The sequence below is a fragment of the Haliotis rubra genome, unplaced genomic scaffold (assembly GCF_003918875.1).
Source record: "Haliotis rubra isolate DU_JTF1 unplaced genomic scaffold, ASM391887v1 Scf234, whole genome shotgun sequence".
Lineage (NCBI taxonomy): Eukaryota > Metazoa > Mollusca > Gastropoda > Lepetellida > Haliotidae > Haliotis > Haliotis rubra.
This window is the reverse complement of record NW_025766381.1, coordinates 919,503-1,028,203: the sequence shown is the minus strand read 5'-3', so window position 1 is coordinate 1,028,203 and position 108,701 is coordinate 919,503. Positions and strand designations below refer to the sequence as shown.

The window sequence follows — 108,701 nt, the reverse complement described above, 5'->3', positions numbered from 1 at the left end:
CTAGAGATAAGAACAGGAACATCTACCTGGTGTTGGGCGGGAACAACCACTTGATGCTTACACCTAGCAAACCCTGCACTTGATTCAACCAAAGCAAACATTTAGTAGACCTTCATGAATGTAAAGACATTTAGTAGAGAGACAGACTACTGCTTTGTTAGCCTCTAAAAAGTCCATGCCGAGGATGAGAGAGTGATGAAGAGAGAGAGAACATGAAACGTTTGAGACAGAAGAACATTGCCAACGTTAATTTCAAGGGAAATGGAGCCTAATACTGAATGAAGTTCACCTCCTACTCCTGTTATTTGACTAAGATGGGACTTAGATAACTGTTCCCTTGTGTATCCTGCCTTGTGTAGGAAGCGCATGCTGACACAGCTGATGGATGCACCTGTGTCAACAAGAGCTGGGGTCTTCACTTGCTTCACCTTTATCAGAACAGTGTTCTTGACCAAGGGAGCCACAAGTGAGACCATTGATTTCTCATGCCTGACCTCAGAAATCTGAGAATCAGGCGCGAGTCCCTATTGTGTAGAGGTCTTATTCTGTGAATAATAAGCACTGAGACAAACGCTAAAATGGTGTCCTAACTTATTGCAGTATGTACAGACTGTGTTGAAGTGTGGGCATGCATAACGATTTGAGCAATACATACCACAGCCATGACATTTCTGTTGGAGGTGAGGTGGCACTGGTAGTCGTGGTCGCCGTGGATACTGTGTCTGAGGGTGTGGGTACTGTTGGCTCTGGAATGCAGGTCGAGGCAGCTGCGTGGACATGTTCATTGGATGAGCAGCCATCGGCGGTGGAGGCTGGTTGGGAGGCAGCAGTTGCTGCAGCTGTTGTTGTCGTGGCCGTCTTCGTCTCTGCACCGGAGGTCTGTGGCTGTGGAAATCTTGCTGTCCAGTAGCGGATGCGACTACGTCAGCCTGCAGAGCTGCGGGCGTTGCCTTGGTTATCAAGGTGGCAACCAAATTCGTGAGCTGGTCCACCTTCGCTGCAATATCGACATCAGCTGAATTAGCTGTCAAGGATTTTTCAGCCAATGTTGCCTGATGCCTTACTTCCTGTAAGGTGGTCGGTTCTTTATTGTAGACAATCTGTCGTATTTCCGAACGAAGACCATTTACTGCTATTGCCACGACAACGGAGGTAGGTAGGGAGGCTGAGGTGTGTCGTAGCAGCTTGAACTCTGGTAACGTAGCTACTGACAGTCTCGTTAGTAGCTTGGGTCATCTGCAGCTTACCCACGTCAAACGCAGCTTGAGAGGAGAAGCGTTGGTCAAATGACGCCTTTATTCGAGGGAGGTTATTTCGATCTCCGTCAGGTAGTTCACGATACCAGAGTTTAGCTTCTCCTTCAAGATAAAATGGTAATAGTTGGCATTTCCGTTCATCATTGAAGGAGTAAAAGTTTGAAAAATTATAAAAGTCCTGCCACCAATTCTGGCCATTTGCAGTTCCAGCGAACTCTTCAAGTTTCACATGTGGCATACTTGCCACAATTGTGTTGTCAGGTGAAGTTAATGTTGCCGTTGATGCTGTCGACGTAGCTGCAGGTGTCGTCGAAGTTGCTGCGGTCGTTGGGATGACAGCTGGAGACACGAGGATAGGCGATGATTGTGAAACCGAAACAGGACTGAGCAGGCTGGTCAGCAAGGACCTTGGCTCTTGGCCTCTCTGCTTCTGTCTATAGTTACTGGGTGTTGCACCGGTCATCTAGGATCTCCTCCACCATTTATTATAACCTTGACCTTATAGTAACCTTTTTAAGGTTTATATATCATAGTTCATTTATATCATAGTTCTAAAATACGTCATATTTTCCTCAATCTTATATAAATAATTGTGACTTTATAAAATAGGACTTAACAGCACATTTTGGATATTTTATTCAATAACGAAAATACTAAACGCTGTCTCAGTTAGTGTTGATCTTCATTTTCCAAGTTGTAAGATAATTAGCATTATGTGTTAAGCTTTAAGACTACATGCATGGTCCGGCCCAAGTCTATAATCTGTCAGTATCGATATACGCTCGTCTTCATTCCCAAGTTTTCTTGATAAGCCTATTGTACTAACTGTTAAGACGACATGTCTGGAGAGAGAAGTAAACATTACTCTATGATAACACGCTCTCCGAGAAAACTGTTAGATAATTTTGGTCATTTCTGAACTCTCAAGTCTTTCAAAGCTACGAGGTAATCTTAAGATTTAGATAGTCAGCAGTGTAGATTAGCAGCATTTGTAAGTATTGTTTGAAGAAGTGACCATTGAACGCGCGACCATATCACGAACTCTGAGAGCACCGGTGGTATATAATAAAGACTGGCCACTAATCGATGCTTCTCTTGGTTATTTGAAGGTAAGCCATGTTCAATTCATTCATTGTATGTTCTTAAATTATGTTCATATTTTCTCTGTTTTCTATTACGTTCCATACAGTTAGTTTATGTCAATATCATCATTTAAACTATGCAGTATTGAATAAGTACAACAAGGAATATCTGTATCATAGTTGTGTCAGACCATGTAGAACCAATCTAACAATCTTACATCAAAATAGTTTACAGTATAATGTAGTAACGTTAAGACATAATATAGGTTCAGTAAATCACAATTACATATGATCGGGCTCGTGGAAGCAAAGCAATTCTTGCGCACGTGTTGTATATTTTATTGCGTGTTTGCAATGAAAGTGAATGTCACTGAATGTATTTTTAAATGATTATTATATGTGTTTAACTCAAATGTTCCATGCTACCTTTCATCAACCAATGTTTACACAATGTGCATATTATGTGAGGTTACAATACGGTACACGCAAAACTACAGAGCGCACATAAACTTTGATGTTTCACTCTGTTGCTCACATATTGCTACGTTCTCAGTACTGTAAAGCTTTAAGTATGTATATGTGTACTTATTCAATAACATGCCGTTCGGCATATGATCTTTAGTAATTCGCGACAGTCTACATATTCAGATGTGGTCATATGATTCAACTAGCATACTGAACATTTATATTATTTGTGTATTATTATTATTCTGCTTAGGTTTTATTCTGTTGCACAGTAACGCCTATCATTTACGACTTCCATAGAAGATTATTTTAGCAATTGATAGCACATGTACTACGTGTCTTACTGAACAGTTACCTCATCATTCTCTACGCATATTTCTCAGCTGCTACATCACGTGTATTATGTTTCCAATATAATATGAAGTGTCCTCACTTCCGTGTAATCTTGGCAATTATTTATTGTAAGGTGTATTGTCAGTAAGGTTTATGTAATTATTAATTCACATTCATAATTTTCATATTATGTATTAATTGTCCAAGTTTGAAATAATGCTGATGTTTTATATAATTTGACTCATGAAATGCACGGAATAAAGACTGGCCACTAATCGATGCTTCTCTTGGTTATTTGAAGGTGTTGCGGTCCCAAGCTAATTCCCCGACAACAAATTCTAGGTATTATAATTATCCTAGACCAAATATAAACCCTAAAAAGGTTACTATAAGGTCATGGTTATTATACAGTGAATATGAATAAGTTTTAGAACTAGATGTTACTGATTCATGCCAACCATGTACATACATATTCTGTGCCCTAGTAATGAACTAAAAAAGAAATGAGTGTAAATTATTAATACACTGGCTCTCCCATACATTACCAAATCCCATGCTATTTAATAAGAACCTTTTGAAAGTTTTGAAGCCCAGTTAATGTTACCGTGGCAAACATCTAGCAACATTAAGTTATAACATTTTTTAAGAAAACGTGATGCCGGCATTTTCAACAACTTATACAAATTTTGACACAGCGTTTGTACGCATAAATATATATGGGATATCTGCCACATTCCCCACGAACAACCTCATTGGACATAGATGATTTGACACCAAGTACATTACTACATGCCAGAGTCTGAACCCTCACAACATTAGAACTGATATCACAATCTAGCCCCAGACTTCAGCGCCATAAAGCAAAATTGGCGTTACTTTCGAGTCAAAAATTTAGAAAAATAAATGGCATTGCAAAGGTTGTAACTTTTATAGAGATCTGAAAATACTGAACAAAGCCTTTTTTGATTGTAAAATGGCGTTATCAAAGTGGTTGTACCAAGCTAGAGATTGGGAGAAATGTACACCCAGGTATCTATAAGAAGCTACACAATCGATTAAGCTACCTCCAAGAAACCACTTTTTTCTTTTAGAAAGCTTTACACCCTTTCTAAACACCATAATTTGAGATCATCATTTGAAATCAACATTTTACTTTTAATGTTTAGGATGTAAGATAATAAGCAGAAGGTGAGGTTCATTGTTAATTTAAAAAAATGAACTACATGGACTTTTTGTACACTCTCTATGACATCTGTTCTTTTGCACGACACAGGTACATTCTTTCTATTGTCAAACAATAACGACATCACGAAGTCCTCGACAAATTAAATTAGTACTTTTGAATAGCTACAACCGGCCCAGAGCGATCAAAGCTTACATTTTAAAACTAATCCTAAGGGAAGGGAGGTAACTCTAGCTCAGTTGTATGATCATGTATTTACTGGGGTATCTGTTTTGCAATTCATGTTTGGAAATACCTGACAATCCGGTCAGGGCATGCATGAACGAGGTACTTGTGCATGCGAATATGTACGATGAGCATATGTTTCAAAGGTATAGATTTGTATGAAATGTATGCCCGAAGTTAGGAAATATCTGGAAACATACGTAAATCCGGTCATACCATGTATTTCCTATTGTATTTACGTGTATTTCAATGGTGTACTATCCGGCTTTTGGTCATGTATCAATCAGCAACTGATATAATGTGTGATTGTGTGGAATATGTCGAGTCTGATTGGAATCACGGAAAACCACCGTTTGGATTACTTGTACAACAATTTGCATTACAGTACAATTTGAACAATCTTCAGTTGAATGCTGCTCAATCTCTCCCTAAAACGGTTCCATGGACTTTAACACAACTTTCGATTTCACAGGATTTATCGCAGCTTGTAAACAAACACATGTCACTCAGTGTTATGAAAATCCTAACCCAAGATTACATTCACACCAAATATAGTAATGTTACTCATATTTACACTGATGCTTCAAAGCATCCCAGAACTGGTCATGTTGGTGGAGCTTTTTATATTCCCGATCTTGGTTTATCCAAAAGATTTAAATTGACTGATCATCTGTCTGTATTTGCAGCAGAATTGACAGCATACTTCAAGCTTTAAAATGGGTAAAAGATAAATGAACACGAAGCAATAAATTGTACTGACCCGTTGTCAGCTATACAAGCAATTCATCCAGGTATACAAGGTCCACGCAGTGACATACTATACAACATCTTGTATCTTGATACTGTTTTAAACTCCATGTAAATCAGCTGTGATATTGTTTGGATTCCTGCACATGTTGGTGTAGCTGGAAACGAAGTAGTTGACACACTTGCTAAGATGGCTTGCAACAGACCACAGCCAGATATCCAATCACTTAAGCCCATTCCAAGACATTACTGGTTTGTCATTTCATCTTCAATACCTGCATCTTGGCAAAATAAATGGGACAATGAAACTACAGGTAGACACATGTACCCTACTTGTCCTGTAGTAAACAAACATTTTACAATTAATCATCGGCGTTGTCGCAGAGATAAAGTTGTTTTAATTCGCCCCAGGCTAGGACATTGTGAATTAAAGGCATATAGAAGTATTTTAGATAAAGACCTCTCTCCTCTGTGTGAAAGCTGTAACTTACACTGCCCAGAAACAGTTCAGCACTACCTCATTGAATGTCCAGCTCATGAAAACCCACGTAAGGCTCAAAACTGTGCTTAACAAAACCAAAAATACTTTTACAATGAACGCAATACTCGGCGATAATTTAATGTATGGTTGCATACAAAGAATTGTATTAGACTTCCTCGTTAAAACGGGTAAGTACGACGTAATTTAACTGAACAAAAATATAACAGTTTGTTAAGTGCTGGGCGCATATAGGCCTTTTTCTAAGGCCCAAGGTCGCCCTAAAACCTTATCTACCTACCTACCTACCTAAAGTAGCTAAATTAATGGACTAAATCTATATCGTTCACTGTGACATTGTAACGTCACGTCACGGTACCACACGTGATTACTTACAGGTCGCCACGATACAACTGTTTAGAAATATTGCAGAAGAAAGTATTGCCAGATTTAATGGGCATCTCTAAAGTTTACCTTTGCATAAGGATCGACTTACTTAAGCGTATGTTTCATTCGATTTTCTTTCTTCGGTATTTTCGCAAATCAGTTAATACATGGGTTGCATGTTGTGTGAAGCGGGAGTAAAATCTAGTCCAGCCATTGATATACTTCTGTAATGCCGTTGTATTCCAAGTCTGTCTCACAGCTCCTGAACCACAATATCTTCCCTACCGCCTAGTCCTCCTGCAATGCTAAAGCCCTAAACGAAGCAAGTATACATGGAAATGATTTCCAGCAATGGGTTATTTGTATACCGAAACACCTACTTCCTGGTTAAGTCTTTTATCACCTGCATGGTTTCAGGGTCGGATCCACAAAGCGTTCGAACCGTTACGATCTGTATAGTCTGTCGTACAGACCCTGAAGCAAATATATCCAAGAAAGCCCACACAAGTCTAGAAAATGTGGCAAGTCTAGATTTCCTCAGCTTCTGAAAATGAAGAAAGTCCCAGGGCTCCTTTTCATTATATATATATATTTTTTACTATGAACTTTTTTCAGTAAAATATGTTCATTTCAGAGACTAGTTGTGAGTCTACGATCTGTAGTGTAGTATCCACCGTGAGATTTCAGCCGCCTCCCCCCCCCCCCCCTTCAATTATAAAGCCTTTTCACCCAAATTCCCAATTTGTTCTGTTACAGTTCATATTGTTGAGGGGCGGTGGGGTAGCCTAGTCGTTAAGCGTTCGCTCGTCACGCCAAAGACCCGAGTTCGATTCCCCACATGGGTACAATGTGTGAAACCCATTTCTGGTGTCCCCCGCCGTGATACTGCTTGAATATTACTAAAAGCGGCGAAATAACCAAACTTACTCATATTGTTGATATACATAATGCATTTTACATGTGACATATTTATTCATGAGAACTGCAGGAATAAGCCGCAATTTGATATTATCAATTTGTGCTTTATATTAATGTAACTGCATCTGACGCATGAAGAGATACATTTTTGAAAGTTGGGATCATGTTTAAAGTAAGTGTTTTCTATTCGCCGTCCGTATTGCCATCAATTAGGGACCAATTTTATATATTAGTATAACTTCACTCATCTGCATCCTGGGGCGGTGGGGTAGACTAGTGGTTAAAACGGTCGCTCGTCACGCCGAAGGCCCGGGTTCGATTCCCCACATGGGTACAATTTGTGAAGCTAATTTCCGGTGTCCCCCGCCGTGATATTGCTGGAATATTGCTAAAAACGGCGTATAACCATACTCAGTCAGTCAGTCATCTGCATCCTTCTCGTTCTAAGTGTCAAAAATTGATACTGACTGTTATATTTACCCCTAATATGGCTAGCATTTTCTAAAATAGCGTTTGCAGTGTATGTTTTATTTGTTACCCACAAAAGCGCAAGTATGTTTATTTTTCCCCCATGTCACTGTTCGTATAATATAAATTACATACACCTACGTTATATGGATTAAATAAAAGTCAGACCCACTGACTGACTGGACATGGTTTATTACATGTCATAAAAGTGAACCCTTGCCTATAAGGGAGGTGAGGTGAGGTGAAATTGGGTTCTACGTCGTGCTTGAGAATATTTCGCTCATATGACGACGTGCATGCGTGTGTATGTGTATGTGCGGCTGCTTGTACTAGCCCAGACTTAAACTGGTTTTATAGTGCTAGCCCACTGAGATACCATGCCGCAGTGAAGCATGAATACCCCACTCAGACACATTATACTGACTCCGAGCCGACCAGTCGTTGTACCCATTAATGCCGAGCGCCAGGCAGGGACCAACAAGTACCATATTTTAACGTCTTTTGGTATGACGCGGTCGGGGATCGAACCTGCGACCTTCCGCTCTCCGGGCGGACGCTCTAACCACCACACCACGGAGGCAGTCCCTATAAGGGAGACTCCCAGGGCCTACCTATAATGATTAGAAGCCAAGTGAATCTTGTGACCATTCATTGTTTGTTTTGACATTTGGAGAGATATAACTCCTCTACTTGGATTAAAACTTTGTAAACTTAAAGTACAGGTACTTAATAATTCACAGTGCAAGATTTCATACAACAAAATTACAATCCACAAGATAACCTTCACATGTATACTGACGGATCCAAGGACCAAAATGGTAATACTGGTTTTGGTATCTACATCTCCCCAAAAAAAAAAGCCTTAAACAATCCTATAATCTCCCAGCAAACTCCAGTATCTTCACAGCAGAACTCGCAGCCATAGTTCAGGCCATGCAAAACAACATCTGACCAAACAAACACTACCATCTGCATTTTTACGGATTCCTTAAGCTCCATACAGGCTCTCATAAATTACTCTACAACAAAAAGACCAGATCTAATAAATAACATATACAGAAGAATACTATACCACCAAAATAAAAATAATCAAATACAGTCATTTTATCTGGGTCCCGTCACTATCGGAGTCCATGGCAACGAAATGGCAGACCAAGCTGCCAAACTTGGACTCCACTCAAAAAACAAAACAAATTACCTTACTCCAAAACAGACCTAACAAAGAAAGTTAACAATATAACATTAAATAAATTCAATTACAACTGGCAAATCAATAGGAAAACATTATCCACTCTACCAAATTCAACAAACACTAAATGCAAAATGTAACAATTATCACCAAACACGCCGAATTGATGTTGCCCTAACCAGATTAAGATTAGCAAATTGCAATCTGAATCACTCTACACAACATTAACCTTCATCCACACTATCTTTTACTGCTCAAAATATAATAAACAAAGAACCCCATTTACCAATGCTTTAAAACAGTACCTCAACAATGCTAACTCTACTGATCTCAAGCACATTCTAATCTTCACATGAATAATATCAATATTAAAGTAGTTTCTCGTCATAAACATCTTGGTTCAACATTGCAAAATAACTGTAATTGGCATGAGCACATTAGCGACATAATCAAGAAAGTATCCCCGATGATCAACTGATTTAGGTCCTTGAAATATAGATTATCACGTAAGAGCCTAGACACTATTTACAAACAATTTATTCTTCCTCTCTTTGACTACTGTTCTCATATCTGGGACAATTGCAGTAAAGAACAAAGTCACTCCTTTGAAAGATTACACCTAGATGCTCTACGCACAATATGTGGTGCTGTACGCGGCACCAGTCATGAGAAATTATATTTTGTAACCAATTTTTACCCTTTGGATGAAAGAAGGTCTATTCAAAAACTAAAACTGATGCACAAAATTGTACATAATGAGACTCCGACTTACTTGCAAAACGTAATCCCGTCTAAATCACATAATAGCACCTGCACTCTACGAAATTCGGAACAAATTCGCAATATCTGTTGCAGATCTGCCCTCTATGCTAGATCCTTTATACCAGATGTAATCAGACAGTGGAACGATCTGCCACAATCAACAAGCTCTGTTAATAATCACTCTGATTTCAAACGTTTAATATCTACTCGTAAATGTGCCTCGTTCTTCTTTGATATCAATATTGGTAATAGACAATGTCAAGTAATCCATGCACGCCTCAGGCTCGAGTGTAGCGAGTTAAATTCTCATAGTTCGATAGACACATCTCTCCACACCGGGCCTGCTCTTGCGGTCACCAGAGAGAAGATAATATTCACTACTTCTTCACCTGTCCGTCGTATAATGACTTACGTATTTCAATGTACTTTTATCAACATGGATACGACATACATTCGGTATTATATGGTAATTAACTAACAAAAAGTTGATGGAACAGTCTACCTGATGGAGGGGAGGGACCTAGTAATTAAAAACCACTCGACTGGAACATATAATAGGTATATTACTTATAATAATAATATCACATAATGATAATAAATCTTAATCTGAAAAATGATCTGAATTTGAAAGAATTCACTTAAAATTTTTGCAGATCAATGCCAAATCATCTACAGTTTGTGTGTACGGCGAACTTGGGAGGTACCTTTTATATATAAATAGGTATGACCGTGTGTTACGTTATTGGTTTAAGTTATTATACAGTGAAAACTGTATATAGCGAGTTGTTTATGTTTTTTGTTTAAATGGTCTAAATAATGGTTATTAATCATGGTTACGTAGTGTGAAAATGTTTTTGTATGAAATTGGTTATGGGAATTTCCAATTGTAAATGTTAATAATTTTTGTAAAGTTGTTAAGCAACGTCTCATTGATATCTATATTCAGAAATGGAGATCTGACTTAGAGTTAAATGGTAAATTGTTTCTTTACAAAAATTTAAAAGAATTTTTTTGTTTTGAATTGTATTTGGATCTAGTTAGAAATCCAGTGATAGGAAAATAATCACGCAAATGCGAACATCTACTCATTGCATTATGATAGAAATTGGTAGATACAGTAATATTCCAAGGGAAGATTGTATTTGTGATTATTGCAATAGCCAGGGTAAAATCTTTGTTGAAGATGAGTATCATTTTATTTTGATTTGTCCTAAATATTCACAGTTTAGAAAGTTATATATTAAAAGCTTCTATTGGGTTAGACCACGTTTATGTCACTGTTTAGATATTCCAATAAATCTGCCTTGCGAAACTTAGCTAAATGCATTAAACTTTCAAATGTCAAACACAATACATTGTCCAGCCTCCATAAATTGACCGTATGTCCTTTGCAGGCCTGTACACAATATAATACATGGGGACACTCTTTTACCGGTTACGGTAATCCATGAATTAATTAATCTATTGGAAATGTGGCTTTACCGGCTACAGCCATGTAATTGAAATGTGGCTTTCCCGGCAATAGTCATTTTTAAATGTGGCTTTCCCGGCCTGTCACCCAAAAAAACACAACAGTGTTATTCTAGTCAAAAAATCGTTGTAATGGTTGTAAAGACAAATCGGACCATTCTGCCCCATCTGCAATGTGTTGGAAATATTTCATTCAAAGTAATTTCAATGTACATGTAAAATATTTACTGTAGCCTATAACCTGTTTTTTGATGTGCAACATTTGATAATATTATTCTACACGGTACCGTGTGTTTCTGTTCACTTGATTCAAATATGTACATATTTAGAGAATAACCCAAGAGGTACGAGTGATTACGGGAAATATGTCCCGAGTGAAATTAATGTTCACTATCCCGAGCTTCAGCGACGGACTCGAACATTAATTTCACGAACGACATATTTCCCGTAATCACTCGTACCCCGTGGGTTATTCTATTTATTACCCATTCTATAATGAAACCCGGAATCCAGTCGCATCTTCTTAAGTAAGTGTTTACAACTACATCACATGATCTGTATTAATGCGCGGATGAAACCCAACTGCTGAAGCATAATGGAATCGCATACGAACCAAAACATAGTACTGTAGAAAACGGAATGAAAAACAACAAAGTTCAACAGTTTACAAATTCGTTTCATGGCGATGCTATTAATTACCCCCCTTGTAAAGGTTTTTATCTAGCCCTCTGTGGAAAGACTTCCGCCCGTATCCCCCCTTAAATTTCATTCTAGTTAAATCATATCACCTGATTAAATATTCCTCATCTGATAAGGATGAGTTTTAAGATATTTCTTTAATTGTATCTGAACATACTGAAAGACATATCCAACTTCTAAAAATGCAACTCAAAGAAATATTTCCTCATCGTTATAATTAAGGGGAGATACAGGCGGAAGTCATACCGATAATTAAAAACGTAAACAAAATTAAACTATATGCAAGTACAAATACATGGTTGATTTCCGAAAACGATCTGCCCTCGCGACCATATAAATATGCAATTCCTTCTATGGTAATTTGCGCTGGACAGCTTTCCAAACTCGCGCGAGAGCTTGTTAGAGCTAACAGTCCCTGAACAATCTGTGGCGAGTCACGAGCCGCCCAAGCTCTGTCGTCAGCTGCCAATCAACTGCAAGGTAAGTGCACGTGCTGCACGCACTTTTCCTGATCCATCTGAAAAACGGACTCGAGCACTCGCATATCTCTCTATTTAAGACATTTCTTAAGATGTTTCCTTAAATCCTAGCAACTCGCACTCAGATGTTTGTTATTGATTTTCTGCGCGGAAAAGGGCTATCTGGCTGGATTCCGGTTTGGTGTCTTTACACTGACCCATATTCCCTGGTTATCTCAGTGTATATTTTACGTGAAAGTGTGTCGTTGTCGCTGCAAACAGATTGTTCGCGTATCGTGTTATATAATAACACCCAGAGTGTCACATCACGCATCTTAATAGATCATGTAATTTGCGTGAACATCACGAGAGCTGCCATGATTGTTTACCGAGTTTTATTACATAAGCCAAGGTGCATGTGTGCGTACGCGCGTCTGTGATGGAGCTGTGAGATACTTCACGTTTTTGTATTTAGCGATCAGGTAAATATGTAGCACTTACCCTTTCCGATGAACAAATGTAAAGTACGTGTGTTTAACACAGCGATTATCGGTCGGTCGGTCGGTCGGTGGGGCAAGTCGATTTAGGATCCGCATTGGTTCGAATCCAGTGTAGGTCTCAGTGACAATTCTTTCACCCACGTGTCAGTTAACAGGGTACTGAAGGTAAACGCAACAGATTTAAGACTGCAATTGTTTGAATCATATGTGAACAGACCCAATTTTGATCTGCTGATATTTATGTGGTCATTCGAGGTATTACTGAGAATGTCCATTAAATACTTTGTTTTAGTAAGAATAGGAGAAAATGAGTAAAAATTGATCCGTAAAATATGTTTGCAACCTTGTGTGGCATTGAGCAGGGCCCGCCCCCGTGGTGTAGTGGTTAGAGCGTCCGCCCGGAGAGCGGAAGGTTGCGGGTTCGATCACCGACCGCGTCATACCAAAAGACGTTAAAATATGGTACTTGTTGGTCCCTGCCTGGCGCTCGGCATTAATGGGGCATTAAGGACTGGTCGGCTCGGAGTCAGTATAATGTGTCTGAGTGGGGTACTCATGCTTAACTGTAGTATGGTATCTCAGTGAGCTAGCACTATAAAACCAGCTTAAGTCTGGGCTGGTACCATATTCGTCATGATATTGTTTCTAGGTTTGCCAGCATCATGGCCATCCTTGCTCGTTTGTAAATTCACCGTAATGTGTGTGTGGATTATAATTAGTGTAAACGTCTGTCTCCTTTCTCGTTCATTGTCATTTACTCAGCTACCGGACGACCGGGCTGGCTGAACAGGTTCACACATGCCATGGCATCCTAATTGCGTAGATCGATGCTCATGCTGTTGATCACTGGATTGTCTGGTCCAGATACGACAATTAACAGACCGCCCTCATACAGCTGGGATATTGCTGAGTGCAGCGTTTATAGAACAAACAAACAAAAACAAATGTAGGTCATCAGCATCCTGACCATTTCGTAAAAGTTGGGATCGATGACGTTTGGGATTGTATGCCATCGTTTAACATTTGGGTTAACAGATGAACATAATGTCATCAGCATCCTGACCATTTCTTAAAAGTTGGGATCGATGTTTGGGACATAATGTTAACAGATGAACATAATGTCAATATATTGCTGGTTTGTCTGGCCCAGAAGGGGCAGGGGAAATATTAGCTTATGATAACCATGTCAACAGAAACCCAAAAGCGTATATTCTGCAGGTCATAAATCTGTGTTGTGTGCGGGTTTTCATTTGTTGTGAGATCAGTGTTGGAGACGGGGGAAGAGAAAATCTATTTTGTAAGTACCGCCGAATCCTAAATAGTAGCCGTTGTCTCATTGGTTAAATCCGTTCGGCCGTCTCGCGTATGATTGTTCCTATGTGGGGAATCGAACCCGGGCCATCGGCCTGACGAGCGAACGCTTTAACCACTGGGCTACCCCACCACCCCTGTACTAAGGAGTTGGTTGTTTTATTGCTTATCGTTTGCACGTCACCCGGGTTCGATTCCCCATATGGGTACAGTGTGTGAAGCCCATTTCTGGTGTCCCCGCCGTGATATTGCTGGGATATTGCTAAAGGCGGCGTAAAACTAAACTCACTCATTCTTATAGCGGGATGAGTCAGTACAATATTTCAGTACATAGTTTCATTTTGAGAAATTCTGTTAACAGGCGAGGGAAAGCAAGCGATTGTTGATAATAATACACCAAAACAGTGAATACAATGGCATTTTCACTTACTAGTATTCGCGACTCTATCAAGATGATTCGAAAGGATATCATGTTTCCTTCCATGGAAATGAATAACAGCTGCCGGGTCGTTGATTACAGCTTCAGACCATGCTTTGAGTGCAATGTATATATTTTTCTGCAAAATAATATATTTACATTACATATTGTCAGTCTGTCATCTTGTTTTGCATAATTATCAGATTTTTACCTATGGTGTACAACAAAATCTACCTAAATGTGCGAGTGAGTTTAGTTTTACGCCGCAACCAACGTTGTTTAATTTAGTAGTTAATTTTACCATCAAAGATATAATTCTGAGTGTGTTTTGTTTTACACCGCACTCGAGTTGCAGATGACTCTTCAACTTGAACTTGACCCTGTCAGCTCTGAGGGAGTAATCGTCCCTTGGAGAGAGAGTGATAGAGTTGAGTTTTACGCCGCACTCAGCAATACTGAGCATCAGTCTGCGTTATTGGGATACGATAACATTTGTCAACCAAGCCAGCGAGCCTGACCACCCGATCCCGTTAGTCTCCTCTTACGAGAAGCATGGGTGACTGAGGCCAATTCTAACCCGGACCTTCACGGGTCATCTAAATGCGTTACAACCTGGGCATGTATTTCAAATTGTCCATTCAGTAGCTTAAATCAAACTTTATATGCTTTATCAAAAGCTATAATCTATTACATAAAAAAAACTTTTCGTGAATTATTGAACGCTGCATTGCACACTATTCAACGAAATATCGTTGGTATGTGTATAATAGCGTTTAGACCAGACAATCCAGTGAGTAAACGAATTGGTAAACGATGGCGTACAGACAGCCAAGTCACAGAGCCTGACAACACCATATATACAGTCGCATCTCAGGATAAACTTTGGCTGTCCAGCACCTACCCTCTATCTGAAATTCCCATGGTTTAGAGCAAAAGGAGAAACGATACAAGGTACACTCCCAACGTCCAGAATACCTCATGTATATTAATCGGTAATACGCCATTTCCCCAACAATATGGCAGTGACCCGTAAATGTCCATGTCTCGATAACACATTACAACTACGTGATAAACAAGTGAGTGAGTATGGTTTTACGCCGTTTCTAGCAATAATCCCGCAATATCACGGCGGGGGACACACCAGAAATGGGCATCACATACTGAACCCCTATGGGGAATCGAACCCGGGTCTTTGGCGTGACGACCGATAGCCTTAGCCACTAGTCTACCAAACAAATTATAATTAATGGAGTAGATATATCTATTTAAATATACGTTACATTTGCATGAAATATACTTAAATGTATCATCACTTATATACACCTTTCACATTAAATGTAACGTTCCCATATGCTCACACTCTATCCACTGTACCAAAAAGTGAGTGAGTTTCGGTTTACGCCGCACTTAGCTATATTCCAGTAATCTTACGGCGTGGGGCACAAGAAATGGGCTTGACACATTGTACCAATGCGGAGAATCGAACGCGTGTTTTCGGCGTGACGAGCGAACGCTTTAACCACTAGGCTACCTCATTGCCCTCGTTTAGTTCAATCGTCTTCTGTCTGATGTAGATAAACATTTACAGATGGAGGGAATCATGCAGGCCTTTGACAATATATGCATACAATATCGGTACAGACGAATACTGACCTATTTGGAGCCGATGGAGTAGCTTATAGTTTTGGGAATTGGTTAAAAATCTCATAATTGATGATTCCTTCATTGCAGCCGATCAATCATCGAAAATAATTGGTGTCATTTATGAAATTTGTTAATTCACACAAAAAAATAGGAAAAAACATGTAGTTCTTTGGAGGGTTTTTTGCAAAATTTCACATCTTTAAAGGATGACTAGTATGTTAGGAACATAAATTTCTTGGAGTCTTTAAAATAAATTCAATCGTGACTTGGAACGAGGTTGTGGTGCTTATGAAATGCAACAGACTAAACCAACCTTGTGAAATATTTTGTTAATGAAAACAAGTGTTCCAGAATTGTTTGCGTTCGATTATGAGAAAACATGATCGATTGCTTGGTCGTTTAGTCACTGCGACCAATCTTCGATTATTTGATTTAATCGGCCACCACTAGTAGTTTAGCGGTTAAAGTGTTCGCTTTTCACACCGAATGCCTGGGTTCGAATCCGAACATAGATAAAATGTGTAAAGTCACACAAGTTGTCACATGCCGTGATAATGAGAGCTTCAACGATGCATCGAACTATCGACGGATTGCATTTGTTGAGTATCCGATAGCAATTAATCAATGGTTCAGGAAGTAACAGATTCGTGTTCACTTTGATTTAGAGTTATCCACCCCTGCAGACTTGCAGCTTCATTGAGTTTATGTTTTTTAAAACTTTCTTGTCAGTGATTAAAACAGACTGAAACTACTTCAACTTGAATTTCGTTCATATAAACTACACATTCATTAAGGAAATGACTTCAAGTGAGTCAACTGAAGGAGAGAAAACCCCTATTGCAATAGTATTGCAATAGTTGGTGGCAACAGACTATCGCTATCGCAATAGTTGTTTCCCCACCAATATTCACCTCCAGTGCTTGAATGAACTATACTCACACACTGACGTTCTGTTGTTTATTAGCGTTGGGGTAAACGACTACTGACCTACCACGGGGCGATGTAGTAGCTTATTGGTTACCGCGTTAGATCGTCAGTCCAAACACCCGGGCTCGATTCCTCACTTGGGTACACTGTGTGAAGCTCAGTTTTGGCGTTCCCCGCAGTGATAGTCCTTTATTGTTGGTAAAAGCGACATTAAACCTCACTCACTCGTTCACTCGCCAACTCACTCACTCACTCACTGAGCGTTACGTCAGACACCGAGATGTTCCTGTACATGACGTAGCGAAGGGTCATAAAGATGTTGCATTGGTCCGCTTACTAGTGATACTTATAATCATTTTGTACTTTTCCGATTCTTTAAATAGACATTATTTCGGATGGTTTTGTGGTATGATATTTCACCAGTGGGTCTCTTACTAGCTATTAACTTGGTTTGTTCGTTAAATTGTTGTTAAACACCGCATTTAATTTCATTTCCATGCAATTCCAGAAAGCATCAGTTTGGAAAAAAACCAATATTATTCTGGTCACAAAATCGTTGTAAAGGTTGTATTCACTTCATGTAGCAAAACAAATCGGACCATTCTGTCCCATCTGCAATGCGGGCAGTCGACCCTGCCTTTGTGCGTAACAAGCGAACACTCTAATTACTGGGCTATCCAACGGGCCCTATTTACGACCATTGTATTCGAGCTGTCCGGTAACCGATTCTCATCAGTCTATGGTGTTGACGTTTTATGTAGGTAGACAAGATTACCAGATGTTGGAAATGTTCTTAACTAAAATTGGCACGTGAAGATCCTGGTTAGAATTGATCTTCAGTAGCCCATGCTTGTCGTAAGAGGCGACTATCGGGATCGGATGGTCTGGCTCGCTGACTTGGTTGACACTTGTCATCGGATCCGTATTGCACAGATCTATGCTCATGATGTTGATCACTGGATTGTCTGGTTCAGACTCGATTATTTACCGATCCCCGCCAAATAGCTGGAATATTGCTGAGTGCGGCGTAAAACTAAACACACTCACTCTTAACTAAAATTATAACTTTGATGATAAAATTAACTACTAAATAACGTTGGTTTTCACTTTCAAGTTCATAGATATACCATAGTTGAGCACCCCCTGACATATCTCACGATTGAATGAGCAACGAGCTTAACCCTTTTGAGCATATCTTGGACATGATTGGTCGTCGTGTGCAACAAAGGGATCCTCTTGTACAGAACGTGACCCAAATGGAAGCTGCTTTATACGAGGAATGGCGTAGACTGCCCCTTCAGAGGACCAGGAGGCTGACAGGGGGTATAAGGAGGAGAGTGCTGGCTGTCATACAGTCACATGGAGGTTACACTCGGTCTTGACCTTGAATCGTGTAAGACACGCTAAATGACATTTTGAGTGTTCACATTCACCAATTCATTCAACATTAAACATTCCAGGGCCATCATTGTACAGACATGGTTTTTGTATGAAAATCAGTGGGTTTTCTTTTTAGAAAGAACAATTATCATCATAAAATCAACATGGATTCCTATCATTTTGTCGTTTTCTATGAGTCAAAGGATCATACGGGTCAGAAAAACTCCATCGTGGTCACCACGAGAAGTTTCATGTACGTGTTGAAAACCTATGATTGCAAAAATACAGGGGGTGCTTAATTAAGTTCTTTGTGTGTATTTATGAAAGCAAACTGAACGTACGGCAATTTAGAGATGCTTATGATGTATTTATGTCAACTGAAATATGTACGATCTATCATTGTATGAAATGAAGTCAAATAGGTGTGACATCCAACACAATATGTGGCCGATGTCAAGCTGTGCTTGCCGTACGTCGCAGCTGGTCGATCTTCAGCTATTAACAGTCCACCATTCCCACGCATGATCTTTTATTAATCACCATGACATAGTGAAGATACCAGGCCAGATGCAGGTCAGCATATTCTACACCATCGGTGGCACCATTGATAAACACACGCAAAGTCAAGTCAAAGTTTCACTTGACCGGAGTCGGCACGTTAGGCGACAGGGAATTTCAAACATTACAATTAAACATAGAAACTACATCAGACTGAGAGGCATGGTCTTTCAAACAAATGCTTATTCTCCGACTGTCCCGACCCGTGAAGATCCGGTTAGAATCGGTTTTCAGCAGCCCATACTTGTCGAAGGAGGCGACTAACGGGATCGTGGCCGGGCTCGCTGACTGGGTTGACACATGTCATCGAATCCCGGTTGCGTAGATCGATGCTCATGATGTTGATCACATGAATATGTGGTCCTGACGAGATTATAGCTGAAATAGCGATTCCCACATGGAGGCAATGTGATAGGCCCATTTCTGTTGTCCCCCGCCGTCATTTGGCTGGTATATTGCTAAACGTACATCCATACTCTCTCACTCACTATATCGAGGGAGATATAGTGGAACATCTGGCGTGTAATCTCCAATTTAAACACACATTGGTATCCTTTCAAATATTTACTTAATTAAATCAGAATGCCTTTGAAACTCAAGTTTCTCTCCAAAATATTAGGTTTTCAATCGATCGAATGCACAAAAATGAATATTTTTAACAACCTTTCAACGAGGCAAAAAATGAGTTTGCTCTCTGATATCAAGAATTATTTGATATAAGACTACATTTTTTAATATGTCTCATTCAATTCGAAATGGGCTGTACACAATCTGAATACATTGTCTTATCTGTAATCTTGAGGGGCGGTAGGGTAATCTTGTGGTTCGATTCCCCACATGGTACAAAGTGTGAAGCCCATTTCTGGTGTCCCCGCCGTGATAGTGCTAAAAAGCGGCGTAAAACTAAACTCGCTCACTGTAATCTTGAGAGAATAAGATATCAGACCGACATTGATGATATCTGGACATTATTGAATATACGAATATATTTTTTTTAGCATATCACAGTAAGACGCGACTATGACAGAGGATGTGTTTATCAATATCAGAGAAATATCATTATCTCTAAACCTGACATATTGTGATTAATGATCAAATGTATTCTAATTGTATACAATGATATTCCTTAGATATCGATAAACACATCCTCTGTTATAGCCGCGTCTTACTCTGTGCAGTCAAATCGCCTGTGAGTAAACTAAAGAGTTTTATATTTTTGTGTGTGTACTTTTCCGGGATGCGAGCAATGCAAAGGAGGGCAAGCTGTAGCCGCCATGACTAAATTAAAGTATAACGATTTTTAACGGAAATGAAAGCGTTGTAGCCAGAAGCAAATTACACGAGTGCGCGCAAACACCAGTATCTGCCTCTCTTCGGTATCTGCGGGTTGACACGTGGCAATCAATAGATCAATGACAATTCTTGAAAGGATCACTATCAATTCACATTATTCCCAGGCTCCGAACATCTAATCCTTTACCAAAATTATTCATTCTATCACAAGATCCAATCAATAGAAGAAGACAGGGAAAAGTCCGATTCCATGCATGAGAATTAGGCAACTGGAACACTTGCAACTCGGAGACGATTCTCGTTACTGTCTCGAGACCATTATTTTGTCAGCAGCCGTAAACTAGTTTTCGCTGTATTCAGATACCAGCTAAGCTGAATTTGAAAGTTTTCCCAGGACTCTGACACTGCTGTTGTTGACGTACCAAAGTTTTCAGGAAATGTCTAGCCGCGTCACACCTGAAGACGTTAAAATATGGTACAGTAAAACCATAAAAAAAAATATTGAGAATTTAAAGATTGTAATTTTATTTTATTTTTTCAGTCATTACTCACGTATTAAATGTGAATGTTAACAGAACATAACTCCAGATTCAAAGACAGGTGAACAGTTAGTATTTTGTCAAGTCACCATGGACAGCAATGCAGGCTTCAATGCGGCGGGGCATACTACTGATCAAAGAAGTTAGAAAGTCGTGGTCCATGCTGTCCCAATATCGGACCACCTCTTCTTTCATTTCAGCAATATTTGTCCCCAATGATTTTCTTATTGACACTTTCCTTCATTTCAGCAATATTTGTCCCCAAACATTTTCTATTGGATTTAGGCCAGGGCTATAGCTTGGCCAATCTAATAATGTCATATTTTGGGTCTGCAACCAGGCCTGTGAATGCTTTGAACGATGTTTTGGGTCGTTGTCCTGCTTGAAAATAAAATAAATTCCATAGAACACGTAAGCAGATGGAAGTAAATGTCCCTCGAGAATATCTGTGTACCGCTCACTGTTTATATTCCCTTCAAATACACAGAGGGGCGTTGCCCCTAACACAGATATGCCACCCCACATGTTAAATTTCGGACTGTACTTTGGGCGCTGATACAAAGGTGTTTTTCAGTTTGTTTGGTCCAGAATTTCAGTGTATTAGGAAACAGCCACACAGAACTTTCATCTGAGAAAATCACATTGTCCCAGTTAAAATTTCTATGCTGTAAGAACCAGTTGAACCTTCGCTCCTTTTGTTCAGGTTTCATGATCGGTGATGGAATTCCTCAACTTTTCTGCCAACCCATTGCATGCAGCTCAATTCTAGTTGTCTCATTACAGACAGCCACAGTTCCTCTATCAATCATATCCAGCCTTAAGTTTTCTAAACTCCTTCGTTTGTTTTTAGAAACAAGAATACCAAGCCGCCTCCTGTCACCGACAGTCAATTTTCTGGGCCTTCCTGCGCCTCCTTGGTGCTCAATGCCATATCCATTTGCAATATTTTTCAAAACACGATAACCAGTGGACAAAGGGATGCTTGTTCTACTTGAAGTCACTTTAGCTGATCTGATGTCCTTGTTAAAATACTCTAAAATCAACTTCCTCTTCTCTAAATCATCCATACTGAGGATCACTGAAAATGTCGTCTGCTAGCAAATAAACAAAGGTGGATAACTATTCACAAACTAATGAAAAAGGATTAACGGAGTTGTCTCTCTTGAAGAAACCAAGCACTTGATAGCTGGTCATGGTTGTTTAATATACTAGAAATCTAATTAAACATATACCTAAAATTCTCAATAATTTCTGGTCATACTATACTTGTTGGTCCCTGCCTGGCGCTCGGCATTAATTGCTACAACAAGAACTGGTCGGCTTGGAGTCAGTTGGGGAGGTGGGGTAGCCTCGTGGTTAAAGCGTTTGTTCGCCGCGCCAAAGACCCGGGTTCGATTCCCACATGGTACACTGTGTGAAGCCCATTTCCCATGTTCCCCGCCATACTCACTCGGAGTCAGTATAATGTGTCTTAGTGGGGTATTCATGCTTAACTGCAGCATGGTATCTCGGTGAGCTAGCACTATAAAAACCAGCTGAAATCTGGGCAAGTACAAGCAGCCACACCATGCACCATGCACGTCGTCATATGAGCGAAATATTCTTAAGTACGACGTTAAACCCCATTTCACCTCACCTCACAACGAAATTTCAAATGATTTTAACTGGCGGTCAGGCTCGCTGACTTGGTTGACACATGTCATCGTATCCCAGTAGCGTAAATCTATGCTCATGATGTTGATCACTAGATTGTCTGGTCCAGACTCGATTATTTACGGACTGCTGCCATATAGCTGGAATATTGCTGAGTGCGGCGTAAAACTATACTCACTCAATCATTGGAAAATCATCTTGTGTGGTATAGGAAAGACATAACAGGAACAAAAATAGAACCGTCAATAACGTGTCAGGCAATTTGACCAGTCGCCATGTCTGACCACCCGAACCATTGTCTGTCTCTTAATAACACATCTATCAGTCACAATCCCAAACATCATGCTGTTTGTTGGTTTGTTGTATAACGCCCCACTCAGTAATATTCCAGCTATATGGCAGCGATCTGAAAATAATCGGGTCTGGACCAGACAATCCAGTGATCAGCATCATGAACATCAATCTACGCAAGAGGAACACCATGACCACCCGAACCCGTCAGTCGCCTTTTACGACAAGAGAGAGGGAGCATTGTTTCCATTTAATTGCTTACTACACTAACTTTGAGAACACCTGTTAGAATATTGCTAATTGGTATGGTGGAATGAAAGAATTTTATTCATGTCTTTATCGTGGAATGGTAGAATCTTAGTTAAGTTTTATATGTTTGGATGGTAGAATCTTCGTTCTGATTTATACATTATTATTCCTGCTCCATAGCTAGTTTAATCTCCACTAACTGTCACACAATATGCTTACGCCACTCCTTGCTCTAGCTCCCGGTCATTTCTATTATAATTACTTATTGAAGAAACTAGCACCCTCGTTGATCTGTCTGTGTCTTGTAAACGAAACGTCAAAGTCGACCGGAAAAGGCGCCCTGTTCAGTCTATGTTTCAGTATAGGAGGTACGACAGTCGTAGCGTTACGATAGCTTTGTGAACAGGGGCCCAGTCTGCCCCACGATCATGTCGTTATATGTAGGCCACACTGTTTGATGTACTTAACCAGTCTCTCATGCTGCATTGACAAATGTCTCTGGCTTATGCGAGTTCAGCGTTTGTGTACATGCCCTGACCTTTATCTCGTGATGGAAATTCAGCTCGAACAATCCTGTAAGAGAACAGTCTTCTGAGTGCGTGTCTTTTTCACTCGTTAGTGTACATAGATAGTGGCGTCACGTAAGGAGCCCAGTCGTTCGGACTGGTTTCAGAGAACTGCGTCCCTTAACTGTACAACATCTATGAACGTGAGATTGAATCAAGACAACACTGCAAAAAGGACAATTAGAAAGCGTTTTGAGCAAACAAAAACTGTATGTTTGAAATATTTTAAAGCATTTTTATATGAGACATGCTTTCCAACTGGCGAGATAGTATGTTCCATTATTTGTCACAATATGCGGCTCTCTATTTATATACAAAAACTTCTGTCAATAGGTCCAGACTTGATTATTTACTGACCGCCGCCATATAGTTGGAATATTGCTGAGTGCGGCGTAAAACTAAAGTATATAGGTCCAGACTTGATTATTTACTGACCGCCGTCATATAGTTGGAATATTGCTGAGTGCGGCGTAAAACTAAAGTATATAGGTCCAGACTTGATTATTTACTGACCGCCGTCATATAGTTGGAATATTGCTGAGTGCGGCGTAAAACTAAAGTATATAGGTCCAGACTTGATTATTTACTGACCGCCGCCATATAGTTGGAATATTGCTGAGTGCGGCGTAAAACTAAAGTAAATTCACTCACTCACTCGCTCACTCACTCATTCACTCAATAAAAGCTAGAAAATATTCGCCTTTGATAAATATTCGTTTTAGTCTGGTGAAGATATTTCCATTTCAAAAGAATGAAGCTCCGGTAGAGTCAGATTAACTTTGTCAGTTCGAGGCTTTGCCATTTGAGATGCAATTATCCAAAATGAAACCAGAGCATTGACACGGATCTACAGCCATATAACGAGACATGCATTTAGCGGGATAATGTTATATGTCACTGACAAATAATTTACTGAAATTACGTCCTGCAAGTTGTGAACTCTGTGCCGCGAAACTTTAGGGCTGGATTAGCCTTGTGGTTGAAGCGTTCGTTCGTCACGCCGAAAGTCCGGGTTCGATTGCCCACATGGGCACAATTCCCCCGTTATATTGTTGGAATATTGCTGAAGGTTGCGTAAAGCTTTACTGTTTCACTGACTGAAGGCTCTTATAAACACTCATGCCTCTATTGGGTCACATGGCCATTCTCTCCTATATTCTTCTGCTCATTAATAATGTCAAGTGCTACCACAGTCTCAGTCAAATCATCTCCTGTGCTCTGTGTATCATGCAAATACCACTATTGAGGATTGCTCAAAGTCAGCTTATCAACTGAGATAAGTTTTAATTGACTGGAGGAACGTACTCACTTATAATAACCACACTGGCTGCCCATAAAATATATATACTCATTGTATAAACGCAAAATGAATCCAATCACACAAAGAAGTCAAAACGCAGCAATGGCACACTGTGTGTCAGTTTTTCGTGGGAGAGAAGCACGAAGTGTAACAGACGAGCAGGGGTATCAAACCTCTGAACATAATCCTGGCGAACCAAGATTCGAACCCACAACTGTAGGTGTCTCTCATGCCAAAGAGGACGCAACTCTGCACGGCGAATGACGGTGTCTTCAATTGGGTTTCCCGTATTCGATGCGAACTTTTACCGAAAGAACTGTCCGCGGAAGACATTCAACAAATCTCCACCAATAAGAGATAGTGATCCGAAAACAAAGGTTCATGAATAAATATTCCTTTAGATGTTGAAGAGACATTTCCATTTCGACGGTATACTACTGAAAGTTTGTTAGGAATTACCACTATACAAGGTTTTAAGTAACATTGTGTGCATCTGTTTAAACAGAAGAACACTATAGGGAGAAGAAATGTTTTATGAAGAAAGGTTTTCATGTGCCACACAATGCCATAAAATACATGTAAGCAATAAGTTATCAATTTACCTGTCAAAATGAGAGTATCTGACCAAAACTGAATTCTCGAAAATGGCGAAAACGAATTCATCGTCAAAGAGGATAACTCTCGTATGTGATACACTTGATGAAAGGGCGGTGGGTTATCCTAGGAGTTAAAGCGTTCGTTCGTCACGCCGAAGACCCGGGTTGATTCCCCACCAGGATGCAGTGTGTCAAACCCATTTCTGGTGTCCCTGTGGTGCTATTGCTGGAATATTCCTAAAAGGTGTGTAAAACTAAACTCACTCACTCCACGTGATGTGATCACAGTTTGGCAGTATCATCTTGTTTCCCCAGTGCCTGAACGGTTGCCACGGGATGATTGTTCCAAAGTTCCTGCAGAGTTGGCAAAAAGATAAGGTATAGTGAAAGAGTCATCTTCAGCTCGTTCGAACGGCGAAAACGAATTCATTGTCCAAGACGACAACTCTCGTATGTGATTCACGTGATGTAGGGGCGGTGGGGGTATCCTAGTGGTTCGCTCGTCACGCCGAAGACCCGGGTTGATTCCCCACACGGATGCAGTGTGTCAAGCCCATTTCTTGTGACCCGCGCCGTTGCATTGCCGGAATATTGCTTAAAGCGGTATAAATCTGAACTCCCTCATTCCACGTGATGTGATCACGTCTTGCTCTGCCATCCCGTGCTGACAGTAAGTGTCTGAATGATTGCCAAGGGACGGTTGTTCCAAGTTCTTGTAGAGTTGGAAAGGACAGAGCATTGTGACAGAGTCATCATCTGCAGCTCGTTCGAATGGCGAAAACTAATTTTTTGTCCAAGAGGACAACTCTCGTATGTGATCCATGTGTTTACGGTCTGGCTCTCAGTGTCCAGTGTTCCCAGCATCTTCCAAGGGACGATTGTTCGCTCAGAGTTGGCAGGGTCAGGTTGAAGTTAGAGTCATCTGCAACTCGTTCGACATTTGCACTATAGGATTTGGGTCAGAGCACAAAGTATGACACTATATGTGGGCAGTCTTCTACACTAAGTTGGCATCAACGACCCCTGGTACGTTGATGTTATTGTAACCTGGTTCTTTGATTTGGGACTTCTCGCAGGTTGAAGACAAAGCGGGAACAATCAATGTCAAAACTTCGTGGTTCGTCTAGTGGTTTTATTTAGCATCAACGGTTATAGTTTTAACAATTGAGGTACTTAGCAAGCGTTCTGTAAGCAAACCTGAATGTCCGGGATCTCAGCGACCTCTGACCACTTTACGTTGGTCCCGCAAACCGTCTCCCCGAACCTAAATTTTCCCCTTAGTTTTATCCCCAACCTTTCCTACATCAAAGTCCATAATCCATCAAATCAGAAACCCAGAACATGACTGTTTTGTACGGAAGCGTAGTAGGGCCACGGTGAAAATTTTGTTTTGGTCTTACTATATCCTACGTAGGACTTAGTATCTCCTACGTAGGACTTAGTATCTCCTACGTAGGACTTAATATATCCTACGTAGGACTTAGTATCTCCTACGTAGGACTTAGTATCTCCTACGTAGGAGTTAGTATTGCCTAAGTGCGTATCTCCTACGTAGGACTTAGGATATCTCCTACGTAGGACTTAGTATCTCCTACGTAGGACTTAGTATCTCCTACGTAGGACTTAGTATCTCCTACGTAGGACTTAATATCTCCTACGTAGGACTTAGTATCTCCTACGTAGGACTTAGTATCTCCTACGTAGGACTTACCATCTCCTACGACTTAGGACTTAGTATCTAGTATCCTACGTAGACTTAGTATAGTATCTCCTACGTAGGACATAGTATCTCCTACGTGGGACATAGTATCTCCTACGTAGGATCTTAACGTATCTCCTACGTAGGACTTAGTATCTCCTACGTAGGACTTAGTATCTCCTACGTAGGACTATAGTATCTCCTACGTAGGGACTTAGTATCTCCTATCTCCTACGTAGGACTTACGTAGGATCTCTCCTACGTAGGAGTTAATATCTCCTACGTAGGATATTAATATCTATCTCCCACGTAGGAGTTAGTATCTCCTAAGTGGGTATCTCCTACGTAGGGACATAGTATCTCCTACGTAATATATTTCCTGTAGGAGATGATCGATATACCTTTATATGGATTAATCTGAAACGGTCGACTTAAAGCCCCAGACACGCACACAATCTCCTGTTTCAATGTTTCAGTCACTGTAAGAGTCTACAGTCATTCGTTTCATTCACTATTAGAGTCTACAGTTATTTGTTTCATTTACTGTTAGAGTCTACTATCATGTGTTTCAATTTACTATTAGAGTCTACTGTTTCCTTCACTATTAGAGTCATGTGTTCAACTAACTGTTGCACATTAGTACTGTGTTGGACCGACTGTTATACTTTACTGCCTTGCGTTCAGTTTGCTCTACTATTACGCGTTGCAGTTAGTTCACTGTTATATGTTGCACTTTGTTACACTTTACTATTATGCATTGGATATTTCAGAGGTCGTTGCACATGAATCATAATCTGCGTGTACAGACGTGTCTTAGACTATAGGTGGCAATCTATGTGCACGTATCCCCTTATATTTATACAAATAACTATAATGACAATTCTTTGCCTTTTTTGAATTTCGTATTGTTTTACGCCGCACTCAACACTTGTCCACCCAAGTCAAGTCAACCTGTAAACAATTACGAATAAAACCGCAAACGAGCGTTGCATCCGATCCAACCTAGCCCTATAAAGACAAGCAACAACTTGCGGAGGTCGTGTTATAACCCGAGTTTCATATCACAACCTCACCCCAACCATCCCACCCACCTCTGTGGGTGTGTGTGTGTGTGTGTGAATAGATGTATGTATAATAGATTAAACATAACCATACCCAAACCTCCATAACTGCAATTAGAACAGGGTCCACGTCACCCTAACGTAATACACACACAATAAAACACTGTACAGTAACACTGCGTTAGTGTCATGAATATTCATTGACTCACATTTCGACTATCTAACGCCCTGCATAGCCAAACATTTCTCAACTTAATAACCATCCTTAAAAAAGGATATATTAAGTCCTACGTAGGAGATACTAAGTCCTATTCAATATTACCCATGTGGGGAATATTCGGCGTGACGAGCGAACGCTTTAACCACTGCTAACCGCCCCCTGCCATTGTTACATGTAACCCACGTCCGAGTTGTATCTCTCCCTGACCATTTAGTTTACCCTCAAGTCATGTTGGTGCTCTCTGTCTTTCTTGATATTTACATGGCCCCAAAACTCAATTACAACTTGTTTATGCTGTCCGATGTCACCCAGCTTCGGACAACCAATTAATATCTGTAATCTGTTGCTCCCTGCGCTCCCGGTTCTCACGTACAACTTTCCTTTACAGTTAAATACGCAATTAATGCAAATTACAGCATGCACAAGCATTAAATAATATAATGTTAATCAGCAATAAAACATGTTCTTATTATTTATCAAATTGAACCGGAGAGTGTAGCTCCCGGTTACATTATGTTCGTTTCCGGTCGTCAAATGACAAGTTTGGGGTGGGATGGGACGTGTGGGGCGTCATATACAACAGGTAAATTCCATTTTCTAGGTAAATATGATGCATACCAGCATGTTTACTCACGTAAACCACAAAACATAAGAGACGTTAATTGCCGTATTGCGATCGATGTGCTTAGGTGCGCGGAATTACCGGACGGCATTGCATGCATTTTGCTGTTGCATATTGTCAAAGCGATTAATTCAGGACAGACATCGTCCAAATATTTCAAAAGACCACAAACTATGTAGTCAAGACATGTGAGACTGTATTGTAATTATTTATGAACAGAAGGTGGTAAATTCATATTATGGTCATGCATAATAGCTCAGTCGTTATTGAATATGTAAGTGAATTAGATTTGTTGTCATGATCAGTTGTGCCTATATTGCACTCACGAATGGACACATTAGATGTACTTTACATCACTAATATGCTGATAGTGAACTTATATAAATAATTGGTTCAGTGGCAAATAGCATTTATATATGATTTCTATTACGACAGCTGGGATATAATTGAAATATGTGTTAAATATGATTTGCAGGAATGGTTCCCGAATTATTATCATTTGATGTTAGGTTGAAAGAAGAAATATTATAATTGTTATGCATACAAGCTCTACTATTTGAGATGCTAATTCCACATCAAAAAGTGTATATAAGATTATTTTTTTGAGATCTTTTATGTACATGTATTATGTACAACACACTTGACCTCACAATAAATATTGAAACCTTCCCTTGACTGATGGGTGAGTTAAGGACTTTCTATATTTTATTTTGAGGATTATAAGTTGTTATCCCATAACAATCCGGGTAACACGGTCACCAGTAGGAATATTGTTTTGTGTGATTACGATATACATTGTACAATGATTCTGTCACCGTAGATCCAAACAGCCACTGACTGCAAGCACTCTCCGTGTATGATGAAATTGACGTCCAAAAGGGGGTTGCTCGTTCAGACAATCATTGAGTGAGTAAGTGAGTTTAGTTTTACGCCGCACTCTGCAGTATTCCAGCTATATGGCGGCTGTCTGTAAATAATAGAATCTGGACCAGACAATCCACTGATCAACAGCATGAGCATCGATCTGCGCTATTTGGAACTGATGACATGTGTCAGCCAAGTCAGCGAGCCTGACCACCCGATCCCGTTAGTCGCCTCTTACGACAAGCATGGGTTACTGAAAACCAATATTCTAGCCCGGATCTTCACGGGTTCAGACAATTATTGTGTAAGAAAACCAAGTTCTATGACTGTCAACTTCCCTATCGCAATGAGTGCGACGTTTCGGTGTTGTTAATAACACCGTTTATTTATCAAGCAAGTCATTGACGTTCGGTGTAGGTACTAACACCGTTATCAAGCAAGTCCTTGACGTTCGGTGTAGGTACTAACACCGTTATCAAGCAAGTCCTTGACGTTCGGTGTAAGTACTAACACCGTTATCAAGCAAGTCCATGACGTTCGGTGTAGGTACTAACACCGTTATCAAGCAAGTCCTTGACGTTCGGGGTAGGTACTAACACCGTTATCAAGCAAGTCCTTGACGTTCGGTGTAGGTACTAACACCGTTATCAAGCAAGTCCTTGACGTTCAGTGTAGGTACTAACACCGTTATCAAGCAAGTCCTTGACGTTCGGTGTAGGTACTAACACCGTTTTCGAGCAAGTCCTTGACGTTCGCTGTAGGTACTAACACCTATCAAGCAAGTCCTTGACGTTCGGTGTAAGTACTAACACCGTTATCAGGCAAGCCCTTGACGTTCGGTGTAAGTATTAACACCGTTATCAGGCAAGTCCTTGACGTTCGGTGTAAGTACTAACACCGTTATCAGGCAAGTCCTTGACGTTCGATGTAAGTACTAACACCATTATCAAGAAATCATGCAATAGAGAAGTTGACTATCCATAGAACTTGGTTTTCCTTCACCTATACAACTTCTAAGAGGCATTTATGTAAACCAACTGAGCTTGTTTGCCAACCCCTGTTCTTTCTTTTGAAATAAAATATGTTTAAAACAATTTCTAAAATACCTCTCAAAGAAATCATTATGTACCCGAATATTTTATCATCAACTCATATTATCCTAAACAAAATTTGAGCAGTATACTAGTATAAGATTAATATAGGGAGTCATATTAACTCTGTCAGTTCTGGGGTTTGATTATTTCGGGATGGCATTATTCACAATAAAGAGGCAGTAATGACACCGTTCTCTATGCACATAACGAACCAGACGGATTTGGTCCTGCTACCAATGTGTAAATTATTTATGAGGATAAATCCTCCCCGATCGTTGCCCCCGAGCACAATCACCGTTCCTTTAGTGTCAGTATTCAATAGTTAACCATACACATACAAAGCCCACCGGAGCAGAACGTTTGCAGGACACTTCTGTATTTCGTTGTCTATTCGAAACGATAGGCCAAAAAAGTATATTTCTTACCATACAAATATTATGTATGACATAAATTTAAACATCATAGAACATTGAGGTTGATTATTATGAATGCATAAGTCAACAGAAATAAGGATTTGGTTATTTAATAACTTACACAAATATTAACACATCTTCGGGAAATACTGTCTTTGATTATTAGGCCATCGATTCATCATGTATGTTCAGGGAATGGAAAGCATCAGTTTCGAGATTAGAGGGAAGTCTCAAGAAGACGATTAGGCGCAGCCTGAGTAGAAACGTTAACGTCAATGGCGTTCAGCAGGTCATTTCTGAATGTGGTGGCAGCAACGACGAGATGGCGTCTTGCCGGAGAAACCGCTGTATGGTGGAGCGTTGTCGACCACCTGCATGTCGCTGTCCTGCTCAGAAGTAGGTGTAAGACCACATTACAAACATTAGACAATGGGCGATATATGCCCATATATATGCCTCTATATATGCCTCTGTGCAAAAGAACGTGAGTATTCTGTGTAAGAGCAAGTAACTTTGAAATTGGGGCAAACATTACCACACTGGAAACTTTTATATTATTACTAAAGAAAAGGGAGATACAGTTTACAGGTTGTTATGCACGGGTCAACTTTATTCAGCGTCTGTTACACAACTGAGGCCATCGTCAGCCCACCTGCCCGGACGCTGTTTGACAAGTCCCGATTCACAGGCAATTCTACGAATATACTGACTGTCAAGCAGTCCTGTATCGTATTACGTTACATGTATGGTCAGCCTGCACTATCCAGCACCGCATCCACAATGTTCAACTTCAGTGTCCAACCTGCCTTACTCTAAGGTTAATTCTACATTGCTGACCTGCACATGGCTGTGCTGATGGCCATGCTGATATGAGTTGTCTGTTGTTTCATTTATATTGACAGCACTGTAAAGATTTAGATATCTACTTTAACTTAACTCAGGGAATATACAAACAGTTACAATATATTCCAAATCTCTGTTAAAACCCATATCCAACCGAAGTGGCCAGGTTCACAGAGAAAAATACAGACAGCATAAAAAGAGATGCTCACAATTTTACGCATTACTTTTTGAGCTGGTCATCCTCATCAAACTTGCTCAGCCATTAATAGAATCTGATATTACATGTACATGTGTTTATAGTTTGGTCTTAGGGACGGTGGGGTAGCCTAGTGGTTAAAGCGTTGGCTCGTCACGCCGAAGACCCGGGTTCGATTCCCCACATGGGCATAATGTGTGAAACCCATTTCTGGTGTCCCCCGCCGTGATATTGCTGGACTATTGCTAAAAGCGGCGTAAAACTAAACTCAGTCAGTCAGTCAGTCAGTTTGGTCTTAAAGACCCAACACAAAATATGGCGCGGTGGGGTAGCCTAGCGGTTAATGCTTTCGTTCGTCATGTCGAAGACCCGGGTTCGATTCCCCACATGGGTACAATGTGTGGAGTCCATTTCTGGTGTTCCCCCGTCGTGATATAGCTGGAATATTGCTAAAAACGGAGTAAAACACAGCTCACTCACTCAGTACAAAATATAAAATTACCACCTCAGCCAGCTTTACCGAGTTCAGTAAGCTGAACAGACCAACCCCAGTTCCACACAAAACCTCAACTGCTTGAAAATACCTGTGGTCACGCTCTGTGTAAATCATCATATTAATGCAAATTGCACTAAATATTAAAAACTGTGATTAGTTTTAATAACTGAATGGATGAACATTTAATATGCACAAAAATCCTACACGGTCACAGCTGTCAGATGATTCAGTCTGCACTGAATGCATGCTTCTTAACATACGGATTCTGATATGTTGTAGAATAACCTTCATGAAACACCTGTCTATATCGAACAAATACTATTCTGTTGTGAGCGAGTCAGTGTGTTAAAATTGAAAGTCACTTTGACAATATTTCAGCTATATCGTGACTAAATCAGGTTATAGATTAATAATATTTAAAGGTAAATTATAAAAACCTGTCAACGAAGGACAGTAAAACAACTAGAATATCACAGATAGAAATTTAAAACTAGTAATTAAATCTAAAAGATTTTATCTATACATGACATATTCTCTTGTGCTCTTTTTTCCCGTTATATATGTGTGTGCGTGCGTGCGTGTTTGTTTGTATACAAACATATCATTGAAGATACAAATTACAGGTAGGTTGCTGTACAATCCTACGCGATACACAGAGGCAACAGCCGCACCGCGACAGGGGTCTTTGGAAAAAGGTATAATAGATATTATACATTCAAAGGTAGAAGAAGGTCCTGTCCATATATTAAACAACTGAAAATACAGAGTTTATGTATGTAATATGCCAGGAAATTGTGCAGTCTGTATTAATGATAATTGATTGTCATAAAACATATAATGTGATATAAACAAATCACAAATTTAAACCGTTGTTAATATGGGAGATGTAACTCACCATTGTGACAACCACAATATGTATATTTAATGAAGTAAAGAAATATTGCAAAAATATTTCATTTCATACAAGAAGGGAGAATACTCTGGACAGCGGGAGAGATAATAGACTAACGCTTAGGCTCTGAATATATGTATAATATTGATCGTAAGAAATAATCCCATTTGAATTGAAAAGGAGCCCCAGTAAGAAGATCCTAAACCTGAGGAAATCTAGACTTGCTTCATTGAGGGATTTAGCATTGAGGACAAGGAATAAATGTTACTGTGACGGTATCTATCCGCCAGTCTATATAGCCGACCTTTACTCAGGTTACTGAGTGGGGACCCTAAACCTGAGGAAATCTAGACTTACTTCATTTAGGGCTTAAGCATTGCAGGGAGGGCTGGGCAGGAGGGATAATATGAGGCAGACTAGTGAGTTGAGGGCGGGTCAAGTCGCCTCCAGCCACGACCTGTGTTTAATGGGTGCAGCGACGGAGACTTGCCGCCAGTCAATATAACCAACCTTTACCCAGATTAGTGGGTTACTGGCTCTCCACAGTGGCTCCCTGCATACATGAAAGCAGACGTACCCTGCTAGACATGTAACGGTATCTAGGTCACGAACGGGATTTTGTGCTTTAAATGCGGTCACGTATATAAAGGGATAACGTGAATAAGGTCCGTCGTCTAACGTCTGTGCTCTTCAATACGTTAGTTGAGTTGAGTTGGGTTTTGCGTCACATCGGCATTATTCCAGCCATATAGTGACGAGAACAAGTTTGCATTAATAAACATTGAAAGTACATACTCGGAATGAGTTTTATTTCAAAAACATATATTCATTACATTGTCATTTAAAAGCAGAAAAATGGAGCCGTAGTTTAGTTTAGAGCGAACCAAAGATCTGTACAAGTGAAGGAGGGTAATCTGATCCCCTCCCTACTCTGTATTTGAAACGACTTTTAGTAAGTCCAGAGCCTTCAAGCACTTGGTTTTCAAATATTTTATGTGTGGCAAGAATGTTAGCTGGCGGTCGAATATGAGTCCCAGGAATTTGGCCTCTTCTACTACCTTGACGGGAGTACCATCCAAAGATAGGTCTGGATCCTTGTGTGGTCTGTATTTACGACAAAAGTGAATACAATTTGTTTTGGATTTTGAAAACTTAAAGCCATTTTGGGTACAGAGACGCCAACTAAGTCATAATGCCTTAACATCTGCCCCAGATACTCCTTCGACATATGTTACAAACAGGTATTTGGGTCTTCTAATGCCCCGAATTCTCTAAGTATGAGATCAAATTAAGGCTGAGACACAAAGTGACCTCAACGCTGTGTCTGTAGTCAATATGAAAACAATAACGTCAACGAATCTTGATAATCTACTAAAACAGATTCCACTGGGCTTAACGCGAATGGTGAAACATGCTGAAAGTATCATTGACAATCATTGATGACACAAGATGTACACGATGGAGTTGTGAAAGTCTCAGAGCTTAGATGGTTTCGTGCCAGTTGTTCATTGTCAACGTTGCGTCCGGCAATGTAACCTAACGATGCTCATGAATCCTAGTGAATGAGCTAAAACATCGGTAATATTTCAGTGAGTGAGTGAGTTTAGTTTTATGCCGCACTCAGCAATATTCCAGCTGTATGGCGGCGGTCTGTAAATAATCGAGTCTGGACCAGACGATCCAGTGATCAACAGCATGAGCATCGACTGCGCAATTGGGAACCGATGACATGTGTCAACCAAGTCAGCGAGCCTGACCACCCGATCCCGTTAGTCGCCTCTTACGACAAGCAAAGTCGCCTTTTGTGGCAAGCATGGGTTGCTGAAGACCTATTCTACCCCGGATCTTCACGGGTCGGCAATATTTCAGTCATATCGTGACGAGAACAATTTAATTTATATCAATATTAAAATCAATAAATTGAAATGTATAAACCTGGCATCGACAGTACAACTATTAGAGTATCACAGCTCTTAATTTTAAATTAGGACGGTATCATAAACGTATATCTCTATAGACAACAACACAACATCTTTTCAGATGTTGAGACTATGACAAAATTAGCCAAGCATTAATAAAACACACATTCTACGAATAAAAACGTGGTAAGAATATACTTTGAATGTTTGGGGACTTACGTAACATTTGACTTCTATTTAAATAATACAATATACAAAGGGGATATAGATCAGCAGCAACTGAGAGCTGATCACCATACTTCAGACCATGGGGACATACTGTACTTTTGATACCTGCATGGACCCTAGACGGATTTATATCAACCCTTCAGCAGCTGGTGATTGTATGCAAATTTATCCAAAAAAGAAATGATAAAAATGCTACATTTAAAAAATTGGGTAAATTCAAATTTCCTTTGAATGTTTTGGGACTCATTAATACTAAAGGTTAATCCGAGGTAACAGGCTGTTAGATGTCATGTTGTCTCTGTTCAGGATGTCTTTGAAGCATGTGACTGACGAAGCAGGGGATTCCTTGATGTTGCTAGAAGTTGATGGTTTCCTCTTCGCCCCCGACCTGTCGGCAGATGTCGTCAAAGGTCTCGGTCAGTTTCCCTTCCGGGATGACGACGTTATGGTGTGTTCGTATCCCAAGTCAGGTGAGTGAGTGGATGGGGCTGTTTTATTCTTAGTGCCATAATGTTATCAGGAATATCCAAGAACACGAGAATGGTGCTCACAAACCCAGACTATTGATAACAGAACTACAGCACTATATGCTGGAATCGAATCAACGATCACAGCTTTCTGGAACACGAAGGGAACGCAGTTCTACACTGTAAATTCCGGTCCTTCAACAGAACGCCACAACCCAAGCCCTCATTTTGTCATATACGATCTTTATGAGTTCTGTTTATGTTCGACACAATATTTTAAATATCTGTTTCATTTAGGATACTATAAATACTGTAACAATATTTTGGCTCGACAATAATTCTGTTGAACAGAATACCTCTTTAAAAGAACGATTCTGTCAAGACCCTAGCCAGATGCGTTAAACATGGACGTAATTAAGATGTCTTAAGCTCAGTTATTATACTGAACATCATTGAAAACGCACGACTTATAAAAATTCAGATTATTAAAAGCACGTGTAAGGAATTGATATTTTTTGAGTGGATAATAACAGATGGACGACTGACAAATACATGCAACAACAGAAAAGATGCTCATTCATTGAAATGTTCCACAGTCAGAAAGGATCAAACACACGTGGGGTCAAATCGAAAAGTCAATATCGCGTGTGACCGCCATTTGCATTGACACATGCAGTTCAACGTCTCCTCATTGAGTCAATAAGCGTCCGAATAGAGTTCTTGAGGATGGTATTCCACTTCTGCAGTAGTGCAGCCTCAAGTTCCCGGATGTTTCGCATCTGTTGTTGCCGCGAAAGACTTTGACCAATTTCGTCCCACAAGTGCTCTATGGGGGATACATCTGGCGACTGTGCTGGCCAATGAATAACCTGGGTGAGTTGCTGGGCCAGATACTGCATGGAAAGTCTTGTTGTGTGTGCCCGTGCGTTGTCCTCTTGAAATGTATGGACATCTTGGTGGTGATTGAAGACAGATACGATGTGATTCTGAAGAATCTGCTCACTGTAATAAAGGGCATTAACTCTCCCTTGACAGACATGAAGGCAATCCTGTGATTGTAATTTATTCCACCCCAGACCATGACACTCCCACCACCCAAAGGTCTATCTGAACCACACACTCATGAGCATAACGTTCACCACGTCTACGCCAAACACGTAAGCGGCCGTCAGCATTACGTAGATGAAGACGTGACTCGTCAGTGACTACTACACCATGCCATTGTTGTAACCTTTACCGAAAATGCCTGCTAGCCCATTGTATACGCTCATTACGGTGTCTGTCAGTCAGAATTGGTCCAACGTAAGGACGTCGAGCATGGAGCCCTGTAGCGTGTAGACGGCGTCGCATGGAGTGAGCGCTGATGACCCCCACGTCAACCTTGAACTAGTGCAGCAGTCCTTGCAGTCTGGACAAGGTCAATATGGCGATCCTGATGGAGCGTCGTAACACGTTGTTGCCAAGGTCATTGAAGGTCATGGGTGCTGCCTGTCTACTGATGTCGTCTATGAAGCCTACCGATGGTGGAGTGTCCAAGTCCAAGCTGTCGAGCAATATCCCTGCTGCTGGTGCCAACCTGAATCATGCCTAGTGCACGTTCTCTTTCGTGAGGTGTTAACCTCGGCATCTCTGTCCTCGTTTCACAATCGTTAGTGAAGCAATGCGAATCGGTTCTCATACACCTGCTTTTAATGTCACAGTCAGTATGATTTCAGAATGAAATTCGCGCTTTTTTCATGGCGTTGCTGCATGTTGATGCATTTTGGAATAAAGAGTCATACTGTGGACAGGAATTTGTTTCTAAAGCATTTATTCAACTGGACATGCCCTTCGACTTCATGTTATTTATATTCATTGATCATTGTCATGCTGAAATCCGTCTTGATGAAAATGTGGACAATTTTAGACTGGTGCGTTTTCAATGATGTTCAGTATATATAGTTGCGTAGCTGTAGTTCCTATATCACTAGCTTCTTCACCTTTGACAATAACAATTGAACAAGAATCAATATAATTTACTACCTAGTCAATTATGTTAATCCTGTTGTTTTCTTTGTTACACTCAGTTATATCGACAACGGTACAGGAATCTGTATCGAAACGTCACACTCACGTAATAAAGAAGTTGCTATCCATAAAGTTTGTCCATAATTTACTTCCCAACTCCTTAAATGCCACTCAAAGAAGAAGAAGAATCAGTTAATAAATGTCAAAAGTATCAACGACCTTGATATAAGGGGAGTTAACTCTGTTTCAGGTTGTCATTGGGTGTGGGAGATACTGCGCATGCTACAGGAAGGAACTCTTGACGTGGCCGTACAAGAAAAAGAAGACCTGATGATGGAATGGAAGACACCAGAGTTTATGGACAAATTCCCGTCGCCACGAGTTTTAAATACCCATGTGTTGTTGAGACATCTAAATCCAGAGCTCTTTGAGAAGAAGATCAAAATCATCATGGTTGTCCGTAACCCAAAGGACGTTGCTGTATCTTTCTATCATCACCACAAAAAGCTCGTAGAGTATGAGTACAATGGGCAATTTACAAATTACGTTCCAAACTATCTAGATGGAAAGGGTGAGTTTGTCTTGGTTCAATATATATTAATTTTGCATTGAAGTGAGAGTGTGGTTGTTTCAGTCATGTTAGAAATGTGACGAGTCTTTGGCTGGGTGGACAAGTGGAAGCAGTATGCCTCGCTGCTGGACACGATGACAGTCAGTCAGATCCCACATCGTGAAAACCCGATTACCGCTGTCGTCGACAACGTTTTGGAACTATTAATCGGTTGGACATTGGTATAATTTCAGTTGTGTTTACCATCCAAGCAAATTAGATTTCAACATGAATTCAGAAAATACTCGTTAATAATTAATCAGTCAGGACACTCACATATTGGAACAAGGACGCGTTTGCCTCCAGTTCAGTGTTGGCAATCACAAATATAACGCAAACCTCCATTTTTCCGGTTCTGTGTTCCAGGTGATTTTGTTTGTGGCGATATTATGTAGTTGAAAGAAGATTATTGCGAACCCAGGATTCTTTAATGTGGACGATGTGTAGAGTTTTGTGTCGTCCTGATCAGTGAGGAAGCCCCTATATGCTTCTGTGTTGTAGTTGACTCCGGCTGTGTGTTCGACTATACACGGGACTGGGAGAAGGAGATTGACGAACACCCTGAACATCCAATACTTCTTCTCTGTTACGAGGACATGAAAGAGGTTAGTGTCCAGATGCCTCATTGTCAAAAGGAGAGATACAGTGCAAAGTTTGGTTTCAGGTTCTCATATTTGAAAGTGTTATAATATTTTGAACTTTAAAAACACCAAGGGAATTGTTGTTCAATCAATAACTTGAACCCATTTGAATAGATTGTTTCAAATTTTGTAATCACCATCGATAGGAGAGGAAATGTGCAAAGTTATATCTTGATATATTTAATTTGTCGATAATTAGCACAAAGTACTTCTCTTCACCTTGGGAAAAACGTCCCACCTCAAATGTGTGAAGCCAATAACTTAACAATCATCAATGGATTGTTTTCAGATTTCGGTAATTGATCCTTTGTTTATAGGAAATATGCAGTGCAAAGTTTGGTACAGATCTTACCTATCGGTCAAGAATAGTCACTATTAATTAGTGTACAGCTGATGTTGTGAGTCTCGGTCGGGTTCGTTATTGAGCCTTGTTCCGTGTTTTGGCGTATGAACTAAAACAACTCTCAACTGACTACTCGGAGCAAAATGTCTTTAAGCAGTAACCAAACAGATCTAGATACTCCACCTGTAACAAAAATCCCCGTTTATGGATGTAATAGCAGCAGCAGCAGCAGCAGCAGTAGTAGTTGTTGTTGTTGTTGTTGTTGTAGTAGAGTTTAGGACGAGGCAGAAACCTGCTGAATGGTTGTATTGCGCTCAATAAAAAACAGATGATGATGCAAGATAGATCGTTGGAAAGACCTTCGCATGACATTGGGGTTGAAACTGCAAGACAGAACAATTCTTGTGTCACCAGTACTGCTCTAGATTTTGAGCTGAAAATTTTGTTTTTTTAACTGAAATTAATTTATATGTCTTCAAAAATGGAGAATGGTCCTCATCGATAATTGTCCCACAGGCATTCACAGTGCAGTGATCAAGGCAAACTCTTGTCAGATTGATTACCTGCCTTCCCTCACAACCTTTAATTAAGGCTTAACAAGTGAACATAGTGTATTCAAATGCCATCCAGATTTCAAATACTTAAAAAATGTGGTCGTCTTTAGTACACGATTTGATTTCTGATAAGAAAGTTATTATGCCGGATTTATGGAAAGATAGATTGCCTCCTCATTTCCTTGATCCAACATGTACAAACACCAAAATGACGTCGTCACAAGAACTATAAGAATCCAGATGAGTCTCTGGCTCCTCAATTCAAAATACATATCACTTCCTGGTTCAGCTGGTCCTTACAAAGAAGATCAACATCAGCCATTAATGCAGTAAATATAATAGATCATGGATATTTTTATTGACCTGTCGCAGCTCCTCAAGGATGGCTGTCACGCAACTGCATCTCGCCAGACACCTATGCTAAAGAGAATTCAAATTGATAAGAAGCTCCAAAATGTCGATTGCTCAAGATAGTCTAAGATACCCTAGTGGAGATATCCGTCACTGGATCGAATGAGTTAATATCTAACGTCACATCGGCCATATTTCAGCCATACCGTGACGAGAACAATCTATACATTAAACCAAAATAAATATATGCCATAAAAACCTGTCGTCAAGAAAACAGTAACAATTTAAAACAAGCATGTTGTTTACACCATCGCTTCAGACGATTATCTAGAAATTTAGAGATCATTAAAAGAACATATATTCTACTATTAAAACGATTGTAGATATAAAATTACTTTGCATGAAGTGAGACTTAAGTACCCTCTCAGGAGACAATAACTTTACGGTACTTCAACCCCTGTTGAGGGTACAGCCACAATCGATCTCTGTTAGTAATTATATCCTATCAAGTTGTAAAAGAAAACACTATGTTCATAAAAATGTATGAAATAAGACTATTTGTTTTTAACAATACAAGGTTAAAAGAGAATTAACGTTATTAAAATTGTCCTTTATTATTTTGACAATATAACATTTATCCCTTGTGATGGAAACATCTAAACAGTCAAGCAGGACATGCTTGACCGTGATTCACTCACCACAGGGGACACAAAACAGAGGATCCTCACCATTCAATAAATAGTCATGAGTATTTATCTTACCTCACACATAAATATCGCGTTCTGATTGGCTGAGCGCTCTTCTATTATTTTCAATGTACCCCACTTACAAGCGAGTAACATTTCAATGTACCCCGCTGTCAGTGGCAACTCATTTGGTACTTCGTGGTAGTAATTCTTTATCTCGAATAACATTGAATCACGTATGATGTACGGAAATTACCGATGTTTTGCGAATGCAAATCGATGGAAGGGAGATGACTCTAAATCTAAATCTGTGCCCCCCTCGTGACCAGTGAACAACTTACAATGGCGAATGACCCATACGACACAGACGTAACATGACTTCTTCAAATCTGGCCTGACATTCCAAGTGGGTATAACCGATATTTCTTTTGCATTAGATCACGGACGTAAGACCTAATCACGATTTTATAATCAGTGTATGATGTCACAGATTCCGTCACTGGAGAAAATCTAGATTTACAAGTTTGCAAAAGCCTTGTAAAAGATAAGATTTATGTGGGATTTTGCTTAAGCCTGTTACATCAATGTCATAATGCATTTTAGACAGAATATGACCTCTGCATCGAAGTATGGTATTTACATTGTATTTATATAAAAAGAATGTTTTCTATTCATAGCAGCTATATAAAGATATCAGCCTCTATGATATATATTTTCTGCACACATGTTAACATAAATTAATAATAAAATGGTGGTTCAGGGGTATATATTGAATTAATAGAATGAAGGTGACAGTTTTCATCTAAATATTGAGTATTTCTAAGTAACTTGAAGAGATGTACAAAACATCTGCGATATTTTTGGAACATAGATCTTAATTGAAGTTGTGGAAAAAACCAAGAACTTGATCCAAATCAACTTGGGAAACCTGATGTATTTTACATAAATAAATAGATAAAAGAATGATTTACACAATGATATATTTTCAAAAGAAAATTTACATTCTCAAGAAGATCTCACTTACACGGCAACACACAGTATGGGGACACAAAACAAAACATATGACTTTACAGATAACAACTTCTTCCTTACTGCATTGAGCGACGTTTCGAGAAACACAAAATTGGTATCCATAAAGTCATACTTCAAAAATGCCGATCAAACAAGCATTGAAGGGACCCAACCCAATAAAAGTAGTATACTATCCAAAAAAAGAAACGCATAGGCGTTTTGTATCTTTAAATATCTGTCAGTTACCTATTGTGTTCAAACAATCGTCAAAGTATGTTAAAAGTGTTGATAACATGATTTTACACAATTGCACAAGTATAAAATCGACTGTACCTGAAAATGTTGATTTTGATTAGATTTCTTACGAGGATTAAAAAGGCACCACTACAAAGCAATAGAATTCTCCTTCCAGCTAAAATTGTGCTGCAAAGAGCACGCACTGTCTGGTTATAATCCAGATTACTTTCGGAAATCGGCATCCGTTTTGAAGGAGTTTCAAGGTCAAATCACTGTGCCACGTCTTGACACTGCGACAGGGAACATCGCCATTGAAAGAATGCACGCTGGAGATTACCAATCTTCTGTTGCCAGGCGTCTGAATGTTAGTCTGAGCACGATATCACGGCTTACAGCTCGTTACAACCCATCAGGTATAACAAATGACCCTGCCCGTACAGGCAGACCTCGAGTCAATACTGTAGCCCAAGATCGGTACATCCGGGTACTACATTTGCGTGATCGTACTGCCACGTTGAGAGCACAGCAGCCAGGGTGCCTGGACTTCGGAGGATATCCGGTCAAACTGTACGGAACAGGTTGATAGAGATTGGACTGAGATCCAGGAGATCCGACGTCGGACCCGTGCTACGTCGTCACCATGGCACTCAGCGTCTCCGTTATCTAAAATTATCCACTTGGTTGTAAAGACATTTCCTTCTTCTAAACTGATGCGAAAATTCATTTCCTAAAGTCTATTTGTAGACGAGTTACACATGCATGAAAATACAACATTTTCGAAACAGATTTCTGGGTTATGCGTTTCTTTTTTAGAATAGTATAGAACTGTACTGTACTTACTTAATCCCAAATATAACATGTGTTTAACAAGCATTGGTCGTGTTCTCAATGCAGGTTTTAACATTTTTTAACACATATAAGTTTCTTTATCCCGGGTGGCAGTGACGTATTTCACATCCGCCCGTTTTAGGACAGCATAACCCATAATGGGTAACAAGCTCATGAGTGCAAAGAACACAAATATCACTGGACTGTCATAGTTTGTTTAATGATACGCCGCGGATACAGCAAGTGCCTAACACAGCCCCTGAGCACAAACCTAAAACGACCTGCCCCTTTGAGACAGGTGTCCACAATGGCCCTATTACACCCATGCAATCTTGAGTTTTTATGACGTGCAATAAACCCTGATCGGCCAATCAGTGTTTGTCGAACAACCTGTATTTAATCTATGTAACGTAGCTACATGTATGTAACATAGCCACGGTTTGGGGGGATAACAGCTGTGGAACAAACTCCCAACTGAACTCAAAGAACTCGAAACGGTCCCGCTTTTCAAGTACCATCTGAAAACTTATATCTTCCTACAATCATACCTGGACTATAATCTACTGCCTTGTGTTTGTATCCCTATTGGCAGAGTTTAAATTGATATAATAGTATATTTGTAGCGCAGTGAGCATACACACACTGTGTGGAGTCGGTGCTATATAAATGGACTCATTATAGTAATTTATAGAATTCGTGCCTAGTTGATCACAGAGGGCTGCGAAGACAAAAACACTTATGGTTAAAAATTATCCCAATTAACAAATTCAGGGATATTATCATGTTATTTCTTCATGAGCCAGGGGCAATCGCATTAATATAACGGATAAATTAACTATATGAAAATACGTTCCTGCAGTTCCTTTCCTTCTTATGTATAAATTTCTCACATGAAGAAGCAATACGTATTTCTACAATACGATATGAACGATGTTTTATGTGGTCACTCAAACAGAAATAGTTTATATACTTCTCATGACATTGACATCGGAGCGATATTAAAACAGGGAATTCTTGGGAAATCCATGAGACTCTGAAAGAAGCATTGGTAAAAGCCTTCTAAATTTACAAGCATTTACAAGCCGTGTAAATATGAACTTTACAAAATTGTTACTTTGGTAAATATTCGAATTGTTTCCTTGTGCGTTATAGTGGCGTAGTTTTCGGTAATAGCCATGGCCAGGAGCTACTGCCCACATCATTTTCACATGAATCGCATTCAAGCATATGGCTGATGTATCTTAAATCTAGTCTGGAAAAATGTTTTCCCAGTTCACGTCTGCAATCCTAATAATCAGATGTCATCTTACTTGTAATATCAACGTCCCCCTCATTTATGATATTAATTACTAATCCACCCTGTCGTAAGCCCAACTGCGTTTCCATCTACCCACATTTGTAAAATCGACTCAAAAACGATTTAGTTAAGTTTGGAGTGAAATAGTGCAGGCATCAGAAACATAGCCGTGATAACACCAAACGGTATAGCATCTGTTCCTTAGATGATGTAGTTGGTTGGCAATACCACTGCTATTACGGCTAAATGTCCATAAAGAGTCTGAGCAAGTTACATCCGAGGATGAAGGCAACACCACACTCCTCTTGTATTTGTAACCACCACCATATCATACGTCAGCGCTGCATGTAAGCTTTGAAAAGCCACACTTGTAGAATGTAGCAATTAGAACTTAGATTATATCGATATTGGGCGACTGAAGTGATGCCAAGTCCCAGCGTATTGAAGACAAACTACCAATTCTAATATCTTCCAATGTTTTCTTTCAGAACCTCTTTCGTGAGGTGAAGAAGATAGCAAACTTTCTAGGAAAGTCCTTTGAAGACGTCTTCTACCAGAAGATAGCTGACAAGTGCACGTTTTCAAAGATGAGGGACAGAAAGGGTGCAGTTCATACAGAATGGGGTGACAACATATTCTACAGAAAAGGTGAGTTTCTCATGAATATTTATTGAAAGGCGAGGATCCTGTGTTTTGTATCCCTTGTGATGAAAGAATCACTGTCGGACACGTCCTGCTTGACTGTGTACATTTTTCTATCACAAGGGATAAATATTTCAGTGTAAAACCGGTTGAAGATCTGTTTAATAATTTTAACTGTCTTATAGTATTAAATTATATAATTGTCCTCCTGAGAGAGTAGTAGGTCCCAAAACATTCAAGGCAAATTTAAACTTACCAAATTTTCTTAACGTAGTATTTGTCTTATTATAAATTATGGCTAAATTTGACTGCAATCGCCAGCGGCTGAAGGGATGGTCCGAATTCAGCTATTGTCCATGGAGGTAACAAAAGTACTGCAAGTCCACATGGTACCTAGTATGCTGATCTACCTTCAATTGTTAGTGATCTATTGCCTGTTTTTATATTGTATTGTTCAAAATAAAAATCAAATGTTACGTAGGTCCCAAAACATTCAAAGTATATCCTACCACGTTTATATTCGTAGAATATGTGTTCTTACGATTCTTGGCTAATTTTGTCATAATCTCAACATCTGAAAGGATGCTGTAAATCCAGCTAGAGTCCATGCAGGTAGCACAAGTACTGTAAGTTCCCATGGTCTCTAGCATGGTGATCGACCTTCAGTTGTTGGTGATCTCCAGCTCGTTTATATATTGTGTTGTCTGTACTATTTGTCTAATTTTACAAGTTACATGCTAGTTTTAATTCTATAACTGTGATAATCTAGTTATATAATAGAGGTTTAATTTTAAAGTTCCATGGTAGTTTTAATTCTCTATCTCTGATTATGTGGTCATTTTACCAGATATTTTTAATTTTATCTATTATCAATAATTGTATTATTTTAGTCACGATACGGCTGAACCATTGCCGGCGTGACTATAATGGCAACTCACCCACCCACACCTGCCAGAAAAAGTCATTAAAACATCTGCCTCAGTCGCAATATATTGTGTGTTAATAATTCGCCATTATATAACATTGAAGCAGTCGGTTTCCGTACAATCGAATACTAGATTCGCCCCACATGTAGTTATTGTTTCTTGTCATTACAAGAGTTTAGCACGAATGTGAATTGGCCGTCCTTCTGACATGAATGTGACATGGCATTCACTATAGGTGTTCAAAATCGAAATTCGCCCAATCACTTTCACACATACTTTCTTCGTTCACTGCAGGTGAGGTCGGTGACTGGAAGAACTGGTTCACGGTTGCCCACAGTGAAATGTGTGACCGCATATGTGAAGAGAAAATGTCAGGCTCCAAAATAATATTCCGGTATACTTTGGACAACAACACAGAAACAAACAATAACGATGGTGGGTCGTGAATACAGTAACCTTCGTCCGTGTGCCTGTATTAACCAAGAACTGAAAGGAGAAAGCGTTGGCAACCGTATCTTGAGCAAATGACAATTGTCGTGGTAGTTTTATTCGAAAACAATTATGGATATTATGTTGAAATTCCTGCTCGCAAATAACGATTCACCTTTGCTTGTTTTTGATAAATTGTATTTGATGTGAAACTGAATTATAAATTTGTTTATTAAAAGTATTTTTTCACCAAACATTTGTTTAAGGTAACCATTGTTAGGAATGTGATGAATATAGCTGTAGGCCGATGTAACAGTTACCCCCAGTTCCTCACATACCATGCAAAAGACAATGTGCATACGTTTCTGATGGTGGCTGAACATGACAAAAAACAAGAAATGGTTGGACATTATGTTTTTTTAAGTCACCTAAGGTTTTGCTAACGTTTTTAAGATTGGGCCAAATACAATTTTCTAACTATTGTTATTTCAAAACTGTTGATACATCGATGCGACATTGCACATCTTGGAAACTATTGTTATGTCAATGGTACATTGTACATCTTGGAACCTAGTGTTACATCATTGCTAGATTGTACATCGTGGAAACTATTGTTATGTCAGTGCTACATTGTACACCTTTGAAACTTTATTTATGTCAATGCTACATTGTACATCGTGGAAACTGTTTTTCTGCCAATCATAAATTATACATCTTGGAAACTATTGATACACCATTGCTACATTGTATACGTTGGAAGCAATTGTTGCATCAAAATCCGGAATACACTGATGCTACATTGTATATATTGGAAACTATTGTTACATCGATACATCATTGTATGATATTGTTTAGTCATTTGTACCTGTAGAATTGAATAAATCGTCATATATCCCTGGTCTTGTGATCACAATGTGTATGGACTTCCTTCAGATCATTCAATAGCAGTATTTGTGTTGTTTGACACGTATTTAGCAATGTTCAAGTCATATGACCGTTGCCTGTCAAGAGTCGAATCTGGGTGTAAACATCCGGGGATTGACATCATGAACATCGTTCCATATCACCAGGATAGGTTGACAATCAACCAGTCACGTCTCCTTAGACAGACGCGGAGCTGTGCTACTGGGACCAGGATGCTATTAAACAAATCATAAATGGAAACGTTGTAAAAAGTTTACAATTATTTCTGTAATCTAATTGTATCAAATGACGGCAACATAAAAGCTCAAAAAAAAACATTTTACCCCAACAGTGACTATTGATTAATTAAATCAGCGTAAATACACAAGCTGATTAGCTAAGGAACTGTATGGTTTGTTCCTTGGAAGCAGATTTCACGTTGTCAGAACAGAACAGAACAGAACATTTTATTCTCTAAAACCGCACCCACGGTCGTACATGAGAATATAATGATATACAATTTAACATAAATATACAATCAAGATGGCGGATAATAGAATAGTTAGATAAATCATTATTATCACAATTCGTTTACAATTTCAATGCATTTGACAAGGCATTTAAAAATTTAGCGAGGTTTTTCAAATGTTTTGATTTCTTTAGCCGTTTAAGTTTAAACAGATTAGGCCATTCATAGAAATAATTTGGAATATACATCATCCGCTGTTGGAGTTCTGAGCTTCACATTAAAAAAGGTAATGGAATTCGTCGCCAACAGACGGAGAATCGCAAAGTTTACAGAGTCTATTCCCTCTAGGAGTGTTGTACCAGCGTCCTGTTTCTATCGGTAAATTGTGATTTGATAACTTAAATCTAAGAATTGGATTATGTATAGATTTGGGAAGGAAGAGGTAGTTTTCAAAGCATAGATTGTCTTTTTCCCTTCGAACTAGACGCTTGTTCACATCGCCATTGTTGTAAATATTGGTCTTTGAGTATTGTTTCTACTTTTGAAACCAAAAACTCTGATGAACATAGGAACGGGTAATCATACATTTCTGAGAATCCACAATTATCTAAGATCTGTTTGACAAATTTAAACCATTTCAATTTAGGGAAAGTGTTTGGAGAAGAAGATATAATGAAATTGAATAAAAGGGTCGACAATTTCGTCACAACATTTTGTTTTCGTTGTGGAAACGTTATGATGTTACGTCCGCACAACGTTGTTCTGTGGACTCCCATTTGTGTTGTCACAACGTTATGACGTTACGTTGTGATAAGTCAATTTTCACTTCGTCACAATGTTATGGGAACGTTCTAAGTACCTTGTGATAACGTTGTATTTTACGTTGTGGGAACGTAATGATAGTTCGTCCATACACCATTATTCTATGAACTCCTATTTATGTTGTCACAACGTTTGGCCTGACGTCGTGATACCCCAGATAGCATTCTGACGCTGGCCAACGATGTTCAGCCAACATTGGCCCAACGTGAGAATGGAATCCTGGGGTATCACAAGATCAGGCCAAAACGTTGTGACAACATAAATACGAATCCACCGAACTCGTTGGTCTAATGATGGATGAACGTCTGCTTCTACAAACCCAACAATGCTCTGATATGGCAAGCGATACAGTGTTCAAATTGAATTCACTTTGGGCTCTTACCCGTGCAGGTCCGGGTTAGAATATTGATCTTCATTAACCCATGCTTGTCGAAAGAGGCGACTAACGGGATCGGGTGGTCACGCTCACTGACTTGACTGACACATGTCATCGGTTCCCAATTGCGCAGATCGATGCTCATGCTGTTGATCACTTGATTGTCTGGTCCAAACGTGATTATTTACAGACCGCCGCCATATAGCTGGAATATTGCTGAGAACGGCGTAAAACTCACTCACTCACTCACTCACTCACTCACTCACTCACTTACTTTGGGCTCTGTTCATGAAACATCCACAGAACTAAATGCACTCTCTCTGTCTTGGCTTGACACCTCTGGATATCTTGATGTAGGCTCAAGAAAATCTAAAATGTTTCTGAATACAATTATTTAATGCATTATGCATATTTCAAAACAATTTTCAAGGTCATAGTTATCAAAAATCGTTGAAAACAATATTATAAAATAATTAATTTTCAAAGTCATAACCATCAGACAACAGGCCCTGCAAAAAAAGCCCAACAAAATCATGTGAAACATTTGAAGTTTTCTTGGCCTAACCCGAGAAAGTTAATCCTGAGGGCAAGAGGGAGAGCTGCAAAATAGTCTATATATGCATCTGATGTCCCACAATCCATTTTCGGGATCAGTTTGATTATGACAGCAACATAATGAACAACAGATAATTCTGGTTAAGGTGACCTTTATATATTTCTTAAACAACACGTCAGAACATGGGCTTAGTTGCATGTGAGTGTCATATTTTCAGTCCCCAAATGAAGAGGCATTCTCTTCCCACAGAGGTTACTCCTGTCATATCTTCCTACGTAACCTCTGTTCTAATACGGCCCTTTCATGGTGTGAGCGTTCAAGACTCGTGATTGGGAGGCAATTAGATTTAGTTGTGCAATCAGCGACGTTGTTTCAAAAGTGATCATTCGCAAGGCCTCGGTAATTTCCGTATGCTTCGAGAAAACTAAACTTCTTCCCCTGCGCGATGCGCAAACGTTTCTTCTAGACAGAACTCAGTTATGTTATGGCGGATCAGTGGCGTCTCCATCGCCCTCTTTGACAACGGACAAGCTAGCCATTAAACGTCTTGTGTGTAACATCAACACAAGTCCCCGGCAGATGGGGGATATTTGTGGCCCCACATTTGCTTGTGTTAGTCAAGTTGAATCTAAGTCGATGTAACACGTGTTCTGATTGGATAGAAAGAAGGGGAGATAATTCGTGTTGCGATCTTTTGCCGCTAGGGGATTTTACGAGAACCCGGAAATATGGCCGTATTAGAACAGAGGTTCGTAGGAAGATATGACAAGTAACCTCTTTCGGAAGAGAATGATGAAGAGGCGGAAGAAATAATTTCAGGAGATCTTCATCTGTATCCAAAGTCTGTCCATGTATCCCTGGGCTTCTGAAAAAAACATTAACATCAACATCTAATAACAAGGCATTTACTTTTTATATAAAGAGGAAGAGTGGGTGAACAGTCCCCATTCGTAAACTGATTGGTTCCCTGGGACGACGATGCCAAGCATTTGTGCACTCTCACGGGGGCGATACAAGATACCGCCATTACCATCGCCTTGACATGCGAGTTTTTCATGTGTGTCATGATGAACTTCGGTCAGTAAAAATGACTTGTGTCAAATTCGAACAATATATACTGAAAGCCATTAAAAACGCAATTGGTATTTGTTGTCCTGAAACTTACAAAAGTTCTATTGAAGATTTTTTCCTGTGATACAGAGGATGTAGGGATAAAAGGCTGTTATTCTGGCCCATTTCGAGTTCGAGTCCCGGAGCATTCCTCTCACATGAACTTTGATACTTAACACTGAACCTTTGACATTTCTCGTAAACACAACCACATTCATGAAACACGTTGTGCACATGCATTACCTGCACCCAGGCCCTGTAAAAGCACAAGGAATTGTGGAACTCAATCACTTTGAGAAAATGCCACACTTGACACAAGACGAAAGGAATCAGGTTATCGGTATGGTCAGCCAAGGTGCTTCAGATGTGATGATTGCCAGGCACTTTAATGTGCATCCATCCACTGTAAGTCGACTCAGACAACGTTTTCGGGCTACCGGAAGTGTTGTTGATCGTCCGCGACCTGGTGCACCACCTGTGATAACAGCTCGACAAAACCGCAATATCCGAGTTTCACACTTGCGAAATCGGTTCCAAACAGCTGATGATTAGGCAAGGAGGACAATTGGGACAAGTCAACGTCATTTCAGCGCCCAAAAGGTGCAAGGACGCCTTGCTGCCTTCAACATCCGGTGTCGTCACCCGTACCGTGGTCCAACCTTATTGCATCGCCACAGACTTGCCAGACAGCGATAGGCAGCAAATGGGGCCAATCTTGGCAACAGGACATGGCCAGATGTCATTTTTCAGATGAATCCAGGTTTAACTTATCCTTTGCAGATGGACGTCAACAGATTTATCGACGTAAAGGAGAAAGACTTGCGCCAAACTGTGTCCTTGAACATGATCGTTTTGGAGGGGGTGGTGTCATGATCAGACCACAGACCATCAGAGGCTGCAGACCATCCAACAGCTGTTCCTGAGGAATGTGTGTCTTTCAATGCCCCAAAGACTGCGAGCATGTCTTGCAGCGCACGGTGGACACACACGATATTGACTGCAAGTGACCCCTCCTTTATGTGATGTCGTTGTTGCGTCACTGATGTTGTTGTTGACTGGACATTTTCAGATGAAATTATTCACAGATGTTCACTTAAAACATATCTGCCAGTTAGGTTTATATATGTTGAAATTAGTGTAAGTAAAGAAAGTATGAATGTCAAATTGCATTTTTAATGGCTTTCAGTATATTATGGTCTGTTGATTATTTATATAATGCTTAAAGCAAACATCTGAAAACTCGTTTGTCGTTTCTCTTCTTTTCTGCAGAGTGTGCATCTAATAATGCGGGACATCATTCGTTTAACAATAAATGTAAATATACCGGGAGACGACGATGACGGGAGATGGACAATAGAGGGAGAGCTAGGGCTACTGCAGGACGAGACTCGATTTACAACCCAGTGGCAGACGATAAACAATATTCAAATGCAACGCATCTGAATTGATTTAAGAAGTTTCCCTGTCTTTGTTTAACGAATATATCGATGCCTTGCAAGTTTGTGTTGACATTGAAAACTTTCCCACGTCCTATACAGAACCAAGTACATGAATCTTCCGTATTGGTCCTTCATCTTCTAGTTTTCATCATGATAGGATTACGTTGAGATCAGAGCAAACTTGAGATTGTGTGAGATACTGAAAACAGGCCTACTGGAAATTTTCTATTACATCAAAACCTTCTCCGACGCCTGTCTGACACCCTGCTATGAATATACACGTAACCTGCCCAAAGTGCCTGAACCACATTATTTTCCCACCCACCAGGTCCTTTCTGCAATGTTGAAGCAATAAACGAAGCAAGTCTAGTTTTTCTCAGGTTCTGAACGTCCGTTCTAGCTTGGGCTCTTTTTCAAATTAAAAGGACTTGTTTGTTTCTATCAAAATTATATTTACTCAGAGACTACACGTAAGGGCATAAATAAATTGGCACTTGTAAAATGCCTTTTCTGACACCCTATTACATATATACGTAGCCTGCTAGACATGCCGCTGTATTCAGGTCAACTGAGGCTTGACTTTTTCACTGTGTGAACGTGGTCATATGAGTAACCGTGTGTGCATTTGTCGACACGATCGGCCGGCCATAAACTCTTCTCTTCACGTATGTACCATTTAACATACTTCACGCTTCCACACTTGGTATATACACTGAGTCAGTATGGGTATATGTGTGTTTGATTGCATGTTTTAGAGCCAGTGTACGTTGTTCTATATCATGCAGTGATGAAATGGAACTTGCGTCATAGATAACCTTGAATGCGTTCGTGGATAGTTTGGCCGGATTCTGTTGGTAGAATATTATATTTTCTTGTCACTTGCCTCGTAGCTGATCTTGCTTCTTCTGGGTATGCATGTAGGTGTGTTCATCTGAAGAAAAACCATACTATACTTATCCCAGTGTACGTTGTTCTATATCATGCAGTGATGAAATGGAACTTGTGTCACAGATAACCTTGAATGTGTTCGTGTCTAGTTAGGCCTGATTGTAATCGCCGAGTGTTTTATTTTTTGTTGTCACTTGCCTCGTAGTTGATTTTGTTTCTTATGAAGGTGGAGGGTGTAGATATATCTAAGTGTTAAACTAAGCTTATCCACGATTAACCTGTCACTATCAGTTTACTGTTAATACTTGTCTACTGTGGGAGTAGTGCGCACTGGATTCGCTCACATGTAAACTATTTTTACTAATGTTATCTTACAATATAAGATTATCTAACAGTTTGATTCAGCTGATAATGAATGTATGCTTTATACACCGTCGCCTCTGCTAAACTTTGACCTGTTGACGAGAGGAGAGGAGAGCCACAATGTGTAAGTGTGCTCTGTGCTCCCTGACACAACTAACATGTGTAGAAATAACATTTAAAGATTAGAATTCGCTGACGCATTGTCGACAGGGACCTACTTTTGCAAAGTGACCTTAACGCTGCGACAGCTGTAAATATGAGATGCCAACGACAACAAAAACGAGCCCCGATTATTAAAAAACAGATTACTAGTCGACATTGGATCCGGCATTGTAACCAACTGATCAGCATAACAATCGTTATAGTTCAGTAGAGATTACAGGCGGTCACATGTTATGCTGTCTCTATTCAGGATGTCTTTGAAGAAAGTGACTGATGGAGCAGGTGACACCTTGACGTTGCAGGATGTGGATGGTTTCCTCTTCTCCCCCGATCTGCTGGCAGATGTCATCAAACGTCTCGGTCAGTTTCCCTTCCGGGATGACGACATTATGGTGTGTTCGTACCCCAAGTCAGGTGAGTGAGTGAATAAGGTGACTGTATTCATTGTGTCATAAAGGTGGAAGACGTCCGGGATATCCAAAGAACACAAGAATGGTGCTCACAAACCAAGACGCTTGATAACAGAACGGCAGTACGCTACATTGTCCAAAGTGGCATTAATGTATCTTAAAACTGAGACTATTCAGGCTTAAAATTAAAGACAATTTTAGAATTCTTTACGGTCATGACTGAGTGAGAAAACTGACGCTTTGAACAGGGTTGCAGTTATGTTTGTGTCAATTTGATGGGATTAAAGGTAGATGTCTTTGCTAGTTCGATGGAACCCGGGTACACAGTGTTGGTGCAATCAAAAAGAAGAATTACAATCACGATGGGTCTAATATTCCATCACTGATCATAGTTTTCTGGAACGTCAAGGGGACGCAACTCAACACAGTGAACTCAGCCGCTTCACCACAACGTGTCAACTCATGCACCAATTTGCAACAATCCAGTTTATGTCTGACACAATCCTTTTTACATTTGTTTCATTTAGGATACTCTACATTATGTAAAAGTATTTCCGAACTACGATAGTTCTGTCAACATTAAACTGCAGCATATATATTTGAAGGAATATATCTATCAAGGGCGACGCCAGATACCTGAAACATTCACGTGATTAAGATGTCTAAAGCTCAGCTTATGTAGTTGAGTACCTGTGATTGACTCCTATGTCATGTGTCCGACAACATTCATTGTCTAAATGTCAGGATCACTGACTTTGATCCAAGGGGTGATAATTCTGTTTCAGGTTGTCATTGGGTGTGGGAGATACTTCGCATGCTACAGGAAGGAACTCTTGACGTGGCCGTACAAGAAAAAGAAGACCTGATGATGGAATGGAAGACACCAGAGTTTATGGACTAATTCCCGTCGCCACGAGTTCTAAATAACCACGTGTTGTTGAGACAACTAAATCCAGAGCTCTTTGAGAAGAAGATCAAGATCATTATGGTCGTCCGCAACCCTAAAGACGTTGCTGTATCTTTCTATCATCACCACAAAAAGCTCGGAGAGTATGAGTATAAGGGGCAGTTTAAAAATTATGTTCCAAACTATCTAGATGGAAAGGGTGAGTTTGTCTTGTTTGTATATTGATTTTTTCATTAAGTGAAAGTTTCAGCCATGTTAGTAATGTTACGAGTCATTGGCTAGGAGGACAGGTGTAAGCAAAACTCCATACGCCTATATGCTTCTGTGTTTTAGTTGACTCCGGGTGTGTGTTCGACTATACACGGGACTGGGAGAAGGAGATTGACGAACACCCTGAACATCCAATACTACTTCTCTGCTATGAGAACATGAAAGAGGTAAGTGAATCCGGTTGCCGTTGGTCAGTCCAAGTTTAGACATGTTTTCTCTAATTAATTTGGGTAATTATAACCAATAATATAATTACACCAAGTACTCGACTTCCGTGCCACCGTCCGTCCATCCATCCGAACACATTTTTGTTCAACCAGTGATTTGAAAATTATTTGTTGCATTTATTTAATTCAAATTTGGGGACCAAGTTCATTGTCTAAAGGAGAGAAAATGGTTGCAATTTTCTCATATTTGAAATTGTTGCATCTCATTTTGAACTTAACAAAAACAACGCAATTCAGCCAATAACCTGATCACATTTGAAAGGTTTCTTTCAAATTTGATGATCACCATCGATAGGAGAGAGGTTGTGCAAAGTTATATCTTGATATTTTTAATTTATTTAGAATTATCACAATTTTTTTCTCTTGACCCCACGTCATAAATCTGTTCAGCCAAAAACCTAACAATCATTGATGGATTATTTACAGATTTGGGTAATGGTTTCTTTGTTTATAGGATAGTGCAGTGCAAAGTTGGACACAGATCTTGTATTTTGATCAAGGATAGTCACTATTAATTGTTGTACGACCGAGTCTCGGTCGGGGGTGCATTAGTGAGCCATGCTCACATGTTTTGGCTTGTCAGTTTGAAAACTCTCAACTGGTCAATTTGATGCTGAACAACTGACTCCTTGGAGCAAAATGTCTTTAAGCAGTAGCCAAACAGATCTAGATACTCCGCCTGTAACAAAAGTCTCCGTTTAAGGATGTAGTAGTAGTTTTAGTAGAGTTTAGGACGAGATTGAAACCTGCTGAATGGTTGTATTGTGTTTAGTAAAAAAGCAGATGATCAAAGAGTATTTTCATAAAGTTGAAAATAATAGAAGTTACAAAACATCTTTTATTCAAGTATCCCACATCTGGACACATAATTCAAGATAGATCGTTGGACAGACTCTTACATAAAATTTGGGTTAAAACTGCAAGACAGAACACTTCGTTTCACAAATACTGCACGTCTCTAGCTTTTGAGCTGAAAATGTGGGTATTCACGGAAATCAATTGAAGGGGGTTAAAGGTTTCTGGCACTATTCCTCTGCAATGACTGCAAAATGAATGAATGAAGGATCGTCCTCATCGATAATTATCCACCAGACGTTCACCCTACAGTAATCAACTCTTGTCAAATTGACTCCCTGCCTTCCCTCACAACCTTTAATGGAGGTTTAAAAAGTGAACATATTGTATTCAAATCACATCCAGATTTCACATACTTCAAAAATGCAGTTGTGGTCGTCTTTAGTACAAGATTTTAATTCTGATAAAGACAGTAGTTATTATGCCAGACTTATGGAAGATAGCTTGCCGTCTCATTTCTTTGAACCAACATGGACACACACCAAAATAACGTCACAACAACTATTCAAATAGGAAAGAGGCTCCAAAATGTCGATTACTCAAGATAGTCAAAGGTACACCAGTGAAGATATCACAAGCTTGTAAATGTCTTGTAAAGGTAGGATGTATTTGTGATTTTACTTATGCCTGTTACATCAATGTCATAATGCATTTTACATAGAAGATGATCTCTGCATCGAAATATGGTATATACATTATTGTATTTATTTAAAAATAACCTTTTCTATTCACAGCAGCTATAACATTAATTTTCTGCACACTTATGTTAACACAAATTTAAACAAAAGGGTGGTTCAGAGGTATATAGTGCATGTAAAAGAATAAAGAATAGATCAAGATTGTAGTTTCCATCTAAATATTGAGTAACTTGAAGAGATGTACAAAACATCTTGATAAGTGGTTTTTTTTAATTTGCGATATATTTGGAAGATAGTTCTTTATTTAGACATGTGTTGTGGAAATAACAGAACTTAACCCGAGTCAACTTGGGAAACCTGGTGTACTTTACATTAAAAACAATACATAACAGAAAGATTTACACGATGATATATTTTCAAAAGAATTGTCGTTCACAAACCTGAGAAATTAACATTTTCAAGATCTTATTTATACGGTAATACACAGTAATGGGATACAAAACGAAGCAGATAACAGATAACAACGTCTTGCTTTCTGTACAGAGCGACGTTTCTTGAAACACGAAGTATCTATAAAAGTCATACTTCAAGAATGCCGATCAAACAAACAATGTGTTACGTTTGGAGGTCGTATTCTCAATGCAGGTTTTAACGTTCTCTAAACATACGTACGTTTCCGTATCCCGGGTGACAGTGACCTATTTCATATCCCCCTCGTGTTTGGACAGTATAACCCATAAGGGTAACAATTTCATGAGTGCAAAAGAACACAAACATCACAGGACTAAACTAATAGTTTGATTAATGATGCAATGTATGTCGTGAATAAACCAAGTGCGTGACACAGTCTCAGTTCAAACCCAAACAACCTTCCCCCCTTGAGACAACTGTTATTTAGATAATATATTCCACTACAAAAGCCCTAGTATCTCTCTTATCAATCAGTGTGCCTTGTATAACTTTTATTTGATCTATGTAACGTACCTACATGCATGTAGCATAGCCGCGCTTCTGGGGAAGAAACACTTCTTAAAGAAACACTTTAAACTTTAGTTTGGAAAATGATAGCAATACTAATGTAAATATAACACATTTCTTATCATAGTCAATATATATTTTGAAACACAAAACAAGCTTATGCCAATTTATAGAACTCATAGCTAGATGATCAGAGAGGACTGCAAACAGATAAACACGTACGTTAACAATTATTCCACATTCACAAATTTATTCAGGGACATTATGTCATTTCTTCATGCGTCAGGGGTAGTTGCCTTAATATTACGCATACATTAATCATATAAAATACATTCCTGGAGTTCTTTCCTTCTCATGTATAAATGTCTCATATGAAAAAGCAATATATATTTCTACAATACTATATGAACTCTGTTTTGTGTGATCACTCAAACAGAACAATAGATGCTTGAAATAGTTAAGTCTACCTTCCTGCAGTTCTTTTCTTCTAATCGATAAATACTGTAACTGAACTTAGATTAACTCATTGCGTTTGTTCCACTGCCATATCACACTTCAGCGCTGCATGTACCAAACTTGTAGAATGTTGCACTTAACATTTAGATGATACCAGTACTGAGCGACTGAAGAGATGCCAATACCTATTGTCTTGAAGACGAACCACTTATTCTAACATCTTATGTTGTTTTGTTGTTTTTTTTGTTTTGTTTTTTCAGAATCTCTTTAGTGAAGTGAAAAAGATAGGGAACTTTCTAGGGGAAATCCTTTGAAGACGTCTTCTACCAGAAGATAGCTGACAAGTGCACATTTTCAAAGATGAGGGCCAGAAAGGGTGCAGTTCATGCAGAATGGGGTGACAACATATTCTACAGAAAAGGTTAGTTCCTCGCCAGCAAAGTCATTAAAAATTTCATCTCCAATGGCGAGAATTCTGTCTCAGTCGCAACATATATTGTTTGCGAATATTTCGCCATTATATAACACTGGGCTCCAGAACAATCGGTTTCCGTTTGTTCGAATACTAGATTGGCTCCACATATGGTTCTTGTTTCGTCCACCCAATACCCGCTCTCTTTACAAGACTTGAGCACGAATGTGACTTGACCTGCCTGCTGACATGAAGGTGACATGGCGTTTTATGTAGGTATTCAAAATCCAAATTCGCCCTATCACTTTCACTCATACTTTCTTCGTTCACTGCAGGTGAGGTGGGAGACTGGAAGAACTGGTTTACAGTTGCCCAAAGTGAATGGTGTGACCGCATATGTGAAGAGAAAATGTCAGGCTCCAAAATAATATTCCGGTATACTTTGGACGACAACACAGAAACAAACAATAACGATGGTGGGTCGTGAATACAGTTACCTTTGTCCGTGTTCGTGTATTAACCAAGGGCTGAAGAGAGAAGAGCATTAACAACCGTATCCTGAGCAAGTGACAATTGTTGTGGTAGTTTTAATCAAAAACAAATATGGATATTATGTTGAAAATATTGTTCGTAAATAACGGTTCACCTTTGGTTTTTTTTAATGTTATTTGATATGATACTGAATTATATATTTTTTCATTGAATTTTTTTTTCACCAACTGTTTGTTTGAGGTAACCATAGTTAGGAATGTGATGCATATAGCTGTACACTGATATAACAGTTAATCCCAGTTCATCACACATCAGGGAAAAGATAGTATGCATAATTTTTTTTATGGTGGCTGAACATAACAAAAGACAACAATGGTTATTGGTATTGGTGAGGTATATGATACGCTAATCATGGCTGATTTGAACTAAAGTTTTGATAACGTCTGTAAATTTTGGCCAAATCCAATTTTATAACTTTTGTTATTTCGAAACTATTCATACATCAATGCGGCATTGTACATGAAAGTGTTATTTTACGTTCAAAGATATTTTAAAATTAGAACCAGACCTATTGCAATAACCTTTTAATCTTAGATTATTATTTATAAAATTAAGAACAACTAAAGACAGACTTCCAACTGAAGCTGGGCACTGGGTAAATGTATCAAGGGAAAATAGAATCTGTACATAATCTAATTTAGATGTCTGTGATGAATTCCACTTTTTCTAATTGTCTGTCCGCCACTCTCTCCTCGACGTCAGACCTATCTACCTAAATATTACTGCTCAAATCCAACTGTTGCCAAATTTGTCCATCTTATGAATGGTGATTATAATCCAATTATACTAAAAAATAGCAAAATGTGTTAAAGAATGTATGTGTCTTCTTTATATGTGACTGTATGTTCTCTATACCACTTTGTGTGATTTTTTATGACAATAAACATCTGCTCTTTTCTGGAAACTATTGTTACACCATTGCTACATTGAACATCTTGGAAACTATCGTTATATCAATGCTACATTGTACATCTTGGAAACTATTGATACATCCATGCTACATTGTACACGTTGGATGCTATTGTTGCATCAAATTCCTTAATACATTGATGCTACATTTTACATCTCTGAAGCTATTGTTATACCAATGCTACATTGTACATCTTGGAAACTGTTGATACATCCATGCTACATTGTACACGTTGGAAGCTATTGTTGCATCAAATTCCTTAATACATCGATGCTACATTGTACTTGGAAACTATTGTTATACCAATGCTACATTGTACATCTTGGAAACTATTGTTATGCCATTGCTACATTGTACATCTTGGAAACTATTGATACATCAATGCTACATTGTACGCGTTGGAAGCTATTGTTGCATCAAAATCCTAAATACATTGATGCTACATTGTATATATTGGAAACTATTGTTGCATTGATACAACATTGTATGACCTTGTTTAGTCATTTGTACCTGTAGAATTGAATAAATCGTCATATATCCCTGGTCTGGTGATGGCAACATCAAAGCTCACAAAAACATTTTACAGTGACAGTGACAGTGACTATTGATTAATTAAGTCAGCGTAAATACACAAGCTGATTAGCTAAGCAAGTGTATGGTTAGTTCCTGGGAAGCAGAATAGTTTAAACACGGATGTTGGCTACCAAGCTAACAATTTCACGTTGTCACAACGTTATGATCTTACGTCCGCACAACGTTGTTCTGTGGACTCCCATTTATGTTGTCACAACGTTATGACGTTACGTTGTGATAAGTCAATTTCCACTTCGTCACAATGTTATGGGAACGTTCTAAGTACCTTGTGATAACGTTGTATTTTACGTTGTGGGAATGTAAGTATAGTTCGTCCATACACCATTATTCTATGATTTACGTTGTTAAGTCGTCACAATGTTATGGGAACGTTATCAGTACTTTGTGATAACGTTGTATTTTACGTTGTGGGAACGTTATGATAGTACGTCCATACAGCGTTATTCTGTGGATTTACGTTGTCACAAGGTCGTCACAATGTTATGGGAACGTTATCAGTACTTTGTGATAACGTTGTATTTTACGTTGTGGGAACGTTATGATAGTCGTCCATACAGCGTTATTCTGTGGATTTACGTTGTCACAAGGTCGTCACAATGTTATGGGAACGTTATCAGTACTTTGTGATAACGTTGTATTTTACGTTGTGGGAACGTTATGATAGTACGTCCATACAGCGTTATTCTGTGGATTTACGTTGTCACAAGGTCGTCACAATGTTATGGGAACGTTCTAAGTACCTTGTGATAACGTTGTATTTTACGTTGTGGGAATGTAAGTATAGTTCGTCCATACACCATTATTCTATGAACTCCTATTTATGTTGTCACAACGTTTTGGCCTGACGGTGTGATACCCCAGATAGCATTCTGACGTTGGCCAACGATGTTCAGCCAACATTGGCCCAACGTGAGAATGGTATCCTTGGGTATCACAAGGTCAGACCAAAACGTTGTGACAACATAAATACGAATCCACTCGTTGGCCTATGTTGGATGAAGTCTTCAAATTGAATTCACTTTGGGCTCTTACCCGTGAAGGTCCGGGTTAGAATATTGATCTTCAGTAACCCATGCTTGTCGCTAGAGGCGACTGACTTGACTGACACATGTCACCTGTTCCCAATTGCGCAGATCGATGCTCATGATGTTGATCCCTGGAATGTCTGGTCCAGATTCGATTGTTTACAGACCGCCGCCATATTGCTGGAATATTGTTGAGTGCGGCGTTAAACTCACTCACTCACTCACTTTGAGCTCTATTCATGAAACATCCACACAACTAAATGCACTCTCTGTGTCTTGGCTTGACACCTCTGGATAGCTTGATGTTGGCTCAAGAAAAATCTAACATCTTACTGAATACAATTAGTTAATGTATTATTCATATTTCAAAACAATTTTGAAGGCTATATTTATCACACATGACCACAGAGAGAGCCAAACTCCAGCAAATCAACGTTGGTGCTGCTCCCCCAGCCAGGAAGGAGTGCATATTTGCTACACTACACTACACACATTACAAAGAACGTATACTAAACATTATACAACAAACATTAAAGAGAATGTATGCCAAACATATACTACAAAGATTACAGCGTATGTCACATACGTACTCCACACATTACAGTGCATGTGTGCTATGCTACTCACACTGCACGTAATGTCTGTGTGCTATGTTACAAACACATCGCACATATACTACACACACGAACACTACTTATATTTGTATGCTATGCTCCAGACATACCACATACTGCACACACGTACAATATTTATATGTGTATGCTATGCTTCAGACATACCCCATACTACACACACACGTACAATGCTTATATGTTTGTGCTATGCTTCAGTCATACCATATACTACTACACACACGAACAATACTTAAATGTGTATGCTATGCTTCAGACATACCCCATACTACACACACGTACAATACTTATATGTGTATGTTATGCTTCAGACATACCACATACTACACACACGTACAATGCTTATATGTGTATGCTATGCTTCAGACAGACCACATACTACACACACACTTACAATACTTAAATGTGTGTGCTATGCTTCAGACAGCTATGCTTCAGACACTCCACGTACTGCACACACGTACAATGCTTATATGTGTATGCTATGCTTCAGACACACCACATACTCACACACACGTACAATGCTTATATGTGTATGCTATGCTTCAGACAGACCACATACTACACACACGTACAATACTTAAATGTGTATGCTATGCTTCAGACAGACCACATACTACACACACGTACAATACTTACATGTGTATGCTATGCTTCAGACACACCACATAGTAGTACACACACGTACAATACTTATATGTGTATGCTATGCTTCAGACATACCACATACTACACACATGTACAATACTTATATTTGTATCCCATGCTTCAGACACACCACATACTACACACACGTACAATACTTATATGTGGATGCTATGCTTCAGACATACCACATACTACACACATGTACAATACTTATATGTGGATGCTATGCTTCAGACAGACCACATACTACACACGTACAATACTTATATGTGTATGCTATGCTTCAGACATACCACATACCACACACACGTGTACAATACCTATGTGTGTGTAAGCTATGCTTCAGACATACCACATACCACACACACGTACAATACTTATATGTGTATGCTATGCTTCAGACACACCACATACTAAACACACGTGTGATAATTTATATGTGTATGCTATGCCCTCAGACATACCCCCCCCACACACGTACAATACTTATATGTGTATGGTATGCTTCAGACATACCACATACTACACACACGTAATAATTTATATGTGTATGCTATGTTTTCAGACATACCCCATACTACACACACGTACACTTATATTTATATGTGTGTGCTATGCCTCAGACACACCACATACTACACACACACGTACAATACTCATATGTCTGTGCTATATGCTTCAGTCATACCACATACTACACACACACGTGTAATACCTTATATATGTATGCAATGTTTCAGACAGACCACATACTACACACACGTACAATACTTATATGTGTATGCTATGCGCTCTCAGACATACCCCATACTACACACACGTAATAATAATTTATATGTGTATGGTATGCTTCCAGACAGACCACATACTACACACGTACAATACTTTATATGTGTATGGTATGCTTCAGACATAATACTACACACACGTACACACTTATATGTGTATGCTATGCTTCAGACACACCACATACCACACACACGTACAATACTTATATGTGTGTGCTATGCTTCAGTCATACCACACATACCGCACACGTGTAATACTTATATGTCTGTGCTGGCATGCTTCCAGTCATACCACATACTACACACACGTAATAATAATTTATATGTGTATGCTATGCTTCAGACATAATACTCACACACACACGTACAATACTTTTTATATGTGTATGCTATGCTTCAGACACACCACATACTACACACACGTACAATACTCATATGTCTGTGCTATGCTTCAGTCATACCACATACTACACACACGTTTAATAATACTTATATGTGTATGCAATGTTTCAGACAGACCACATACTACACACACGTACAATACTGATATGTGGATGCTATGCTTCAGACAGACCACATACTACACACACGTACAATACTTTATATGTGTATGCTATGCTTCAGACAGACCACATACTACACACACGTACAATACTTATATGTGTATGGTATGCTTCAGACATACCACATACTACACACACGTACAATACTTATATTTGTAAGCTATGCTTCAGACATACCACATACTACACACACGTACAATACTTATATGTGTATGGTATGCTTCAGACATACCGCATACTACACACACGTAATAATACTTATTTGTGTATGCTATGCTTCAGACATACCCCATACTACACACACGTATAATACTTATATGTGTATGCTATGCTTCAGACATAATACTACTACACACACGTACAATACTTATATGTGTATGCTATGCTTCAGACATACCACATACTACACACATGTATAATACTTATATGTGCATGCTATGCTTCAGTCATACCACACTACACACATTATTTATATGTATGCAATGTTTCAGACATACCACATACTACACACACGTACAATACTTATATGCTGTGGTGCAATGCTACTACGCAGTTTATTGTGCATGTATGTTATTGTATGCTTCGCTATGGTAAGCAGCATCCAGTCACATTCACAATTACACCTGGTTAGAGATGCAAACAAATCTGCATTCGTATGTGCATGTACATCTTTTTAATGAAATGGGAAACTAAGCAAGCCAACTAGTATGCATACACATCAAGTCAGTACAAAGGGGCTCTTGTTATGATTGGAATAAGCTCACAGTTTAACTATTTAGACGATGTATCGTAAGTTCGTGTTGTCTGTCTGTAGTAGACAGAACCGTTACATAGCATGTAGAGCACGGACACAGTGCTCGTGGATACCACACACTCACGTTCTTTACATCATTCACAGCGGGGGCGGTGGGGTAGCCTAGTGGTTAAAGCGTTGGCTCGTCACGCCGAAGACCCGGGTTTGAATCCCACATGGGTACAATGTGTGAAGCCAATTTCTGGTGTGCCCCGCCGTGATGTTGCTGGCATTCTGCTAAAAGCGGCGTAAAACCAAACTCAGTCAGTCATTCACAGCGCGTTTACCGTTAGCATCTAGCGGTGAGAGTTGACTGTAGACGTGACGGGAGACGTTGCCAACTTCACGAGTGCAAATTATTATGTATCTAAATCATGACGAATATCAACATGTTTCACGAAGTTCATATTGTTCATTTATACTGAACAACAAAAGAAACGCAAGTTTCGAAAACATGAAATTTCATAAAAGTAAGCGTTCACGTTCATGTCTTCTATTTAAAAACTTGACAAAAAGCCAGAGTTGAGTTTTTTGCATGTGCAGTTCTACAGAAACGCAATTTCACTGTAAACAATTCAATACAGTTTCATGCACAGCTATACTTGCAAATTTGTGTGGACATTGAGAAACTTCCCACGTCCTACACAGAACCAAATACACGGATCTTTCGTACTGATCCTTCATCTTTCAGATCTCATCATGAAAGGATTTCCTTGAGATCAGAGCAAACGTCGGATTTTGCGAGATTCTGAATTTTACCATGACTTCAGTAAATACTGGATTGTGATTGGTTAATTAAAGTCATTCAGAGGTATATAATCACATTATATACCTCTGATTTTCCAACACAGTATGTATTTTTTTCAATCTTAATAACGCGGTTATGGTAGAATGGAGATACATGTACTGTGTTGGAAAATCAGAGGTATATAACGAAATGTAATAGCTCTAATTTTTTTTTATTTAAAACTTCACGCTACGCGTTCGGTTTTAAATCAAATTTAGAGCTATTAAAATTTTCGTTATATACCTCTGATTTTCCAGCACAGTATGTTTATCTCCTAAATCACTTGTACAACCTTCCCCAACCCCTGTCTGGCCCCCTGCTATAAATATACATGTTACCCGCTGGACATGCCGTTGTATGCAGGTCAAGTAAGGCGGTCACATGACTAACCGGTGTGTGTGTGTATCGACACGGTCAGTCGCCCGTAAACTCTTCACTTCACGTATGTATCATTTAACATAATTCACGTTTCGTATATACTCTGAGGCAGTGTGAGTATATGTGTGTTTGATTGCATGTTTTAGAGACAGTGTAGGTTGTTCTATATCATGCAGTGATGAAATGGAACTTGTGTCACAGATAGTCTTCAATGTGTTCGTGGATAGTTTGGCCTGATTTCGATCGCGGAGTATTATATTTGCTTGTCACTTGCTTCGTAGCTGATCTAGTTTCTTCTGTGTAAGCATGTATGTGTGTTCATGTGAATTTTCTTATACTCTACTAATCCCAGAGTTTTATATCATGCAGTGATGAAAGGGAACTTGTGTCACAGATAACCTTGAATGTGTTCGTGTCTAATTAGGTATGATTGTGATCTCCGAGTGTTGTATTTTCTTGTCACTCCTAGTTGATTTTGTTTCTTATGAACGTGGAGATGTACATGTATGTAAGTGTTATACTGTACTATAACGGATTAACCTGTCACTGCCACGTAGTTTACTGTTATCACTTGTCTACTGTGTGAGTAATGCACACTGGATTCGCTCACATGTAAAGTATTTTTACTAATGTTATCTTACTATATACGATTATTTTAAAGTTTGATTCAGCTGATAATGAATGTATGCTTTATACACCGTCGCCTCTGCTAAACTTTGACCTATTGACGAGAGGAGAGGAGAGCCACAATGTGTAAGTGTGCTCTGTGCCCCCTGACACAACTAACATGTGTAGAAATAACATTTAAAGATCAGAATTCGCTGACGCACTGTCGACCGGGACCTACTTTCCCTGGTGACCTTAACCCCCTTGATGCCAAGTTTTTTTTCAGGCGCACATTTTCATACGGTTTGAAAAGTGAACGTTGTGCGAGAATTGCGCTCGTGTGGTCCTGGATCTATACGTACGGCTATAAAATTACACAGAAATGTAGAATATTAAATTTCCTATCCGTTGGTATAAATATAAGTGCAACTACCTTGGCGGTTTGAGAAATAGACACTGCTAAATGTTGTCCAAAGTTTACTCTTGTTCAACCGACCATCACCTCAAAGATATTGCCTAATAATGTACAACAATGTTGACGTATGACATCACTACCGATGACCTATTTCTTACAAAATGGCAGCTTTGCTGACAAGGATACACAGGATTTTGCGAGGACCCTTCCATTGATTCAGTGATCGTTTGTACATAAATATAACATGTAAGTAATCAGAATGATTCTGACTATCTGTGTATTGTTATATGTTTTTATCGTTTTCACTGTAAGTAAGAGAAGAAGCCAGAAATGCTGATAATTACAGTTGTCGTTCTGCGTGATTTTGCGTCAGTCATGGCGTCACGCTGCACGGAAACTTTGACAATTTCTTATGAATTATCAAATCATTGCATTGTATCTATTTATAATTTCCTATTTCTTACTACGATACTCTTTCCATGCATATTCCAAAGGTATTGAGCCATTGCAAGCAATGAATAGACGGATGAATGTTGGAAAATTTCACAAAATGCTACGCAGTGTAAAATCGGAATTTGTCTTTGTTTACATTTCGAACCAGCGTTCGTTTTCACACCCAATATGTTTCGTCTTATTTTATCTGGACAGTTGGTATTGGTGACACAGACCAGTTGCAATTTGATTCTAAAATGTATGGGGAATTCAGTGATGCATTTTTCGAAGCTGAATATGAAATATACATGATGTAATAGGCGTCTCAATACCGGCCTTCGCGAAACTTGATTTTGTAAACACTATCCAATATGGCGGAAAGCGCTCTACGGCGTTCGTGTAAGTGCATTTTCGAAAACATCCCAACCGATTCTAGATTCATCGGCAACGTTTCAGAATTATAATTAGCGATTTCATGTAAAACTGATATCAGTGATCATGAATATGTTACTTTTGAAATTCAATACTCCCAGTAATTATCCGATTTTCACATTTCAAAACATACAGCAAATAACGCTGTGAATCGCGATTTCGTACTGTGTCAAAAATGGCGACATTTTCGATGAAGCCTATTTTGAAAGGTCATTTTCAGCACTTGAGCTTTGTCTAAAATAATAGTGGATGGTATCAAGAAACAGGAAATTTCCCGCAGAATTCGAAACTGTGAAGTGTATTTGTGTGCGTGGGATATTTTGATTTTTATTGGACTTGAAATTGAGGGTTGAAGGGGAAGGACATATATGTCCCTGTGGCATCCAGGGGTTCGCTGCGACAGTTGTAAATATGAGATGTCAACGACACAAGTCAACTTTTCGCCCAGCATTGTAAGCAAAAGATCAGCATAACGATCGTAATAATTCAATAGCGATGACAGGCGGTTTCATGTCGTATTGTCTCTTTTCAGGATGTCTTTGAAGAAAGTGACTGATGAAGCAGGCGACACTTTGATGCTGCTTGATGTGGATGGTTTCCTCTTTGCCCCCGACCTGACGGAGGACGTCATCAAAGATCTCAGACAGTTTCCCTTCCGGGATGATGACGTTATGGTGTGTTCGTATCCAAAGTCAGGTGAGTTGGTGAAAAAGGACACAAGAGCGGTGCATCAAAACGAATCAACGATTGAATGGACCTCAAAATTGAGAATATTCGGTTTTAAGATTGACGACAACTCAGAGTGACTGACTGAGTTTAGTTTTACGCCGCTTTTAGCAATATTCCAGCAATATCACGGCGGGGACACCAGAAATGGGCTTAACACATTGTGCCCATGTGGGGAATCGAACCCGGGTCTTTGGCGTGACGAGCCAACGCTTTAACCACTAGGCTACCCCACCGCCCCGACGACAACTCAGAGTTGGTCATGATTGAGTGAGATAACTGCCGCTTGCAATTATTTTCGTGTTAACTTGATGTGAGAGAAGTTAAATGTCTTTGCAAGTTCGATGGAACCCCGGCATACAGTGCAATCAAAAACAAGAATTACAATATTCCAAATTCAGCCGCTTCAACACAACGCAACAACCCATGTCCTCTGTTTGCCATGAACAAATCTTCATGAGTCCAGTTTATGTTTGGCCATTTTTTAAATATACATATGGAGATTAATTAAGCAACACTTAATTCATAGACCTATAATTCTGTGAATTAAGAAAACAGAGCATTGTTCTGAGTGACTTATTATTAAACAGTTTATTGTTCATCTTGCTGTATAGCATGTGTTTTTGGGTGAGATATTCAATGCACGTGCAAGGGAGCGTTATGCACGTCAAATGTTATATTCCCAACATTGTTGAAATCACGGTTTTACTGATAACATGTCATACTCTAGCCTTTCATGTTTGGCATGAGAAATGCATTGATGTCCTCAGACAAGTTGAACACAATCGTTCCATCATTTTAAACTCTTGAACAAACACACTGCTTTCAATAGGGTTAAAAATATTCCAAGACCTGGCAGACCCCGTAAGGGAAAAATAAGAGAGGGTAGAGCAGTGTTGAGACTGGGTATGGGATGCAAGAACATCGTTAATGGCCGGGTTCAAACCTACACACAAATGGGATGTGGCTACATTGCCTTGTCAAAGCTGAATCATCCATGGAAATGTGTCTGGATGTAGTGCATCATGGACGAAAATGTTCCAACAAATTGACTGTTGCACAAGTCAGTTATTGTGGCCATGCAATGAAGATGAAGGATCGCTGCGCAAGTCACACGAGTATCGACTGGCGTCATCACCCTAACTACCAGGCAATAAATGTTCGGTGAATGAGAAGGTTGGACATGCTTTTTACCAGTGTTTAAAACTCACACAATTCCAAGCCAGACAGCCGGACTGGTAACTTTAAAACATTACCAGTAACTTTAAAAAATTACCAGTCCGGATACAAACTTCCCTGTCCGGTTTTCAACAATGATAAACAATCAAAGCAAATCAGGTTTCTGAATACTTTATTGATTGTAGGCATCGCAATGAACAACATGGCACTAACAGGCACTGCACAGAGTTTAGGTAAACTGAAAATATATGTGTTGTGATTGGTTATTGTAAAATGAACTGTCCAATCGTAAATAGTTTAACATAATCATCATAATACCTTACACACCTCAAACTGACGACAAGAGAACCTGTCTGATATTATGCAATATTTACTGTTAGGGGTAAAAACATCTACCAGACCACCGGACAGGATACTTTTGAAATTTGACCGTCCGAGATGAAAATAGACCGTTCCGGACGGTCGGGCAGGCGGGAATTTTAAACGATGTTTTTACAGCTGTGGTATGTTACCAGTCCAGTACCAAAGGTTCTGTTCAGCTGCAGGGATTGGTAAACTCTCACGGAAAAATAGAGAACGACAGCTTACCACTACTCAGGCTTGTGTTCAGGCAGAGTATACTGACTCATATGAAACTTCATTGTTGGAAGAAGTTGCTGGTTATGAAGATTTGGACGGCATCAACATCATGACAGATGCTCGGCATGACTGATGCACAATGCCAAGCATGGTAGTGTGGTGGCTATTGCTGACTACACACATAAGGTGTTAACATGCCAACATATTACCGAACAGAATGATCTGGTTGCACAGCGACACGAAAGGATTGGAACAGTGGAAACATACAATTCTCTCCAACAGAAGAATGTCCATGTAAATGTACACAACCACGACAGAAGCCTATCTGTAAATAAGCTCGGGACACGGGACAGTAGAACCATGAACAATGACACGTGACATGGGGTAAAATCAGTAGCCAAATCCCTTTCTGCTGTATCCTCGAAACCAAAGTAAAAGCATTGCATTACCGGCGTGAACAGCTGCCAGCAAAGTGCAACCTGTTGCTACACACTTTCATCATGCCATTCGGCATTGTAACGTAGACAGTGAGAATCTGAGATCTTTCCCTCAATAATGTGATCGAGCACTCATTCTGATTGCTGCTAATCGTCTAGGTGCAAGGTTGAACCATCACGTATAGTGTCCATAAGCGAGAAAAACTTTGTCACTGATGAAAAGTGTTGCCACAAATTCCGACATTTTCAAATATGCATCCGACGTCAATTTTGCTAAAGCCATGGAGGTCCGGGTTAGAATGTGCCTTCAGTAACCCATGCTTGTCGTAAGAGGCGACCAACGGGATCGGGTGGTCAGGCTCGCTGACTTGGTTGACACATGTTATCGGTTCCCAATTGCGCAGATCGATGCTCATGATGTTGATCCCTGGAATGTCTGGTCCAGACTCGATTGTTTACAGACCGCCGCCATATAGCTGGAATATTGCTCAGTGCGGCGTAAAACTAAACTCACTCACTCATTCAATTTGGCTAAAGACACTTTCTATGTTGTCTTCATGATATGAAGGGAAAGGGTTGTTGGACATTTGTTGTCAGGCACATGTTTGTTCTAGTAGTAATTTCCAAGCTTAACCTTTTACATTGCCAGGTTCTCGCCAGGCACTCATAGCCGTTACAGTCCTGCCACTCGTGGGCAGATAAGATCTACACTGCTGAGGAGTAACCAATGATAGTATTATTGGAAACCCATGGGTTATTTTGCAGTTTGCACCCCGGCCATTTTTTGGCAACAGAGTCATTTACTGCATACAGCCAAGAATCGGATGAAAGCAGCAGGATACAGGGCCAGAAGACCCATCAAACGTATAAACCTGTCTCCAGCTCACAAAACGGCACGACTTTATGATGTTGCGGGAGATATAGAAACGAGTTCCGTCGGTCCGTCCGTGCATCATGTCACACTTTGTCCGAAGCATATCTCTTAAACTATTGGTGATATCTTAACCAAACTTGGTACACATATCAAGCATGATCCCTAGATGTGCCTTTTGAGGTTTAGATCCAGATATGAATAGTATATTTTGTGGTTTCCATGGAAACATGACTTAGGCTGTGACTATGAAGATGTCATCTTGTTGCATTTTCCATGGCAACAAATTAGCTTCAACTGAATTTGGTGGTAGTGCTTTTTTCTGGAGCAGATCTTAAAACGTTTCAATACTCTCCTTCCACTTTGCATTTTCCATTAGCTTCAACTGAATTTGGTGGTAGTGATCTTAAAACCTTTCAATACTCTCCTTCCACTTTGCTGTAGACACTCCAAAACATTGACATAAACTTAATTAGTAGACATATTCATAAAGAGTATTTTGCCATTGCGGGGGATATTGATGATTTTGTCTTCTTGTTAAAATTCGTAATGTTTTTGCATGACATGGCGCCATGGTAGTCTTGGCTACGTTTCTCCTCAGCCCTTTCTTTTCACTAAAATATTCATTTGGTTTGGAACTCTTTGGCACATTTTATGCACCATTACATTAAAGTTGATCAGTCTGACAAAATACGGGTGTTGCTTAATTCATTTCCATATTTATATTGTTTTCATTTAGGATACCATAAGTAACAATATTGTGGATCTACGTTAATTCTGCTAACATTTAACCACTGGAGTTTAACAGAATACGTCTTTGAAGGAACGATTCTATCGAGAGCCACGCCAGATACGTAAAACATTCACGTAATTAAGATGTCTTAAGCTCAGTAAATGTAGTTGCATATTTGCAATCCTATGTCATGTGTACAGCAATATTTACTAAAACCTCGCCCTTGCTCATATGAATTAAATACGAAGCAGTTCACAAAATGTCGACACTATCGCTCACCTTGGTGTAAGGGGAGATGATCCTGTTTCAGGTTGTCACTGGGTGTGGGAGATACTTCGCATGCTACAGGAAGGAACTCTTGACGTGGCCGTACAAGAAAAAGAAGACCTGATGATGGAATGGAAGACACCAGAGTTTATGGACAAATTCCCGTCGCCACGGATTTTAAATAACCACGTTTTGTTGAGACATCTAAACCCAGAGCTCTTTAAGAAGAAGATCAAGATCGTCATGGTTGTCCGTAACCCAAAGGACGTTGCTGTATCTTTCTATCATCACCACAAAAAAGCTCGGAGAGTATGACTACAAGGGGCAGTTTAAAAATTATGTTCCAAACTATCTAGATGGAAAGGGTGAGTTTGTCTTGCTTCAGTGTATATTGTTGTTATATTAAGTTTCAACCATGTTAGTAATGTTAAAAGTCTTTGGCTGGGAAGACAGGTGTAAGCAGCAACGCCCTCATAAGACTGTATGCGTCTGTGTTTTAGTTGACTCCGGCTGTGTGTTCGACATTGGTAATATTTCAGTTGTGTTACCATTCAAGGAAAGTAGATTTCAACATGAATTCAGAGGAGACTCGCTCGCAATTAGTCAGCCAGAACAATCACTTACTGTAACAAGGATGCGTTTGCCTCAGTTCAGTTTACACGAAGGCAACGCAGACCTCCATTTGTCCAGTTCTGCATTCCAGGTGATTGGTTTGTTTGGAGCGATATTATGTAACTGAAAGAATGGACGATCAGTAGGGTTTTGTGTCGACCTGATCAGTGAAGAAGCGCATGTATGCTTCTGTGTTTTAGTTGACTCCGGCTGCGTGTTTGACTATACACGGGAGTGGGAGAAGGAGATTGACGAACACCCTGAACATCCAATACTACTTCTCTGTTACGAGGACATGAAAGAGGTTAGTGAATCCGAATGTCGGTATATAGCCCAATCAAAGGCTGGAATTGCTGTGCACATTTTGATTATTTTGTTTGGATATGTTTTCAATAATTTACAAATGCGAGCTCAGGAAAGTTTGTTTGTACCTTGAAAGGTACTGTCAACATGTTTTCAAATTTGAAAACAAACTTTTTCGTCTGAAAGACGGGTACAGTGCAAAGTTTGATTCCTATTATCTATTTTCTTTTACAGTTGTGTCAATATAAATAGTTTGAACTAAAACTCTTTACAGTTGTGTCAATATAAATAGTTTCATCCTAAAACTGTAAGAGACTTTGTTTGATTGGATTGTTTTTAAATTTGGGGATCGCCATCCATATCTACAGGAGATATCCAGGCAAAGTAATATGTTGATATTTTCCCGTTAGCAAGAATCACAAAATACATCTCTTGAACTCGGGAAACTTCTCACATCAACATTGCTGAACTTTATAGTAATATAATGGACTGTTTTAAGATTTGAGAAATGACTTATTTACAGGAAAGGTGCTGCAAAGTTTGATACATATCTTGTATTTGTGTCAAGAATATTAACTGTCGTACATCTGAAGATGGAAGTCATGATCAGGGGTTTGGCTTCCATCCTGGAGGATTTGATGCTAAACAACTGACTCCTCGAAGAAAACGTTTTAAGCAGTGACCAAACAGATCTAGATACTCCGCATGCAACAGAAAGTCCCAGTTGGTTGTAGTTGTAAACGTACTACTACCACATGTATTAGTTTGTTTGTTGTTAAGTCAGTGGTCTTTAAATAATCGAGTCTGGACCAGACAATCCAGTGATCAACAGCATGAGCATCGACGTAAGCAACTGCGACACGACAACATGTGTCACCCAAGTCAGCAAGCCTGACCACCCGATCCCGTTGGTCGCATCTTACGACAAGCATGAGTTGCTGAAGATCATTTCTAACCCGGATCTTCACGGGTGAAAGGGCGTGTGCGTGCGTTGTGTTTAATAGTGGTGTGACGATTCATCGATACGCATCAATGCATCGATCCATGGGCCGCCGAAACAGAGAATCGATACAAAGATTTTCATTGTCGTATATCCCGATACGATACTTCAAATGGGCAACGATGCATCGATGTTTAACTTTGAATATTGCCGGATCGCGATATCTGACTTACTTTTGTTTGATGATTAAAATATGTGCATACACATTTTCCCTTTATAAATAAACGTTTTCTTGGAAATTCTTGCGTCAAGAACTGTGTCAGACAGAGCGCTCGCATGTTATTAACTTAATTATCTCGTTTCCGAATGAACATCGAACAATGTTCGCGGAAACACTTGCTGCTGTTAATTATCTCTTATATTTGCTTGAAATTACCAAGAAACTGTATACGAGCTATGTTTACGTATAAATGCATTGAAATTAAAGTTAATGAAGCACTGCCGATAACTCCTTGCGTCAGAAATAATGGCGGACTGTAATGTCTTGTATGTGTATTCCCCAGCGGTTTTTAAAGCTAGTGTTTGGAAGACATTCGGATTTCTGGCAACCAAAAGCCCTGAAGGTATTCTCACCACTGACAGAACAAAAGTTCTTGACGCTACTTGACCTACTGGACGTAGAATTATATGTATTAATTGAAATGATTGATGATGAAGATGCCCTTGTACTGTTTTTGCGCAAAACTTCACATCCCTGGCCTTCATGAAACAGCATGGCAAACCATCATACTACATTTTTCGAACTATATCTATTCTTTAAAGGATTCCTTGATGTATACTTTCTGAACTATCATTGTTGTAAATAACCGTACTTTGTATATATCATGTGTAGATATATGTAACTGACTCATGTTTGTTTATGTAATCTTCGAATATATTTTTTGGAGGAAATACAGACATTCATTCATTCATTCATTCTCACCACTGACAGAACAAAGTTGTGTGTACAATTTGCGATGCCAAATTGAAATACTCGGGAAATACGACAAACTTACAGAGAGATGTGATTCGGCACCACCCGGAATTGAAAGCTCGCGACCAAACAGGATCGAATACAGATTCCAAACCAAAGTCTGAAAAGACATTGACAGGTCAACACACACTCAGTTTTAATAGAGTTATGGATACTCGGCGCTCTGCAGAAATTACCAGAGCTATTGGGAAGTTCATAGTTAAAGATCTCCGACCATATTCAGTGGTGGAGAGTGAAGGCTTCCTAAACATGATGAAAGTTGTAACACCTAAGTACCTGGTGCAGGGATTATGTGCCTCGATATCGCCAACGGAATATGAATGAATGTCAATATGACCAATACAAAGTAGTGGATACCGACATGATGAACAGTTCTAAATGACCATGAATAACGGTAAAATTTTTAAATCTCTCCATGTGTGCAACATTAGTACTCATGACTCTAAGTTTATTAACCTGGAATATACGTGGTGTGTCTAGCAGCACGCCTCATGTTATATCTAGTACCACTCTATGAATGTGGATGTACTATGTATCCAGGAACATTGGTTAAATCCTAATAGTGTTGATAAACTAAATGACATTCATGGGTACAACGTTAAAACGTGTATGTGTAACGCAAGTGTCTCCGTCAGGGGATCCGGGGTCTAGCCCTATTATGTCATTCCCAGTCACGATGGAAAGCTTACCCATTACAAAAGTCTGAGTACCTGGTAAGTGCTAAGCTTATATGCAACAGATATGCAGATATATATGTAATCTGTTGTAGGCTTCCATCTACCAATGTATTACATTCAACATATCTTATGCTATAGATGAGTTAACGGATGCCTATGATATGCTTTGTCAAGGGAGATACTTATGTATTAGGAGATCTGAACTCAGACTTGTGTAAAACTGTTTTCTCCTCACTTGAAAAGGTACTTGAAAAGCTAATTACACATAGAAATCTTGTACACGTGTTACATGCCTCTCGCACGTGTGGTCCGGACTACATGGGGAAGTAAGGACAACCTGTACAAGTCTCTTATTGACTATATTCTTGTACCCTCTCATGCGGTAAGCAGCTTACTTCAGTGTTGTGTGCTTGATCAATATGAATACACAATCTCTGACCACCTTCCTTGCTTCGTAAATATTAAAGTATGGCATAAATCTGTAACTCCTACATCCAAGACATGTATTCCAAAATGGCACAAAGCTGACTCTACTGAATTAAATGCTTACACAGAGGAAACAGAGAGACTTCTCTCTGACATATGTATGCAATGTAATGAAGCAGAACCTGCAGACATTGAGCTCTATAATGAACAGATTAGTAATGCCCTTACTAGTGCTAGTTCCGAGTGCGTTCCCTCTGGAACATTTAGATCCTATCTAAAGCCATATTGGAAAAGTAGTGGCCTAAATGATACTCATTACCAAATGCGAGTCTCTCGGCGAACCTGGCTAGCAGACGACAAACCAAGGGGAGACGATTCTTCTTCATATCGAGAATACAAACGTGCTAAGCGCGATTTCCGTCGTTTACATCGGCAGGCAAAACGAAAACAACGCAAAGAACTATCTCGTGAACTTGAAATTTCTTCAGAAACTGATATTAATACCTTCCGTGCGTAAGCTGAGACGCCCGCGGTCAACAGTTGACCAATTAGTGTTTAACAATACCCACGCGGACACACCAGAGGCCATATGTAACCTGTGGGGTGCTTACTATGCTAACCTCGCCATACCACATCATGCTGAAACTTTTGATGATGAATTTAAAGCATCTGTGGATATCAAACTGGCAGATATAATTTCACAACCTGTTGATTCTACTGCTGCTGACGCTGTACTATATGCCGATATCCAGCCATCAGAGTTAAAACAACATCTGGTTAATCTAAAGCGTAACAAATCCCCTGGACCAGATCACGTAAACAATGAACATCTTATCTATGGAGGTGACGTGCTGGTCGATAAGCTCTGCGTCTTATATAACGCAATTATGAAAGCTGTGTACTTTCCCAATATCTTTAGACTGGGTATGATTGTTCCACTTTATAAAGGAAAAGGTGCAAAATGTGATCCCCAAAACTACAGAGGTATCACCCTAACCTCCTGTATAGGGAAACTATTTGAAAAACTATTACTGTCACGTCTACAATGTTATATAAGCCATATTAATCCTCACTTTCCAGACCCTCTACAGTTTGGATTTAGAAAGAACATGGTGCAATTATGTCGACGTTTATGCTGAATGATTGCGTAACATATTATGTTGAGCGTGGCTCCCTAAGCCTTCTCAGCTTTTCTCGATAATGAGAAAGCTTTTTGATCGCATACGGCATGGCGGTCCATTCTTAAAACTCCACAATTTGGGTATAACGGGTAAAATGTGGAATCTGCTATATCACAGCTACACCTGCAGCTCTTCTTTTTGTAATGTACAACGGAAATAAAGCTCAGACACATTTGAAGTAAAACAAGGTGAAGGGCAAGGTAGAGTCTTGTCTGCATGGTTCTTCCTTGTCTTCATAAACGATTTACTCACTGAATTAAGACTTAGTAACAATGGTATATGTGTATATGGTATTGATGTACCATCAGTCCTGTTAGCCGATGATACGACACTGTTAAGTACCACTCCGTCTGGGCTGCAGAATTCACTTCATATTGTTTCAGAATATGCTTCCAGATGGCGCCTAACAACAATGCATCGGAAAGCACTGTTGTAGTTTTTCGGAAAGGGAAACAATCTTTTCCTGAGCTCTCATTCTGCTTTTGCGACACCTCTATTAATGTAAGTCTCATCAGTAAAATATGGTGGTATTCTACTCTCATCAGATCTGTCTTGTAAAGATAGAGTTTTCGCTAACTGTCAAAAGGCCAAGCAAACCATAAATTCTTTGCGCCCATTAGGTCTTAACATTACTGACTTACATCCAGTTACATGTTTAAATATATGGAAAAAGAATGGTTTTACCTACAAGTTTCTATGGTTGTGAAACCATGCCTACGCTATATGGCAAAAAAACATTGATCTAGTAGAAAATACCCAACGATATTTCGCTAAATGTATTCAAAGGGTTCAACAGACGTATGCCAACAGATTCTGTATGTGCCAACCTAGGTCTCTGGACAATGGCTGGGTACATTGACAAGTGTAGATTATTATTCTCGGGAAGATTATGTAATAACGCTTGTAATTCATCAACGAAAACACTGTTCTGTGCATTTTTAGCACTCACTGTTCACTTAAATATTATCTCAACGCAGTATTTGGAACACTCTGTTATGTACAGCACGGAAGTATAATCTACTGGACTATGTATTAACTTACGTGCAAACTGGTATTTTTCCGTCAAAGACAGTTTGGCGCAGAATAGTTATAAGTTGTATCTTCTGTTATGAAGAAGCTCAATGGAAATTGAGACTTCCATTAGGAGAGGATATGTCCAGATATGCTGTAATCCATCAAACACTGAGTCTACATAGACTTTACACTCTAATGTATCTGTACCCCAGAATATAAAGACCATATACAACTTGCTGTACTAGTATTCTCACCACTGACAGAACAAAAGTTGTGTGTACAATTTGCGATGCCAAATTGAAATACTCGGGAAATACGACAAACTTACACACAGATGTGATTCGGCACCACCCGGAATTGAAAGCTCGCGACCAAACAGGATCGAACACAGATTCCAAACCAAAGTCTGAAAAGACATTGACAGGTCAACAGAACTCAGTTTTTATAGAGTTATGGATACTTGGCGCTCTGCAGAAATTACCAGCGCTATTGGGAAGTTCATAGTTAAAGATCTACGAACATATTCAGTGGTGGAGAGTGAAGGCTTCCTAAACATGATGAAAGTTGTAACATATCAGTACCAAGTCGAAAACACTTCTCTGATCGTGTCATCCCAACTACGTACAGCGAAAAGAAGTCTGAGATACAGACAGCCTTGAAGTCTGCACAATATGTGAGTCTAACAACTGATGGCTGGACATCAAGGACCACAGTGTCCTACATTACAATTACATGCCATTTCATTAACAGTCAGTGGAACTTGCAGAACGTTGTGCGGAGAATTGTTGGATATTTCCACAGAAGTGCCAAAGCTACGGCAATTTTGACAGAGAAACAAGTACTCCTTCACCTTCCTGAACACAAGTTAAAGCATGATGTTGTGACACGACGGAACAGCAGTTATGACATGTTTACACGGTACTTAGAAATACTTGTGTGTCCCTGGAACATCAGTACCATCAGAAAGGGTGTTTTCGACAGCAGGCGACATAGTGTCTGCCAGCAGGGCAACCCTCAAAAGCAAACATGTTGACATGTTACTATTCTTGAAAAAGAACATGAAACTGTAATTCCCTTTTGGCCAGCAACAGGTACATCCATTTTCATGTTAACGTTCAAACTTTGTTCATGTACAATAGTACACTGCATTTGAGTTTTTGATACTGATATTTAGATGAGGTATGCACAACAGCTCATGACTCATGAGTATGTCATTTTGTTTTTAAGGAAAACAAGTTATAGGGATTAGGGACCATGTTTTACGCACAAACTTTCTTTTATTATATGACAGCATCCAGCGACATGTGGCTTTTATATATTTTTTTATTTATATTATGCTTGTTTTTAAAAAGAGTGTCTAATATGACTTCTTTTTCAAAGAAAAGGTTCTTTTATTGCAACATTGTTTTTGTTTTGATCTTAAGGTGTTTTATATTTGGTGTTAGAATTAAAGGTTCTAGTATCGTTATACGAATCGTATCGCCACCCTTATATCGGGATTCGTATCGTATCGCAGTTTAGGTACACAATACTTTGGCAATATATCGTTGTGACTAAAAGTTTAGTATCGTGATGTATCGTATCGCAATACCAGCACTAGTGTTTAAGCCTTAATCAAAATCAGTATGGTCATCACTTGTGAAAAAAGATCTCATCAGAAGATGGGAGGGCATACTACACAAATAGTGTCCAAACACCCCTTTATGGGACTAAAGACTAGAAACTTTGTTTTTCCTTGAAAAAAACGAGCATCCAATGACTGAAACTGCTTACTGGCACAATAAATTTTCATGAATACACATGACCTCAGTACCATTAGAATTGTCCGTCACAAACATTAAAACTAGCCAACAAATTTTAAGCATTCCTCTATATAAATGTATTGGATGTGCACTTCTCCATCCAGAAGGGAATTCACAATATCTCCTTGTACATCAAGGTACGGATGTTCTGTTTTTGTTCGTTTTCATATGCACATACAGCATCATTACAATTACCTTCAACTTTATTAGGGGCAGCGGGGTAGCCTAGTGGTTAAAGCGTTCGCTCGTCACGCATACTACCCAAAGTTAGAGGTGGGTTCAGACTAAAGTGAGTAAATACACATGAAAACAAACACACTGCAGCGCTCGAACACTGAACCATCATGACTATTTAAGTCCGATAACATACGACTCGATCTTGGATATATATACTGAAAGGCAAGAGAAACGTCGTAATATTGGAAATGACATTAACGTATCAATGGAAACTCAGTATTTGAACCTATTTTTTTAAAATGTAAACCGGATACACAGCAGCTAGCTATGGCTAGGTTAACGAGAGGTGTTGATGGATGATATGACGGTCCTGGCGACGTGTTGTTACACGGGGTCGACCACTACGTGGACAGTCATAGGTGCTGTTGGTGGCGTTGTTTCGCTGTCTAAGACGTTCTATCGTTCGTACACTGCAATTGTAGTCATTAGCAATGACTCGAGCACGTTGACCAGCGTCTAAACGTCCAATAACTTGTAGTCGTTGATCTCTCGTTAACCTCGCCATAGCTGCTGTGTTCAGAAAACAAGTGAACGATTGTCATTCAAGTCGGCAATTTGTGCCTGAACGCATGCATGATGCACGTGCATCTCGATTTCAGTGTTGTGTTTGTGCAACTCTTCCATTTCCACGGACAAAACTATTTCAAACCTCAATTTCAAACAATACTTTGTTGGGTAAAACAGGCTAAACGACCACGATTCATGTTTTCCTCAAACCTGACTTTCGGAGTAGATTATCAACCTCCATTGATGCTTAAATGTCATTTCCAATATTACGACGTTCCTTTGCCTTTCAGTGTATTACATACATCAAGCTTATAAACTGGTTTTCAGCTGGAATTTTAGCTGGAGCCGAGCTTGTTTTGGGGTACATGTCTTTGGAATTAACAAAAGGACGGATCTTAACTCACTGCTATGTGTACCCACGCCATATTTCATTTCGGTGCTGCGTGTAAGCTTTGAAAGGCCAATCTTGTAGAATGAAGAGAAGGATGGAAGACGGACCAGTGCCTGCCGCATAATATCGATATTAATCGACTGAAGTGATGCCAAGTCCCATGTATTGAAGACGAACCACTCATTCTAATATCTTCAAATGTTTTCTTTCAGAATCTCTTTCGTGAGGTGAAGAAGATAGGGAAATTTCTAGGAAAGTCCTTTGAAGACGTCTTCTACCAGAAGATAGCTGACAAGTGCACGTTTTCAAAGATGAGGGACAGAAAGGGGGGCCGTCCATAAAGACTTGGAGAACAACATATTCTACAGAAAAGGTGAGTTTCATGCCAGCAAATGTCTTTGGCAATGACGAGAATTCTGCTTCACGCACAACATACTGTCTCTGAATGCAAGGCAATTATATAGAACATGGAGCTCCAGAACATTTGGTTAAGGTTAGTTCGAACCTAGATTCGCTTCGTTCTTGTTTCGTCAAAGGTGTCGCGGTATGCGCTTGCAGCCGTATCTGTTAAAAGTGAAACTAAATGTGAGGATTATTTATTGCTAATTACTGTACCAGTTTACCGTATTGCACTCTGTAAGCTCCGATGCTCTAATCATCAACTGCTAATCGAGGAAGGACGAGAGATCGGCCTAGCACGGACCGAAAGATTTTGCCCTTTTTTGTATTGTACCCATTATTGAGTCTGAATATCACTTCTGCTTAGAATGTGCTTTTAATAATAATCTTCGTCAGGACCTGCTCCCTAAATATTATTATCTTCTCCATCTCTCCATACATTTGTACAATTGTTGTCATCTTATAATGCTTCTCTTATTAATGATTTAGCAAATATGTATTTCTAGCTTTTAAGAAACGTTCACAATTTTTCAACTGAATTGATGCAATGTGGTATCTTACGGCGCTTCATCATCTCTTATACATCATGTTGTATGTACCTGTTTAATGGGCGGGTGGCCCCTTTACTGAAATAAACACAGTTTCAATCAGCTTGCAGCCGTATACGCTTGTTTACCTCACTTTAACAGTTTGTAGTTAGTTAGATGTTCTCAACATGGCGTTTTCTGTAGGTGTTCAAAATTCAACCTCGCTCAATCACTTTCACACATACTTTCTTCATACCTTGCAGGTGAGGTCGGTGACTGGAAGAACTGGTTTACAGTTGCCCAAAGTGAAATGTGTGACCGCTTATGTGAAGAGAAAATGGCAGGCTCTAAGATAAGATTCCGGTATACTTTGGACGACAATAGAGAAACAAACAATAACGATGCTGGGTCGTAAATACAGTAACTTTTATCCCAGTGCCTTTATTAACCAAGAAATGAAGAGAGAAGAGCCTTGGCAACACAGACCGTTTCCTGGGCAAATGACAATTGTTGCCGAAGTTTCACTCGAAAGAAGATATGGATAGCTCACGTTCAAATTATATAAAATGCACACAAATAACGATTCACCCTTATATTTTTAATCTTATGTGATGTAAAACAAAATTATATATTTTCGTATTGAAAGTCTCGTCACCAACGTTAATTTAAAGTAAGCATAGCTTGGAATGTGATGAATATAGCTATCTGTGATATGGCACCCCCATATCAGCACACACGAGGGAGAAGATTGTATACTCCCTAGAGTCCGTTTGAGACAAAATGATACTGATGAATTGCAATCTAACACAAAAACAAATAGACATAAAAGAATTAAACCAACGCGGACTGCAATAAAAACAACAGACCATCTCTAGAAAAAAAATGCATAAATTGTGTCACAAAAATAAAACAGTTGTCTAAGAAACTGTCATCATTTATTTGTGAGTTTTCCCAGTTTATTACAAGGGCGCATTGGCAGCTAAAGGAACAGCGCAAAAAGCGAGATGCACGTGCGTTAACGGGTTTTGAGCTGGCGAGATGACACGTACCCGAACTGCACAGGCAGTGCGCTGTATGTACTTAGTAATTGCATACTTGGGTCGCCCCCTGTCATTTTCATCCTTGAAGAAATAATAGACTTTGTAAATTATAGACTTTATGTCGGGGGAAAATTTCATTTTCACTCACTTTGTCAGTCAGCAGTAATCACATGTCTTTGGCGTTACTAACGCAAGTGCATCTCGCTTATCGCGCTGTTCGAAAATCTATGTTGCGTTAATATCACTCACTAGTGATTTTCCGTATGGAATCAGCAAGTCGGAAGCGGACATTATTCATTTCTGCAGACCTAATCAATACACGCACGCACGCACGCACGCACGCACGCACGCACACACACACACACACACACACACACACACACACACACACACACACACACACATACATATATACATACATACATACTAATATTTGTGTAGTGCCAATATCCAGCTCAGCTGCCCAAAGGCTCTTCGTTTTTCCCTCGATCATTGGATGTCAATCTCAACGGCACATCGTATTTTTGCAATCTCAACGCCCCGGGGAATTTACAACTCTTGCAGCCATTTGGGCGCACCATGTTAATGTGGCTTTCCCATCCTTACAAGGTACCCATTCTTGTTATCCATATTCAGTGAAAGATACTCATATTCAGACAATAAGTACCAGGCATAAATGGATACTCATTGCATTGATGCATTTCGTTTCGTTCAGTTCAATCAATCAAGTCATCGAAACATCCCCTCCCGTCCCACTGTTAGCCCCGCACTTGCTAATTCAACAAGCAACGTTTCACTGTATGTGGATATTCGCATGCATGATAATATAGATTCTGAACTGGTGGTAAGTTGCTGTAACTCACTTACATAACTAAGGGCTTTGTATACTTGCTTTGATAAACTGAATGGTTGTTATTATAATAATATTTCGACATTGCACTGTACATCCTGGAAGCCAGTTTTCTTTCTTTCGTAGAAGATTATTCCCACCTACCGAGCATCTGTGTCTATCCTTTATGTATTTTGGAAACTATTCATTATTAATGCTACATTGTACATGTTGGAAACTATTGTTATTTCGAAACTATTGATATATAGATGCTACATTGTACATGTTGGAAACTATTTATATGTAGATGATACTTAGTACATGTTAGAAACTATTGATTATTAATGCTACATTGTACATGTTGGAAACTATTGATTATTAATGCTACATTGTACATGTTGGAAACTATTGATTATTAATGCTACATTGTACATGTTGGAAACTATTGATTATTAATGCTACATTGTACATGTTGGAAACTATTGATACATATATACTATATCATACTACATTGTTTAATCATTTTTACCTATAGCCTTGGATCTTCCGACTTTTTCAGGACTACACAATAAACTGTGTATGGACTTCGTTCAAATCATTCAATATTCAAGAGAACAACAGGAAGACCAGAATTTGTTACACATATCGACCCTATTTACCCTGACAGTTACCACAGAGTAAATACACCGTCTGGTTAGCTAAGCAACTGTATAACAGTAATAACAAGACAAAGTCCTCAACATCCCCTGTAATGGCAAAATACTCCACTTCGTGAGTATGTCAACTAGTTATTATTACATCCAATGTTACATTGTTCTTCACATTCATTTAACGAAAACATACAGTGTAAACTATTCATATACTAGCATGCTTGTTGAACAACTGACTGCCTGAGTGCTTCCACGGTTTGATGCACTTCCTACAAAGTGGAAGGAGAGTATTCGATAGTTTTAAAGTTCTGCCCCGGAAGAGTGTACCAACACCAAGTTTAGTCGAAGTCAAACTAATTGACATGGAAACGAAAAACAAATATTTTAATCAGAAATCCAAAACTACCAAAGAGGCACCAGTTCACAACCAGACCTAATGAAGACAAATTGAACGGTGTAAAAGCTCTGCTCACGGACGGTGTTTTCATACAACAGCACGAGCTTCGATCTACGCAACTGGGATACAATGACATGTGTCAACCAAGTCAGCGAGTTGTGCATCATTTTCAAAATGCCACCAAGGGTTTGACAGCAAGGTTATAATCATTATAATAGTGTTTAAACAGCTGATAGACACTAGGTACACTGAATCATGACAGGACTCTCAACGAAATCTTGCTTTTGACATATTAAAGTTGCTTTGTGCATCTGTTTTGGGACCTATTCCTGCTGGTCCCAAGGGTACTTGGAGCGGTTGGGTAGCTTAGTGGCTACTGCGTTCGCCCTTCACGCCGAAGGCCCCGGTTCGATTCCCCACATGGGTACAATGCGTGAAACCTATTTCTGGTGTCCCCCGCCGTGATATTGCTGGAAGATTGCTCAAAGCGGTGTAAAACTAAACTCACTCACTCACCCAAGGATACTGGTGCAGCTCAAGTTACGAGACACCATGTTGTCATGAATGCCAGTAATATCGATATTTTTAAAGAAATTCGATGTACGAGTAAGGACACGTGTAATAATGTATTACCTTTGATAAATCTGATAAAAAGCATTGAACATCCAGGCACTGAAAACCCGCTTGTTGTCAAGATGCGAGAACCATGCGTGCTACGATGTCGATGATCCGGTCGTCGCTGTCAATCACTATCTGTGTATTAATACTGTGGTAGTGATGCCTGACGCTGGTGTCGTCTAATTTCTTGGGCTTTCGTGGGAAGGTGACGAATCTACGGACCATACGTTGACTTGTGAGTGATTCAAGCGTTTGTTCGATGACTTTTGAGATAGTGGGTTGACTCAGTCCATGGTCATCACCATTACACATCTGAAAATTTCCAGTTGCAAGGTACCTCAAAGTGACGAGCACTTTGGTAACGCAGGACACGGCACAACTCCGCTGCGTTACCGGACTTAGTTCGTGTTCGAGTAAATCACAGATGAAAACAATAGTATTTCTGTCAAATCTGTACCTTTGTAAGAGTTCATTATCATCTAATGTATGCAGAACTTCTCTTCTTTCATTAAATACTCTTGGATCACCTGCGGAAGCCATTTTGTTTTACATGACTTTAGTCAAAACAAGTTGATTTAAGCCTAGCAAGGTGAGTCTTAATAGTTAAGTAAAAAAATTACAAAACATACGTTTAAGTCGATTGATAAAAATGACTTAAGTCGAAGAAACGAGAAAACTAAGTTTTTAAACTGACTTAAGTTTTTTAATGACTTAAGTTGTTTGATAAATACGGCCCGAGGTTCTATCAATGACGTTTGAAATAAGCAATCTTGAAAGCCAACCCGAAAGACACAATGTTGTTTATTTCATGTGGGTGGGAATGTCGGCCAAACTTACGATCTAACAGGAGACAAAATGTGCTCGGTCACCGAAAATAGATTGAACATGATCGGATGGTCAGGCTCGCTCACTTGGTTGACACATGTCATCGTGTCCCGATTGCGTAGATCGATGCTCATGCCGTTGACCACTGGATTGTCTGACTCGATTTTGAAGCGGGAATATTGCTGAGTGCGGCGTAAAACTAAACTCACTCACCCTCATCGGATGCACCAGTTAACATTAGATGTCTGTCTTAGAATATGAAGGGATTAAACCCAAAATTCCATGTACCAATTTTCCATGAATTTATCAAAAGAAGCAATATTGTAGGTCTTGTGGAAACCTAAGACATGTTTATGTCTGAATGCTTTTTCTCAGTTCAAGAAATGAAGACGTAAGCACTGTAATGTGATTGGGAATTCTGAAGGTTTGCTTGGTCTGGTGAGTGATGACATTTCCGGCTGTTTTTATTGTATAATAATTCAGAAAATATATCGTGCATTAAAAACTGACTGACTGACTGAGTTTGGTTTTACGCCGCTTTTAGCAATATTCCAGCAACATCACGGCGGGGGACACCAGAAATGGGCTTTACACATTGTGCCCATGTGGGGATTCGAACCCGGGTTCGTGCCTTAAAAAGAAAAGCATCGTGTGAAATGTGTACTACTTCCGTGAAGATCCGGGTTAGATTTGATCGTCATCAACACATGCTTGGCGTAAGAGGTGACTAACGGGATCGGGTGGTCATGTTCGCTGACTTGGTTGACATATGTCATCGTATTCCAATTGCCTAGATATGAAATGGTTACAAACCGGTTTCCGACAAGAGCATGGCACAAACAAAGCAGGCATTATTGAGCGACACGCGATATATACACTTCAAAACAAGAAACTTGACAAAGGAACCATTTGAATTTAAGGAAAATATTCATGAATTCAGAACAGACCATTGAATGGTGCAATTTATTTGGAAAGAACCCGTTGGAGAGAATTGAGACAATGTATGGAGCTTGATTTCCAGGTAGGTTACAAAGCGGCTACCAACAAGAGCATGGCGCAAACAAAGCAGGGTGTATACTCAAACACGTCATTTGTTTCTGCATAGAAATATCTGCCAACGTTGTGCTATTTCGTGATAAGGAGAAAGCGTTTGATCGCATCTGGTTACATTGCGGTTTCCAACAAGAGCATGGCGCAAACAAAGTAGTATGTATACTGAAAGAAGTCATTTGTTTCTACACGGACAGATCTTACGACGTTTCGCTGTTTCGTGATAAGGAGAAAGCGTTTGATCGCACCTGGAGACTAGCCCAGAACTATTCATCCTCGCTTTGAAAATAAGTTACATGCTCCTAGGTCAATGTTCTGTCTATAAACAGCAACGTATCTCATATTATTATTCTTTGGCACGCTGTTGCGGTTGTGTCAGACCTTGGAAAACTTGAACCATTTACGTGGGTCCCTTCAACAAAAGTGTTTGACTGTAGATTCGTGTAATTTCATCTCATTCTTATTCAAACATTTTCTGTCAAACCTCATTGAGATATGACAGTGCTAAGCCATCAGACGGTCCGCTCTAAGGTCTTTCCCTAGACTAACATATAGTATGTGAAATCCCTTTAAACACAATCATTTTCTCTTTTGTCAATTACGAACAGACAATATTGCCTGGCGCTGTGGAGGAGAGCTTGCCAGTCTTGCTTCCATAAAATATGAATGAGTTGTGTTTTCATGAATGACGAAATTGTCTCAAGTTGTTATGCAGGAAGCAAATGTACTGTAAGTCCCCATGGTCCCTAGTGTGGTGATCTACCTTCAGTTGTTGGCGATCTATAGCCCGTGTTATATATTGTATTGTCTTCTTTAATTGGAATGTTTTACATTTACATTCTAGTTTTATATTCATCACTCTTGGATTTTTACTGTCCATCGTGGACAGATTCTACTCTTTAAAATGTTTTCATTTATATTGTATAAATTGTTTTCGTCACGATATGGCTGAGATATTGCCGATGTGACGTTAAATATTAACTCACTAACTCACTCACTTACTGTACGATTTGTAAAAGCTCTTGCATAGTTAGATGGACTGTAGCGCATGCGTTCTGCTAAAATCGAAGTACGATAACGTTTCAGGAAATGCTATTACGTGTATACAGCTTTCACTGTGCTATATCACAAATATAAAATAAATCAAAGTTTAACACACGTGTTTGTTCAACGTTTATTTTAGCAACGGCGTCACATACAATAAAAGTCACCAAATGATTTAAGTTAACTTGGCAAGACAACAATCTCTTGGCTCAACCACAAACTTACAGAGACTTTAATAGCTTTAATTGCCGACAAAAACCTAGACTAGACACAGTGTAACATGTGTTTCTACTCTTCCAATGGACACAAGGGTCAAATCTGCATGCAATCTTGAGATTTGAGAACCTGACTTCTTGTCGTAAATGTTAAAACATTGAAGTGGTCGTAGAATAAACAAGTGTAACATCATAGCCATATAACACACATTATTTATTCAGTTTTGTTCAGATCTGTTACGGGATGTATTTTTACAAGTGTCTTGATTTCAATTACTTTAACCTTACGGTTTTGATGCAGGTTCTAATATAGCTAGGTCTGCCTGATATTCAACCTGGACCAGCAAGAGAGCGGGCGGGAGAGCGAGCGAGAGAGCGAGCGTGCGGGCGAACAAATTGTGTTTGCAATAACTTACCTAAACCTGGAGAGGTTTCCAGTTCCTTGAAGTAAGTCTTCCTTGGGGTACTACAGCATTTTTCCACAGAAAATATGTCTAATGGACGTGCATAGAGTTACACACACACTAATATGTATTATACACACACACACACACACACACACACACACACACACACACACACACATATATTATATATATATAAAACAAACTTGTGTTGATGCGGTATGCAGTGGTGAGCGTATCACCTCGCTTTCATGAAACCTCGTTGCTAGGGATGACCAATCATGCCAAACAACTTCCTCTTTTTCTGGTCAAGAGCGAGCAGAATCGAGGTGAGGTGGGCGGCCGTTCCCTAAGGAAGACTTGCTTCAAGGAATTGGAAACCTCTCCAGGTTTAGGTTATTACTTTTCAGAAGAAGTCTTCCTTGGGGTACTCTAGCATAAATACAGACTCCGAGAGATAAGTAATGGAAGTGGTCGATTCTGCTTTGGGAGATAACACCGCTGCCCTAGCGTCAACAATCAAACCAATGATAAGCATGAAGGTAACGCTTGCCTGGTGGCTCTTCAGACGACTCTAGGGAGGCTATGGGCTTCCGGGGTGCTCATGGGAACGCCTTAGAGATAACGACAGCCCTGACCAAATGAGCTTTCAACCCCTCAAAGGGAGGCCTACCCTGATAGTTGTAGGCCGTACAAATTGCAGAGGGAAATAGTTTGCCTACTAGCTGGCTAGCCAACCTTCCCTCCGCCGTTGGGAACAATTGAGAACCCTTGCGGATTTCTTTTGTTCTCTTTATGTAAGCATGGAGTACCCGGCGAACATCCAGCGAGTGAGAGCTCGTTGGAGAGGATCCCGAGGTAGAAGGCTGTGTGAAAGCAGGAAGCTCAATAGGGGCTGTCTCATGGAAGGTATGAGCAACCTTAGGACGATAAGTATCCGTCAGGCGAATGCTTACTCTGTCCTTGTGGAAAACAGTAAGCGCCGGGTCTGCAGATATAGCATGTATGTCACCCACACTTCTACCAGAAGTCACCGCCACAAGGAAAGCAGTTTTCAAAGTTAGCAGTTGGAGTGAAAGAGACGACAGACTCGAAAAGGAAGGATCGGAGAGCCTATCTAAAACAGTTGTCAAGTACCAAGGGGGCCTTGTACGCCTGGTAGTAGGGCGCACTCTGTCCACTCCCGCTAGAAAGCGCTCTACAAGAGGGTGCTGCCCCAGAAGAGCACCATCGGCAGGGGTGTGAAGGGTAGAAAAACTCCAATACTGCGACTAGATCTACAGAAAAGGGATCTGGAAACCCTCTGTCGTCATACTAGCGCGCAAAACGGGCCCATCTGTCATCATACTGAACGTTTGTCGAACCCCTCCTCCAAGCCAGAATTGTGTCTGCAACTGGTGCAGAAATTCCGCGTGCCTCAAGTTGAGACCCGACAGAGGCCAAACCACCCACTGAATGCGGGGATTCGGGTGTAGCACTCCTATCTGAGTTAGAAGGTCCCGTCGAAAAGGTAATAGACACGTCGTACCAGTGACTTGGAGACCTGTGCAGGCTCCATCTTCAGTTTGGTAAACACTCTCGGGGCCGTAGCAAGGCCGAATGGTAGCACCTTGAACTGATAAGTCACCCCTTTGAATGAGAACCTGAGGCATCTCCTGAACGAGGGGTACACTGGGACATGGAAGTACGCATCCTCCATGTAATCTCCCGGCTGTACTGAGCAGATCACTGAACACAGTGTCTCCGCCATCCTCGATAATCTCCAGCGTATACGTTACGATCACTCTCCACTATACCCTGGATGCATCCATGGCTTGGCCCGATAATTCTATTACATCCCTTTGCTAGCTCCTAATTGTAACAGTAGCCAATCAGCTAAGCCGCTGTTACATCCAAGCTTGCCAGTGTCAACAAAGATAGCGGTCGCAGTCGCGAAGGTTTGTTCGCAGTACAAATCAGATTTTTGGAAAAATAATACAGACAAACTGACATCCGAAACTTTAAAAAAATATATAAAAGAACTCCTTCCACATCTATCAGAGTACCATTTGCATCAATTGTGTTGCCAAGTTTAAACGGTTGGATAATTTAAGAAAAGAAAGTGAGTTGTGATTGGTTCGCTCAACTTCCCAGCGTAGACACCTGATTGGATAAAAAGCCTAGCAAGGGAGGTAATAAACTCATAGGGCCAAGCGGTGGATGCATCCAGGGTATCGTGGAGAGTGATCGTAACGTATACCCTAGAGATTATCGAGGATTTGTCTCTGCCTCCTTTATAGTTTTACCACTACTCCCCATTGGCACGTGTAGCTATTTTACGCTTGGATTTACTCGGGGGAGCACCTCAGCTTCTTTCGGAAACGTGAGGTCAGCCGCCCACCGCTTCTGTGTCTCAGGGTTGAAAGCCTGACATAAGTCACAGTCGTTCGGGACGTGTCCCTCCACCTCCAGGCACCTAATACAGAGGCGGTGCTTGTCTTGGGGTGGGAGGGACGAGCCACAATTGTCACATGGCGAAAATGCAGATGATTCTTGCGACATGATGGCAAAGAAAAGCTTAGATTCAACTGGCTTCCAACGCCGTCAGAAAAAAAAACGTTTGACGTCAACGGTGGCCGCGAAAAAGAGGAAATTGTAGGGCATGATACATAAGAAGTATATTTAAGTGTAGCGTAAGTAATTTTGTAATGTAATTAAGAAATTTTTATCGCATCAAGTCATAAATTTCCACTTGTGAAGATCCGGGTTAGAATTGATCTTCAGCAACCCATGCTTGAAGTTAAAGGCGACTAACGGGATCGGGTGGTCAGGCTTGCTGACTTCATTGACACATGTCATCGTATCCCAATTGCGTAGATCGATGCTCGTGCTACTGATCACTGAATTGCCTGGTCCCAGGCTCGATTATTTACAGACCGCCGCCATATGGCTTGAATATTGCTGGGTGCGTTTAACACCAAACAAACAAACAAAACAGGCCTGGAGAGCGCGAAGGGAAACACAGAACCAATACACGGACATCCTCAATAAAGGACAGGATCAGCAGGTTGCCAGATATCCCTTACGATTTCAGGTTAGAAGTGGTGACTAAACGTACCCAGTCTCAGACTCAGCAGGTTAGTAAGGTGTCAGTAGTACCCCAATCACTGGATTTTCTGGTCCAGTGTACGACGATATATCTAGTAACTTGAATATTGCTGAAATACATGCTCAACAACCAATGAAATCGTTGGAAAGGTTTCAACAGACTGGAGAATTGCCGAGAGTAGCGCTAAACAACAAACACACAAACATCGACACCCAAACGTCCCAAAAATAACAAAAGCACTGTTGATACATATGAACCGCAACATACGATATGTTAAAAGGATCAGAAGTGTTAAAGGGACGGTGAGGCCTTACTGTAAAGCTTGTAATTGAAGAAAATGGCAGTACCACAATGTTGTTACATGTCAATTCAGAGCGATTTCGCAGAAATAATGCTCATATCCAAAACATGCAGTATCTTCCCACAAATACTTCCCATTCTTCCAACTATATGCCATGCAGTTTCTAGCCAGCTCTGACACTGGCGATCCGGGATGCCATCTTGAATCTGATTCGTTTATGTGCTGTCCTGTATTCCATGCCCATGGCCCCTCACAAGATGTCACGCAGTTGGTCCGTATTCCACTGATGTAGCATTTGGCTCGGTTAACTGGAACAATAGAATGACGCACCGTCAATCCCATCAGTGCGATATCAACGACATATTTACAAAATCACATTGTTCCGAATTATGAATATCAAAAGCAATGAAGTGGGCGAAGGGTGGTGTAATGGGTCTTACGGCCGCTTCATGGTTACTACACTCTAACAACTAGTGAGTGAGTGGGTTAAGTTTTACGCTGCACTCAGCAATATTCTAGCTATATGGCAGCGGCCTGTAAATAATCGAGTCTGGACCAGACAATCCAGAGATCAACAGCATGAGCATCGATCTACGCAACTGGGAACCGATCACATATGTCAACCAAGTCAGCGAGCCTGACCACCCGATCCCGTTAATCGCCTCTTACGACAAGCATGGGTTACTGAAGGCACAATCTAAACCGGACTTTCACGGGTTCTAAGAATTAAATCTGACAACCAAACAGAGTGACTAGTAACCAGTCTAAAATGAAAGATTGCATGTGATGTACATCTGAGACGCCCAGCTAAATATGATTTTGGCGCCATTTCTTCGCCGGTTTTCAGAAATAAGCTAACGCTTATTTCAGTTTTATTAAATGACAGGGGCGGAGCTACCATTATAGAAAAGCCCGGGCTTACACGTGATTGTTGGTAAACAAGTTGGGCAAGCCCTCAATACTGTCGAAATATAAAGCTTTGCAACCTATCGGTCAACTGCTTGAAAATACCCGTGGTCACATTCATCATGTAAAATAGCACAGCACTGAATATTAAAAAATAGGGTTAGTTTTAATCACCGAATGGATGTACATTGAAAAAGCACAAAAATCTTACACAAAATCACCCAATCACAGTTATGAGATGATTCATTCTGCACGGAAGGCTACGAAAAGTGCTTGTTAAACTACGGTGTGACAATTTAACTGTTATTCGGAAAAAAAAAAAAAAATTTAAGGATTCACTTTATTCCCACCATTGACCGCCTGAGGGAGTTGTTCCAGCAAGATAATGCCAGGCCTCACACAACACATGCCGTTGTTCAGGATTTTCAGAATAAGAACATTACAGTGATTCCATGGCCTTTCAAATCGCGCGACCTGAACCCTGTACAACCCCAATATGTAAAATCAAGACAATGTGTAAAAACTAACGCAATATGTAACAACTTAACGCAAAACGTAAAATATAAAGCAATATGTAAAAGATTAATGTAATATGTAAAAAGATGTCTTTAACGCAAAAAGTACAACATCTAACGCAAAATGTAAAAACCTTTTTTAACGTAATATGTAAAAAAAAGTAACGCAATATGTAAAATCCACTTTTAGGTTTGAATATTAAGGGTGGCGATTGAAATCCATTTTTGGCAAAAATTGACTTTATTTACAAAAACTAAGATATCGCAATGTTTCTTACAAAATAAACTTCTTATTACATTTTTTTTACAAAATTTTACTTCGTTCAGTATACATGTAAGCAGAGTCGATAAACATATAATTTCCTTGTTTATAGATATATATTTTATTCGATCTTATAGTTTATTTTCGAAAGTTTTAAAGGAATAATTTTATTCTTCAAACTTGTTTTCATAAATGGTATTTTGGGTTATATTCATTATGTCTTATTCAAGAAGGTTTGACCTTTCCTTCAAACTGTACATTCCGTTGTTGATAATCTGTGATTACCGAATCGTGTTTTTAAAGAAAACCACCTATTGATCCTTCTTAATTTGGTTTGAAATAACATGCATGTTGTAGCAATGTTCATTGTGTATGGGGGTTCGAATTAATTGCAATAGGTACTTGGCATCGAGATGGTAGCTCTGACCATTGGACTTCGGCCAAGCAACTGATCTAGGAGAGAGAGCCAATAGTTATGATTTGACTGTGTACATGAAACAACGATAGGATTTGTTGCATAAAAAACACTGCCAGGAAATAATTAATACATTAATTCCATAAAGGAAAATGTTTTGCTATTAATTCACCACTAATAGGATAAATTTGAACACAAAACTGGTCTCTCAGCAAAAACAATGAAAAGAAAAGAAAACAATACAAAAAACTTATATATCTGCAGAATTCCAAGTTGAACCTTGGTTACCGTACCCAATGCTGAGGGTAATTTTATGTCCCTAACTTTGCGCTACATGCGCGTTGTGGGATACAAAAAAAGGCCAAAAGGTAAAACCTCCTAGGACATAATGAATACAAGCCATATGACCATATGTAAAAATACTACGAAGAATAAAATGATTTCCTTGGATACTGTCGAATATAGATTATGATATCATGTATCGCTATACATGTATATTACACAATTATCGGCTTTCCTTCGGTGTTAAACGACCCAAAAGATCAGATATCAATTAAGTCAGAAATGAGGTTAATTTTGTCAGAAATATTGCAATAGCTTAGGTATTTTGTAAAACAATAAAGTAAAGTTTCTAAAAAAAAATCAATTTCAGTCCGCCAACACAATAAACAACAATAAAGCTGTATTTTACAGATTCCGTTAATCTTTTTACAAATTGCGTTAAAAATTGTTTTTACATTTTGCGTTAGGTGTTTACATATTGCGTTAAAGACATTTTTTACATTTGGCGTTAATCTTTTACATATTGCGTTATCGTTTACGTTTTGCGTTACGTTTTTACATATTGCGTTAGTTTTACATATTGTCTTGATTTTACATATTGGGGTTGTACAAACCCCTTTCGAGCATTTGTGTGATGACCTCGGCCGACACATACGCGAACGTCAACCAGCGCCCCAGATGTTGGATCAACTGTCGCAGGCATTGCAAGAGGAATGGACCAGAATTCTACACGGTCGAATACAAAGACTTATTCAGTTCATGTCGAGACAATGCAGAGCAGTTTTAGTGTTCATGGTGGACAACGCTCAACTGGGAACGGACGCCTTCACTTATTGAACCTTTTTACAGACTATACATGTGAACAGACGTTTGAATTTTTGTACTGTGAATTTGGCTCAAGCTGATCCAGGATGAAAGTGTTATCTCACTTTAAAGTTAGCAGATTAAATTTGTGAAAATACAAGATGCGTTTCTTTTTGGGGTGAGTATATATTCTGACTTCAAATTCAGTGCAAGGGTCAACGAGCACTTTTGCGCAAGGAAAATTGGTTTCGTAGTGTATGGAAATAATGTTATTTTTTAGATCAATTTTAATTACATAAAGATGCCAAACACAGTTATCACTTTCATACGTTAGTGCTGTGTAAACTCAAAACGCTGCAGTAACAAATGTCCTAATATCTCTGAAAAATATTAAAAACAAGATTTTCAATCTTATTTGACGTTTATGACACAAAATGTGTCAGATGTAGTACCGGACTCATTACATCAAACGAAAATTGTCAGGAATTGAAAATATCTGAGATCTGAAGAAAAAACATTGCGACCATCTTGTATGGCACATGTGGGATGTCCATCATATGATGTTTAGTATGGACATCAGGATATCTGCAAATCATAATGGAAATTTGTCCATCGTATTGATAGTCATCGGGAGATATCATTGGTTTGGTTCATAGACTCTTTAACAACGTTTACGCTGCTGCTTTTAGTTTGCGTTCACAGCGTTCATTTTGTGCAAGCACACTGGGAGATGATGCCGCCGTTTAACACACACTGACACCATATTGACGTATTTCATGAGATAGCTGGTATATTGTCGATTCAACATTTTGACATTCGATGGAGTAGCCTAGTTGTTAAAGCCCGTAGCGCCCAAGACCCGAGTTCGATTCCACACGTCTGTACAAATTGTAAAGGCCATTTCTGGAGTTCCCACTGTGATATTGCTGGAGTATAGCTAACAGTGGTGTAAAACTTTATTTATTCACTTTTACTTTTTTCAATTACCCGTGAAGGTCCGGGATAGAATTGACCTTCAGTAACCCATGCTTATCGTAAGTGGCGACTAACGTGAACGGGTGGTCAAGCTCGCTGACATGTTTGGCACATGTCATCGTATCCCAATTGCGTGGATCGATGCACATGTTATCAGGTCTAGACTCGATTGTTTAGAAACCGCCGCCATATAGCTGGAATAGTGCTGAGTGCGGCGTAAGACTAAACCCACTCACCTTTTTCATGTTAAGCTCTGTTTACAACTTACGTTCATCGGCCACGACGCTGACGAAGAACAAATGTTTTTGCTCTGTGTTGATTGAGAACAAAGTACCACCAATATCAATGCAGTCATTAATTGTTGCATAACGTTTTTTCTTTCCTTGCATTCTTTTATAACAAATGTCTCCTTTGTGCCAGTACTTGTATCCTTTCTCTCGACAGGTGTTGGCTAAAATATAAACACAAACAGCCAATTCACACTCATCTAATATAATTACAGCTGCTGATATGAATGATCTGTTTCCAGTATATATAAATATTATTCACAACCTTAAAGGCACAATGTGACACCACACGTCTCTAAAAAAATATTATTCACTTCTCGCAATAATACTATCAGCCCTCAGGGAACCTACCATATAATTTACCTCGAAGTTCGCCTCGAAGTTTCAATAATCGATTTCAGGCAAACCGTAAGGGATAATGAGTCTTTCATTGCCTGAATAGGAAGCTTAAGTGAGTGCATATGTCCCAATATGTATAATATAGGCCAAAGTATTGTCGATAATGTGTGACATTGTGCCTTTAAGCCGTCGAGCCCACGGTTGGAATTTGTCTTCAGCAACCCATGTTTGTCGTAAGACGCAACTATATGGCGGCCATCTGTAAAAAATCGAGTCTGGACCAGACAATTCACTGATCAACATCATGAGCATCGATTACGCAACTGGGAAATGTGTCAGCCAAGTCAGCGAGCCTGACCACCCAAATTCCGGTAGTCACACGACAAGAATGGGTTGCTGAAGATCAATTCTAGCCCGGATCTTCACGGGTGACTGAAAAAAATAGCCTGTGTCTATGCTGGATTGTAATTGTTTGTAATGTTTTCAACATCTGCGTTTGTTTTGCTTTTATAGCTAGGATAACAGCTAGGATATATATTACCTCGCATATTTTATGTACAGAAGCCATCTTCTCCTGAAAGCGAAAGATGTGATGCTATCATGAATCAGAAACATGTTTCGTTTGTAGCTAATTTGCAGTAATTGTGTTTCATATTGTAAATAAAACTGCAATGTTCAAATGTGTTTAAAAACATGAAGAAATTCCTGTTTAAAATATTAATTTTTGGTATTTATGATGGCCTTGTATATATGTGTGTAAACGTGGACTCGTCGCCATATGGCTGATGCCGGTCTCACGTCGATTCTGGATCTACCTAACAACTGCGTCACAATCTTTGGACCCGTCCGTAAATATAGAATTGTAAGTACTGTACGAGGGGTGTCCCAAACGTTTCCGGCCTCGCCGTGAACGGATCGCTCTCGACACAATAATGCAGGACAGCAGGACAGGCAAGTAACTGTTAGACATTTAGCTACTGCACATGACATTAGCAAAACATCAGTGGAACGAACAATCCATGAAAATTTACATACGAACAAGGAGTCTGCTCTTTGGGTGAATGTTATCTGAAGAACACAACCGTCGGAGAGCCATGGTTTGTCGTCTACCGTCGGAGAGCCATGGTTTGTCGTCTACTGTCGGAGAGCCATGGTTTGTCGTCTACCGTCCGATGGCCATGGTTTGTCGTCTACCGTCGGAGAGCCATGGTTTGTCGTCTACCGTCGGAGAGCCATGGTTTGTCGTCTACCGTCGGAGAGCCATGGTTTGTCGTCAGCTTCTCGAGGACTATCAGAGAGATCCACGTGCTTTCTTGGGTCATATTGTTACTCAGGATGAAACCTGTGTTCATCACTTTGAGACAAAACGTCAAAGTATGCAGTAGAAGCATGTGACGTCACCAACGCCCAAGAAGTTTAAATAGAAGTGACAAAACCATGTCCACGTCTAGAAGAACTCTCTGCTAAAAGCAGAGTCGATTGTGCAATTGTGACAATATCATGAGTAGATTTATGTTTCAGCAGTACGATGTTGTTTGTACACCAATAGAGTGTGGAACAAGAGAATCCAGTGAAGGCCACCATGCGATACGATGACAGAGCATGTGTTTATGAATCTCTATGAAATAGTGATGATACCAGGTGTTCGCGAAAAGGTGAGCGTATCCTGCCCCACAGGTCTAGTCATTTGTTCACCTGAAATAATTCGGGAACGTATGGTACAAATCAAAAAAGGGAATTGCATCGGACATCTTTTTTGTCACTGATGAGGAACACCTAAACCGAGCAAAAGCCTTTCGAAATTTCTTGATATTTAGTGAAAACATATAATTCTCTCTGTATATATGGGATTTAAACATTCTATAATAGAAACATTTACTTGACAATGACAGTGCTACAACCCATTCTTGTGTATATATATCTTTGAATCTTTGAGTAACATTATTCAAAAAATTTGCTTGAAAGTCAACATTTTGCCTTTGCCATACCTCCCCAAAACCTATTGTATTTAACAATTCTCGAATGTTAGTCACCCAGTTAGTCTTCCCGTTTTTATCGTACATTAACATCATATCTAACACTGTCTATGGTATCTATCAGATGGCATACTTAGTATATACTAGGCACAAAAAGAAACTGTGCATACAAAAATTTAAAATCTAAATTTATCAAACCTGTGTAGACACATAAGAATTTAACTCAGAGATTAGTGACATGTATCCAACATGCATGCACTTGCCACGTTCCGTGACGTCAGTGGGTTCGTCCTTGAGACGTGCAATACGTTGTTGCACGTGCATTCCGGGAAAGAGAAACAGAGCAAATGAATGCCACACAATACTGTCACTTTGGAAAGCTCAACCCCTGCCCTTGCGATCGTTCTAAAAATTAAACGGCTATTGAAACGCATAGCATGTCAAGGATCACGTCTGCACAACGCCATGAGGCCATTGGGATGGTCCGTGGGGGAATGTCTCAACGACAAGTGGCTGCACATTTCCACTGCCACTGGAACACCATTTCTGCGACGCTACCAGAACACAAATGACGTCATCGATCGGCCACGTTCTGGACGTCCACGTGTAACAACGCCAAGACAGGACAGATGGATAAGGGTGACCCATCTTCGCGACAGGTTTCAGACTGCAGAGATGACTGCCCGAACCATCCCAGGACTTCGCCGTATCCACCCCAACACAGTTCGACAACGTTTACGTCATCACGGGAACAGACCACAACGTCCCGCCTTACGGCCTATCCTGACACAACGTCATCGACAAGCTCGCCGAATGTGGTGACGAAATCATGTCCGCAGACCCTTGTTTTTGTGGAGAAATGTTGTTTTTACAGATGAGTCCAGGTTTAACATTTCCCATAGTAATGGACGTCAACGTGCCTATAGACGCGTGGGAGAGCGTTATGCACAGGCCTGTGTCTTGGAGAGGAATCGCTTTGGTGGTGGTTTCGTGATGATTTGGGGTGGAATAACAGCACGCCAAAGAACTCCTTTGGTGATTGTTCAGGGCAACTTAACTGGTGTGGGCTCAGATTCTTCGACCTGTGTCAATTCCTTTTCTGCAACGTCATGGCCCTGTGTTAACCTTCCAACAGGACAATGCCCGCCCTCATACGGCAAGGGTTGGTATGGATTTCTTGCAACACCACAACGTTGACTTACTGCCTTGGCCTGCAAATTCACCGGATCTCTCCCCGATAGAGCATGTTTGGGACGAGATGGATCGACGTCTACGCCGTCTTCCTCATCCGCCAGATAACGTCCTTGACCTTGCAACAGAACTTGAGAGTATCTTGCATGACATCCCACAAGCCTTCCTTGCACGTTTGATAGGCTCTATGCGTCGTCGATGCACTGCTGTTCTCCATGCCGATGGTGGACATACCCGTTATTGAGCTTGTGACATGGTCGTTTGACCCCTGTCGCGCTTGTGGACTAGTGACGTCATTGTGATTGAGTTTTCAATTGAAATTCTCCCGACTTGTTATGGTCTCATGATCCCTCCATTAAAGTTTATATGTACCTTTGACATTGTTATCGTACTTATCAACTGGGATCATATTTTGACAATGCACAGTTTCTTTATGTGGCTAGTATATAACAGACGTATCCAATATTTTATTATTCTAGCTTTAGCAAAAATGTGTATGAGAAATATTCCACAATCTCCATATATCATGGCATTAGGTGTACTTGCTTTCACTCCTAAACATTTCTTGCAAGTATATAAATGTATTTTCTCAATTACGTCAAAATGATTGAAACCCCATACATCTGAACCATACAATAGAATAGGAAGGATTTTTGTATCCAATATTTTGAAAAAGGAATGATAATCAATATCTACGAGTTTGTGAATGCTTTTGAGAACCCCAATAAGTACCTTTTGGGCTAGTGAGGAACAATATTTAGCATGTGCTGAAAAGCCAAGACGATTAGTGAAGTAGACTCCAAGGTATTTATATGATTGTGTGACTTGGAGCGCCTCTCCCTTATAATACCATTTTTCCGTTTTAGATAGTTTGCCCCCATTTTTTAATACAACTATCCTAGTTTTCTCAATGTTAACAGTTAATCCTGCCTCATTGCAATAATGTTCCAACTCATGTATATGCCTTTGTAATCCAACAACAGTAGTCGCAAATAAAATCATATCATCAGCAAACATCAATACAAACAACTGAGCAATCTATTCATCTTAGAGCTAATACCAATGGCATGTTTTTGCATTACACCCAAAAGTTTTTCTCTCCGTATTGAATCAAACGCTTTCTTAAAATCGACAAACAAAGCATACATTTTCTTTCCCTTTGTATTTAGACACATTTGAACGATTGAATTTAGTATAAAGATATTATCAACAGTGCTGTATCCTGCCCTAAAGCCGGCTTGAGATTCATCTATTTTATCAAAGGTATTTGCCCAAAAAGTCAATCCCTTGTTGATGATATAGACAAAAACCTTTCCCAATATACTTAACAGATTTATACCTCTATAATTATCAACATTATTAATGTTCCCACTTTTATGAATTTGAATAATAATTCCAATAGTCCAAGACGATGGAAAGTTACCGCTCTCTAAAATAACGTTATAAAACTCAAAGTAAGGTAAAAAGATATCTTCAGAATATTTAATAAATTCAGGTAATATGTCATCAACGCACTATCAAATCATGGGCTGTTCTTACTAAAATATCTATGTGTCAATTTTCGTTTCATACCCATTGCAGCTGAGCACAAAGCCTCTGCAATATATTCTATACTCTGATCGATATCACTAAAGGCTGTATCTAAACATTTATCGAGTAAGTCCTGCACACTATCTGAGAACATATTTTGTCTAAACTTATCCGATTTTTCTTCATTCCAAACAAACTTATATCTATGATTCAAATCATCTTTTATTACATCATATTCCCGCTTGTGTGTTGTAATCAATTCATCGTGACTGGGAGATGCGTGGACTCTGTGCGAGACTGTATATTGAAGTCAGTACAAGACGAGAACAGGCATGATGATGCAATAATATGATCAATTACTCTGGCCCCCATTGACCCGAGAAATGTAAAAAATCCAATATTTTTGTCTGCTCCGCATCTCCCATTCATGATGTGGATATTCAAAACAGCACATAATTCTACCAAAGATAGTCCAAATGAATTAACAGTTTTGTCGACGGAGAATCTTGCGAGGTTAAATTGATCTACTAGAAATTTCCAATTTGACGTGTCTGTTTCTATATATTCCAGTATATCATCCTCAATAAAGTCCGGGTCATTTCCTGTTCTCGCATTGAAATCTCCGCCACACAAAACAGATGCATCTGGATGATCCGACAATATATCTACTAGATTTTCCTGTAACAACTTAATCCCGTTTTTACAATGTACGTTTGTCTTTCATACCAGTGAGTGATTGAGTGAGTTTAGTTTTACGCCGCTTTTAGCAGTATTCCAGCAATATCACGGCGGGGACACCAGAAATGGGCTTCACACATTGTACCCATGTGGGGAATCGAACCCGGGTTTTTGGCGTGACGAGCGAACGCTTTAACCACTAGGCTACCCCACCGCCCCCTTTTCATACCAAGTTGACCCCTCAGGGTGTACATATACACAGGAATACAACAGATCTGTATCGTTACCTAATGACTTATCAAATAAAATGTTATCTGCATTTTCAGTAATTTTACACCTTTAAATATATTGTCTAAGACATTTTCTAACTACCACAACTATGCAACCTGATAATCTGCAGCAGTGAGATAACTTATCTGCAGGTTTCGTGAACGTTACATAGTCATCAAATATATTATCAACATCACAGTCATTAATCCACGTTTCGGTAAGTCCGATAATATCAAATGTTTTGATATACATGAGGAACTCATTATCGGTTTATTTAGATGATAAGCCAGACACATTCCAAAATAGAAATGACTGATGATAAAACTCATCAGGTGACGTGGTTGACTAGCTGAGCACTCTGATTCTGATTCATATGCATAAAGAAACAGATCCGCAAGGAGGGGAGCACAATTGGTGACCACGGGGATGCCTACTCCTTGGCAAAATGTTTTACCCAAAACATTCACAAAGTTGTTATCAATGAGAAAGTCCAGCATTTCACATATTGTTTTCTCGGTAAACTTCAAATGACATCTGCTTTCACTTTTGACAAATTGCCCTGAACCTCTGAAGATAGATATGTAGGTATATATCTTTGTTCACTACGTTTGTTTACAAAAGCCCCATGAATCAAGGAATGAAGTTTTTCCTTAAGTTTGTTATTTGGGATAGTGGTTTACAATTAGGAGTGCGCGATAATAACGGTTAACCGGTATATTGCAATTCGAACTTCACAATACGATATATTGCGGTACACTTTTGTCGAACCGGTTCACCCGACACGATCGATAACTTTCGTGATGTAGTCAAAACTACTAATAACAATTCTATTTCCTTTATATTATTATACATTAATAGTTTTGAGAATGTTAATTGGTCATATAATTGCACTTGCGTGACTTTTAAACCATATAAATAAAAAATAGATTTGTGCTGGCACTCGTAAGGATAAACAAACAAAGATGGTGGATCTCTTGTACAATTACACCTGAGTGACAGTGGACAGTGCCATTGTTTCAAAAGAAAGGAAACCGTAATTTAATTACCTTAAACCATGTGTTACTCTTTCACAATATATTGCAATACATATTGCAATACGCCAACACATATCACAATATATCGCAATACGAACATTTTGGCAAATCCCAACCCTATTTATACAATGTTGAAAAATCAAATGTTTTGACAGTCCAGTTTCTGGGACTCTGAGGGCGTAATCATGATAGACTATTTAAAGAAGGGTTCTCCAATAAATGGTGCCTATTACGCTGATGAATTGCGTAGATTGCGTGGTCAGATCAGAGAAAAGCGCCGAGGTAAACTTCGTCCTCTTCCCTCAACTCAAATCTGACCTCAGGGGCCGCAATTTCAGACGGATGGGGAGGTTTGCTGAGGAGGAATTTTTTAGGGTCACGTGACAAACAATGATCTTCAGACGGATTAAATATGCTGGGGAAACGGTGGTCGTCGGTGGAACAAGTGCATTTGAGGTGAGGTGAGGAGAAATTGGGTTTAACGTCGTGCTTGCGAATATTTCGCTCATATGACGACGTGCATGCGTGTGTATGTGTATGTGCGGCTGCTTGTACTAGCCCAGACTTAAGCTGGTTTTATAGTGCTAGCCCACTGAGATACCATGCCGCAGTGAAGCATGAATACCCCACTGAGACACATTATACTGACTCCGAGCCGACCAGTCCTTGTTGTACCCATTAATGCAGAGCGCAAAGCAGGGACCAACAAGTACCATATTTTAACGTCTCTTGGTATGACGCGGTCGGGGATCGAACCCGCGACCTTCCGCTCTCCGGGAGGACGCTCTAACCACTACACCACGGAGGCGGTCTACAGTGGAGGGGGGTAATGTTGAAACATTAGTACAACAATTTTTTATGCACATCGCATATTAGTTAGGTAGGCCGGAAACTTTTGGGACACCCCTCGTTATTGCTTCTTAATTAATTATATATTTGCTGATACATAGGATGATATGTGTCCGAGGTTTAGTTTAGTTGTTTTATGAAAAAACAGTTGCCATAATGGAGCAGAAGCAAATTCAGTTCGGCGAATGTTGTTGAGATCAATTTTTGTAGCAGTAACGTCAGGTTTTATTCTAAACCCTAGGGGTGGAATATATTATAATAACGATCTTCATATAGTCCATTAAAAACAGTATATGGATTTGAAAAAAAGGTCAGTTATGTACTGTGAGGACAGTTGCTTGCGTCGTTGTTTTTGAGATGGCTCATCAGCTTCTACATTGAGCCTATTACCTGGATATGTTCTGAAGTCGCCAAGGCAGAGCCTCAGGCCTTGATGATGCTTTGCATCCAATAATTTTAAATTACTGTTACATGCTCCACCATAGACGATGGTTTGGCTTGGTTGTTGTTTAACGCCGCACTCAGCAATATTCCAGCTCTATGGTCTGTAAATAATCGAGTCTGGACCAGACAATCCAGTGATCAACACCATGAGCATCGATCTACGCAATAGGATAACATGACATGTGTCAACCAAGTCAGCGAGCCTGACCACCTGATCCCGTTAGTCGCTTCTTACGACAATCACGGGTTGCTGAAGATTAATTCTAACCCGGATCTTCACGGGTCCATAGACGATGGAGCCATAATCATGTTTTGAACGTATAAAAGGAGAAGGATTTTCTGATCCCCTCCCCACTTTGAAATTGTAACAACATTCAACAATTTTAAGACTTTTAGACACTTATTTTTCAAATATTTGATGTGCGTTAAAAGGGAAAATGATTATCGAAAATGATACCCAAGATCTTGGCCTCCTTTCAACGTTAATGGGAATGTCATATCAGGCTAGTTCTCGGTCTGTAATATTGCTGAGTGCGGCGTAAAACTAAACTCATTCACTCTAGGTCAGTATGAGGTTTCTGTTTTCTACAAAAGTGGTTGCACTAGGTTTAAACTGAGAAAAAAAATTAAAAATTTGACAGGATAATTTATGAATTTTATTTAGACAAAATTGTAGCTGCCTTTTGATAAAATTCACATTTTTGCCATGTTTACGAACGAACGGCAAACAGGTGACGACAAAAGCACAACGGGAATCGAAAAATCACGAACAAGGTTCTTACCTTTGCTGTTGAGATAATACATAATGCCATTAAGCTTCGTGAGGTTGGTGTTGGTTTGGCTGAGGATTCCACAATAGGAGTAACATTGCCTGGTGTTCACGTCGTGGAAGAAGGAGATGCAGGTGGTGTCTTCATGACAACGCTGGCCACACCTCGCCGTCGACATTGTGTGAGGGAGAGGTTGTAGGTCGTTGATGATGAGACCTTTGAATACCAACACAAATCGAAACATATCGACGGCGTGTTGCATTTTTCCAAGTAGTCTTCGTTAACACAAAGTAAACACCGTTTGAGAAACGTTCTTCAGCTTAAAATACAAAGGCTTTGACCCCTTGCGGTCAAGGCTGTAGTTATATGCAGACTGTGTGCTCCAAATCTGAAATATTTATTAGTTATCTCGGATTTCGAAGATAGGTTCTCATGTGACACATTAAGAAATATGTTGCAGAATATATGAAGAAACTTCTTAACGACTTGATGATAAGTAGTATCAGGCTTCAAATATAGAACCCCACATATTTCCTGAATACCAAACAGTGGACTTCTCTGCTTCCCAGACTGATAGTATTTCTACTAATAATAACACTTCTTGCTTGACAACGACATTAGAATCTATGTCTAAACATCGCCTATACCAGAATAAAGAAGTTGTATATCCATCAAAATTGTCCGCCGAAGATCCGGGTTCGATTCCACACATGGGTACAATGTGATAATGCTGGAATATTGTGAAGGGTGGTGTAAAACCATACTCACTCATGTTTGTATGAGTTTATGTATTGTTATAGTCACGATGTGGCTGAAATACCGACGATGTGACTAAAATTCCTAACTCACTCACTCACACATTGACAACACAGTCGTATTTCCTCTAGAACATTCTGCGTATCGATTAAACGCCGGGCCTCGATCAAATGAAGGGTTGGTTGTTGCACAATGTACATCACAGGCCCTCGTGTCTTTGCGAGGATTAAAGATTTTGAAAAAATATAAAAAAATTGAGATGACCCCCCGACTCGAAATGCCTCACAGTACAATACATTATGACAAAATTATTTTTCTTAATCTTTAATCTTCGCAAAGACACGAGGGCCTGTGATGTACATAGCTGTTTTAGTTTGCAACCGATCGCATTCTTCACCG

The 108,701-nt window shown here is 39.7% G+C and overlaps 2 protein-coding genes across 4 annotated transcripts; both read left to right on the top strand.

The window, feature by feature from the left end:
• Positions 1 to 12,057: 12,057 nt before the first annotated feature.
• Positions 12,058 to 83,953, top strand: LOC124278275 (sulfotransferase 1A1-like). 3 transcript variants are annotated; one of them, XM_046713998.1, is made up of 6 exons: positions 12,058 to 12,142; positions 36,199 to 36,362; positions 38,617 to 38,937; positions 39,478 to 39,581; positions 82,845 to 83,005; positions 83,822 to 83,953. In XM_046713998.1, exons 2-5 carry the CDS (start codon positions 36,200 to 36,202, stop codon positions 82,971 to 82,973), a joined length of 717 nt encoding a protein of 238 aa, XP_046569954.1. In that variant the 5' UTR covers positions 12,058 to 12,142; position 36,199; the 3' UTR covers positions 82,974 to 83,005; positions 83,822 to 83,953. The 3 variants fall into 3 exon arrangements, with proteins under 3 accessions (XP_046569954.1, XP_046569951.1, XP_046569952.1); XM_046713995.1 differs by lacking the exons at positions 82,845 to 83,005; positions 83,822 to 83,953 and adding exons at positions 45,413 to 45,572; positions 59,498 to 61,167; XM_046713996.1 differs by lacking the exons at positions 82,845 to 83,005; positions 83,822 to 83,953 and adding exons at positions 45,413 to 45,572; positions 46,787 to 47,814.
• On the top strand, positions 53,194 to 55,464 carry LOC124278278 (sulfotransferase 1C2-like). Its single transcript, XM_046714005.1, has 3 exons — positions 53,194 to 53,261; positions 54,260 to 54,423; positions 55,205 to 55,464. The coding sequence occupies exons 2-3, from the start codon at positions 54,261 to 54,263 to the stop codon at positions 55,318 to 55,320; spliced, it is 279 nt and encodes a 92-aa protein (XP_046569961.1). The 5' UTR covers positions 53,194 to 53,261; position 54,260; the 3' UTR covers positions 55,321 to 55,464.
• Positions 83,954 to 108,701: the final 24,748 nt, after the last annotated feature.

Excerpts from the sequence above, each read along its gene's own strand:
- LOC124278275 (XM_046713995.1), top strand. The coding sequence starts at position 36,200 with ATGTCTTTGAAGCATGTGACTGACGAAGCAGGGGATTCCTTGATGTTG. Across the intron at positions 38,938-39,477 it reads AAACTATCTAGATGGAAAGG|TTGACTCCGGCTGTGTGTTC; the intron begins GTGAGTTTGTCT and ends TCTGTGTTGTAG. Across the intron at positions 39,582-45,412 it reads GTTACGAGGACATGAAAGAG|AACCTCTTTCGTGAGGTGAA; the intron begins GTTAGTGTCCAG and ends GTTTTCTTTCAG.
- LOC124278278 (XM_046714005.1), top strand. The coding sequence starts at position 54,261 with ATGTCTTTGAAGAAAGTGACTGATGGAGCAGGTGACACCTTGACGTTG. Across the intron at positions 54,424-55,204 it reads GTGTTCGTACCCCAAGTCAG|GTTGTCATTGGGTGTGGGAG; the intron begins GTGAGTGAGTGA and ends ATTCTGTTTCAG.